The sequence below is a fragment of the Agelaius tricolor genome, unplaced genomic scaffold (genome assembly GCF_023055355.1).
Source record: "Agelaius tricolor isolate 1412-34295 unplaced genomic scaffold, bAgeTri1.0.p SCAF_3, whole genome shotgun sequence".
NCBI lineage: Eukaryota > Metazoa > Chordata > Aves > Passeriformes > Icteridae > Agelaius > Agelaius tricolor.
In genome coordinates, this window is record NW_027269263.1 from 20,919,349 (window position 1) to 21,060,506 (window position 141,158).

The 141,158-nt window shown below is 44.1% G+C and overlaps 4 protein-coding genes and 1 long non-coding RNA gene across 7 annotated transcripts; 3 read left to right on the forward strand and 2 right to left on the reverse strand.

Moving 5' to 3' along the window:
• The first annotated feature begins 527 nt into the window (after window positions 1-527).
• Window positions 528-11,490, forward strand: RBX1 (ring-box 1). Its single transcript, XM_071422979.1, has 5 exons — window positions 528-687; window positions 2,981-3,059; window positions 8,644-8,714; window positions 9,947-10,032; window positions 11,311-11,490. The coding sequence occupies exons 1-5, from the start codon at window positions 571-573 to the stop codon at window positions 11,321-11,323; spliced, it is 366 nt and encodes a 121-aa protein (XP_071279080.1). The 5' UTR covers window positions 528-570; the 3' UTR covers window positions 11,324-11,490.
• Window positions 11,491-23,823: 12,333 nt separating this feature from the next.
• LOC139588060 (uncharacterized) lies at window positions 23,824-38,891 on the reverse strand. Its single transcript, XR_011678552.1, has 3 exons — window positions 33,849-38,891; window positions 26,866-33,676; window positions 23,824-24,815 (listed from the first exon to the last, which is right to left on the reverse strand). It is a non-coding gene; the product is annotated as an uncharacterized lncRNA (long non-coding RNA).
• A 161-nt stretch (window positions 38,892-39,052) lies between these two features.
• Window positions 39,053-100,839, forward strand: EP300 (E1A binding protein p300). The gene is made up of 31 exons (XM_071422980.1): window positions 39,053-40,920; window positions 54,527-55,182; window positions 64,315-64,491; window positions 66,653-66,914; window positions 67,660-67,773; window positions 68,690-68,926; window positions 71,372-71,465; window positions 71,797-71,931; window positions 72,365-72,482; window positions 72,982-73,156; window positions 73,551-73,628; window positions 74,455-74,564; window positions 75,134-75,289; window positions 76,349-76,792; window positions 77,282-77,470; window positions 78,368-78,524; window positions 79,074-79,192; window positions 80,402-80,641; window positions 81,190-81,278; window positions 83,726-83,806; window positions 85,873-85,929; window positions 87,371-87,448; window positions 88,458-88,525; window positions 89,187-89,337; window positions 89,902-90,048; window positions 90,463-90,576; window positions 92,220-92,385; window positions 93,026-93,190; window positions 95,193-95,354; window positions 95,801-96,082; window positions 97,446-100,839. The coding sequence occupies exons 1-31, from the start codon at window positions 40,827-40,829 to the stop codon at window positions 99,666-99,668; spliced, it is 7,338 nt and encodes a 2,445-aa protein (XP_071279081.1). The 5' UTR covers window positions 39,053-40,826; the 3' UTR covers window positions 99,669-100,839.
• A 7,164-nt stretch (window positions 100,840-108,003) lies between these two features.
• L3MBTL2 (L3MBTL histone methyl-lysine binding protein 2) lies at window positions 108,004-127,328 on the forward strand. 3 transcript variants are annotated; one of them, XM_071422982.1, is made up of 17 exons: window positions 108,004-108,118; window positions 109,530-109,797; window positions 110,010-110,143; window positions 110,882-111,005; window positions 111,931-112,010; window positions 113,300-113,417; window positions 113,747-113,881; window positions 114,553-114,641; window positions 117,383-117,614; window positions 118,323-118,402; window positions 118,979-119,083; window positions 120,863-121,010; window positions 121,833-121,915; window positions 123,596-123,830; window positions 124,524-124,589; window positions 125,512-125,634; window positions 126,458-127,328. In XM_071422982.1, exons 1-17 carry the CDS (start codon window positions 108,008-108,010, stop codon window positions 126,565-126,567), a joined length of 2,241 nt encoding a protein of 746 aa, XP_071279083.1. In that variant the 5' UTR covers window positions 108,004-108,007; the 3' UTR covers window positions 126,568-127,328. The 3 variants fall into 3 exon arrangements, with proteins under 3 accessions (XP_071279083.1, XP_071279084.1, XP_071279085.1); XM_071422983.1 differs by having other exon boundaries at window positions 110,882-110,996; XM_071422984.1 differs by lacking the exon at window positions 124,524-124,589.
• A 1,900-nt stretch (window positions 127,329-129,228) lies between these two features.
• On the reverse strand, window positions 129,229-133,783 carry CHADL (chondroadherin like). Its single transcript, XM_071422985.1, has 4 exons — window positions 133,441-133,783; window positions 131,688-133,349; window positions 130,836-131,002; window positions 129,229-130,497 (listed from the first exon to the last, which is right to left on the reverse strand). The coding sequence occupies exons 1-4, from the start codon at window positions 133,672-133,674 to the stop codon at window positions 130,272-130,274; spliced, it is 2,289 nt and encodes a 762-aa protein (XP_071279086.1). The 5' UTR covers window positions 133,675-133,783; the 3' UTR covers window positions 129,229-130,271.
• Between the last annotated feature and the right edge of the window lie 7,375 nt (window positions 133,784-141,158).

Consider the following 141,158-nt stretch of genomic DNA (forward strand, 5'->3'; position numbering starts at 1 on the left):
ACAGAGGGAGCTCCCAGAACCAGCTCCCGCGCCTGTCGTCTCCATCCTTGCAACAGAACAGGCAAGGCTTGGGCGGCTGTGGCAGCACCTTTACATCCATGCTGATTGTAACTATTGTAAGCTCAACTCGCACGCCGTAAGGTGCGCGTCCTGTCTCCAGCAATTCCATGTTCCTTTTAAAAAAAAAAACTGGACTGCGGGAGAACAAAGAGCTACAGCGGCAACACCGCCGGGCCCACTTCGCCCTGCCTCGATGACGATGGGCGAAAACAAGTTAGAAGTTTATTGAGGCTTCAGCCCTTACGTGAAGAGGAAGGGGAGGCAAACCGCAGGGGATTGTAGCGAGGCGGGGCGCCCAGAGCCCTCACGCCGCTGGCAGAGCGATGAGGGAACTGCGGCGCGGCCCCGCCCCTGCCACCGCCCTCAGCAGCGCGCCCACGTGAACGAGCCCACGTGACCGCGCCCTCAGCACCCGCACCTGCCGGCGCCATGCGAGAGGGGGCGTGGCCACGAGATGACCCCTCCCAGCGTCCCCCACTCCTCCGGCCCCCCTGCCCCGCCCTGCCGCGCATGCGCGCGGAGCAGGACGGGCCGATTCACGCACCCAAAATGGCGGCCGCAATGGATGTGGACACCCCCAGCGGAACCAACAGCGGCGCCGGCAAGAAGCGCTTCGAAGTGAAGAAAGTGAGGCCTCGCCGGCGCGCTCCTCCGGCAGCTTCTGGAGGGATGGAGGGGGTTGGGGCCGGCTTGATGCCAGTGAGCGGGACGGAGAAGGGGGAGACTTCCCGCTCCCTTTACGGAGCCGGGCGCCCGGTTCCGCACCGGAGCGGTGGGAGGGGCGGTGCGAGGCCTGCGGGGAGTCCTGGCGTGCGTCCTAGCCAATGGCTGAGGCGGGCCGCCGCACGTGCAGCGGGAACTGGCCAATCAGCGGGCGCGGCTGGCGGGGGCGGGAGCAGGAGCACCGACGGGGCCGTGCCGGCCGGGGGCTGCCCTGGCCGGGGGATGATGCGCTGCTTGGGGGATGCTCTGCTCGGGGCTCCGCCGCCCGCTCCCCTCTGACGCTGCCGCCCCGACGGGCCTCGGCTACTCCATACCCAGAGCCTTTGGGCAGCTTGGGCCGGCGATCAGCTCTGGAGCGCTTCCGCCCCCCCATCACCCCCGGCCGCTCTGGCCCGGCTGCTGTGGCCCAGCCGCCCGGGCTGCCCCATGTGCTGCGTAAAATACTTTCTGCAAATGGCTGTGGCTGATGTTTTTTCTCCTTCTTATTTAAATCGATCCATAGCAACGTGTTAATGAGCAAATGTCCTCGTGCCACCCTGGCTTTGCCTCCTCGCTCAGAGCAGCCATAATATCGCTTTCCTGTCCAGTGCCACCAGTTTGTCAGCTGGGTCACGGTGATGGTCCGAGGCTCTTCACGAGGGTGTTGAGGAGCAGAGTTAGATTGTGTGGGCTTGTACTAAGGTATCATTTGAGGAAAAGTGGCCCCTAGACTGAATATCAGTAAACACTTCCAGTGATTTCTGCTTGTAGATGAGTTTGTTTGAAATACAGCTGCCATCAGTGATGATGAAAACCCCTGGATCTGTGCCAAAGAAAGTGTTTGGGTGACATAATTGCTTGTCCTTTGGAATTAGGGACAAATATAATGAGAGTGGTAGGAAGTGGCACCACTTATGTGTCAGTGGCATTCCTCCTCCCTGGCCAGGTACCAAGACCTTTGTTGCATGTGTGGCTCAGTACAGGTGAGTGGGCCATCAGAGTAGACCATAATGGGACAAGAGATTAACTACTGGAGTATATGGAAGAGTTAAGGGTGCTGAGAACTTTTATCTCAGCTGACTTGAAGTATGGATAAAGTCCATGAGAGAATGAATGGGAAGCCAGAAGGCCAGCTAGACTTGAAGTTAGAGGTCTGGGAAGAAAAATGAGGTTGCTACTGGTGTATGTCCTAAAAGATCTGGTAGTATTGTGACTACTTTTTATATCAATGCTTGGAACTCAGTGGTCCTTCTTTAGTGTCCCAAACTGAGGGAAAGCAATGAAATATTAAGATGGAAATGGAGCAGAGTAGAGAAGATTTACTATAGTACAGTCAGTGCAAATATATACTGAGAAAATGTAAGGGGGAAAAAATCTATACTACTTAAGTAGTAAATGAAGATTATTTGATTACCAGTGGATTGCTTTGGATGTTGAAGACAGGTTCATTTATTTAATGAGTTTACAGAAGACCTCATTATGGGTTTTGTCTGGAAGAATAAAAAGGTACTATATTTTTCTGCATAGCTTGCCCTCAAATCCTCAAACCCTTCCCCTGAAGTAGCATGGGACAGTGCTATTACTTTTTTATATGCATAAAGTAAGTCTTTGAAAGGTTGATTTGGTAGTACTTTGAAATTTTTATATCCAGCCTTGCTGATAGGTTGTTGCTTATTAACCTTTTGTAGGGAAGATTTTTCAGGAGTCAGTGGAGAGTAGCATTAGAGATTTAGTTCTTGACCCCAACTGCTTTGAAGGGTGATTACTAGAAGAACTGCCACAAATAATGGGAATTCCTCTTAACAAAAATGGCATCTGAATTGGTCCTTCTCCAAGGGGCTGTCCTTTCCTATTAGGATTTGGCTTGATGCATTGTTGCATCATTGGATTCCAGTGGATCTTGAATAGAAATCCAGATGTTTGCATTTGTTTCACCAAAAAAAAAAAAAAAAAAAAAAAAAAAAGGGCAGGGGGACTGTGGGAGTTACCTGCTTTTTGAAGTGGGAAGGAGCCATTGTTTCTGGGAGATTTGTACCACTGCTTCCTAGTAACCTGAACTCATGGTGAAGAATTACTCTGGACTTCTAAGTTGTTTTTTTTTTCTAAATATCCCAGATTTTCTATTTCAAAAAGTACATGGCATCATGAAGAATAGTGAGGATTTCTGTCCAGTGTAAATTGAATCACAACTGTTTTTCTTTTCTCCCCCTCTCTCCAGTGGAACGCCGTGGCTCTGTGGGCATGGGACATTGTGGTTGATAACTGTGCCATTTGCAGAAACCACATTATGGATCTGTGTAAGTAAATGGGGAGGGACACAGTTTGAACAGCTGAAATTACCCCAGCTGAGGATATAACTCAGCAGAGCTTTCACGTAGTAACTAATTCTTCTGCTGATCTGTATTTTATGTAATGCTGAAGTCTCATAATCTATTTTTGTGACCTCTATCACCATACTTCTTCTTTCTCACCCGTTTTTGTAAAGGGTAGGATCTCTTGATGCCAGATCAACAGACATGATGCTGCTGAGTGTATTTTGAACACAACAAAGGAGAACAGGAGTAATAATAAAGAGGAACTGAAATTATTCAGGGTTGACAGGCATTGCTTACAAAGGAAGGTATTATATGTCAAAGTTTGGGAGGTTGCTACAAGTGTCAACTTCTCGATGACACTCATTAAGGTGAAGTCTTGTAACACTCTCTGTGTCTGTGTCTGGCAAGGACAGGCATGGACCAGCAAATTAATTTGACTCCTCATTCTATAAAACCTACCTTGCCTAACTAACTTAGTACATGTTATAGTAGGGGGAATTTTGTAGCCACCTCGAGAATTATTTGTTCACTTACAGAGGAGAGTAATCAAATGCCGAAATGAAAAGCATTACATTGTTAGTATTGATTTGATTTTAATTTTTTTTTCTGTACAATCTTGATGGTTCATTTCTATCATGAAATAGGTCTGTATGCATGAAGTCACTGTTTTCAGTCCTTTAGAGTATTGGTAATGAGTACAAACCTCTATTTTTTTCTCAAAAATGACAAAGTACTGTTGACACCGTAACTGTCTATCTTGTTTCAATCATGAGGGACAGAAGACCCTTTAGCCTACCCCAGACAGAAATTTGCCTATATTCCTAAAATGTGAGGCTAGTGGAACTCCCCAAAACAAGCCCAGGTCCAAACACAGTGCCTGGGCATGGCCTGTCCCGATCCCATTGGAATAGTTTTGTTGCACTTTGGTTTTGTGTGGACACCCTTGGAACCAATACTATTGGCAACTTCCTGTCAATAAGACTGTATGGAAATTAAACACTTCAGATAAATGAGACTTCAAGATTATAGGAACAGCTACTGAAGGATGTACCTGATTTTTATTTAAATAATAATTACAAAATTACTTTCAGAAGCTTTGTTTGGTGGGTTTTTTGTTTGTTTGGTTGGGTTTTTTTAATAAAGAGAAAACATTAATAACACACTGGTCTGAACATGGGTTAAGCAGGTTCACTTCTCTTCTTGGGGATAGGTATGTTTGCATTTTGAGCCAGTTACTGCCTATCCATGCTTCAGGTTATTCTTGGTTATTAGACAGGGAATGATAACACAAAAAAGAGCAGGGATTATGAAATAAATTGAGGTTCTTTAATGTAAAGATTTCCCCCTTTGAAGTGTCTCTAGCCTGTACTGTCTTGGAAAGAAGTTTCAAAAGAAAGTGGACATTGGACTACTGCTTAGTCTCTCAGGTTTATAATGTATTAGAGAGAAAATCATTTTGCTGACAGGCAAATGGAATTTCAAAGACTTATTAGAACATAAGTTGCATTTATAGAATTTACTAATGTATAGAATAAATATATAAAATCCTGTAATTCAAAATAATTATTAATCATAAGAGGCATGTATTTTAAGATAGGAGATGCTGGTGTATTTCATTCTATCAATCTGCCTCAAAATTAATTGCACCTCCCATGACAGACCAAATACAGTCTCATATATTTGCTGGGGTTTTTTTTGTTTTTTTTTTTTTTTTATAAATAGCAAATAGGACATATGGGATGAAGGAGAGGTGTGGAGGAGTTGGAAGGAGAATGGACAAGTGCTATTTTTGAGTAATAAATTTTGTTTATCAGTTCTTTTTAAAATATTTTTTAAAGCCCTACCAATATGTGTGTGGGGGTTGAGAGCATATAGGTAGATAAGGAAAAACAGTAAAGGAAAAAGGCATAGGTAATTTTTTTTCCTTTTTGAGTTGCTCAAGCATAACATGTTATTAATTGGTATGAGCAATGTTATGAGCCTGGACTGCAAATGACAGACTAAAATTGACAGCATACAGAGTAGAAGGCATATCTAAATTGGTATTCCGAGATCAGTGTTGGCTCTGGATTTGCTTACTTCCTTGTTACAGATCATTAATGTTGTTAAAAACTCCTTTAATTAGATTTTCAGACATAAGATGTGAAGTGATGGCAAATTGAGAAAAAATTAATAGAATATGCAGAGAAGAACAGCACAAGATTTGATTTGATAAAATGCAGGATATAATTGTCTCCTACTCCTAGCCACAAAAAGAAACTTAGAATGGGAAAACATTAGAAGAGTGATAAGTAATGCCAGCCATGGTAATGAAAGTTTGTTAATGTTGTAAAGTCAGGCAGGCATCAGTGCTAAGGTGTCATGCAGTTCTCCCCATGCATGTGCCTTATGACTGGTAATAATATGATTCAAAGGATCCCCCTGCCCTCAGTTTGGTTTGTATTCAGTGTACAGAAGGGATGAGTATATTTTCAGTGTTTTGGCTTAATTCTTCTCTGGAAAGACACAGGTTTTGTTGAGATTTTACTTTAGTCTTTCTTCAAAGGCTTGCTCTCTGATGTTGTCACTGCAACATAGTAAGTTGGGGAGTGTTAACAGTTTGTTTAGTATATTGGATTATCTTCTGGTCTAAAATGTGTAATGTCTTATTGTAGTAAGATGACCTGTATAGCTTTGAACTGTGTAAAATGTGCCATCAAATTACTGTCCCCTTGCTTTGATGGTAACATGCCAAGTACCATGAATCCAGCTTCACAAAGATAGATATGTTGCATAGAATCCAGAGAAAAATCTCAGGATGTTTATTAGATGGAATGGGTTTGTATTTATTTCTTGATGTGTAAATAGACAGGTGATTTCTGCAATAGAAAACGCATAGGAAGTGGGCTGGTTCTTACAATGCCAAGATTCAGAAGCTGCCATTTTATAAGATGCATTTCCACAACTCCCTCAGTTGAAATGCTTCCATTGCATCTTTCACAATTATTTTCAGGTATTTCAGGTTTTAGCTGTCTCTTTCTGTCCTCACCTGCAGATACTCTGTCAAAAGCAAGGTAACAGAAGAGTCATTCAATATTCCTCCAGTACCTGTTACTATCTCACTTTTTACAACTTCTTTTGGGTCAGCAGATGGTAAATAGCTTCTCTTTCTTTCAAGAGCCAGGATCATCAGCTTTCATTCAAGGATGGAGATTGTCCATGTATTTAATTTATTTTTTATTTGTTGATATATTTTCCTTTTCTGAAATGAAGCAAGCAGGAGACCAGAAAGTGCTTCAGCTTTTGGGAAGCCCTTTTTTGGTAGTCAAACGTAGCAGTGCTGGCAGTAGTCCCCAGTGAGTTTGATGAGGGAGCTAAACTCGGGTGTCTTGTTGGAAGGGCTTTCCATCACCATCAGAGGACTCCTCCTCAGGCACCTCCACAAAAGTTCATCCATCCTCTTAAACTTTTGGGACTGTCATGCTTTAGACTGTCAGTGAAAGTTTAGGTTTGTCAGTGAAAGTTTCAGTGACACTGAAATGAATGGCAGTGGTGCTTGTTTTCCTTACCTAAACCATCTTTCTTCCTTCTTACTCCCAGGCAAAATACAGAGTCCTTAAAATCCTGAAAATTAAAAATTGTGTTCATGCAGCTCTAATGTTAGGGCCTCTTAGAGAGACAAAAAAAAAAAAAAAAGGCAAAATGACATAAAAAATGGGCTAGATGGACTTCATGTCTAATATGCCCAATATTTTGTTTCTAGCAGGGAAAGAGAAGAAGAAACAAGATAAGCATATTGTGTGCTGGAGTATTTTCCTTGCTTTCAGCAGAGGCTTTCTGAGTTAAACTTTGCTGCTCTTTGACTTTTTTCCTTCAGATTAATTTCCTCATCTTTTCCTACAACTCATCTTCTCACCATGATCGATTACTGTACCGACACTGATCAGATATTTTAAAGTTAACATACTATGCCCCATGACCTTGAGTCCATACTGCAGTAACAGTGAAATTGTTGCAAAGATCTCAGGTGTAGAATTTTATACAAGTATCCAAAGTAATTGAAGTTCTTCGAGGGTCTTGAGCACCTTCCATATTCTCAATCAGATTTAGATTTATTGCTGTATGTATTGAAAGATTTGGGAATTAAGACTGAAGTACTGGATTTTGTTTTCTTCTATAGCAAGGCAAAGGATTGAGCTTTGGACTTCCTGCTGTGGTATAGCATATCTTTGATGTTAACCATATGATAAATACAGGTTCACTCAAATCTTGCAGAACAGCTGTTGCTACTGAGTTTCTTAGGACATCATTCTTGTTTTGAGTAGTTCCTCATGACCAAGATCAATTGACATCCCTTGCATCTCAGAAAAAATGGGCATTTTTTTTTAATTTTGTGCACCTCCACACCTGAAAAGTGTGAAAATGGAGAAAGGGAAGAATGGGACAGAACAAGTAGAGATCACATTTTTCAGCCAAACCTGTGGGGTTTGGAAGTTTTTTAATCTTTAATTGGTGAATCAAATTCCTTTTCCTCTAAGCATATTCAAGCACACAAAGAGTGAACAGAGAATTGGAGCTCGTTCAGACATCTTCTTTGCCAGGGGAAAAAAAAAATCTGCAAAACAAGAAAGCAGCAAGCCCGTGTATTGAGTTCTAGGCTGATCATCTCTCAGCAGATCTTTTAAAATCATTTGGGCTTGACTCCTAAAAAAGGCATCCTTTAACAAGAAGTAAAATGTTAGTCTTACAGGTTTGTGCTGCTGATGGTGGAGAAGTTGGAAAAATCTTTTTTTCTTCTGAAGTTTATTCTTAAACTGGAGCAGAAGTGATTTGTTCAGGCCTTAGAATGGAGAACTGGCTTGTAGGATTTATTTTCTCAGTGTTGTTTTTCTTACCTCACTCTTTTTCATCTCCTTCATCTACACTATCTGACACAAAAGCCCAAAACATAACCCAAACTCATAAAAAGTTAGGGTTGAGGATCCTCCTGGGAACTCAGCTCCAAGGTATAAAATGTCCAAACCATACTGTATTTCCTATCTAAATCATACTGTATTTCCTATTGTGGATTTTTGGGATGTACTTACCTTTCACAAGACTATACAATAAAGACAGGCAAGCTCCAGCATTACACGAGCAAATTAATATGCAAATAAAGTACATAATGTCTGACAGGAACATATAAGAAGTTGTATTGAGAGAAACCTGGGTAAGAAGTTTAAGATGTCAACTCATCATCAAAAGACATCTCTGTGAACACAAGAGGAAAAAATTAAAATCTTTATCCTTGAAATTTGGAAAACAAACACATGTTGCCAGCAGATGAGTTATGTATTCTTGCCCTCTGGAACTTTGGAATACTAAAAAAGTAGAGGAAGGAGGAAATCAGGATTAAGAATGTTTTGAAATGATACTTTTGGAAAAACAGTGCACATTAAACCATAGCTCTTGATACTTTCTGGTGTGTTAAACACCACAAAAGAGCTCCTCCTCCCCTGCCTACATTTGCTATTATGAAGGAATCTACCAGTTAGTACATGTACATCTTCAACTGCTGTGTGTATTTGTTCCATCTTTATTTCCACAGGCATAGAATGTCAAGCCAACCAAGCATCGGCTACCTCTGAGGAGTGCACAGTTGCATGGGGTGTCTGCAATGTAAGGAAAACTTCTGTTGTGGAGCTTGTGTGGGGTGATGCTATCCTCCTTTTTTGAAGATGTGAGACAGAATCAGTTCTGTAGCATGTTTCACATAATCCACCAGAAATAAGAATTTTAAAGTCCTTATGTTTGCTAGAATGTAGAAAGGAGAGAGAGAAAAAAGTGAAAGATGAAGAGATCTAATAAGACAAAGAAGCAAAGGGAGGAAGATAAGCCTCTATATATACATATATATATATATATATTTTTTTTTTAAGGAATAATAGAGCATGATTTTCCTGATCATGGTTTATCTAGAAGTTGCACCTTTTCCTTTGCCCCACTAATAGAATAACTTGGAAGTCAGCCTGTTTGATTTGTCTGTGTGCAGGCTAATTCAAAGAGTTGGTCTGGGGTAACCAGCTGATTTCCTTCCAGTTTTGGGGGAAGATCAAATCAATTGGTCCCACTAGCATGTTAACTCCAAACTTGAATACCTCTTAGCTAGCCTGGGCCTGAGTTGGAAAATAAACTATTCCATAGTGGAATAACTTCCTGATCCTCAATCCCATCTTTACTGTGCTATGGGATTGAGTTACAACGTGACAATGCTGGAACAGGACCATAAATGTTGCAATTCTGTCTGCAGAGGACAAGGGCAAAATTTTAAACCATGTCAGGATATTCTAATGTCAAAATTATGTTGTTGTGTGTGAGAGTGACCACAAGTGGAACGTTGGTTTTAAGTAGCTGTATGGGGTAAGAGAACAGTTGCCCTTATCAAATACATAAATTAGGGTTTTTTTTTTTCTAATTTTGCAAATTCCTTTTTCTTCAGGCTCTGTTATCTCCTGCAAACTGACAGAAAGCTTCCTTCAGCATATATACATTCATGTCATCCCTGCTACTCACTCTGAAATCCTCTCCTTTCTTTCTGATTATGCTTCTTATCAGCATCTGCTCTGCCAATTTTGGCAGCTGCTAAAACTCTGCACTCCCTCCTTCATTAGAAGTCAGTCAGTTGCCACAGTATGCACTGTGGAACAGGCTCCCTGCTGCCGTTTCACTAATGTTTCCTCCTCTGTGAAAATGTGGATCAATTCCTTGGTGTTTATCAGCTAATTGACTAATCAGTCGTCCCCACCTTTGCCTGCAAACTCTCTTCTTCCTGTGATGCTTTCAGTGGTAGTTTTTGCATTGAGGTGCATTCATACACTCTGAAATGATGTGATCTGCACTTTGTCTTCCAGCACGCTTTCCACTTCCACTGCATCTCTCGCTGGCTCAAAACTCGCCAAGTATGTCCGCTGGACAACAGGGAATGGGAGTTCCAAAAGTACGTATCCTGCACAGATTGCAAGGTGAAAAGTCCACTTGTCCTGTAAATATAAATGATCAGTATCAGATTGATGTGTCTGAGGGCATGGTTGCTGTTCAGAGAGGTTCTTTCCTTAGTCACCTGGTTCTAAGTGAGCTCTGAAGGGAGTCCAAGCAGCTGTGGGCTATGTAGGAGCTGTTAAAAAGTAGTGATTTCTACTGACATTCTCTCTAAAGAATGGAGAGCAGGAGAGAAATGGAATAAGCTAGAGTCTCAGGTGAATAGTGTGCTGCTGCAAGAGCAATTTGGGTTTAGAGGATGACCTGAATTCAGCTGCTTGGGTTCCAAAGTATTACTGCTGAGGTGCTAGGGATCTTATTGGGTCCCTCTGTTATCTTGATGATTTGTTTTATAACTCTGATAGCCTCAGAGATTAATACAGCTGATTTCCTAGCATCTGGAAATCAAGTGTCCATGTAGCCATTCCTGCAGCTTTGGTCCATTTATTTTTAATTGCTGTATTGTTTGTTTTATAATGTTTTTTAAAGGTTTCCTGTCAAGAATAGTAGTAGGAGATCCAAGAATGGCTTTTTGAGGGATTGTCATATTTTGAGAAGTAATTGTCCATTGAGAATAGTTAGGAAGTTTGCCTATCACTTCCTTCATTCTGCACCATTGATCTAGTAATCTTAACTGTAAGATTAATCTAGTAATCTTAACTCAGATTGTTCTTCTCCCCAACCACTTAAAAAAAAAATTCTTGTCAGAGTCCAGACTGAAAAAAAGCAAAACAGGTATTATAACTGTTGAGGATTGTGTCTGGGCTCTGGTAGACAGTTCTGCAAATCATCATTGACGTGACAACTGAAGTACCATGGTTTTGATATTAAGATGTTTTCCTGAACACACAATGAAAACTGAGTCCATGTTGTCTGGCTGATCACTTCATATTGCATGGACAGCATGATGAGAAACAGAGACATGAATTAATATTTTCTGATTTGTGCTCAGTCTGGGGCTGTGACAAATTTTGGTCTTGCCTTATGCCAGATATATTTGAAGTGGGATTCAGGGCAAAAGATAACTGATACCAAGATCTCTCCACATGGGCTCTCTTCTAACTGGGTAGATTTTTAGGGGAAGTAAAATGTGGAGAACTTCCTAAGATTTCCTTAATAGTATTTCACCCATTTATATGTTAATTATGCTGTGGTAGAATGAAAATAAATCCACCCAGACCAGCACTCCTATGAATTGAAATTTTTAAAAGAGCATTAACATATTATCTATTTGCAGGTATGGACACTAGAGAGATGGTCCCACGCTTCTTGTTATGTCATCGAACTCAATTGTTCTTGTCACCATGGGTTTGTTTTAGTGACTTGGAAAGTCAGTAATGTATACAATTCCTCTTTCATGCTAATTTCTTCCTATTGTATACCATTGAATAAAGTCCTGCTGGAGCTTCCTGTCAAAGTTTTTTGTCTTGTGTTCAGGAGCGGGCAGTCAGAGCATGAGGGAGGAGAATTATCTGCAGACTGGGGACTTAAACTAAGCTTAACTCTTTAGCTGGGGAGTGCTTCTTTTTTGCTGTGCCAGGCTTTTGACTGTGAGTTTGGTTCTACTCCCACACAAATGAGAACCACACCTTTGGCTCACTGAGGTTGGTGTTAAGCTCCATTGTGTAGTGCAGTGGGTGCAGGACATGGCCTGGCTAAGAGTAGTTTATGCAAATAGCTTTTTGTGTGGACATGCTTTATTAGAGCAGAGTTGAAATGATGATCTATACAATTAGGGGTTGTGTCATCATTAGAAACTATTCTCTCACTTCTACTCTTGAGTTTGACTGGACCACCTTCCCTGCAGAGGAAATTTTCACTAACTTCCCAGTTCCAGCTGTTTAGATTTGGGGAACAGAAATGGGATGTCACTTTTTGTCAGTGTTCATAAAGTGCTTTCATGTGTTGAGTGAAAGTAAACTCAGGAAATTCATGTGCTAGACTGGCTGGAAAGCTAAAAGTAAGCAGTATATAAGCAAACCAATTCTTTATTTGCTTTCTAGTGGTATTTTTCCCAGTTCAAGTCCAAGTGGCCAAAAATCATTCCTTTGAAAACTACATAATGTTCTGTTTGGTGTCTCCTCTGCCAAATGGCCTGGTATCCCTACTGCATCAAATTTTGCCCTCTATGTCAACAGCCTCAGCAGATGCTGGGAACTGAAACAGCATCCAAGAAATTCTTCCTGCTACAAAAGGCTGCCTCTTTATGTCAGCAGTGTTAGACATGGTAGATTTCTGTCCTTGACTATTCATGATGCCATCTTTGGATGCCATTTTTTTTTGCTAGTTACTGAGGATGGGAAATTTGATAGCTGATGTTAAACATTAGTGTACTGTAGTGATAGGGGCTAAAGATGGCCATTGAGAGAACCAAAACTTGCGGTTTTCTGTAATTGCTGGGGCTTTCTCTAATCTGCAGCAAGCAAATGTCAGGATTATTTTATCAGTTGGTGTCATTGCTCTGAAATGATATGGCTCACTGTTTTCCACCCTTAAGAAGAAAACAGGAACAAGTAGGACTAGAAGAGTTTATAGCTAGACAGTTTATTTACCATGTTCCTTGGTAGAAAGTTTATCCTGGATTTGTCAGGTAGTTTTGGTGATGGAGGCAGGAAGGGAACAGAAGAGGGGGGGAAGATGATCTCAACAGTGGTCAAAGTATTCACCCAGGCAACGGGGGATCCAGGTTAAATGCCATTCCCTGAAATTTGAACTCCTATTTAATGTCCTGTCAAGATGAGGGAAATGTCAGATGTCCCTGGTCTTGATTGTCCATTTTGTTTGCAGTGTTTGGTTTTTCAGGACCTGGTACCCAGATGCTCACCAATTTATATCCTTGAGAACTTTGTTTTGGGTCCAGCTACATCATTCTGATTCATCTCTCTTTCATCTGTGCATATTGCCCTGGGCATATTTGTTTTAGCTGGGGACAGAAACGTTTTCCTCTCCTCTGTGGCTTTGTGTGCATTTGCTTAAGGCTGTGCCTGCAGAAAGACAAGGGGATTTTTATTGTCTTTTTTTTTTTAATGTACCCTCCAAATGGCTGGCTACAGGCACTCTCCCCTAAACACCCTTTGAAACTCTGCTCTGCTGCAGTGCGTAAAACTCTGTTAAATTTGATTTCAGATGCTTTTGTAGTGTCTGTCCCAAACCTGGTTTTCACAAATGGAAAAATACAGAGTGTAAAGCACCAACTGCTTACATGGCCAGGAAAGAAAATCCTTTTTCATCTGCTGCTGGTTGCAGTGGCCCTGCTGCCACTTCCCCTGCTGCACAGGTGATGGGCCATGGCTGCTGCAGCACAGGGCTGCCTGCAGCTCTGTTTTCTGTAGTGAATTAAGGCTTATGCTTGGAGAGACAAGGAAAAGCTTCAGAGAGAAGCTGTGTGGCACAGGCAGCACCAGGTGAAGGTACAAGAGATCTCTTTTATCCAAGGGCACAAAGTGCCCCATTTCCCCAGGGAATGTTTGCTTGCTCGGGCTGGTCTCACTCTGTCCTAACTTACTGTTCAGCCTCTCCACCCCTGCTAGATGTGGGAGAAAGCCCATTTATTCCCACTGCCTTTTTTCCTGTAGCAACAACCATTTTGACTACAGCTTCTCCTTTTTGCAAAATACAGAGAGCTTCTTGGGGAGGAAGGAGGAATAGGGCACATTTTTAAGTATCATGTGGGGAAGATAGGTGCACAGGAGAGAAAAGACCATGTCGGTGCCATTTGCCCTTCCTATAAATGGAGAATGCATTTGAACTGTGGATTTGAAAATAAAATCAGGAGAGAATGACAGTTAAAACTGCAGAGAACAGTGTATCCTGCAGCTGCCTGGCTTAGAGAAAAACAAATCACTGGTAGACCTGCTGCGGAGCAGAAGGTAATTTTGACTTTTCTGATTCTTTCTACAAGTCTGTCAGCTGAAGCAGGCTGCATTGCTGAGCAGCCCATGGCAGAGAGCAGCCAAAATGACCAGACAGTGACTTCCTTCTCTGCCTTTTGCAAAGGAGACAATGAGCTGCAGGTGCTGCATGGCATTGGCTGTTCCTCGTGTGCTAAATCCCTCAGTGGTCTTGCTTTAAGATGCCAGAATCAGGACAATGTGACGCCAGGATGACACAGCACATTGGGCTGTGTGGAAGTAGGAGGGGATGGATGGGAATTTTCCTGTCAAAATCACTACAGACCGTACATTTAAAAAATGCCAGGCTGTCAGGAGTCTGCTGGTTGAAAAATGCCTGATGTCTGAGAAAAATGGCTGAAGCCTCAACCAGTTTTCCAGATTTGTAGCAACACTCTATGGAGTGAACTTCATCATCATGTCCTCCTGCCACAGTCAGATAAGGAGGGAGTATCTGTGGAGATGCAGCTGTTTGGGCTGGGATGAGGAAGCTTTGCAATTGCTTTGTGTGGTTTTGTGCAAATACCCCTTGCAGGGGAGCCCCAGGAGGTGCTCCCACTTCTCTATGGTCAGGTGTGATGGTGAAACCCCAACCACATGTGAGAAAATACACCTTTGAGTGTGGCGTTGTCTGTGTGCAAGTAAGAAAGGGGCTTGCAGCTGTCATCCTTCTCCCACCATCTCCTCATAAAGAAACTGATGGCATTCCCAAGTGGTCTGGGGCCATGTCAGCACACTGGTGGTGTGTGAGCTGCAGCAAAGCCTGTGAGGCAGAGAGCTGAGCTTCCAGGAGGGGAGCACCCACTTGGGAAGATCTGCACTATTTCTAAAAAACTGCCTCCTCCAAAGGCATCAGGGCAGAGAATGGCAGTAACTCCACTTCCCTGACTGACTCTGCCTGGAGTTTCATTCCTTGAGTTAAAAGGAGCAGCCAAGAATGGGGGAGGGGGAGAAGATAACTCAGAGATGGGCACAGGCAGAGACCAAGACTAAGTCTCTGTGTTGCTCCCATTGTCAGGCAGGCAAGGAGGTGTTCTGGAAGATGGGGCCCACCCTTGATGAAGAACACAAGCCCATCCCTTTGCCAATGTGTGGGTGATCTCCCATTGTATTTGGGCTGCAATAATGTGGTGCTGTCATGGAACAGCAGAAAGGCACTTGCAGGGTGTGGAGTTGATGCCTGTGAAGTGTTGCATGGCCAGCACACTGCCAGCCCTCTCCTGGACCACCATGAGCTCCCATCCTTCTGCCCTATGTCAGCTGCTTTGCTATCCAACAAGGGGATGAACTCCTTGGCACTGTAGGAGGAGACACTGGCACCCCAGGTTGCTCATCCCAGCCTGGGTGACAGCCATCACTGCCTAGAGATTCCCAGGCCATGGCTGGAGAAAAAGAGGAGGAGGTGACACTGCTGAGGGTATTTTCCTAATGCAGGTTCTTCTGGGGGCTGGAGGGGAAGAGGAGGATGGGTGTAGAGAAACATCCTTTGTCTCCCTGCTTTGCTCACCACCTTCTCCCCACAAAACCTGTGGGAAGAGCAAGCTCTTCTTGCCTGCTTTTGCTTTTCCTCACAAGCTCCCTCTGCCAATATTGCTGCTGGTTTAATCTGCTGTGAGGAAACACACCATTCCCCATCAGAGGCTCCATACATTGCTCAGTTTTCCTCCCCAGTGCGGCAGGCTTTACAGTAAGCCTGTTATTGCTCACCACAGGACACCTTGGTGCATGGATGGTTTCCACATGCCCCTCACCCCACCACCGCCCTCTCCCCATTCCCTGCTGCTCACTCTGGTCTGTTCTCTGCTCTCCTCTTTTATTTCCCCTCTCTCTGATATGGTTCCCATGGAGATCCAAGGTACCAGTGGTGCCCTTCCTCTGCAGCCTGAGGGAGGATGTTAGTTGGGTGATTTTGGGCTCGCCTGGGCTGACATTGCATTAAATCCCAGAAGCCAAGGTGCTGCAAGTTCTGTTTTGTCTCTCTGCTACTTGACTCCTTCACAACAACAGGGCATTGGCTTGTTCTTTCCCTTTTTTAGCAGCTTTCCAGCCTCTCTCCATTGGACACAAAAGGGGTACCTCGCCAGGTCTTTGCATCCTGCCATACCCAGCAATGGTCCCGTTTGCAAAAGCAAAAAAAAAAAAAAGGCATTTGAGGTTTGATTTGAAGGTCCATTGGAAATTGAAAATTAGCACCAACTGATTTTGGAGAAGCTGAATCTGATTGTGGGGTGATTTTGGAGAAGCTGAATCTGAGTGTGGGGATGCACCACTGCCTGTTGCATTGAAGAATTTACCCACTCCACTGCAGCAGTCTGGAATTTGCCTGTTTGCTGCCTTTTCTTTACATATGACTGTGAATATGGCTCCATCACCTGATTTCTTTGTCCTTGCATGAAAGGTAAGTCCTGACCTCACTGCTCCAACATATAAACCAGGAACACAACAGAGCAGTTTCCTCTGGAAAGGAATCAGATGTACCAGCATGGTAGGGATGGGATGGGAATGCAAAGTGCCAGTGCTCTGATGGTGCTCTTGAGAATGTGTGCTTTTCTTCTGATTGTGCTGTTCTTACTCTCCATGTGCTCTTCATCTTCCTGTGCTGGATCTCAAATTGATGTTTATTTGCTGGGAAGGGGATTAAAGGGAGTTTTCTTCTCTTGAGATACAGCCTGCCTAATATCCTTTTCATCCTCCTTCCTCTCCCATGTCCTAGAAGACACCATTTTCAATGCAGATCAAAAAGGACATTCATCTTCTGTCCACTCACGGAGAGAAGTGATATGCTGTTGGAGCAGTCTCTTCATCACAGTTGTATTGGATGCATTGAAATTAATAATTTTGATATTTTAGACATGAAACATTATGATTTTTTAATGAAAAACATGGGCTTGGACGTTTTATGTGCTCCTCCCCCTTCCCACCCTTTACCAAATGTCAGTATTGTGGATTTTTGGAGGCACGTGCTTGCCAAAATCCACCCCAGAGCTGCAGCCTTTTCTGTAAAACACAAGTTCAGTTTTGCATGGTTTCAGTGTACAAGTCATTATCCTTGTCACAAAACCCTTTTACTCATGTTTGGTTTCGGGGATGAGAGATGGCTCCAGGTGCCAAAGCTCTCATGTCCCAGTGCTCCATGCAGAGTGAGTGGCCATCCATCTCTCTGCCTAACTAAGTGGAGACCAAACATTTTAATACTCATAGATCACTGATCTGTGCAATTTTCAGAGATTAAAGTCTACAAAGCAGGACAACAGCTCTGCAAGGATTGTCCTGAGCCTCTGGTTTCTACAGAAACCTTCCAAGACTCCCTAATGGGACTCGTGTGAGAATCAACACAAAGTTGTCCTCACAGTGGATATTTTGTCCTCATGGTGGATATTTTGGGTGTCTCTTGGCGCCACTGTGTGCCTTCCCAGTGAGGCAGTAAGATGGCAAAGAAGTGTTGCTCCCAGGTAGGAGGCAAAATTAGATACCCCTTCCTTTTTGAGCCATTTTAGGACAGATATCATTTTATCCATGGGGAATCTTCTTGAGATGTTTCAGCTAAACATGAATCCCAATGAGTCTATTGGACACAACTTCCAGGAGGGTAAAATTCAGAAAGCAGAAAGGCCCATGCTGGATTTGTTTCAGGGGATTTTTACCTATTTCCCAGACCTTGTTCCCATGCCCCCTGATGTCACCCATGAGCCTCAGCTTCATTTCAGACAATAGTCAGCTGATGCTAAACCCAAACCACGTTATCTTTTTGGTCCAGGCACCACCCACCTTTTAAACCTGAGATGCTCCTTCTGCTCCCATATTACATACGACATCTCTCTCAAAAATTGGTTTTAGTGTTTCTGCAACCACTGTGCTCATGCAATATTTCTGTCCCGGGTTGTGACTACCTCCACCACCTCACTGACATGGCTCATCCTGCATGATGAGAGACCTCCAAGGGGCAGGATGGCATCCATGGGAGAGGGACACAACAAATCCTGAAAATCACAAGCAACTGCAGCATTTGTGCTGCAAATCATGGTTAGAATCTCAGCCATTACTTGTTTTGTGGCCATTTCCTCACCTGTGCTGTAGGTTGCATTGGCAGAATGGAGCTACAGGTGATGATGGTGGGCCTGGGTTTGAGGCCACTGTTGATCAGCCATCTACTGAAGGACTAAAAGGAGATCCTGGAAGATGAGGGAGCCTCATTTACTTTCTCCTTTCCCACTTCTCTTCTGGAATCAGCATACCAGTTTAGGCTCACTCCCTTTAGTGCATTGCCAAGCTCTTTGAGCTGTCTGTAACTGTAGTATCTTCATTAGTGTTTAATAACCCCTGGTCATCTCTGAGCAGCAGCCCATGAAGATGTCATGCCTCTGACAGGAGGCACCTGTGGCCAGTCCTCTCTATTGTGGCAGCACGTGTTCATCAGAGCTTTGCACATAGAGCAGATGTGCCTGAGGTGGGGAGATGAGCTCAACCCAGCTCCCTTCTGCTGCCCATAAATCACATTAGAGTATATCAAAGCCTTGGACTGTCAGCGCTACCTAGATGTAAATACTGTAATTATCCTAAGTAAAATTAACAGTTTATCAGACTTCCTGTGCTGAATCTTTTTATTACAGGGTGGGTTTTTTTTTTTTTTCCATCACAGATTTGATTTGCCATAGAGCTTATGTGACTCTGGATTATAAATCTCTGGCTTTCAAACACTACCTGACATCTTGAGCCGTTACAGCAGCTAATTGGCAGCTGCTCAGAGGTTTGTTCTGCTGAGGAGAAGGCTTCTCTCCTGACTGCCCTGAAATTTTCTGGTCCCTTCAAAAAAAAGGTGTTCCCATGCAATGAGTGATGTTGGATCCTTACCAAGGGCCTATGGGATCCAGGCACGGATGCAACCCTAGACAAATAAAGTAATGAGCCTATGCCAAGGAGAACATGGGGTGGTGAGTGTGAGGAGCGGAAAGGGCTTGAGCTTTCCTCATGTGCAGCAAAGCAGAAGGCACAGCATCACACAGTGAGCACAAGGATGGTGTCTCCAGCCCACCATCCCCACCAGTGACTGCCATCATGGGCTGCCTCCACGTTAGGGGAGGCTGCTGACAGCAGCTGCCAAGGTAAGAGCTTCAGAGAGGCACCTGCACAAAGCTGTGCTAGTATCACAAGTTATTTATAACACAGTCAAAGCTTCCTAATGATTGTACAGGCTGCACAGTTCAAGCCATATGAAATAACCTTCTTTTCACCCTATCAGAACAAAATTTCTCCAGTAACAGGGAAGCACTTGACAAAGCCTGATGCTGTGTTTTCCACTGCCCACCTCCCGGCAGCAGAAGACAGAGGAGAGTCAGCACAGGCATTTCACCATGAGTTACAACTGGCAAAAAAAGGGGGCTGTATTTTGAACACATTAAAAAATGTGCCTTTTTCCACACACACCTTTGCACAGCATTAAGAGACAAGGAACATTATTGCTTTTGTTCCAGCAGATCCTGGCATGAGAGGATCACCTTAGTGTTTTTCCTGCCTGTTCAGTGCCTCTCCACCAGATCCACACTTCCTGAAGATGATTCAGAAGATGAAACGTGACAAAACAAAACTCATTTTAATAGCTCGTCTTGGCCAAGGCCAACTAAGAATATAGCTGTGTTATTATTGTGAGCTGGAATGCAGAGCTATTTACTTCATTCACAGGAACCATAATCAAATAGCAGTCCGTGGTGTTGGCATGAGTAAAACCATAACTAAAATATTGCATACAAAATAGGAAAAGATCTGGAATAAACTCCTTATTATGGATCTAAAATATTTTTTCTTGGACAAAATAGGCTCAGAAAGCTCCAACAGTTTGTGAGAGTCTCCTTGAAAAGTGGAGTTTTGTCCAACATCTGACTGGAAACCTCTGACACCCTAAGGATGAAACACTGACACTCCTGCCTCCAGATGAAAGCCAGGGTCTGAACACTGGCACTTCACTGACGAATGAAAGCTTCAAGGCTGGAGACTTAAGAAGGACATTTAAACAAAGCAATTTTACATTTTGGACTGAATACAGTTCTGGAACCAGGGTGAGCATCGAATATGTATATCCATTCCCAGCCATTGAAAAAGGAGAGCTGAAGGTAAAGTAAGAGTAGGCTGAATCCATCATCATGAGACTAACATAATTAGGTTGGGGTTTGTTTTGCCTTGCTTTACTTTTCTTTTAATTAAAAGACTCTCTGTACAATTTTGACAAATTGTAAATTTTCACTGTTTATGGGTATCTTCTTGCCAGGGACAGGTTTCATTCCCCAGCCAGACCTGAGCAGCTTCCCCCAGCCATGTGGATACAAAGCAGTTTCATTCTCTGGGTACAGCACTCATCTGAAGTACAAAACAGGAGGATATAATGAAGAAATAACTATAGTAAAATCTACTTTACTTTGAAAGAGGAACAGACTGTTTATCTGGTTGTACCAACATAATGTCCCTCAGTTTTGTTCCAAATTTTCAGTATATCTTGGACTGTCTTCTGCATCTTAAATAGATCAAGCTGTCCCTAAATGCCCCATGAACATACCTGAAAGCAATATGTGCTTGAACCTCAAGCATGTCTTCTTCTTCTTCAGTCCACTGCATGAATCTTTTAAAACAGCCCTTCAAAGTGCCTTCCAAGAGAAGGAAGGGTTCCCTCTATGGGATTTCAATTTTCTTTCTCTGTTCTGGACACTTGATCCATCCACCCTCCTCTATACCTCCCCATTTCCTCAGCCTTGCCTCTGCCTGCTTCCCATACACTTGCAGGCACTGCTGGAGGAGACTGGTGCCACCAGCTCTACTGAGCCAGGAGGTGGCTATGGGAGGCAGCAGCAAAGATCTCCAGCAGCTCATTCAGGAAAATGCCTTGGGGTGATAGGTCCTCTTACCCCCATTCCAAACTGCTGTGAGTGACAGACATGGGTACATGTGCTTCCCCCATCCATGTATGTCCATGGCAACTTTAGGAGGAGACATAAAAGCTGTCAGAGCTGCTCTGGCTTCCTTCTTTCCTTGGATTTCCACCACTGTTTTTTTCTCTTGCTCATGCTTTGGGATCAGCTGCAGTATAAACCATACAGAGGCTTGAAGAAGATTAGGTAATGTGCATCTCCTGGAAGGTATAAGCTTGAAGGTATTTAGTCCATGAAATTGTGGACATTTGTGTCCAGAATGGTGTTCAGAAGGACAGCAGGAAGAGAAATACAGACGAGTCCTGGCTCTGCCTTTGTGGAAAGGCTCTGTGCAGCAAGAGGAGCCGAAAAGCTCTGCCACACCCCTGCTCACTCAGTCTGACTCTGCGGCTTTTCCAGGACATCAGGCTCATCCTCCACCTCAGCTTTCTTGCTGGCAGGCCCGGGAAAGCAACACAAACATCTGTAACACAGGTTTAGAAGTGATTACTCAGAGTCTACAACGCTTTGGATCAGAAAAGTGCAGGGCAAGCACTTTTATTTATTTAGGTGCTAGACATGTATGGTAATTACTCAGTGCTTGTGTGTTTGGGTGGCTTTCTAAGCTTGAAAAAAAACAGACTGCCACGAATCAGTCACCAGTAAAGATGTGTAAGGAAGATGAGCTGAGGTAGGGAAGTTTCTGTAGTGAGTCATGGCAAGATCACAAGTAATTTGCCAGTGAGTTCCCATCCTCATCCTTGTCTGTCCAAGCCATTTCTGTTGGGTGGCCTCCAGGCAGTTGTGTGCTGCTGATGCCAGCATCCAACATCCCTGTGCACGGTCCCCATCTTCACCTGTCTTCTGTGAGCAGCAGCACACAGGTCCTCCTGCACGCCTCTGTGTGCATCTTTTTTTACTCCCCAAAATCTACTCTTTGGAGTATCTTTCAAGGATTATCCAGGATGTGACAGAGATATATGTTGAGGCTGAAATGTAAGCTCTTCCTTTAGCAAGCCACACTGTTTTGATACAAGGAAAACCAAAAATCAATTTACTCCCCCTCCTTCTGCACACACATTGTTAGAAACATAGACTAAATTAATTGCAGGAACATCATGCACCAGAGGGGTAGGGAAAAAAAAATTCAAAGCCTTGTAGTACAACTCTAACAGCGTTTCATGTTCTCTATGGTTTTCACTTGCAGTGACTCTGAATCAAGGTTTCAGTCACACAGAATTTAATGCCAATTTTTATTCTGATCATTCCATGCTGGGGACGTGCACTTGACCTCTGCAAAAATACACTTTAAGGCCTCAATGCATCAGTGCTTTTTGAGTCTTGGATATGAGCAGACCCCCAAAATTATTTCTCTCTTTAGTCCTCTAACAACAAGCTTTTTCTTCCTTTCTTCGCTCGGGTCTGGATTAACAGATAAATGCTATCCATCTGTGCCAAGGTCCCAGCTCCTGGGCAAGGTGATGAAATTGAAATTTCAGCTTCAGGAGCTGAGATTATTTCTTTTTATAAATTAAACTTTCAGTCTTTCATCATACTGAGAGGAAATTTGAAAACATCACCTACAAGATGTTGGCTGAAGTCTGGACATGCTGGAGCTGTAGATCAAACAAGAGATGAACTGCACCATGCATCTCAACGAGGACTTAATGAGAAGGGTTATTTCTACAAGAGCTTCTTCCTGGTTTATGGCTGGAGTGGTCTTTCACTGGCATATAAATCTGGCTGTTGGGGTAGAAGGTTTGGCAGAGGTTTCTTACTCCCAGAGGTGTAGGAGTCTCACAGACCAATGACATCATACCAAAGATAGGGGACATTTGACATCATACTGAGGATGGGAGACTCCCCACCACTGAATTGCCAGCAGAGGGTATTGTGGATCACCTTTAGAGGTGATTTGAAGGCTAGAAGATTGCAGAGTGCATCTGGCTGCTGGCACAGAGCAGTGAGCCCTGTAAATGTGCTGTATTGTCCCTGGGTGCTCCTGCTGCAGCCTCTTTTGCAGGGGTGGTTACAGGACAGGAGGACCTGACAATCTTCGAGAGTATACCTGCCTCATGCCTCCCATCAGGAGTGCTGTGATCACTGCAATCTCTCCCTGTTCGTTTGTTTTGTGCATTTTTCCAGTTCAGTGACTGAGGTGGAGGAGAAGGAAGCAAAACGCTCTGATAAAGTTCTCCAGGTGCTTGTGAGCAAAATCCTGTCTTGGAAAATGAATCCACTAATATTTTATGCAACCAAACATCTTAAAACACATGATGATGAATGTTCTCAGTAGATCTTCTCTATAAGATTATCTTCTTCTCAGAGCATGTTGGAGCCTGGATGTGTTAGGCTCCTGGCCCATGGAGCTTTGCTGAGGGGACACTTATTTTCTCAGCTCTGAGTGAGGAGCTTTGTCAGATAAAACTACAGCAAGCAGTTAGCAAAATTCTGATCACTTGCTTTGCCATCAGTGTGTGCATCTTCTTGAACAGAAAGATTTTGCAGCCATCACTTGGACACTTTCAACCCCCATACCATGCCAGTAGATTGTTCTGGCTTTTCTGTAATAAAGGAGCTCACTTTGGATCCTACTTGTTTTAAGTATTCACTTCCTCTTACTATCTTCTTTTTTTTGTTTGTTTGTTTGGGGTTTTTCCCTTGAGAAAGTGAAAGTAATTTGCCTGTTCTTGCAAGATCTGATTTGCCTGCTCCCTTCCCCAGGACTGACACATGGCTGCTGGCACTGGGAGGTGACTAAGGGCTTTGCTGCAGCTGAACACCGAGCAGAGAGCCCCTTGCAAAGTTGTGTGTTATGTAGCGGGAAATGGTAAATATGATGAAACAGTTTCAGGGCTCAGCCTTTCAGCAGCCGATTACTCCCAGTCCAGGATGAATCACCCTGGAGCTGCTGCAACCTCAGGCAGGTGCCGCCTCCAGAGCCCTCCCACCACCTTCCCCACGGCCTTTCCCATCCCCTTGCAATGTTTTATCCAGCAGCAGCAGCAGCAGCAGCAGCAGCAGCAGCAGCAGCAGCAGCAGCAGCAGCCACACAGGCACTCTTCTCACTCAGCACTCTTCTCTCCCTTCAGTTCCAGCATAGTGGCTGGAGCCTGTCTGGCGTGGTGGGACATTGCCATGGACTTACTAGATAGCACCAGCAAAATAGGAGAGGGAACCTCTAGCTGGGAAGTTTTAGGGTCTCTCAACCATCTCCAGGTTTCCCTGAGCCTGTGCAATTTCCTGAGAGCAGAATCTGCTGCTGTTGGATATACCCCATTCTCTGGAGAGGCAGAGGGATTCAGCAACCCTAAAGCGATAAATCCAAGCTTAAGTAAAAGGGGCTGTAGGGTCAGCCTCACTCAGAGAAGCACAGAAACCACAATTACAGGGTAGGGGTGAGCTTGAGAGGGAGTTGATAATCCCAGTGAGTTCTGCAATCTGCTCATATGCTGCCCACATTGATGGCTGCTCTCCGGTCCTGGGGTTTAAGATGTCCATAGGGTGTTCCTGAGGAACTCAGAATCCCAGCTCATCCCTGCTTTGTCCTTATTGCATAAATGACCCCAAACCAACACACCTCTTGGGGTAGTAAGGGGTTGAACATGCTTATCTTCAGGTCTCCCATTGGCAGTATTCTGAAGACAACTTCCCTGCTTAGCATAGGTGCTGCCAAACAGTGTGGTTGGGAAATGTGTCCTCCTCTTTGCACAACACCTTCTGGGTCCCCAGGGCTCTGCCTTGTCCCACTGTGCCATGAAAACTGGGATTAGTATCAGCTGCAGATCCTGTCCCACCTAGAGGCATCACCATCCACTTCTGGATATCCTGCTCACACCACTCTGAGATCTACTTGTAGCTTCAGAAAACAGACATTTGAGGGGCTGCTGCAGGGCAAGCTTGTGACTCAGTCCAGTTAAATGGTGGTCTGTGATTGAGCTGGAAGCTGTTTGAAACTGGGTCCATCAGCAAAGTTGGGTGATCAGAAGATGGTTGGTTTTATAGTTGGAGACAGGTTATGTAGAAAAAGAAATAAAAAGCCATCAATGATGTGATATTTGATTGATTTGTCCTGAATTCAATTGCTGTTCTTTCAATTCCCTAAGACTAAAATACAGTAAAATAGGGTTTTTTCAGCCTCCTTTTCTTTATAGAAAAAGATAAGATACCAAGCCAAGGTACTGAGCACTACCATGAGATCCTGGCTGCAAACCTAGCCCTCCACTCCTTTCCTCTTCCCATTGCCACACCAAGGGCTAGATGAAAAAGAAAGGTCCTTTTCAAAAGGACTCAACCAAACAGATTCACAATGTTGTGGTTCTGTACATAAAACTGAAAGGTTTATCAAAACCTGCTGTTGATATACCCTGTGCCATTTAAGCACATTTCTCAAGGAATGCTGCTATGTTTTAGAACACCAAATTTAAGAGCATCTTGTCATGCTCTATAAGTAAAAACATTAGGGTATCTAAAAAGAAAGTAGTTTATTTTGACTATCCAGAATGAATGAATACGAGCAACCAAACTACATGAAAACACAACTAAAACTTTTCTGATCTGAAAGCATTCAGTTTTTCTCCCCAATAATCTCTTGGTTTCTTTTCTATACATTTTTATTATTAGTAACATGGCAGCTCTTTTTAAACTACATTTTGAGAAATAAGATTTCCTCATTGATAATCTCAAACCTTCAGAGCAAACCAGGAGTTCCCAACCAAAGAGCTCTTCCCATGTCAGCACAAGATGCGAAATTTTGAAATGCAACAAAAGTAAGGAGAGGTATTTAAATTCCTTTGAAAGAAAATGACTCCCTAAAATATTACTATCAAATGCAGAAGTGCTAACATTTGTCAAAGCTGTCACCTCTTAGGACTGCTGTGACAGAGAGATCAGAGCAGGTGGAAGAATATGCAGAAGGCAAGGAATAAAAACTCTCTCTGACGAACAGAGGCAGAAGCCCTGGAGAGGGAATGGGCCAAGAAGGATACAAATACAAGTTTTGATCCTTCATTAAAATAATCATCAAATCAGAAGTGCTATGACCTGGCAGGTTAAAGCTTTATCTTATAAGCTGGGAGGGGGGTTTGAAATGTCCCTTGGTGATAAATAAGCAGGTTAGCAAAGGTGGGTGCATTTACCATGTGCACATTCTGAGGCTTCACCATCATTGCTCCTCTGTTTCATTTATCCCCTGGTTGAGTTGGGAGCACCATGGAGGAGATCTGCCTGGGCTATCCACAGGTCTGCTCCAGGGCAAAATTGCCTTTAGGCCCTAAGTTCTGGTCCATCCTGCTTGGCTCCTGCCAGTCCCCTGAGAATCGGGGCAGGGCAGCACGTGGGCAGCTCTGCTGCTCCTCGCAGTGCCACAGCTACCCCAGCTCATGGGGTGGATCATGGGGAGCAATTTGGTGAGTTTTGCATCCAAAGCAGGGGCCAAAGTAAAAAATTTTCTCTTTCTCTCTTATGTTCTCAGCGCAGTATGACAATGACACAAAATTAATAAAAAGTCTCTTTTAATCATAAATAAATAAAAGAGTGCAACAGTGAACCACATAGATTTCTGAAGTTTTTCCTCACAGTGTATCATTTCTCTCTTGAATTCAAAACCACCCACGAGTGAATTTGAATGAAAATCACTGAAAATATAAAAGCTCCAGAAGCATTTCTGAAGATTGAGAGAGGTGGACAACAAACAGATCATAAAGCTGCACGCAGTCGCCATAGCGACGGGGCTTCCGAAAGGACACGGGGGAGCCTCAGCCTTCAGGAGCATCACCAACCTCCACCACACCAGGAGAAGCAGGAGCATCCCAAAAGCAAGGCTGGGAGCTGTCCTTCAAAGGGAGGATGTCCCTTCAGGGAGCCAGGTGGGAGACTGTGCAGACAGTCCTTCCTGCTGCCCCCCTTGCCCAAAGAATTACTGAGCAGATGTGGAGAGTTTGGGATCTTGGGAAGAGACCTTCAGAAACATGGCTTTAGGACAGAGATTGAGTTGTCTGGGCTTACCTCAAGCAGTGGGGATGGGAGATGGTCTCAGTGTCTTCAGCAGCCCAAATTTCTATTTGAGACTGAGACCTGAAGAACTTGAAAAAAATAAATACATTAACAGCAAACAGAGGCCAGAAATCAACCAGCTTGGCTCCAAAAAATCTTCTCTGTCATGCACTGATGAAAAAAAGAGCACTGAACACTTCTGACTCCGGCATGGGGCACTGTTCACAGAAGACTCTCATAGGGTAAAAACAAGATGAGTAAGGGAAAGGGTTGCTCTGCTACCTAATAAATAGTAAAAGCTATTGATAATTACTTCCAGTGAAGTCAAAGTCCTTAATACTTTTTTTATTATCAGCCTACAGTGAATAAACTGCTACCAAATAGGCAGTGAAGAAAGGGAATGAGATGCAATCCTGAAAGAAAACAGTGGTTAGGGAGCACACAGACGAGGTAAATGTTTTCAATTTTGTTGTGCAGGAGCAATTTCACCCAGCAATAACTGACAGTAGTGGTTAATTTGGGGAGTTAGTGATGGATATGCCAGGACCCCCCAAGTTTAAAAAGGCCAAAGGAGTTCCTATGAAGAGAAAAGGGAAGACAAGAGAAACCAAGGGAATCATTGACCAGTCAGCCTAGCTGTAACTCTTCAAAATAAATAATTAATTTATTTGTAAACATCCAGGAGATGACAAAGAGATGAGAAGCCAACTTGGATTTGTCAAGACCAAGCCATACCACACCAACTAGCCTTCCTCCCAAAGCAAACTAACAGCAGAACTCCAGAGGTGCAGCAGCTCAGCTCCACACAGGCTGTGGCCCAGTCTCATGTAATGTCCTGCTAAAGCAGGCAGAAAAACACACTTGATAAAATTAGTGGAGGGCTAGTGGCAAAGCCCTGTGCTGATCTGGACTTTAAAGGTAAGTTATTTTCCAAATGAAAGGGTGGACCAAGTGAGAGTGAGCCAGGATCTGTCCTGGTCACAGGCCTTTACATGGCTTTCATGTAAATTATTTGCCTGAAAAATCAGGTTGACTAAACCTGCAGATGACCCAAAGCTGTGTCATGCTACAAATAACAAAGATAACTCTCCCTAAAAATAATATGAAAGAGGCTTTATAAAACAAAATAAGATATTCAAATTTCAGCTATGCTTACTAATAGCATCTTGGAAAGACTGAATATACATATAGATGAGATCAGTCAAAATCCTTAGCTACATATCACCCTAAATCAGGAAATTACTTTCTACCAGAGCACTGTGCAGAGCTCACCCCCTGATTTGTGCTGTCTCTGCAAAAGGAGAACCAGAGCATCTTTTATTTTGCATTTTAATTTTTTATTTTTAAGGCCCGCATATTGCCTCAGGCATGCTATAACTCACATTGGTGACAAAGAAATGTGAAAAGCCTTCCACTACATTACCAGCAAGCCTGGGGCCTCCATGAACTGGGAATTCAAATACATTTCAACCCTTGCTTGGACTGGACATTGTGGAATGAGAATATACCCAAAGTAGAGTCAATACTGAGAAAACTTTAATGGTCAAATAGTAATTAATTTAACAGTTTTGTAGGTTTAGATAGAAGCCATGACAGTAAGGGAAAAAATTTCCCCAAGTTAGCATCCCAAGTCTTTTCCATTAAGAAATTCACAATATTGTAACTGTAGGAAGAACTAGCACAAGGAAACTGTACCAAGGAGAAAGTGTGCTAAGCAGGACACCAGGTATTCTTCTGAAAGCTGGGATACTTCCACTGACAGCATGTGATACTCCCTTTACCTCTGCTCCAAGACAAACTTCCACCTTACTGGCAAGGCTTCCTCCTACACATCTGCACTTTATATTACAGATATATGATCAAAACTGATCAGGCAAAATTAAAGGTCACTTGCTGGTGGGACTTCCTGACACAGCTCATGAGGGACCTGGATGACAGATAGCATCCAAAGCACCAGGGTTCACAACTGGCCTGACAGCCCTACAGTGTGAACCCAAGGCTGATTTAAGTAGAAGTACAAATAATAATGATACGAGAAACATCATCCACTACCCAAAATAAAAACATGAACATGCTGCTGGATGGATAACACACACAGAGGAAGATGAGCTAGACTTGAGGGAAGGCTCTCACGGGGCTGGGCAGGCTGCAGCCTGCTCTGGGGCCACGTCAGACTCCAGGCTGTGTGCCCAGAGGAAGCCTTCAGTGCTGTGCTTGGTGTAATGAAGAAATATGGATGTGAATTAAACCCTCCAAGGAATGATGAAATTACGCTGTTTGTTTTTACCTTTGTTTTAATTAATCAATGCTATCTCTTCTTGGTTTTCTCTTGGTATGAATGGGTGACCAGGTGTGCTTGTGTAAAAAATACCCTTGGAGGAATACTAAAACAAAGTAGTAAATTAGTTAAGATGGCAGGTTTTGGAGCTGAAAACAAGATTATTCAGAAGTAGCCAGGCTTACCTAACCACCCCTTCTACTTTGGCAGTGGGGAAAAACTGGGCCACTTGTGAAACAGGGTATATATAGACAATAAATATTAATACATTTTAAAGTAAAATTAAGGTTTAAGAAAGACGTGTTAAAGGAAAGTTACCGTGGTGATGCCTGTCACATTATATCCCCAAACACAGTGAAAACAAGATTACCATATGAGCTGGGTCATACAGCTTGACAAAAAATCCAAAGAAGACTGGATATCCTCCTTCAAAGCAGGAGAGGTATCTCCTTCAATATCCTTTTGTCGTTCAAAGGCCTGTTCTTCACTGCTGGAAAGCTCACTGGGGTTTTAGCCTGAAAAGACTCTGCCTCCTCCTTGAAATCTTCCTAGACAAGATTAAAATCTAAGTAATTCCTTCAGTGGCAACCTCACAAGTCACTTTGATAGCTACACAACCTGTTGGTCAGCTATTTGAATCTACTGATTTATTGATTTGATCTTAATAGTGATCTCGGTGTGATCACTTAATTGATCTGCCTTAATACTTAATTAGCTTAGTGGAAATAATGAATTAATCTACTGATATCCTTGCTCAGGTGTTCCTTCATGTGATCATCCTTTTTAATCACCTCTGCAGGGAATATACAAGGTAGGTTTACACTATTAGTCACTGAGGTCACAAACCTGAGGGCAGGAGTAAATTTGGGTAGGGCATATGCCAGCAGCTCAGCTCTGCATCTCTCCAGCCAGCACCTCATATACCCTGTGAATAAACTCATCACCAGGCATGTTTGGTCTCCCAAAGATCTTGCTGCATTGCTGAATGAAGGCCAAGGAGGGCTTTGTCTCAGAAGCAGTCAAACATTTCAAGGATGTCTTTCTCCATGGTTCACAACCAAAGAGGAGTGGATAGGGCATCCTGGGGCCCACAGTGGATGATTTATCCTCCCTTAGCCTTCACTCATGAGCACAGAAAGCTCTGACTCTTAAAGTCCTTAGGGAAAAAGTTGTGACTGAATTAAACAGAATGAGAAAGTAAGATTTTGAACTGTAAGATTTTGAACAATACAGAACTGGGGCAACAAGCATACTGTTCTTTATTTTTTGCATTGTCACAGTTCTTGGATACCAGGAGAGATCACACACTCCTGTGGGATAGGTGACACACAAAAACCAAGTCTCAATGGACTTTTATGTGAGGTGGATGGGTGGTGGAAGGAAATGAAGAGCTGAAATCACACAAAATCACTCAGTATTTGCACCTTGCTAGTTAAAATTTGAGCAGAAGAGCTGAGACTTCATGCTTGTCACACAATGTGAGTGAACAGAGAAGGAACTGGGCTGGTGCCCATGGAGTAACCCACCATCGTAGCATGAGTTCCCACTGCTCCCAGTGCCCAGGCAACTCTTTTCAGGATTGATGCTTTCAAATTCAGGTCAAATGCATAACCACAACAGAATGAGCAGAAAAAGTATAAAGAAAAAAAAAAAAAAAGAAAGGAAAAAAAAAAAGGTTGAAAAGCTCATATTACCAACCCTGAGTGGGTAAGGGATCCAGCTTTCCTTACCATTCAGTTAGCTAATTTTGTTCTTTATGAATATTGCTGTTAGCTTTGTGAGAAAGTCAGGAGACATCATCTGAACTGGTTTAGGAATTATAAACAAGCATTTTCATTTTTATTTAAACTGGAGAAGCTGCTAGAGGCCTGTTTTGAAGCCAGTTTAAGCCCATGGAAGGATTTAATCGGGCTTTGTTTGCAGGCGTGGCGGCACCCTCTTTTAAAGTCATTCGTCTGCTCATAATCAAGCCTTGCCCCCGTCAGATTTTAACCACTGCTGCCTAGGTTAGGCACGGGGATGGGCTGGGGACGGTTCCTGGTCCCTGCTGTAGTCACATACCACTCGTGTGGTGCTGGCGTTGGAAGCCAGGCTGCTTCACTGTTTCCACTGCCGACTGTTTGCAAACGCAGGAGAGGAGCTGGGAATGAACAGAGCAATGCAGAGTCGGGGAGGGAGGGGTTTGGTGGCTGGGCTGGAGTTAGTCACCGCAGACTTCCATTTCCAGATCGTGAGGAAGGACTCAAGCCATTTTAGGCATTTTCTTGGACTTCCTTCTCTGCTTTTAATTGAAATACCCAGGAGGGATAGAGGAATCCACAGGCCTATTTTGCACTGATGTGGGATCCTTCTGTGCAAGCACAGACGTGCTCCCCCTTCATATTGTAGAGTCAGACCACTGTTGTTAGTCCTTGGCTCAGTTCCTGTGCATGGCAACAGGGAATCTTCCACACATCTCACCTTCTGGAAGCTGATGCACTCCTCTGTGGAAGATGCTCACCGTGGTGAAAATAATTTTTAAAGAATTTTCTTGCAGAAGCTAACTATGCTGGGATGGCTTGACTATTCAAAACAAAGCAAATTTAATTCTGATACCTCTGAGGTATATAAATATATATATACATTTATCCATATGTATCTGTAAGTGGCACAGATAGGAAGACATATGAACCAGCAAATTGCAAAATCACAAGAGGCTTTGAACACCCATGCTCCTTTTCAGCAGGACCTCAGATGCCTACATCTAGCAGAGTAAACAAGAAAAAACCCTGCATACTGCCAAGACAACTGACACATCCAGCTGCCAGACTTTTCACTATGCTTCTCATTCTGGTGTTGTAAGTTTTGCATCTCCCCTTGTCCAGCAGCTCTGTCCTTTTTGCCAGAGCAGCTGTTTGGGACATCACCCCCAGGATGTCCTGGGGGGGGCAGGCAGCAGGCATGCTAGGAGCACATCCAGCATGGCCAGGCAAAGTCCCCTCTGTCCATTCCCAAACATGGGGCCCATGCTCACCGTGCAGGGCAGCAGCAGCAGCAGCAGCAAAAATGGGATTTTTTTTGTGTGGTTGATGTTACAAAGCTTTTTTTCTCCTGCTGAGACAAAAGAATTTTCTCTGTCCAGGGGAGCTCAGTGTCCTGGTCACCCAGAGAAGCTTCTCCTGGGCTTGGTGCTTGGCTTAGCAGCACCGTGCAGAATGTCCATGGCCAAGCCCCTTCACAAAGGGACCAAACATCTGCACAAAATACTTATTTATCACATGGTGAAAGAATCAATATTTCTGGCCTTTTGTGATGCTGATTGTGCACCTCCAGCTTTGTGTTCTGCTTTCTTGAAGCTGATTCTTAATTAGCAACAAAATTGCAGTCACAGAAACACTGAGGACAAAGGAGTAACATCAACCTTGAAATTGTTACTTTTATGACCACTAGAAAAGCTCTCTGCCTTCCCCTAAAAGCTACTTAAATGTTTCTTCACTTCTAAAGAATGATAAACAAGTCCTTGCTAACAGAGTATCGTGACAACCTCGACCTTCCTTTCCCATTGGGGCCCGTTGGTGTATGGAATGATGACCAGTCCAGCCATCTCAAAAGGTTTTAACTTTACTCCCAGGTGGTTGCATCTTTATTGTGGTGCCTGTGCTGGACTGGGTGACTGGCCTTTCCCTGACACCCCACTGGCGTAGTTTGTGACCACCTCCACTGGATCTGGATCATCCTGAATGCACTGAATCTGGAGAAGCATCCTGTGGCACTCTTCTCCCATGTCTGTCCTGCAATCAAGAAGGCATCTGAGATGGCAAAAGAGGTTGGAGTAAGTATCTCAAATCAGCCCATCAACCTCTGCCCTGCTAAAATGATCTTTCCAGGACTTGAGGCAATGTAGGAGCACAAGGAGAAAAAGTGTGCTGCTGGGGTGCTGCCACAGCTTCTGCATTCTGGCTGCTCTCTTGGTGCCTCTAATGCCTTTAATGCACCATCAGGGGTGATGCTCCCTTCTCCAAGGCTTCCAGGCCTCACATGAGGGACAGGCAGGGAATGAGAACTGAGTATCTGGTGCTGCCTGATGTCAGCATCCCTTGCTACAAGAGACAAAAAAAAAAAAAAAAAAACCAAAAAAAAACCACAAAAAAAACCACAAAAAAACCACCAAAAACAAAAACAAAAACAAAAACAAACAACCAAACAACTTGTAGGTGATTAAATGTGAGGGTTCACAAGCACAAGGAAGCCTCTGGGAAGAGAAGTGATAAGTCTGTGTAAATTAGGAAGGTAGGTAACTGAGGATTAACCCTATTGCTTTACACAGAGTGGTGGCATTAGAATCAATTGTATTCTGATGTTTGTGGTTAATAATTGACTTATACTTCTGCAGGAAGAAGGAAAGAATTCATGCCAAAAAACCAAGAATGTACAAGATCTTTTTAGAGAAAAGCAGAAAAAGGAAAAAGAAAAAAGAAACCAACCAGACCCATATTTCCTGTGGATTTTTTTTCTTCCATGGCAGCTGCAAAACCAGTTCATTTTTTGTTAAGTAAGTGTATTATCCTGTGAACAACGAGTCCCATTAGCTCTGTCAGAAGGCCAATACCCTCTATACTAAAAACCTCTTGATTCAGTACATTTCCCTGTCACAGAGTAAATTTCTGCTTGACCCCATTGAAGAAATTACTTTAAATCTTGAAACATAAAAATTATTACAGCAAGAAAAAAAAGTTACCTTTTTCCTCTCGTTGCATTTTGATTGCAGACATCAAACACCACATTGCAGTTCAGCATATAGAAGAATGTTGTAGCAAGTAAAAAAAAATCAATTAAGAAATACTGAGGGAAAAAAACAAGAAAGGAAGGGATTGTATGGCAGTAATAAATGTATTCTGTTCTTTATAAACACATGTGTGCTGTGGATTTGTGTCTGTGGGACAATTCAGGAAACAAATGAAAAGATAAGTTTTGGGTTGAAACTCAGCAGATTTCAAAGTGCATTGTTTATACCCTCTGCAGTGCAATAAAGCTTATCAAGAACTTTTCCATTGGATACAAGAGTCAAAAGAAATAAGAGGAATGTGAACAGTATGCTTCCTTTGGGTTGCTACAATATCTGTAATTCTTTCAGCACAGATTTCCCATGTTAGCTTAAGCTCTGTCTCACAATGATCATTTTTAGCAGATAATCATAAATACTTTGCTGAGCTGACTGAGTTGTTCAGAAATTTGCCATCATTTCACTCTCCACAAGCTCAAAGCATGTGGCAAGTTCAAGGGCCCTTAATTAAAAATATAATACTTTCATTCTAGAAGCTCTTGCTTGCATCCTGGTAATACTCTGGGATAAATCAACTGCTGATGTAAATGCAATTAATTTCAGTGTAATTTCATTTAGAAGCAACAAGAGTACTACATTTTTATTTAATGATTTGAATGTGCTTTCTGTAACGAGGAGTAGGATCACCTCCCCCTTACAGAGGGGAGAGCTGAGCCTGGGAAGTGAGAGGCAGAGATTTGACCAGCCCTTGGTAAAAGCTGGGAGAGCATGCAAGCCTCTCACTCGGATCCACATTTGTGCTTTCAGCATGAACCAGGACATGGAAATGACACACAAAGCACCACACATTTCAAGCACGAGATTTGGCTCTAGATCACCAGACCTCAAAGCTGCAATATTTCCTAGGCAGAATGTACTTCTGCCCCTCTCTTAAATTGAGAGGTCAATTTTTGTCTTCTTTTCCTATTTTGCTCTTGTAAAGGAAGACAGCATGGCATGTTTGTTAGAACTATAATGTTGCATTTGCTAATTAAATAAAGTGGGGTTTTTTGGGAGAACTTCTTTTAAGCAAAACCATGTGTTCCAGGGAGGAAACATTCTTCTGGTAAACAGCTGAGCCCTTAACATTTAGCAACATAACTCTGTGTTTGCAGCTATTGAAAACTGTGTGACCGAGGAAGCCTGTGTTTCTGAGACTGAGGACTGAAAGCATTTTGCTTGCTGTCAGAACGCCAGCCCTTTCTTTTATGTATACACTAAAAGCAAGCATGAACCAACTATTGGATGGTTGCTTCTTATGGTTTTAATAAAATTTGTCTCATATCAAATCGCTGCTGGGTTTTAATGTTGACGCCGCGCTGAGCAATGTTCTCTGCTCTGGCACAGCTGGCTCTTGCTTTCCAGAAATATAGCTGCACCCTGGCATTACTTGCAAAAATTGCAGCCTTAAATAATTTCCTCATCCCTCTGGCCTGTGCCAGAAGGACCCTCCATGCACAGATCTCCTTGCTGGTACAAAGAAGGGGGTCATTCCTCCTCCCCCCACAGCTGCTGTGTGAGCAGAGCTGTGGTGACAGGAGGTAGCTAGGGAACAGAAGTTACCTGCCAGACATGAACAGCAGCCCTGGAAAGCTCAGGGAAAAAAGATAATAGAGCTGGAAACAGCAAGCAGAAACAGGACTGAGAGAATGGGAGTGCCCTGTACCTGGCTCTTGCTTTCCATTCCAAGAGTCCACTTCTTTCAGAGACACTAGAAGGGCCACAGGGCTGTGGGTCAAATCCTGCTGAGGGGGAGCAGGGAAGTTTTATTTGGTATAAGAGATTTCCTGAGCAGCATTAGGAAGCGGGGGAGGCTGGCTGGGTGACTTTGAGATCTTACACTGCTTCTCCATCCAGCAGCTGGAAGGTGAAGGCCACAGTCCCAGCTCCCTCTGGGCCGAGGGAGATGATCATTGCTCATCTCACTGAAGCTGGGCTGCTGAGCTCTGGGCATCACATTGACCTTTGCAGTACAAAGGGATCTTATCTCATTCTTTGTAGCCCTCAAAGCAGCTGGGCATGCTAACAAATTTCAGTAACTACCAGCTAAGGCCAAACAAGATCCCACGATAAAACTTCAAGGCTCTGCATTCCTCTCTTATTGCTTTCCTGAGCAGATTCTCATTTTAACTGGACTTGTGGTACTTTCATCCTTAAGTAACTTTCAACTTAAGTTATCTTAAAGTACATAACAACTACTGTAATTACTGACAATAATGAGCTAATCAATTCTTCTAGGTATTATTTTCAAGGGATAAATATTACTATCCTTGCTGTAAGAATGGGGAAACTGAAGCAAAGAGGACAAGTTTTTGGATGAATTGGTGTGTTTTACTTTTAGAATTATAATATCCTCCTGGTTTTATTTGTATAGGTTTATGTATTTGCTTCTTAGTATGCTTTATGTTCTCTTATTGCTTTCCAGTAATGTTACTTGTCATAGGTTGTGTGTGTGTACTAAGGTTCATTTAAGAAAACTGCAGTGATTTCAGAAAACTTAAGAGATATTGAAGAGTTTTTTGTCATTGTTTATATATACATGTTTGATTTATCATAACCCTATTTTCCTGGTTTTTCCTTCTCTTCCTCCTTCTTTTATTTTTGATGCTATTTTTTTTAGAAAAATACTGCAAATAACGTTTTCCATTTATTTTCCATATACTTCAGCTTGCATTTAAATCTCTAATATGGAAAACCAATTGAATATGACCTTCTAATGTCTAAAGAACTAAGATATTCTACTGGGTAGGAAGCTTGCAAGGCAGAACTATGGCTTTACTAAAGTATCAGTTAATCACTTATAATTAACATTCAGAAGACATATGTTGCTTTGGTAGCATTTATCTAAGAGTTTAAATTTCCCACAGTTCAGGTATGCATCCCTGAACCCTTTTCAAGGAAGATAGGGAGCCAGACCAGAGGCTTAACTGCACCATTACCAAAAAAAAAGAAAAAAAAAAAAAAAGACTTTATTTTGTTGTCAGGTGAACTGAATGGTAGGATCTAGTTGTTTAGTAAGGGCCTGACTTCTAAAAGCATTTAGGTGTTTATGTGCACTTCAGCATCTTTATAAAGCCAGCAAGTTAAAATAAGTCTCAGCTGTGTTAAAAAATTCCTTCACTAACAAGGGAAACAACAATCTGAACAAGCTGAAAAAAAATTGAGGTAATATAAAACCTCTATAACTGGAATATTTTGGGAAATTTAGAAACAATAAAAGGCAAAAACCTGTGAGAACCACTAACATACTTTCTAAGGTGTCACTGTTAAGTTTTAGGCTGTTAGCCCTGACAACTTTAGTTCTGATACTTTCTGCTCTCTCAGGTTATTTTCCTGAGGCTTATTTGTCATTTGCAAGGCTCCCTCCACCTCTCTTAGGGTGTTGCCCATACCTTCCAGACTTTTCAGGAAGGCTAATCAAATCTTTGGGCAATTTTGGAGTGGTTTGTGTTTCCCTTTTTGTGCTGGGGGAGACAAGAACAATCTTACTTAAAATAAAACCCAAACAAGGGAAGCTGAAGAGTGGGAGTATGTGAGGGAGCTGGTGGATAACTTACAGGGCTGTGAATCCCCTCCTGTCTGTAGGCTCCTCTTGTAGGCTGCAGTATGGACTCTGTGTTTAGTCTAGGCTCTTCCCAAATACCTGCTGCGGCTCTTACGTGGATTGCAGAGAGCTCGGCCCTGAGGGTGAGCGGCAAGGGAAGTGCTCCTCGCAAATGTCCGGTTTTGGATCAACACCCCCTGATTCTCCGTCAAAAACATGCACGTGCCTGCATTTCCCTTCCACTCCTATCTCGTAATGGTGTGCGGCCCGACGGAGTCCAAACGCACCGAAGGGAAATGCCGGGATGGGGCATTTCTTCACGGATGAGCCCTCAGAGATTTGAGGAAAACTAGTGGCGGGCCCGTAACCTCTGGGACGTTTCGAGGGGCTGAGAGGGCTGGCGAAGGACCGCGCCAGTGTCACCTGTGCCTGCGACAGCCCCTCTGAGGGGCGGGAGCGCTGTCAGGACTCTGCGATCCCTCACACCGTGCCCTGCGCCATCCCCGGCACACGGGGGGTTCTGGCAGAGAGCGCGGGGCTTGTGGGCTTATTTACCCTTTGGCGTAAAAGTGTGGCGTTTGGGGGTTTTTGTTTGTTTTGTAACGCCGGCGGGAGTCTGAGGCAGCTCTGGGCAACCCCGGGATGGGCAGTAGAGAGCGCCCCCAGATGAGGAGGAATTTATTCACAGAAAGGGCAATTCGGCATTGAGAGCTGCCCGGGGAGGTGGTGGAGTCTCCCTCCCTGGGGGTGTTTAACGAAAAACTGGACGTGGCACTCAGTGCCATGGGCTGGCTGACATGGTGGCGTTCGGTCACAGGTTGGACTCGATGATCTCAGAGGTCTTTTCTAATCTAATTTATTCTGCGATTGTGTGATTCTCACATCTACTCGCCCACCTTGGGGACCTCGGGATGCGGGCCCTGTTCCCCGGCCCCTTGGCTCGCTGGCCGGGGGCGGCCGGCCCGGGCTGCCATGTCTGTGGCGCAGCACGGCCCGGGACCGGCGGCAGGAGCGCCCCGCCCGCCGGCGCCGCGGGGAACCGGCCGGGAGCTGGCGGCCGGGAGGGAAGGAAGGAGGGAGGGCGGCGGCGAAAGAACGGCGCTCTTCCCGCCAGCGCCTCAGCCCACCGGGCCGGGCAGCAAGCATGGGGTCGTGCAGCAGACCGGGGCGGCCACAGGGTCCGGCCAGGCTCCTCTGGGCCTACGCGGCGCACTTTTGGGCCGACAGATAAGGGCGTGTGGGGCGGGGCAGGAAGAAGGAGCCTTTTTTTTTTTCTTTTTTTAAGGGAAAAACCCTTCGCCTTTAAGGGGCGGGGCCTCTGGAGTTTGCGGAAGAGGCCGGAGAAATGCGAGCGCTGACTGGATAAACGCGGTCTCGTGACGGCGGCCGGGGCGGTGCCGCTCCCCCCACCCCGCCGGCGCCCCGCGTTCCATTGTGTGCGCTAGCGCCGCCGGGCCCCGCCCCGCCGTGTCCCCGCCCGCAGGAGTGACCACGCCCCCGGCGGCGGCCCCGCCCCCCGTGTTCTCTTGGCTCATTTCCGGCCGCCGCCGCCACCGCCGCTTCCCTCCGAGGGCTCGGGAGAGCGAAGGAACAACAGCCGCCATTTTGTTTGTGTGTGAGCGACGGAGGGAGGAGAAGGGAGCGAGAGGCCGAGCCGGACGGGGCGAGCCAGGGGGAGGGCAGCGCACAGAGACCCAGGGGCTCGGACAGGGGACGGGGAGAGAAGCGAGGAACCCAGACGCCCCCCCCCTTCCCCCCCCCAACCCCAGCCTGCCCGTCCCCTCGCTATTCCCTCTCTTTCTGTTTCCTTTTCTCTCTTCTCCTTTTCCCGGAATTCTCTCTCCCCGCACTGCCCTCCGCCCCCGCTTTGCCCGCTCCGCACACACGCCCCCGGAGCGCCAGGCAGGGGCAGTAGGGAGCCTGCGCTCGGCCCCCGCGCTGCCGCCGTCCCGCCCCGGCCCCCCCCCCCCGCGCCGGGCAGCGCCGGGGACCCCCTCCCCCGCCCGGCCATTTCGGGGCGAATCCCCCGGCCTTCCCCGCCGTGATTTTTCTCCTGTTTTATTATTTTAATTTTACCTCTCGATCCTCTTCTCGGAGGGGTCGCTGCGCGGCCTCCCCTCCCACCCCGACTTCCAACCTCTTCTCTCCCTTCCCCACCCTCGCAGAGGCGAAGGGAGAGTCCCCCGCGCCCGAACAGCGGCCGAGGGTCTCCTCCCTCGATCATCGCGCCCCGCATCGCCCGTGGGTACGGGGGAGCTGAGACAGGCAGCCCCCTCCCTGCCACCATCCTCGGCCGCCCGGGAAGGGGGAAGGTAGGCAGAGAGGGCGGGAGGGGCCGGCTTCTTCCTCCTCCTCCTCCTCCTCCTCCTGCCGCTGCTGTGGGATCGGCCCCTCTGCCTGCGCCGGAGGGGGGGGCAGCCTGCTACTGCGAACGAGAGAAAGAGGAAGGGGAAAGAAGAGAAAAAGGGGGGGCCGAAAGGGTGTTGAAACCCGCCCCCCACCTTCCCATCCCGCGATCGGTGCTGCCTCCATCAGGACAACAACCCCTCCTCCTTCCCTGCACAACAAGATGTGAAGCGGAGACTCCTGGGACTTATCCTCACCCTCCTCATCCTTACAGCTCCCCTTTCTGCAGCCATTAGCGACGGGCGAGGAAGAAGCGAGTGGAGCTGGGGACCCCGCGCACGCCGTGCCACTCCCCCCGCCGCCTCCCCCCCAGCCCTGTCGCTGGCGGTGGGTATTTTTTCGCAGGGTGGTGTTGGAGGGGGAAGGAGCCGCTGCTAGAGGACGGTGATCTTTTTTTCTTTTTTCCTCCTCCTCTCCCCTCCTTCGCCCGCCTCCTTGTGGCGATGAGGAGGAGGAGGACGGCGCCGAGGAGGAAGAGGCTGATGGCGGCGGTGAGGAGGCAGCAGGAGGAGGAGACCCCCCGAAGGATGAAGATGATTATGGTGGCGGCGGCGGCGAGGAAGCACCAGCACAACAGCCGGGATTAATTTTACTAAAAAAATTTAAATATTCACCAGCCTCCATTTTTTTAAATTTTTTTTTTTTTTTTTTGGCGGGGGCTTTACCTGCTCTTCCCATCTTCGTTCAGCCCTTTCGCCTGGGGGAAGAGGCCTCACCCCCGCCCGCCCCAGCTCCCACCTCTCCCAGCTTCTCCGCTGTCGCCTTCCCAGAGCTCGAGGAGCAGAAAAAGGGGAACTTGGCCCCCCTTCTCCGCCAGATCTTCCTCCTCGCTCTCGGCCTTATTGTTGTTCTTCACCTGACTCGGGGCCCCAGAAGAACGTGAAGGTTTTGGGGTTCACCCCCCACCTTCTCTCTGCTCTGAGTGATTGTCTAAAAAATTAAAAATGGCCGAGAATGTGGTGGAGCCGGGCCCGCCTTCAGCCAAGCGGCCTAAACTCTCCTCACCGGCGCTCTCCGTGTCCGCCAGCGACGGCACAGGTCAGTCTCCGGGCCCCAGAGCCTCCCCGCTTCTCGGTGCCGCAATTACTGCCCTTTTCTCCCCTCTTTTACCTAAATCTCCTCCTCCCTTTTGCTGCTGTTAGCTCGAGCCTGCTCTTCTCCTTCCCGTCTGTTTCGCCTGTTCTCGCTCCGTTTGAAGCTATTTGCGTTAATGGCACAGGGAGGGTGTTCTGATGGTTTTGCCCTTCTGGTTTTTTGGAAGTGATTGAAGGCAAAGCTGTTCAGTTTATTGTGCTTTTGATCAGCTGCAGATAGGACTTAACAGTTCGTCATTCTCGTGTCTTTCACAATAGTAGCGATTACGAGCTCCTTGCTAAGCATAATGCCAGTTGCAGAAATCCGAAGTAGTGCTAAAGACGATGCTTTTGTATACTTTATTGTTGAATTACCTGTACAAGTTTCTTGGTTTTGTATTTTATTTTGCGTATACGGGGTTCTTTTCCAGCTTGTTTAGAAACGGGAGATTTGTTTCTCGCTATTTTTCTTTTTTCCTTCTTATGTGCAGTCTCCTTATATTATTTACTTCTTACAATCCTCCGTTCTCCTTTCTGCAGAAGTGTATCAAAATACTGCTTTTCTGATTCAAATAGACCATCGGCTTTAGGAAAAACAGCTAAAACCAAAATCCAGATGCCACGCTTGTGGCATAAGGTTTATTGAGAGTCTTATATTCTTAGAGATGAAATTTTATTTCACCTTATTTGCATTAAGAATCAATATGGAGTGTAGTTAATCTTGCATCTCCTGTTTCTTTGCTGCAAGACCAAAATGTCTGAAATTCCCCCGTAGACTTAAGAGCTGTGATGAGAAAAGGGGCTTCTCTGCAGTCCTGCAAAGGTCTTCGGTAATGCTGGGAAGGCAAGCTAGAGCATGGAAATTTTAGGTGTCCCAATCCCTAGCAAAAATGAACTGGTTGTACTGGGAGGGGGGAGGAAGTAACAAAGGGCTGTTCAGCCTTTTAATGCTTCTTGCGAAGCAGGTGAGTATTTGGTGTCATTTTGCCATGAGAATACTCTGTTACCTGTCCCACAGGAGTGTCTTTGAACTCACATTAGATCCTATTAATGTATGGGATATGGAGGAGGCCTCCATATGTGAGTGGTGGCATTTCTGAGGGCACCAGTGCTCTTGTTCAATGCAGTTAACAACTGGCAAGAAAAGGGAAGAGTTGTTTTCTTGTTGTTGGTTTTTGGGGTCTTTGGTTTGGTTTTCTTTTCTGAAAAGCTCTTTGACAATTAACACAGGTCTTTGAGCAGTGGATGTGATTCTACTTGGGGTCATCTCCAAAATTTTGATTTTGCCTTTTCTGTTCTTGGTGAATGACGTATTAGTTTTGAAAAGTTTGTGTGTGACTTTTAGTGCATGTTAAATACAGCCAATATTGTGTTGTTAGTGGAGGACATGACTCTTCCTAATATCAACAGGTTTCTAGTGAGAGAGTAGAAGAGGGCTGGAGAAGGTACTCTTTGGCTAGAACTAGTTGTTGCCTGGTTTTGTGCTAGATTTGGAAAACAGTGGTCAATTCAATAGTAACCGTTTTAAATTTGCCTTGGTAGTGTTATTTTGCTCTCTTTAGAGAGGTGAAATAAAAATATTTTGTGAGAAAAGTTCTGATACTTTCATATTTTTGAAGTTAAAGGCACGTTTTGATTCAAGTGAATGCACATCTAAGTTCAGACATTTGTGATCAAATAAAGGCTGGATAATTTGTGAATATATTTCAGTTTAACAGGTGCAGATTCTCACAGAATAATTAGTCTTTAGTTGTTAACTTACTGGGCAGCTTTTTATAGTTAATAAATGAACATTTTACAATTTTGGTGAAACACTAGGGACTGGACAGTTTCAGTACTTTTCAGTCAGTTTCAATTTTTTCTAAAGTGATTGGGACTGTCATCACCTGATAGCTATGCTGAAGTTTAGAGTGGTGCAAACACTTCATATGTGCTACATAAGACCTATTAAAGAGTTCTTAATCTTGTGACTTTTTTTTAATTGCCAAGTAATTATGGGACAGTTTTACTTTCTGTGTTTTTTAACATGACATATAATATCTATTTCTGTGAATAAAATAATTTGTTTTAATAACCCTCAATTTTCTGTGAAAAAATGAATCAATGAATGTATTTTGAGGGTTATATTTTTTCATTTGCTGCTTGGGACTGTAGTTTTTGTCATACTTCTGTTGTGGGAAACTGCTTTGAAGCTTACAAATTTTTAACCTATCTGCTGGTTAAATTTGCTTTGAAATAGTGCAAGCAGCTGTCATGAAGTAAATTCCACTTATAGAATCTTGTATTGTCCCCACTCCTCGGTTAATTATAGGAAATAAGTAACATGGTACTTATGTACTTACTCAAGCACTCTTTTTAAAACTGTTAGATTCTCAGAACTATCAGAGAAGGAGAAAGGCAGGACATTTGCACTGTTGATGACACTTTTTGCAGCAGCTGTGCATAGTGCTGTTTTTGCTGTTAACTTTTTGATTAGTTTTTTAATCTGAAACATTTTAGTCATCATTTTTACATATCTAACAACCTGACTCATGTTACATTATTCCCAAACTTGCAGATGTTAAGTATATTTATATTGAAGACCAAGAGGAGTCTCTAACTCAAGTTTTCACTGTAGATTTGGATAATACTCATAATCTGGGCCTAGAATGTACTAAACTCTAATGTTGGTGGCTTTCTTCTAAAAAGAAGTAAGCAGAGATTTCCTAATATGCTTGATTTATTGGCAGCAGCCAAATACAGCTGCATTTCCCACTTCTGTTGCGGTGCTGCATCTTCTTCTGTCTTAAAAGTTATAGATGGTTCCTGCTCAGAATTGCTCAGGTTCCTGCTCAGGTTATGTGTTCCAAAGTTATAGACGGTTCATGTGTTCCCTGCTCAGAATTTGCTTTGCCATGGAACATACTGTGTTTGTGTGCTTTTAAATTGCTTTATTACTGCCAGTTCAACCTTAAGGATGCAAACTGAAATGTTTGTAGCACATCTTGTAATAGTAGTTTAGAAAGTCTTGGTACTTTCAGCATCCTCTAATATGTTAGAATTTTTGAATGGTCTCACTTTTTTTAAATGTTGTGTAGCTCTAGAATAATTTCAGAGACAGTGTGGGATTCCCTTGAACTACACAGGTTTTTCTACAAGTTTTTTCCCCCTTTCTCTATTTAAGTGTTAAATTTGTTGGAAGAAGAATGGCAATGATCTAGGTATCTTGTTCGGGCCTTAAGTTTTCTGAGGGACATTACAACTCTACAGTGGGGTCATCTTTTGGTGACAGCAGTGACTTTGTTACACTTCAGTACCAGCACGGCTACACTGACAGAAGATGACACTGACTACATTGCCAGTGTAGCACCTTTGCTCATCTTTCTTAACGGTAGCAACATTTTTGATATGTTGCACCTACTCGAGCAAGACTTTCTTAAACATTACCTTAGCAAACTGGTGCATATTAGTCCCCCTACTGTAACAGAATAACCAGAGTGAATCCTGAGGAATTCCCTCTTGGACTAAAATGAGTGAAAGTTGTTAATAAAAATAGATTTTTAATTGGATGCTTTAAATCACTCGTTTTGGTATTGGGGGGGGGGGGGGTGTGTGTTTGAGAGGTGTCTTTTTATTTGTGGATCCCTCAACTTTACCTGCAGCAATGCAGGTGTGCTGAAATTGAAATTGCTATGAACAGATTCCTATGTGGTATATTCAGGGCAGGAGAGTTTTATTGTATTTTACATCCCCCCACATGCACTCCTCCTCCTGCTGAGAAAGAAGCTGTTTTCTGTGAACTGGGAAAGTGTTTTGGGCTCTGGGTTCAGAACCACTGTGTGTCTTCACAGAATAAAAATGGAGTACACCCCATGCTGCAGTATAGTATCATGTCTTTAGGCTGCTAGATCTGAAAATAAGAGTTTAAGTGCTTAGTGTTTCAGGCTTGCTGGGACACTGGAAGTCAGTTTTCTACAATTAGTTGGCATGTGTGTTAAATCAAAGAACAGAGAGTGTATTTTGTGGTGTGTGCCTTAACATCCTTCAGTTTCCTATGTCCAAAAGTCGCGTTTTTCTGTGCAATAGCACATCTTCCATCTCCCTTGAAGTATCCATCTTTTGTAAAGTCTGCATGTTCCTTTTTGTCAGAAACTGTTTCTGACCTTTTAAATTTTGCTCTGCCTCGCATCAAAGGTCTAAGACCTGTAATGAAACTTCTCTTCTGGACTGCTGCAATTTTGACTGATACTCATCTTTCATTCCTTCCGAATGGATCAGGATGTTTCTTTTCTCAAAATGAGTTGTATTAATCTTACCCCACTACTCTTTTCAATTCTGTTTTCTGAGAGCTGTGTGGTTTTTGCTAGGGTTTGTACATACTACATTTAAAATTAACAACTTTTCGTCAGTCTGTTTTCTAGCTAACAGTAAAGACCAAATGATCAGCTACATTTTAGCTTATAGCCATCAGTTAAACGTTTCCATCCCTTCTTGTTAAAAGCCATTTTTCTTGCTGGTTTTGCCTTAAAATGTCATTTGATGGATGGATTATACTGTAAGTCAAGTATTGCAGTGGTAGATGCTTGTGTGGCAAAAATGAGTGTCTTTGCTGTGTAGCTAAACAGGCTCTCAAAGTAACTGTATTAGGAATAAATATAAATTAAGAAAATTTAAGTCTGTTAGACTTCTTTAAAAAGTCAACCAATCATTTGTATAGTGCTTAGTGATTTTTTAAAGAAAACGTGTACTTTTGAACCTTGTAGGTTTCCAAACTGCTGTATCTATTCTTTGTGTCTTTCACCATGTAGACTCTGTCTCTGAGATTCGGTAGCTTTCTAACACTGCTCAGAAAAAGTACCTATTTTTTAAAAAAATAAATACTGACTCCAACACGAGGACCATACATACCACAGTGTAAAACTGAATGTTGAGCACTTACAGATAAAAAGCCTTTGAGACTGGAAAACCAGTTTACAATTGCAATTTAAAACTAGATTCACAAGTTTAATATTGCAGGGGAAAAACCTTTGTTTGGCTAAAGACTTAGGAATTTAAATCCTATATTTAAAAAAAATACTAATTTTTCCATCTTGTTCGTCACAGTCCTAGAGCAGGGCTTGCCTTGAGTTCCGATTATTGGTCACTTGTGCATTTGTAAAAAACCAAATTTTATCTGGGAAGGGTCTATCAGACTCTAGGTTTTAGTATGTTTTTGGGGGGTGTGGGTCTGATAAGATGCTGGTGCTAAATACTGAACTGTTGCTGTAAGAGTTCTGTTTTTTTGTCTTTTTATAACTTGGAGCAAACCACTTTATTATTACCTTTCAATTTTGTGTGATTTAGTGTATATTTCCTGCATCTTCTCTGTAGGCTATTTGATCATCTCCAGTGTGTCACCTCAGTGTCTTGCTTAGCAGGAGCAGCCTTTCAGTGCTTGTTCCAACTGTGTAAAGATACTACTTCACCCTTTCTTGTCACTTGATTTTGTGCTCCTTCTGAGAGGGATTGCCAAAAATCGCTTCGATTTATTATTTGACAAATGGAGTCGTTTTGCTGTGTAGATTTCACTGACAACGAAACAATGCACACCTGTCTCCAAGGATTTTGTTTTTCTGTCTTTACTTAAACTGTAGCAGCAGGCTGAAGTAAAATACATCTGTCTCTGCATATGGTGGTGTGCCTGATAAAAAAACTTCTGTGGCTGCCTTGAATTTGTAGAACTTTAAGTAGAACTTCAACTAGGGCAGAGATCCTCCCCCTGAACAGTATCTGACAACCTAGCATTCTCTTCCTGAATAGCAACAAGTTTTCTTTAAATGGACTAGCATATAAATGTATTTAAAGTTCTCTTAAAAACTTGATGTGCAATATTTCCCTTCAAGCACTTATTTCTTCCAAATCTTTTTGAAGAAAATTAGCAGAAGGAGTGTTGAATTCTGATGGACTCAAACACAGTAACTTGTTGCTCAATTGATGCTGTTCCTGTAAATACACCTGACATCAAGCATGTCAAATTGGAGACCAGTCTAAGATTTTTAATAAAAAGCGCAAGTTAGGTACAGAACCTTGAAAAATAGGTTATTTTCTATTAGTGGTAATTATGAGATAGGGCAGATAAAGATTTAGCTGTTTCCCATTTGATGGTGTGAAACACCTCAGTACTGCATCTTTTGCTGTATTCCCATAAGAGATCTAAGGATAGGAGTTTTGAACGGTCTCTGCTTGCAGAATCAGGATTTGCTACTTCCTTTTTTGTAGGACTTCCAAATACCACTGAATAGAAAATTTTTCTTGTTTTAAGAGAGATTGTAACATACTCCTGCTGTTTTAATGGATGAAAAGACACAGATTTTCAGGTTTTTTTTTCCTTCTTGGAATCCTAATAAAAAGTAAAAGTCCATCAAAATGCTGATATATGGCTTGCTCAGTACAAATTTTGCTGAAGCTAAACTGCCTTTATATATTACTGGGTGTAATTCCAGGAAGTCTAGGGTATTACTGGTTTAAGATAATGAAGTCTCATCTGCTGAATTAGGTTATTTTGTTTAGGTTTTTTTTTTTGTACATAAATTCAGCATTGCTTTTTGCTTTTACTCTGGAGTAATGTTGAATGAACTCAGAAAGGTGACTTGACTTTTTGGTAATTGTATGTGCAGATTGCATCATTTCAAAGTTGTTGTTAACTTGACAATGAAATGAACTTTACTCTTTACTTGAAACTGATTTGTAATTGCTTCTAAGATGAATCAGTGTGTTCCATGCACGCAAGGGTGTTCCCATCCTATCTGCATGTACCCAGTTTTTGTCCACCAGCTTCTGTCACTTTCTAGACCTGTGTGCATACACAGGGAATAGTAATACTAATTTAGAGACTTTTGACTCAAGTTAAAGGTAGCCCAATGAAATTTATGCAAATAGCAACATATTCACAAGGAAATTATTAATGGTGTGACTTCAGCATTTTGGAATTAAAGTGTCAAAACTTCACCTTAGGTGGGTTATCAGTGATGGCAACATTAGTGCCTTTGTATAACAGCATGAATAAACAGGTATATAAATTAAAATGTCTCTGAAATTCCTCCTTAAGTAATATCAAATCTTTAAACCTACCCTATTCCTGAATTTTGACCCCAGTCTTTTCCATATGATTACACCACTTGTTTCCCTAGGACAGTTACAATTCTATATTCCAGACTCATAACCATTGCATTTTCACTATGGTTTTCTGTGGTTAACTCCTACTATCATCTGTATCTCTAAATATTGGTTTTTTTAAGAACTTTGATAATGAAACTGAAAAGTTTGTTATAAATACAATTTTCTTGTGAAGCTGCAAAAGCCATGCATCAATCAGAGCTTACTAAAATAGGCATTTCAGTTGATATTAGTTTGGGAAAAGTATGACTTAGACTTGCAGGTTATTGGGACTTCACAAAACTGAGACTATTTTCCTTAAGCAAAAGTTGATGTGTTTGAGTAGGGATTAGGATAGCTTAAAAATGGAGAGAATGCGATCCTAATTTTCTGGACTTCAGTAATGTTGAATGATATGCTGTTGCTGCTTTAGAAAGATTTTTTTATTGTTGTTGCTCACACTTGTAAAATACTTACACTTTTGCCTGGTTGTTAAAACTAATACTGGAATCATGTGCATTCTGCATGGTGAGTTGGACTTCATCAATAAATGTTTGATTGTTTTTAAAAATATTTGTGCCAGAAATTGTGTGCTACCATAGTGTGCAAACATGTTTTGAACCTTCGTGTTTGTTGTCTTCCAGTTGTTTTGAATAAGGTTTTTTAATATGCTTTCTGTTTGTATTGTTGACAGTCTTACCTCAAATTACAATGTTTCTTGATGTAGTGAAGAAATTCAGGTCTTTTCTGGATTGGCAGGGAAGGAAGGTGGCAGTGCTTTCCCAGTTTCTTACAGGGAATTGATATTGAAGTCTGATGCTGAAGGCTGTTACTCAAATAGCTAAACAGAGAACACAAACACGCAGTTGCTGCTGAGCAAGCGATCACCCTCCATGAGGGTTATACAGGGAGGGCTGTCTGAGGATTTTGGAAGAAGTAGCTGCAATGATGACTCTAGACCTTGGTGTCTTAGGCTGATTTGGATGTTTTGCCCCTTCATTTTAAATTAATTTAGTAGATGAATTTAAATTAATTCTACATTTTAAGTTAAAACATTTTGGCAGAGCTTGTGTTACCATTGGGCAGTTGTGGCTTCGTAGAGTATCTACATGAAAAGCCCCCTCTTTTAATGGATGTGATGGTCTGATCTCCAAAGTGTGGTGTAGCAAAGTTCCTACTAGGTTGGTGTGTGCCTTTTCCTTAGGCATGGGTGGGTTTTTGATTGGTTTTTTTTTTGTTGGGTTTTTTTCTTCTTCCCTGATAAAACTGTCTGGACTCGTCTAGCTTAGTTTTCTGTCATTGTAGAGGCCTTGGGAATTGATGACTTTATTAGCACTTTGTTTCAAGTCTGTGCTTCACCTTTGCTTCTGCATTTTCATGGATATTTGAGGATTATCCGATGAGATTGTCTCCTTTTCTTGTCCTGCCTTTTTTGGTTTTATGTTTTGAGTTCTGGCTTTTTTTTTCCTTTTTTGAGGGCATTTCAGACAGTGTGTTTTAGGGCCTGTAATGCTGGTACTTGACTGCAAGCCTGAATGGCTGATTTCTCTGGGATACTGGTGGGATCTTCTGGGCACTTTCTCTGTTACATGTAGGCCCTGTTCAGTTGTGGGTAGCTTTTGTATCCCCAGGCAGGGAAGATACTGACCTCAGCACCTTATTGTTATTCTTTGTCTGAAAGCACAGCAAAGGTGTGTTTTCCGTGTGATCCAACATCATCTATGGTTCCTGTCAACCCTGTCACATACATGCTTTGTATTCAGTGTCCTGTATTAAGCCTTGTCTGCTTGTTTTGTTCTGAACCCAATGACTGTGGTATAAGTGGATCCACTAAGAGGTTGCGGGGCTTCAGAAACATTTGTGTAAAAAAGTGTGTGTTCAGCAGCTTTCAAAGTTGGTGTGTCTCTGTTTGGAATATGATATAGAGGAAACAGGGACAGGAACTGTTGAGTTTCTTACCTCTTTGCTGGTCTGACAGAAGAGGTAGGCTCAGGAGTCAGTAGCTGGTTCTTGAGGCATTGCTGATCACACATGATTCTTTTCCTTCAGCTTGTACCAATTCTTCTCAAGACTGAATGCTCGAATGTCTTGAGTCTGAGGGTTCATTCCTGTGAGAATGAAGTGTTGCTATTTTGTAGCACATGGGGATGTTCCTAGAAAACCAGTATTGTTCACTGCAGCCTATTTGCTAGGATCAGATAGTTTCCATATAGACAGGAATTCCTGTTTTATTCTGAAAGGTGGGTAATCCAGAAATGAGAAAAGAATGGGATCCTGACTGTAGGCTAGAAAGCATGAGAAAAAAACTTGTATGTCCCACCTGAACACGTGCTAATTTCCTTGCTAAGTAGTGAGTATTGATATATTTTCCCTGCTTTATAAACACTGTCATAAATTGCTGCTTTGCCTCCTTTGAGAGCTGTTGCATCACTGGTGCTACAGGTGCTCTTGCAGTAAAACTAACTTGAAATAAATACTTTGTAGCTAATTTGAAAATTGATCACTTGATAAGACATTGAAGTCTTATTGACTTAAGGATTTTGATTGCACACTCTGCATATGTATTCGTTTAAAGTCCATTTTGGTGCCAGGTGGCTTTTCAGCCCAGGCTGACAGTTTCCTTGCACGTTGCAGATTAGACGTTGTCAAAGGCAGACTTTTGGAAGTAGAACCCAAAATCAAGAGTTCGGTCCATAGTATGCAGTGCAGGTTAGTACACTAATTTTTGAAGTTGCCTTCTTACAGTTCAGGGCACAGTTCATACTGCTTAATCCAGTCTAACTGAACTGCCACTGATAGAGATGGACCTGTTCCTACTGTCTTTTCTGGTTTTCTCACTACAGATCTAATGTAGCCAGGATAATTTGCTGGGATGTTTTGTTTGGTTTTTTTTTTCCTGAAGACTTAAATGTTCAGTAGTGGTACAGTTCCTAAAAGGAAATTATGATATCCCTTTGCATGTTGAGATGAACACAGATTAAAACTTTCAGATCTACTACTTAAATGTTATTTTGAGGTTTTCTTTTCTTTGCCTCTTGGGTGGCAGCAGCAATCTATTCTGTATGTTCTTGTTACCTGTAGAAAGAAATACACTAATAATACCATAAAGAGCATAATGGGGAATCACTCTGTGCTGCTCTACTGAGATCAGGATTCAGGTCCACCACTGCCACTTCCTACCAGTGTATTACTAGATGGTTTTGGGCTTTAGGCCAGATACTGTCAGTTCTGTTACATCCCAATTTTTCTGTGTTAGGATTTCTAGAGATGATGAATCAGGTGGACAAAACTTTGCAGGACTAATCTTCCTCCTCTGCCTTCCCACAAGCTTGATTTTGTTAGTGAGAAATCTTTGTGCATGTCCTTAATGAAACAGATTGCAAGAGTAGCAGTGAGCTCAGTGTACTGGAAAGTCAATCAGTTCTCTGGATACTTCTCACCATTGTCTTAAGCTATGCCTTTGTCTCTTGTGTGAGTGTATATGATCTGTTTTTCTTTTGATGGTTGGTGACCTGCCTGGCCCAGCCTTGGCAGTTTTTGGCTTGGTCATAGGTAGAATTCCCTACAGTGGCCTTTAGGGCACCAGGTCTATGTAGAAGACTGAAATGGATTGCAACTGTTATATATAGTCAAGGTTCTGTTCATCTTTATGGTCATTGAAGTTTTGTTTCAGTCCTGTATCAGAAAATTTCTGCCTCCCATCAGTTGACTAAAAATGTAATTTTCATAGCTGACCAGACAATTGAAAGGTTTTTTTCTATATTTACTGACTAAAGAAGACTTCTAAAAAGAACTCATACCAGAATATTGCATTCTTGGTAGCTACTACTTGCAATTCTTATTAATAGTGGACAGTATTCTTTTACAATGAATTGTCTCTAGTATATACTCTAGGATTAAAAATCCTAGCAAGTTAGTTTTATGTGAAAGTTTTATACTGAATGTCTTAGGTGTTTTGATGTAAAGAACTAATCCAATTAGGATTAGTTCACAACCATTCAGGTTGGGGGTGGGTTTGTTAATGTAGCTGGTGCTGTGTTGTGTTTTAAGGTATTAATAAAAAAAAATTAATGCCAGTTACAGTTTTTATGACATTTTTCTTCCTGTTCACTGATGTCACAGAATGACCAGGCAAAGGAGCTCAGATAGCTTGTACCTGGATGCTCCAGTTAGCAATGGGTAGTATACCTTAAAGCTGGAGTTACCTCTTCATTTATGAGGAGGGGGAATTTAAGGAAGTGAGGTCTTCAGAGAAGCAGATTAATATTTTCTTGTGAGTCAAGATGACCAAATCTTTGTCTTTCAAAACAAGAATTGCACTGCCCCTTTGTGGTGTTATGTCTGAAATCAACTGTATGGATCTTCCTGAGAAAATACTATGTGGTAGCTTGAAAAACAAATTAGTTTTTCATATTCACTTTACAGTTGGATTTTTGAAGGGCTTTATATGCAATGGTCTGAACACAAGAAAGGTGAAGCAAGGACTTTTGGTGTGGGACTTGCCCTGTACTGGGAGTAGTGTTTGTTCAAGAAGAGAAATTCTTTGCCCAGCTAGAAACAGTCAAAAACATGGTCTTTGGACTGTGTGGTTGCTGGTGGGAGATGTCTGGGCTGGCATGATGGTTATGTTGTAGGTACAGGCTTTGTGCTGGGTCATGGTTTTTCCAGTCACTTAATTTTGTTTTCAGTTTTGTTTGCTCATCTTTGAGGACAATAGACTAAGTTGTGAGTTCCTGATTGTATCTTTTACTCCTTCCTCACCCACGGGCTCTCTGTCAGGTTATTAGCATTCAGGATGTAATGTTTCAACTGTTGCCTGTTGTCCTAACAGGCTTCTTCAGGTATCAATGGAAGTGGACTTAAGCTGTCATCAATTTCTTTTATTGCCTTTTCCATTTCCTTGATCTCTAATTTTAGGGTCTCTTCCACTAACTTTTCCCATGTTAATCGAAATATAATTCTTAAGTTGAACACTGAGCATTGTAAGTTGGTTTTGGTTTCAGTTTTTTGTTTTGGGTTTTTTTGTGGGGATAGGGGTGTGTGTGGTATGTTTTTAGATGAATCTACTGACACACAACATTAAGTTCATAATTTTAGATGAAAGAGAACTTGGACAAAGACTTATTCTTCTGATTGTTCCTTCACTTTTGAATCTTCATAAATACCAGTCATGCAAATGAATAATAAGTCCTTAGTATTTCTTGCAAAGCATAACTTTTAGCTCAAGATATATGATAATGAAGAATGGGCTACCGCATTGTAATAGTTTAGAAATACTTTAATGGAAATTTTCTGTCTCTAGTGGTTTGTAGTAATGTAGAGTGTGTAAAAGGAGTGTTAAAATCCCTTTTGTGGTGTACCTGCAATCTTGCCAATCTCATACCATATTTTCAGAATTCTAAAGTCATAATCTTACACCAGCTCCTCTCTCACTTGGAGAGGGAGGTTGTCATTAATGCATGTCAGAAACCATAAGCTTTCCAAGTTATTTTTGGTTTAACTACCATAGATTATATAGACCAAGCTACATATAATACTGCAGAAAGAAAAATTTGTTCTCTTGAGCAAGTCGGTGTTGGGTACTATGTAATATTCTTGTATCTATATATTCCAAGTAGCAATCTTTTGCCACTTAGTTACCTTGGGGATTGCTTTGCGTGGGCTCTTGAGATGGGAAATTTGTCTTTTCATCCTAATGGTCTTCACAGCTTTGTGGCAAGGACGCTTCAGGGTTACTTTGTTTTCTGACAGTATTTGTTGTGGGAAGATGCTGGCTGTCCAGTGAAGTTCAATAAAATTTGGCAATTCAATGCTGGTAATGACTGCATATGGAAGAATAAAAAACCCAAAGAGTTACCCAAAAAAGAAACCAAAACAACCAACCAAACCAAATGCCAGAAAACCCAATTCAACATAAAACCCTATTGCCAAACATCTATTTATTATTTAATAAGTAGTATTTAATAAGTATTATTTAATAAGTAGTAAACATTTTAAAAGTTATATTCTTGTATTAATTATTGCTATTCCAAAAGTGACAAGTTTAGAAAAAAAATTAAAGACAGTGTTTTCCCAACAATGTGCTAATTCTTTTTTGTAATTGCTCTTTAATTCCATTGGCTAACGTCTGGGAGATTTCAGTGGCTAACCTCTGTGAGATTTCAGTATGTATTATTCACTCCTCCCTTGTCAAAATTCTCAAGTTGAGCGATCATAGGCTGACATATCCAGTGACCTTTCAACACAAATTGTAGAAAGCTGGAGTGGTTTTCTCTAGTTTGGACCTCGTAAAGTTTAGAATCACTTTTATCCTGACACATTAGATAGCTTTCAGTAACACCTGATAAGGGAATTTTGCTCAAATACAAAAAATCAAGTTCTGCTGGAAATTAAAAAGTAGAAACTTCAAGATGCTATTAATTGCTCTGACCTCATACACAATCTGTTTTGTTTTTCAGATTTTGGATCACTCTTTGATCTGGAACATGACTTGCCAGATGAACTGATCAGCTCCACAGAACTTGGACTCACCAATGGTGGTGACATTAACCAGCTGCAGACCAGCCTTGGCCTGGCACAAGATGCTGCCTCTAAACACAAGCAGCTGTCTGAACTTCTACGGGCTGGTAGCTCCCCAAATCTCAATATGGGGGTCGGTGGCCCTGGCCAAGGCATGGCCAGTCAAACCCAACAAAACAGTCCTGGAATGGGAATGTTAAATAGCATGGTGAAGAGCCCCATGGCACAGGCTGGGTTGACTTCTCCCAATATGGCGATGGGTGCAAGTGGGCCAAACCAGGGTCCTTCTGCTCAATCCACAGCAGCAATGATGCCAACAGTGAACAGCCCAGTTAACCAGCCTGGCATGGGAATGAACACAGGGATGAATGCTGGCATGAATCCTGGCATGTTGGCAGCAGGCAACGGACAGGGCATGATGCAGGGGCAAGTCATGAACGGTTCCATTGGAGCAGGCAGAGGAAGACCCAATATGCCCTACCCAAACCCAGGAATGGGAACTGGCAACTTGTTGGCTGAGACACTGCAACAAGGCACTCCACAGATGGGAGGGCAGGCTGGACTAAGAGGGCCACAGCCTGGAGCCATGAACAAGGTAAGACAAGCTAAACTTCATTACTTTTCTTCATTGTTGACTTTGTTTTGTAAAATTAATCCTCTGCACTCTGGATTCTATAGGATTTTTTTCTTTAAGAATCCTGTATGATGGATTAAATAGTTTATATGCTGCTAAAGTGGAATTTGCAATGGTCATAGGAGGCAAAAATTGAATCTTGCACAAGAAGCAAGACTATGACTAGATTAAAAAGCTTATTTTGGAAATCTTGTGACAGTACAGATTATCCATTACACTGAAAAGTAACTTGATTGTATTTTGTTCTGTTTTATGCTTTCTCTGCTACTGTATTTTTCCATCTAATGTGATGCTGGTATTGCAAGTGTGATGGGAATCCGTCAGGACCTTTTAGGTCCTGTGGTGCTTTTTTCTGTATGACAGTTAATGCAAATATTTGTTGTCTGAGATCAGCTGAGTGTGGTGTAGCAGATGCTGAGAGCTGCTCACAGGTTTGAGTTGACTGCTCTCTCACTGTGTGTGCTGGGTATTTGAGTTAATGGTAGAGAATGAGCGCTTGTGTAGATGTCTGAAGACAATGATGGGTTCTTAAGACTGTTGATCTGACTCGGTTCTAGTTTCAGAATTTGCAGTGGCTTTGTCTACTGGAGAGTAAACCAGAAAGTTAAAAAAAAAATTTAATTCTGAGTGGGAAATAAATGTGCTTTTGTAATCCAGGAGGTTGGAAGAAAGTTGTCATAAGTCACCAAAAAGATGCAAGAAGACCTACTGGTTTAACTAAGGATAAAAGGATGTCTTTAATTTAATTTTTGTCATGCACAATTAGCCAGTTTAGAGTAGGAGCCACTTGAGTATTCTCCATTTTTTTAATGTTTTGATCAAAAGCCTAGAAAATACTTTGGTATTTTAGTTCACTTTAAGTGAGTATTTTGTGTTTCTTGGCTACTGAGAGGAGAGGTTTTTTTAAGGTGCTTTGCAATACCTAAATCTACCTCTGAATGCCTAAAGTCAGTCAACTTGGAGAACATGGAATGATAAGTAACAGTCTATAAATATATTTGGAACATACATAAAAATTATACTATGTATTAATGGTTTTGTCATGCTTTAATATATTAAGTGAAATTACTTTTGTGTCTTGTGAACATTAATTATGAAATTCTTTGGTGTTAGTTGCTTGCTTAAGCTCAGTGTGCTAACTTTTGGGGGTTGTGTGGGTGTATATATACATATTTGTTAAGTAATAAGTTGATTCCGTGGTCTGGTCATTTCAGATATTTTTACCTGATAGGAAAATTGATACAAAGCTTGATTTCTACAGTAGAAAATTTATATGTAGCTTACAGTGGTAAGAAATATGTAGCTGCTTGAAATATTCTTGCATTGGAATTATATAATACCTCATTCATTATTCTTTGGCTGTAAAAAAAAAAAAAAAAAAATTGATCTTCAGAAAGCTGTCTTCAGAGGTCAAAAATTGATGTATTGAGTGTTTGGATGGAATGCAACTTCATCCTTGCTTATCAGAGCTAAAGTAGAGTTATGCACTATAATAAACTCATTTATCTAAAAGTAAAGAAAGGACATAAAATGAAGCTTTTGACTGATTTAGTCTAAAATTAAATTGTCTCCTTTCCTTACTTAAATTCCAAAAGTTCTGTACCTGTAAATTAAGAATGCTTTATGCTTTTGAGAATATTCAGACCAAATACACAATAACTTCTGGTTTTTAGTTCATAGTCTGAGAGTGGTTAAAAATACTTAGGGTTCTTTAATTGCTGATAAAACAATCTTGAGGCTTTTTGTGTTAAGTTTAGTGGGTATAGTCCTCATAAAGGAGTTGAAACTGTCGGATGAGAGAGAACAGTCTGAAATGGAGGCTGAAATTCCGGAATGTCTTCAATTGGTTTGGTTGTTGGCAGGAAGCCTGTGTTTCACTTCATACAGTAGACTTAGCTAAGTCTGACAACAGTAGTGTCTGACCATTTTATCTCCCCACCCATCTGCTTTTGGGTTTTCCCACCTACAAATCTTCAATAAGTAGATGAAAACAGACGACCTTAAGCAGTTGTTTTTAAAAGCCAGTTTTTCTAATTGGTAAATTTAGTAGCATGTTGCTGTTAAAGTGGGAGTTGGTGTAATAACTTCTGTAGGTTTCCTTCATTGCTGCAAAAAATGCACATTATCCAGAAGCTCTCCTTCAGTAGGAAGAAAAAAAAAGTCAGACGAGATGCTTTGGCTATGATTGTTCAACTTCATCATGTTAGCTTGCCAAAGGCAGCCCCTTTAGGTGACGGGAGGTGCAGTAATCCATGGTTCTCTGGGCTTTGTATGGGTCCAGTCCGGCTGGCTGGAGCCCAGGCCCACACAGACCTGCATGGACTGAAGATAAAAGACGAGAAGGCTCTTCCCACGTGGGAGCGAGTATCCTGTTCATTGGCTTGGGATGGGACACTGCTGGCCACAGCGACCCCCCAGGCAGGAAAGAGGCCGAACTTTTACCTGCAGTGGGGTTTTGTCCCCCAGGGGAAAGGGGACAGGGAAAGAGGACCGTGGCCAATGGGATGCCACTGGGGAGGGGCGAGGGGAGGGGATCCATGGGGCCAGGATACCACCAGGGTGTAGGAAGGAGTGCATGGGGAGAAACCATGGGATGAGGAAGGGGGAATAATCTAATGACATACCACACTCAGTACAAAATTCCTGTTACCCAGTGCAGAACAACTACTAAATAAACTACTTAGTGCAGTACAACAGGGAGGGTTGCTTCAGAGAGTTCTTTCTCAGTGAAATGGACGTCTTTTGTGCAATGGTTTGTAGGGAATAACTTAGGTTTCCTTTGACATTGAATAATTGGGAGGGAGAATGTTATGCTCTTCTAACAGCAAATATGAACTCCATGGGGCTAGTCCATTTGGAAAGTGAAATTGGTTATGTTTCTGCTTTGTTCTGTTAGCCTGTGGAGTTACTGAAGTTTTCTTCCTCTCTTCCCAAAATATTGACGAGCAATAGAGTGGAACACTTGCTTTGCTCATTATCTATGTACTTCTGACCTTCTCTAGTTGTGCATGTTACTTTTAGGACTTGAAATCCCAAATGTCTCTGTAAATTATTTCTGTTCATAAACTTGTTCTGTCACAATCTGATGCTTCCATCCTGTAGTTTTCTGTCCTGATGGTAGCAGTCACCAACTTATGAAGAAGCAGTTCTGCCTGGATGCTGTCTCTGTGCCAGTTGCATGACAGGCTGTGTGGAGAAACTAAACCTGACTGAAATTGGAACTCAGGTGGTCATTAAAAAAAGAATTGATTTGAATTGTTTTTCAGGTCCAGGTTATACTCATCATTTGGAAAGCTAGTATCCCTATATTAGGGAGGGAATTTTTTTATAGGAGTTGATCTTGCCTGTCAGAGGAGGGAGTGAATCGTACTTTGGTGACAGTACAGACGTAAAAACGCCTGTGGAAGTCTGCCCTGAAAGGAAGTGTTAGGAGTTTGGAGGCAAAGAAATTGTAACAGGTTTTGTGTTCTTGAATAGTTTTTTGTTTTCTATGTGCTTGGTTTTGTGCAAGTTAAGAGGATAACAGACATGCCTTTTACTCTTGAAATAGTGTTTTGGAAATTGTTTGTAATGCTTGGGTTCTGTCATGATTGAAGTATTTTTCATGCGTTTTATTTCACTAGGTTGTTTTACAGCTTTGATTTAAATGTAAACAGGTAACTTATTGCAAAGCTTGAATTGCTAAAAGCTGATTCATGTTTCTGGTTTTGAACTGTTCTTCATTTGGAATTTTATCTAGTTAAAACCTTTGGTTTGTTCTTCCACGGGGTTCTGTTGAGAGTGCCTCGTCAGGGTCTTACTTGTCCATCCTCGTATGAGGGAAAGAGGGTATTCTGTGTGTAAGTTGCTCTGTGCATTTCTGTCATAGCAGTGCTCTACCACAGAGTGAGAGACCTGACCTTCAGGTCACTTATATTTCCTGTCTGATTCAAGAAATGTTCACTTACTCCACTGATGCAGTGGATGTGTAGGCAGTTCAGATTAGTAAGGGCATTACTACTACCTCTGCTATGTGAGCATTTCACTTGAAACATTTAGTTCCAGTAGTAATTCTTTGTCACTTGGTTTACTCTTTCAGTAAGTGCAAAGCTCTCTGCTATTATTGGCTTTATCAGTTTAACTTCTGTGAAGAAGATTCAATGGCAGTATTTTACAAAGACAAACATAATTTGTCAGAATCTCCTTAACTTCCTCTAAGTAGAACAATAAGAAATTTCATAACAATAAATTTCTGTTCAAAGTTGAAGAGATTGAAGATGTCACTGTCAAATTGTCAAATTAGATTAAGAAAATAAAAGCATCATATATTTCCCAGTGTTAGCATATTCAGTCTCTAATTTTAGATAGGTGGTCAGTGTTCTTGGTTGCCATTCTGTTTTTCAGTAGCTATTTGATTCACCAGGTAATTGTATCTATACTGTTCAGTCTGTTACTGAGCATACCATATGATCAAGTACATTAACGCATTCAAAGGGTAGTGTGAGTTCCAGTCCTTGCCTTTCTCTTCTTTGGTAAACTAAGGTGGAAAAAAAAGAATAATTGCTCTCTTTATACCAGAGTAAGAGAGGAATGTTTAGTTATGAGGGAAAAATGAAGCAGTGAGTCTAAGTTTCTGGAGTGACATGGGTAGTTTCTTGCAGAAATAGCAGTGACATAATGCTGGTGTCTTGAAATAGGCATCTGAAAATACTATTCAGATAAGTGCAAAGAAAAATAATCAATAGCAGTCCTTGGAAAGAATGCAGCAGACACCACTGGCAAAATGTAGTTTGGGTATGCTTGGAGTTCGGTAGTGCTCTACCAGTCAGTAGAATGGCACTAGGAAGTGTTGTACAGTAAATTCTTGTTTTTAAAGACCCGGCTGGAATTTACTTAAACTAAATTTCCTGTTTGGGGAAAGTTAATTAACTTTCACTTGTGAAGTTGTGGATATGGAAAGATAGTGGATATCATCAGTATAGCCTTAAACTAGACCATGCACTGCGGTTTCCCTGGTAGAGGTATACATAGTTGATGCTGTGAATTCTGGATTCTTTGAAAGAATGTTATTAAAACTTAATTCTGTTTGTTTACGTCTCCATGCTTATAGTTATCTTTGTAAATCTAAAAGCTGGTCACCGTTCAATACTAATGCAGACATCTCTCTGTCTTTCAAATATTAGAATGTTAATGATGCAGTTGTTCTTACAGAGAAACAGTAGAATATTTGCAATGTCTGTGTCCATACTTATATAGCTACTTATTTAGCAGGTATTTCTTTTCAAATTGTGTTCTATGCTATTAAGAGTAAAACTAGAAGCAGAGTTAGTCACTTGACCTTCTTCTGAGCTGAAGATATATGTGTTTCATGACATTAGAATAAAATCTTGGGGAATTTCCTCTGCTTTTGTAGTTACTCCTCTTAGATGGGGGGAGTACCTGAACAGCCCTGTCTGATGCTACTTGTAAACTAGAATGTTTCCTGAACTCATGTCATCCGTGGTGAGAAATGCACACCTTTCACCATTCTGGTATTGACAGCCCCTGCTTCCCTTGGATGCAGAAAAGTCAAGTTGTTTTCTGTTGTGGAAGTAAAAGGTAGAATCATTTGAGATTACCTTTGCTTTCTATTATCATCATTTTATGATCTTCCTTGTTTTCTTCTTTACTGTGAATTGGAACTTCTGTCTGTTCTTCCTTGTGTGCAAGTTCTTGCATATGTGATGAAATTAAGTGGAAGCTGTGAGGTGAGGAGAGAAAGAAAAACTTTGGATGAATATGAAGAGAAGTAGGAAAGGTGAAAGAAAGTGGTGGCCAGGAAGCATAAGTAGAGGCTGTACTTGCTGACTTGTAGCTATGACTAAGCCATGTATGTTTTTGCATTGTATTGCAGATGAAGCCTTGTACTTCTCCTATGCAGTGATACTAACACCACCTTTCTTCCTTTCTTTCGCTGGTTCTTCTGCATTTGTTTATCTGTCCCCTCCCAAATGAACTGTCCCCTCCCTGATGAACTGTGTGTCAGTCTTTCTGGTTGTTGGTTCCTGATACAATTAAACAGGATTTTGATCTTCATTATGTAGTTATGAGGCCATACATTTCTTTCTTTTACATGTTTTCTTTTATTCATGTTTCTCAACATGTCACAGCAAATAACATGAGCATGCTCCTTCTTGTGCAGGATCACAAGGCCACCTTGTCCCAGGTGCAGAATCTCCCAAATGATGTTTCTCTTGACTCATTCTAGGGTTGCATGCAGGTGGTTGGTGTCAGATTAGTCTGTGATGGCAGAACTGGGGGGCTTTGCTGTGAGGTTCACCTGAGGATCTGTCAGGTGTCATTCTCACCTGGATCAAGTAATGGCTGCTGATTTGTTCAGGGAGACCTTGAGGAATTTGGTTTTTAGTATCTTAGGTGTCGCTTGAGTGTCTGGCTTTGAGTCAGTTTGGTGTGCTTGCCTGTCAACCTGGCCTGAGCTCCTCAGGTCTTTGCTTCTCCTGTAACCTGAAATGGGAAAGTATTACCCCTATTAGGAGCAGCTAGGCTGAGCTGGGCATGTGGTGTTCTGCTGCCAGGTCCCTTGGCAGAGCAGGGTGGAGGGGGGAGCCCTGTGTTTCTGCCATGGAGAGAGCCTTGTTGGAGGAGGCTGGTCTTGCACCCCAAACAGTGCCAGTGGCTGATGCATGAGAAAGCATCAGAGATCCTTGTGCTGAGCCAACTTTATGAGTAATTTGAAAAAGTCAGAAGCTTCACATAAAGTTTGTGTTCAGCTTTGTTGCAAATATAAATGTTGATTGGCTGGGTGAAACCTCATCTGTGAGTTTCATTAGAAAGTTGTTTTGGGTGACATAGCAAAAGTGTTCTTTTTAAGTCTAGGTTTTAGTTTCTAACCCTGTAGTCAGGACAGAGCTGGCTCACAAGGCCACAGTTACTCTGAACCCTTTGAAATAAGTGTGTGAAGTCTCCAATTGTCTGAGTTGGGTGTCTTGATTTCTCCCTGTGACACCAAGTTGTGAAAACATGCCTTTAGCCTTTAATTCTGAGTGTTTGGTTTGTTTTTTTGTTTTTTAAGGCTGATAGCAGCATAAGTCAAATGGGGCTGGTGATAGTAATAGCCAGCTTGTCTGTGCTTTGGTGTATTCTCAGATGTCAACTGACTTTGGGAGCTGTGATTGTTAATGAACTTGAAAGCTTTGCTCTGAAATTTATGGTTTTGGGGATGTCCTTGCTTTCAAAACTCTCTCTGGAGTTCTGAGATTCCCTCAGAAGGATAAGGCTATCTTACAGGCAAACATAGCTTGTTTTCTTAAGGGACTAATTCTCACTGTCAGGCCTTCACTAAGCCTTGAAAACCTGCTCGTCAATTGGAGGCAGCAATGACGATGGGGGATATTTCTGAAAGTGTGCTTGCTGACTCCTTATGCTTTTCTTCTCCCTTTGCCTTCAGCTTAACTCGCACATAAGACCCTACTAGTCTGAAGGAGAGGAAGGACGGCTTTGGGTCTTACCTGTCCTGGTTTTGGCAGCAACTGCTTCATTGGTCACCATAGGTGTATTCATTGTGGTCGAGACATGGCAGTGGGAAGGAAGGCTTTTAGTTCTGCTTGATCATTACATAGTTTGTTTTTCTGCCATGTGTAGAGATTCTTTTCATTGCTCTCTAATGAATTACTGCTATGTGATTATGGTTATTGCTTATGTGTGGAGGAGGAGGGCTGTCCTCAAGTGAATTCACTTGTGCATATCAGATGTCTGAAGTGGCAGGTTCTTTAGTGAATTTTGTTTTCCTTTTCCTGTAGCTTGAGTTTGATCCTGCCTTATTTTGTAAATGCAAACTGAAGGCTATTATAGTGGATTGAAGGTTGTTACAGCCTGAAAAAGAGAAGTGTGGCTAATTGCAGGTAGTCTCAGAGCATGTTGGTTACTTGTAGTGCAGGGTGAAGAAGCTTGGTGAGAGAAACAAGGTGTTTCTGCTAGGGGAGGATACTTTGAGAATCAATGTAGAAGTGATTAGAAACAGGCCTACCATGGAGTTATATTCTTCTTTGAATGCAGGAAAATGCTTTGAATCAATAAGCATCAAGGAGACTGAACATTGTCTAGTCAAATGCTAATGTGAGTTGAAGCAACACAGCCCTCTAAAGTATTTTTGTGCCATTGTTTTTGAGTTATGGCTCCTTGAAGATCCTGCCTGAGTAATAGTGAGAACTTGGTAATCTTAAGAAAAATCTCCAGTTTTTCTGGTCCTCTATGTCTAATTCTTTTGGTCCTAGAAGGCCAAATTTCCCATGGAAAATAAATGGGAATGCAAGGAATGGCAAAAAATATCAGCAAATAAAGAACTTTATTGGCAAGATTGCTTCTTGTTCTTTAGGTTCTGAGTGTTCCAAGACAACAAATTATGTATTCTGGTGTGCTAAAACTGTTGAATATGCATATGGCTTGTATGAAACATGAATCTATTTCCCCTGTGGGTGAAGGGTTCAATAGATTTGTTTTGTTTACAGAATTTCTACCTGTCCTCTCTTTTGACATCTAGCACTGCAAATGAATTGGTGTGACTGTGAGATGTTACCTGTGACTGTGATGTATTCTTAAATTGAAAATGTTTGTTTGTGTACTGATAATGATTGTTATGCCTGTCTGGAGACAAGCTGTGGGGGTGCTAGCAGTTGGATAGGATGTTTTGGGGATAAACTGTGCTGATATGAATGAAGATAGTATCTGTCTCCATTTGGAGCCTGCACAAGTGCAGGGAGGAGAACTCAAGTCTTGAAGAATGATGTAGTCCATGGTACAAATTTGCAAAATTTGTAGAATTCACAAAGGTGAAATGAGAAATCTGTTGAAAGTAATTTTGTAAAGAAATAATCAGGCCACTTCCATCCAGTCAGATCTCAAAGGTTGTGAAGTTGGCTTTGTTGTGTTTACAGGAACTGTCTAGTTGAGAAGGTAATGTTGTATGATGGGTAAATCTGTGAACATGAAGGAGCAGTGTTGCATTGCAGCCAGCTCATGGCTGTGATTGCTCTTGCTTCTCTGAAGTATAAATTTGCCTTGTACATTGAGAATTTAAACTATCTTACTTGAACACTTTACCATTTTAATTTCTAGATGGGAATGATGAGCAATCCCAGCCCTTATGGTCAGCCCTATAGTCAAAATACTGGGCAGCAGATTGGAGCCAGTGGACTTGGCCCTCAGATGCAGAATAAAGCTGGACTGCAGAATAGCTTACCACAGTTTCCAATGGACAAGAAACCAGTTCCTGGGGCAGGAATGCCTAACATGGTAAGTAGAATGAAAGGTATATTCAGAAAATGTTGTGGTAGAGAGGAGCAATATGCTCTGGTCTTGCCACATTGTAAGATTTTGCAGCTGTATTACCCAGGGTGAATATGTACTTGGAATCGACACAGAACACACTTGTTTCAACCCTTAGGACTGATATGAGGGAGAGTTGTGCTTTCTATGTTGATAAACTGCACCTCCACTTTTTGGCCTTCAAACCTTGTTAACAGGGAAAATGGAATGGAGCTCCTTAATTGAAATGAGCTTTGCAACCTGTTGGGACACCTGCTCTCCTGTCCCATCCTTTCTTTGCTGTTGCTGAATTGGGCCCCTTCTCCTCAGAGTATCTCTGTCTGGAGAGTTGTTTTCCTGCTTGTACTCGCTGATGCTTTTGGTAAAGAAAGGTGTCCCTTTTTGAACATGGGTTACCTGTGATAGGGCTTAGGAACCCCAGGGTGAGTTCTTTCTGGTGAATTACAGGAACATGCACAACAGTCCTGATGCTGGAGGTGTTTCCCTGGCAACTGTAGTAGCCTTGGTACCTTTCCCTTTTGCCTCCACTCTTACTGCAGCAGGACTTAAGGAAAGGGGAAGTAAGAATGGCAGGAAAAGTGGATGACCCAAGCTTGTAAAGCCAGTGCCTCACCACGTGCCTTAATGTTAGATTCCCTGGCTTGAGCTTAAAGCTGATGCCTCATTTTCAAAGTTTAAATTGGTTAGGGGTATGACATGCAACATGTCTTACATGTCTTACTGTTTTGGTTTTTTTTTTCTCTTTTTTTTCTCTCTTTTTTTTTTTTTTAAATTTAGGAAACAAATTCATTTTTCTGAACATAGCTTGTGTTTCTCCCTGCTTCAAATTTCACTTCTACATGCCCCCTGGGAGGGTCCATCTATTGATCTTACTAACTGTTGCTGAAAAACCATTTCTTAACTTTAATACCTTTAAATTAAGAAGAGCTCCATCCTGTGAGTTTTATTTAATGGTTTTTTAAGTTGAGCGTGAAACATTGGAAGACAAGCAAACCAGTTGGTTGTATGCATCAATAAAAAAGCAGCCAAAACTTGTTCAGAACCCCAGCTGTCAAGTTTGTATTCTGTGCAGAGCATAAAACTTTTGAAATTGGTACCCAGCTGAACGTAGGCACTTAAAGTTGTTGCTGTCTCAGCTGTCGTTCAGAATGCCAGGCTGCAAACAAGGGAGTTATGGTGATATTGGAAGATGCACAGACCCTGGGAGCCTGACTAATTGGTGAAGTCACCTTGTCAAATGAAAGGTTTATGCTAGTAGTCAAGAGCTATAGGGGAACTGGGGTTTAGAAATACAGGTAGCTGGGGTCTAAAGATCCGGAGATCTCCAGAAACATCCTGTAGTACCTGAAGAGTCAATTAGAAACTAAGGTCCATTAAACTGTAGTGATACAAGCAATATAGAGTACCTGAGCCTCTCTTGTTTGAGTATTTCTCAAATGTCACCTGAAAGGAATGCAAAGAGTTCTGAACAAATAAACAGAAGCAGAGAAGACAAACTAGATGTTGCCATACCTGACATTAGTTCTGTAGTGTTTATTATCCTGAAGCTGTGCTTCATCTCTAGCAGAGACTAGGAGATGCTTGTTTTGAATGCTTATGTGCAAATTTGCTGATGGAAAAAGGTTAAAAACTTCCCAGAACTCGCCTTTCATTCTCCTTTTCTAGGAGCAGTCAACTTGAGATACCTTCTACTGTGAGGGAAAACCCTTTTCATTCTAAAATGTGCTTTCTTCCATTAATGCAGGAGTTGTGGATGCAAGTTTTAGCATCCAAAATGAGATTTGAGATCTAAATGCTGTTAATATTTTCTGGTTGGTCTAGCACTGCAAATTAACCTGTGAGTGTGTGCAAAGGTCTGCTGGCTATTGATAAGGCAAGAGCTAGGACTAATAGAGTGCAGAGTGATATGAGGAAATTGTGGCTGGCAAGAGAATTGCTAGGACTGTTGCTAAGGGGCATTTTTAATGAGTCCTCCAGAAGTACACATAAGTGGGCTGTTTCCTTAATCAGAGAATCTAGTAGATGTTGTTCCTCTTATTGGACTTTCTCTTATATGCTGTTTACTTGCTAAATGAGTTCTTTTCAAAAATAGATTTATTTCCAGGAATTTCTTTTTCGCCTTCTTCAGGGCCAGCAGCAGGCTCCCCAGGTGCAGCAAGCTGGGATGGGGCCAGCAGCTTCTCAAGGAATGGGGTCTGGAGCACCAACAGCAGATCCAGAAAAGCGCAAACTCATCCAGCAGCAGCTGGTTCTCCTCTTGCATGCTCACAAGTGTCAGCGGCGAGAGCAGGCCAACGGGGAGGTGCGGCAGTGCAACCTCCCGCACTGCCGCACCATGAAGAATGTCTTGAACCACATGACACACTGTCAGGCTGGCAAATCTTGCCAAGGTGAGTGGGGGAGTGGTTATGTAAATGTAGTACACGTTTTGGGGAGGAGAAGGGCTCCTAGAAAGAGGTGGACTAGTGGGTGACTTGGGAAATGAGAAATTCTGCAGGGAATTGTAAGCAACTTCTGAGCCTCCAAATGTTTAGGTAAGTTAGAGGGGACAAAATACAACAAAGAGATGAGTAGAAAATCTTTTGCCTAACTTTGTAACTCATGGTAAAATCTTTTGGATTCTGCCTTTTTTTAAAGGTAGACATAAACAAGGAATCTGCAGATAGGAGTCTACCTGTCTTCCTTAAACTGAAGAGATGAATCTTGAGCAATACCAAGCCATGAATTTGACTGCTACTGGCACTTGCAACCTCTCTCTGTCCCACTAAAATATAATCTCCCTTTTTGATAGCCTTGGCTCATCTGGATTGTGCCAGTTGTTGACATCTCAGTTGCTTGGCGCAGTCTGCCTGTTACCTGAGCCTAGATGGAGTTTTCCTTCAAGCCATGGAGACATAGGCTTGGGTGTATCACGTGGGGTTTTTGAGTAGGCTTTGGTTGAGCCAATAGTACTAGAAGAAATCTGGCTACATTTTCAGGGCTAGTTAGTGCTGAACTATTTCAAATAATACTTTGACTTCTGTTGATATAGGTGTGTGCTCTGAGAGAAAATGGTGCTCTCTATCCAGTTTATGATGACCGTGTGGAGATACTGGGAGCAGTTTGTAAATGCTTTTCATTTCTTCTCTTTGTCAGTGGCACATTGCGCATCTTCCCGACAAATCATCTCACACTGGAAGAATTGCACCAGACATGATTGTCCTGTATGTTTGCCTCTCAAAAATGCTGGGGACAAAAGAAATCAGCAATGTAAGTCTACTGGGGAATTCTGTGTGTTGGATAAACTATAAAATGCATGTTGGGAGTTAAACTTTCTTGCACCCAGATGGAAGTGGTGATGCTCCCAAACCTGGGAACATGGTAATAGGATTTTTCTCTTGTTCTAATCTCAGAGTATTTTTCTGGCTCTGATTGCTAGTGTTTATGAGAACTTTGCAACTTTATTGTACTTTTCTATCAAGAAGAAAGGTAAGGGTGAACAAATCATAACTCTCTCAACCAAATGGTTGGCTTTTCATTGCTGCTTCTTCCAGGTGGACGGTTTCTGGAGATAGATGTGTGTATGCACGTTGTGTCGTTTCAGCCCTGATACTTGGTTCTGTCTTCATTCTTTGTTTGCATAAGATGTCACTTCCCCTTTCTCTTTGTGTCCCCTTAGTCTCCCTGACAAAATGTTTGGCAAGATTTTTGTCATTGTGTTATCTGTATGGGGTTTTTTCCTCCCTGCTTAATGTTACTGTAGCCTCTTCTCATGTGACTAATGTGAGATATTTCTTGGTTTAAGACAACTTAAAAAAAAAACCAAACAAAAAGGGCAGAAAAGTTGTTGCAATGGCTGGTGGAAAACTGTATGTACAGTTCTGCCTTTAACCTCTGTGACATGCTGTGCCTCTGTTTTCACTTTGAAGCAAGCAGATGTGTCCTAAATACTTAGGAGTGGGATTTCCTCTGAGCAGCCCAAAGGGAAAACAGCAAGTTGGATTGGCTGGTTGAGTCAGAACTTGTCTCTCTGTTTCGTGACCAGTTTTTCAGATCTGTTCCCTGCATGCTTCCAGAAGATGTTTTAGTTCTGGGCAGCCAGTGCACTCTGTCTGTTCCTGTATTGCTGGGCCTCTCTGGCTGCCCTCGGCTCTCCTCTCTAACTCGGCGTGTCTCTCTCTCGCAGCGCTGCTGGGCGGAGCTGCGGTGGGACTTGCCAATACCGGCTCTGTGGGCGTGGGGCAGCAGACAACGCCCAGCATTAACACTACCAGTCAGATCGACCCCAGCTCCATCGAGAGAGCCTACGCAGCCCTCGGACTGACCTATCAAGGGAACCAGATGCAGACACAGCCCCAGGCTCAAGTGAAGAATCAGCAACAGGGACAGTCACCCCAGAGCCTGCGCCCTATGAATCCTATGAGTAAGTTTATCTGGTAGTGTTAAAATGCAAACTACAGGCAACTTCCCCATGCTACATCTAATGCAAATTTTCTCAACCTACTAGCTTAATATTGCTAAAAAATTTGCAAAAGGTAGGGCTTTGTGATATTTTAGACTTGAAAAAGCAACTTACTCAGTGGAACAGGAACATTAGAAGGCCCAGGTGCCCTTCTCTGGAAAACAAGTTCTCTGGAAAAACTAGTTTCTTTATAAAAATGATAATTTTTCAAGGCTCCCTATTTTTTTTTTTTTTTTTTTTTTTTTTTTTGCTTCATAATTGTACTGTAATGCAAGTTTCAGGCTATTGGGGAGTTTATAATTGGATATGCAGGCATTGGAATGCCAGCATTCAGGGGTACGTCCCTGTCACTCAGAGTGCAGCATTTTACATTTGTATCTCAGATATGTAAAGTTTGTTTAAAAAGTGAAAAATAGTGAATAACTGACATCCTCCCTGAATCCTGTCATGTGATCTCATGTAGCTCTAAATTGTCCAAGTGGCTTATATGAACATTGTAGGACTGGATAACAATTTAAATTCAAAGTGCAGTTAATCAGAACCTGGCTATCCATGTTGTCAAATGAAGTCATCTTTAACCACCAAAACTAAGTTTGATAGTTTGAGATTACATCACAGGAGTTTTTCTCACTCTTAGCTGTTTGCTTGAGTTGCATAAGCAGATGTGGCTTTTTTAGCGGAAAAGAGGAAAGAAGAGCTGGCAGTGATTTATCACAAGCTTGTATGGGATTGTAGTGATCGTGCCTGTGTGTCCCATGAGAAGCTTGTGTGCAGAATGAGAGATTGGTGCAGAAACGCACAAACTGCAGCCTGCTACTCTGCTCTGCAAAGGGAATGCTGCTCCTGAGTCACTCAGGAAAAGACTGCTGGGTAGAGTAGGCTTGTTAATAAGATGACTGGCCCTCACAGATTGCATGTGACTTGCTAAAACTTTACCGTCTAGTGTGTGAAAACAGAGAAAAGGGCAAGGGTCCTGAGAGCTTAGTCTTAAAACAATTAGATTAAAATAATATGATTTTCTGTTGTGCCTTACAGTCTTTTCTGAAGCAAAATTATTCTTATTTTTTAATGTATGTAATTACTTACAGTGTTTTGCCTATGCATTCCTTGCAGAACAGTGGGCATTCTTTGTGCAATTGCTAAGAAAATCAAATGAAATGGCATTGAAAAAGCTCTTGGAGTGTGAAGAACTGCAGCTTACTGTAGAAAGGAGAAGCATGGAGAGTGTAGACGTTTAACTGTTGTTTCCTTATTAGGAGTGGGTAGCTAAGGAGGGAATTACAACAGGTGAGATAGGAATTATCAGGTCATGGCCTACGGGACAACAGGGCTAGTTTAGGAGAAATAGCAGGATTTGATGAGGACTGGTATGTGAAAAGATGCAGTCTTAAGTAGCTCTAACAAATGGTGGGTTTGACAGTTGAAAAAGGGAGAGTTTAGTAAAGGTTGACTGTTGTCTTTCACGGCAGTGTGCTTTCAGATGCAAAGTGGATTTGGGAAGAAGAAAAGGACTAAAGAAAAGGAGATTTGGAACAGATTTATGAAAAATTGGTTTAGTACTTGGTTGTGATATTAGGGGTATGTGTTAGGCTTGATATACCTAATTTCAGTGGGCTTCTCCTGTATGCAGTGTGTTATTTTGTTTGAAATACAGATTCTGTAGGATTCAAATGTCCTAAATACATGTGAAGCTTGGTAATGGTTTTCATGCTACTTGTGGTGTCACAAAATGATCTGTTTGGAAGCTCCAGACAGAAATATACTGCATTTTTCTTTACTAATTTAGAGGTAACTGTAGTGTGTGAAGAAAACAGGCAATTTTTATGGTGATTAAGGTATGATTCAGAAAACCAGATTTTGTTACGCAACAAATTAGAGGTGTTTCCTGCAAAGGATTGTCAGATTTTCCTTCTTTCAAGCATTTGAGTTAGTTGTAGGATCATTAAGTTATGGAGTGGGTGAGAAGGGACCTTGTCTGATGTGGGTGGTAGCTGATGTTTTAAGTTTTTGAAGCCTTTGTGAATATCCTAAGATTCTGAATGAAAAAATACCTGACTGCTTCTAAACAAAAAAGCAGAAGTGGTTGGACTCTGTCATTAGAGTCACAGGAAAGGACTCTGGAACATAATATTTGTGGCAAATTGAAATCGCTTGTTTGTGGATAAGTTCAGGAAGATATGCATAGGAGTAATGGGGTTGATGCTTCACTTGGAGGTCACCAGTGTTGTGCCTTGGGCTTTTTCTAAGTTTGTAAAAGAAAGAGGGGTGATGAGAGCAATGGGTAATTAAATTCCCTGCACAAAAGTCCAAGTACTTGAAAGTGTAAACCCTTGTTATTGATGAACAGTTACTGATTTTGTGAGGTAAATGGGCTCTTCATTTTTTCTGTATTCTTCTGTTTTCTAGGTGCAAATCCAATGGGAGTGAATGGAGGAGTAGGGGTTCAACCTCCTAATCTGCTGCCTGACTCAATGTTACATTCAACCATGAATTCTCAAAAGTAAGTTTGAATCCTTTGTACCCCAATGATTTTGTTTTGATCTCATGGCACTTCTTGCATAAACAGTGGAGTAAATGCCATTGATGGCTATCTCTCCCTTTGGATTTTGTAGCTTTTGTTGCAGTTTTCCAAGTCCTTGGGTAGAACAGCGTGTACTGTTTCACTGTGTTGTTTGGTGTGTGTGTGCGCAACTATTTCTGCAGTTTGTTCATTGATTAGGGAATGGCTGAACTAGCACTTTGTTCTAACATTATTCTAAAAGAGGCTATGACTGTAAGATGATTAAGCTGGGGCTAGACTTTTGCACTCAATTCTTGCTCTGTTTTTGAAGCCCCATGATGAGTGAAAGCGCCAATGTTGCCAGTTTGGGAGCCATGCCAACAGCTCAACCATCCAATACCGGAATTCGAAAGCAGTGGCACGAAGACATTACTCAGGATCTCCGAAACCACCTTGTTCATAAATTGTGAGTAGCTAATATCAAAACAATCTCCTGGTAGGTGAGCTGCTACCCCAGAGGTGTATTGGAGGCTGAGGGATTGCAGAAGGAAGCCTGACTTGCAGAACTAGAGAGCCAAGGAGTGAATTTTGTCAGGATGCATGGAGAAGGGAAAGCAGAAGCCAAAAGATGGAGCTGCATCTGCTGCTTTGGGGCTGTTGTCTTGGAAGTTTCCCACTCCATGCTCAAGCCATCTACAAACATCTGCTGCCCCTGGAAGAAGGAGCAGTAGCTGCAGTCTGTCAGCAGATTTGCTTGCTGCTTTGTGTTCAAACCACTAGGGTTTGAACACAATGCAGTTCTGCTTTGTTAATGCTGGGGTTAATGCTGGTCTGGGAACAGATAATATTTATATTATTTGTCTCCTTAATATTTTTTCTTTAATTTTTTTTCTGCTTAGAGTCCAAGCCATATTTCCTACTCCTGACCCTGCAGCACTGAAGGATCGACGTATGGAGAATCTGGTGGCATATGCTCGGAAAGTGGAAGGAGATATGTATGAATCAGCAAACAGCAGGGTGAGATGCCATCTCCTGTGGTCTAGTTCTGTGTATTTCTACCTTGATCCTGTGCTGACTGGGGAGGGAGAGGAATGAAAGCACAGGTGGGACTTCCATGCTGAGGAAACAAGTGTTTAGGGACTGCTGGATGGGATCTAGGAACCAACCAGTTGAAGGCTGCTGCCTGGGGTGTGCCAGGAGTTGAGACGTGCTGTGTCTGAGACTTGTCACAGTCCCCTAAAGGCAGTGTTGAAGCTCTTCACTGTGATTGTCCAATAGACATTTTGGACAAAAGAACATAAATATCTGGTGTTGGTCTAATAATTGATAGCAGTGCCCTTAGCATTGCCCCTTTTTCCCCTCCTATCTGACAGTCCCTGCAAAGGGGAAGACCGCCTCTCACCCCAAACCAAAATGTGTGTCTGTAAAGCTGCTTTGCAGGTTTAAATCACTAGCACCAGTTGCCTTTCCTTAATGTGTCTCATCTCCTTTCTTGGCTTTTATTCCTCCCCAACAGGCAGAGTACTATCACTTGCTAGCAGAGAAGATCTACAAGATTCAGAAGGAGTTGGAGGAGAAACGAAGAACCAGGCTGCAGAAGCAAAATATGATCCCAAATGCTCCAGGCATGCCACAAGCTCCCATGAATCAAGGGCCCAATATGGGACAGCCACAGCCAGGAATGTCTGCAAGTAAGAACCTTTAGGTTACTGATCACCTGGTGCAGGAAATCCTGTACTTGTCATTTCAATAATCTGGTGACCATTTAGCTGTTCATGGGTACCTGACTTGTTTGTGGGCTACTGTTCATTGTTGTACCTTGATAACATGCTTCAGATGTCTCAGTTTCTGAAAGCTGTCTCTTAAGTCAGAGGATATGTCTGTCACTGGAATGTACTTGTATTTTAAAGGAAGTTTTTGAGTTTGCCTCACACTTTGAGGACTCTTTAATAACGTTTAGTTACGGGATACACTTACTTTCTTTATACATGAGTTTTAATGTGTAATTCTCACTAAAATGTTTGGTGGATAAATTCTGCTGGTCTTCTGAATAACACTATCTTATTTCAATGTCTTTTTTTGCAGATGGTCCTCTTCCTGACCCAACCCTGATACGTGCCAATGTGCCAAACCAGATGATGAATCGCATGCAGGCACAGCCAGGTAAATACTTGAAGAAAATTTGCTACTCTTAAAAAAGTTTTTTAATGAATTTTTGAAGGAATCTTGGATTTGGACAGCTCTGAAGCATCAGAGACCTTGTATCATGTGCAGTTTTTACATTTGGTTAAGAAAATAGCTATCTATATTGCATAATTCTTACGTAAGTATATAATAAATATAAAACACTATCTCTAGTAGCATTTTGTCTTCTGATTTTGAGCTGCACATTAGCTGCTTGCTTTGTTAAATAAGGAGTTTGATGCTTTTGTAATTTCTGATCTTGTGTGCATAGGATGGTGGGATCAGACAAATATGGTGAGCCCAGCTAGCTCAGGTGAGGACATGTTGGTGGCAGAGGGAATGTGGTGAGAATTATTGCTCAGAAAAAAAAGGGCAGAAGCTTTGTTACAAATTCAAGATGTGTTATAGGCAACATGCCAAGATACAGTTTGAGATTCAATAAGTGAATTTCTAATATGTAATTAAATAATGCAACTTTCTGTGGAAAGTTGATCTTCAGCAGCAGGTGTGACAATCAGTATTTGTCATGTGTTACAGTAGTCTTCAAACTTAATGAGTTTTAATAACAGTGAAACAGATGTCTTGAGGGGGGGAAAAGCTGGTCTGTATTCTGAAAGAGTAGGTAGTTTGATCACTATATTTAAAATTATTCCATGTAACTAGTTAATAGAAGGCAATATTTGATTGAAAGCTGGTTGCTAGAAAGCAAAATTAAAGAAACAGCATTTCTTCTCCAAGTGTTGAATGGTGCCTAAAGAAAACTCAGGTCTTTGTTTACATGTGGGTTTTTGGCACAAATTCACAGGAATGAATCAGTTTGGGCAGATGAACATGCAGCTGTCACCGATGGGACCCCGACAAACCCCTCCTCTTCAGCACCCTGGACAGCTAAGTCAGGCTGGGGCCATCAACCAGGTCAGTGCTCTTTCCCTCCAGGCTTGGGTTCACAGGTTTGGTTCTCTTGTCTGTGGTTTCCATAAAATCAATCAATAAAAGAAATTTGAAAATAAATCAAGCATCACTTCTTCATTCTCTTGGCCCTTTGATTTCGGTCTTTTTGCTTCTCCTCTAAGATCTGCCTGATATATAGTAAATCTTTTGAAATTTGTGGTAAGAATTGCCTAAAAATTTAAGTTGAAGTGGCTTTTTGTTGCATCCTTAAAACAAGGAGCCAAAAAAAATCTTAAGTCACAGTCCCAATCTGAAATTAATATCCTTTTACTTAGCTTTTAAGAGAAATCATCATCAATTCTGTCTTTTGAGAGGAGCTGTAAGCAGGCTTTTCACGTTGTATCCTACAGATAAGTGTTAAGCATCAACTTCTGCAACAAGAGAAATGTTTGGTGGTGGTTTTTTTTTGGATTTTTTTTTGTTTTTTTTTTTTGTTTTTTTGTTGTTGTTGTTTTGTCGTTTTCTCTTTTTTTGGAAAATGTTATGAAGATGTATGCACATTGTGTGAAATGAGTTGCTTTCTTTTCCACCAGATGGGATTTCCTTCACGTATGCAGCAGCCAGGAGTTGGCCAGCCTTCTGGTCAGAATCAATTTCTACAACAGACTCAGTTCCCTGCTTCTTCCCCGGGAATGAACACAGCGAGCATGCCTATGACTCAGCCTGGCAATCAGACACCAGTATCTCAAGTAAGTTTCTAATTTCTTAACGTGCTGTCAGTGACCTTTGTCATAAACTGGTTATGATTGTTCAGTTTTTAGTAATGGAGAACAACTTGTTTCCTTGAGAGACTTTTGGAATTATAATCGACCAAATTCATTTATCGAGACTTTTCGTTTTTCTGGTGTAGCACTGGGAATGGTGAAATATTGTTGACTTGTTCTCAGGCTTAAATTTAGGTGTTAGAGAGGAAATTTTTTGGTTTGTTTTTATGGAGCAAAGAAGAAATTGTGACTCAGCATACAGTAGTTAAGATTCTCTTGCTGAACAGCGAAACAGCAGAGCCTGAGAAATTAAGAGATGGCAGAATAAGTTATGAAAAGGCATGTCTATCCAGGCCTGTGTGTTGCTGGCTTTGGGGGATTAAGAGGGTTATCACTACTGAAGATCTGAACTTACAGTCTAGCAGTTTCCTTTCTGTCCTCTCCCTCTCCCTTTTCAGCAAGAACCTTTCAGGCCAGGAAGAAGTAGGGAACGTCAGTTTGCTTCTCATTGATGCTTCTTCCTAGTTTGCAGGCAAGATTATTGTGGAGTTACAGTTTTTTATCTTGACCAATACCTTTTTTTTTTGTAATTTTATAATGGTAGAGTTACAGCTGTACTTATTTGTGATTATAAATTCAGTTTCTAATCTTGGGGGTGGAGGCATGGGCACACGAAGTGTATTTGAATGCAGTTTTCCACTGTGGTGCATTGTCCCATATTCAGGATGTACAAATCTGCAGTTTTAGAAAGAAATGTTTTGCAAACTGGAAGTGTAGGTGTGCCATTCTTTAAGTGTATCAACAAGTATGAGCTATTCTATTGAAACTTCTCTAAGAGAGATGAATAACTTATAAAACAGCCTTATGTTTGTGTAGAACAAAATAAATCAAGTAGACCATTTCTGCTCTTGAAAGAGTTTTTAAAAGTGAAGTAGATGGTTTGTGACGTTTTTAAAGTACGCTGTGGGAAAGCAGACATTTGACAGTAATTTCTCTTGCTTTTCTATTCCAAGTCACTGCCAATGTGTACCTGTTTTCCCACAGGCACAAATGACCAGCGCTTCCTGTCCTGTGAACTCTCCTGCAATGGCTCCAGGTTCTCAAGGGAGCCATATTCACTGCCCACCTCTTCCACAGCCTCCCATGCACCAAAATTCTCCTTCTCCGGTACCCAGCCGAACCCCAACACCTCACCACACGCCCCCAGGCTTGGGCTCACAGCAGCAGCAGGCAGCAGCAGCTGCTGCCACCGCTGCCCCCACTCCTGCTCCTCAGGCAATGCCACCCGGACCGCAGTCCCAAACTATGCACCCCCCTCAGAGGCAGACTCCAACGCCTCCACAGGCACAGCTGCCTCCACAAGTGCAGCCTCCAGTTCCAGTTACCCCTTCTGCAGAGCAGCAGCAGCAGCCCTTGTCACAGCAGAGCACCACTGCATCTGTTCCCACACCAACAGCACCACTGCAACCTCAGCACCCCACAACACCTGTAAGGAAAAACTTTAATTGTGCTTTCCCTGATAATGTTTGTGTGCAAGGTTTCCTTTTCAGTTGTGTGCTCCTGGCGTGTTTAATATTAAAATAGGGTGGTTTTTTTGTATTTGGGGAGTAAACTTTTCCATCAAGACAAGTCTGTAGATCATTTGCTGTTTCCAGAGAGGAAATATATTACAGAATTCTTGTACATGTTTTGAAATTCACTTTGAAACGTGGGTGAGGTTTTTGGTTACTTAAACATATGAATAGGACTTATAGGGAAAACAATGCCATTTTCTGTAGACAAGGCATTCTAGTGCATGCCTCTGATACATGTTTTCCAATAGTTGAGGTTGTGGGACCACGGTATTCTTCAGGGAAAACAAATAGAAGGACTAGAGTGCTTTTAAACTCAGTGGAAATGTAGCATAGGTAAAACTTAGATTAGAAAAGGAAAACAGGTTCGTTAGAAGCCTGTTTGTAATGTGTTTTGTTCCCTCAGCTTTCACAGCCAGCTGTGAGCATTGATGGGCAGGTATCCAACCCCCCATCCACCAGCAGCACAGAGGTGAACTCTCAGCAGACTGTTCCAGAACAGCAGCAGCCACCCTTGCAGGAAGTGAAAATGGAGATTAAAACAGATGAAGGGGAACCAGAACAAACAGAGATGCAAATGGAGGAGAAATCTGAGGTGAGATTGTTGACCAGATGTTGGGTAGAATACCTTCATCTAGTACTGCAGGATGCTTTCTGTCATTTAGAATTTGGTGAGAGCTGTAGGTGCTACCTGCTGCTGCTGCAGTTTTGATTGTTGTCTTTTGTCTTATTCCTAAAGAAGGGTCTGTTTTCTGTTGAAATTGTGGTAGTAGAGGTCAGTGGCCACAGAAAGGACCATTATAACGTGGTTGCTATGAAGCTTTGCTTTGGTAAATGCCAGTGTGAGGATGCACTTGGGCCAGTCCACAGCTGTTAAAATAGCAGATGCTAGGATGAAAGGAAAGGGCTTCAGGTTGTGCCAGGGGAGGTTTAGACTGGATATTAGGAAAAGTTTCTTCACTGAAAGGGTTATCAAGCATTGGAACAGGCTGCCCAGGGAGGTGGTTGAGTCACCATTCATGGAGGTATTTAGATGATGTGTAGAGGTGGCACTTTAGGATGTGGCATAGTAGTGGACTAGGCAGTGCCACATTAATGTTGGATTTAATCTTAAAGGTCTTCTCCAACCTAAATGATTCTATATGTACATGATGGGCTGCTTTACTGGGCTTTGACAGCTTGTCACTAAGGACAGCCAGGAGTGTGGCTGCCAGTCACATCATCCTGGCAGCTCTGCTGTATGAGAGTCTGTTAGAACTGCCTGAAGAGGTACCTGTGTGTCTACTTGCAGCTCAGAACTCGTTAGCAGCTCGTCAGTTCTGCTGTGCAGTATTTGAAGATGGATTCTAACACGTTTGCTCAAGTTTTAGACGAGTTTTGACTACAAAGGAAGTAGAAGAGTGGGTGGGCAACATGACAGATAGGTTTAAAGGACAGAAATGTGGATGGGTGGCCAGGAGATTTAAGTGACAGGCTCCAAACTGCTTTCCAGGCTAAAGTAGAACCAGTCGTGGAGGAATGTAAACCCGACCCAATGGAGCAAGAAGAGAAGAAACCTGAAATTAAGACTGAAGTACCAGAGGGGGAAGAAAGACCTACTACTCCAGCAACTCAGTCTTCTCCAGCAGCTGGGCAGTCTAAGAAAAAAAGTAAGCAGAAAGACTGTTTTTACTTAAATTCACTGCATCTCCCTAGAGAAATCTCTGCAGAGGAAAAAAACCTGGGCTTTCCTTTTTGGTACTTAGTGGATTATGTGGTACTTATATGGATTGTTCCTTGTGGCTTTTGGACAAAAATATCTAATAATACATGTGCTTATAATTGGCTTTGGGCAAGTTCTTTAAGCCTTTAGAATTAGACGCTAAGCCCTAGTAAAATTGTCAATACAATGGAGATTTGAAATACTCAGTTACAGATTCTGTAGACAATTTTTTTTCTTGGGGCCTCCAAGAGGGGATGTATCTGGAATGTGAACCATCTCTACTCATTAATGTCATCTTATGGTTGCCTTTTCTTCAGGTGATGATTTTAATATCCTCCTCAGGACTCAGTGTTGCAGAGGATAAATAAGCCATGCTTAAGTACCATAGACAGACAGACAATGAATGGGTTTTATTTCCACAGACATCACATTTTCTAGCAGGTTTCTTCCTTCCAGCTGTTTCTGCTATCTTTCTAACGTTGATTGTTTTCCACAGTTTTCAAGCCAGAAGAGTTGCGGCAGGCACTTATGCCAACACTGGAGGCACTTTACCGTCAGGATCCAGAGTCTCTTCCATTTCGACAGCCTGTGGATCCCCAGCTACTAGGAATTCCTGTGAGTGTCTTAGCAAGATAATTTCCTGGTTTTAATTCAAAACTACTGTATTCTGACATACCTGTTCAAGAACAGCTTACATCTGTCTTCTTAACATCTTCACATTGATGTGTTTGGGAAGGTTTAACTTAGGCAGTGGAATAGACAAGGTCGGATTTAGGGAGGTTTGTTTGGTTCTGTGTTCCTTTTACTAAATAAGCAGATACAGCATGCACTGGAATGATTTACCAAGAGAACCCCAGTGCTGTATGGCCTTCTTATGGTTGTTGCTTCATGTTGTGATTCTCTTATTGCTGAATTTCATAGCTGTTTCTCATCATGTATAAATCTTATCTGAAGATGTGGGAAATTTGGCAGATAAAACACACTTAAAAATGTCCGTTAATGACTATTATTTGTTATAGGAAAGGAAGAAACAATTTAAGTTAGAGGTTTGTTTATGTTAAATTTTCTGCTTGATTTAGAATTGTCTTCAGAAGACAACTATCATTTAAGGATCTGTGTTTTTGAACTCTCTGAACTGGCCACACAAGTTTACAAAATGTAAACAAATACATAGATGTAGAAGTCCTTTTTAGGTGCTGCAGGTGATGTTTTTTGCCTGAAAGAGTTATTTGCTATTGGTGTGGGGTTTTTTAAAGCAGATGCTGCAAAATTTCAAGGCCTGCTATATTACAAGCATTTATACACTTGCTAATATTTTTAACAAGCTTTCAATTGGCTGTCATTCTGCAGACTTTGGTAGATGTTGCACCGTAATCAGTGGTGGATTGGAAAAGGGCATTCTTTAGAGGACACATAAGTTTTATCATAAAGTTATTTATTTTTGTTAGGTTTTCTGGGCTACTGAAAACAGTTGCTTTATATTAATGTTCTTGTGTAAGTCTTTGGATCACTATGGCTGCAAAAACATTGGCATTTTCTACTGTTTGTAATAGATGTTTTGCTGATTAAAATTAGAGTGACTTGATTTCATTAGTTGTGAATGAACAACAGCACCTGAGAAATAAAGGAATAATGAAAAGAAAGCACTGGGGAATTATATGCTATTACTTAGGGATTGCATTCTGTGTGTCACAAGCAGTTTGACAATCAAGTCAGGGAGGAACCTGTTTTTCTTGATGAGAATTTACAGGCTGAGAATGCACATGCTGTCATGTTAAAACATAGTTCTCTAGGAGGGTTTTGATGTGCTGTGTTTTCTTACAGGATTATTTTGACATAGTGAAGAACCCCATGGATCTTTCTACTATCAAGAGAAAGCTGGACACAGGACAGTATCAGGAGCCATGGCAATATGTAGATGACATCTGGCTCATGTTCAATAATGCCTGGTTGTATAACCGCAAAACATCCCGGGTGTACAAGTACTGCTCCAAACTGGCAGAGGTGTTTGAGCAAGAAATTGACCCAGTTATGCAGAGCCTTGGTTATTGCTGCGGAAGAAAGGTAAGAAAGTAAATATCTTTAGTCTGTTTCTTGCTTCCTTGAATTGAGGGGGTAAAATATAGCAGTTGAAGTTGTGATCAGTTATGGTGTGTCAAAATTTTCTGAAGTTTACCAGAATTTAGCAATCCTGAATAATCTGAATTTGAACATTTTGTGGATCTTCTAATTCTATCTAGTCCTTAAATAATGTATTTATATGTAAGCCCTTGGGAAGAAAAAGTCAGCAACAGAAGGCTTATTTTGTTTAGGACAAACTTTTGCTATTGCAAATTAAACAGGTGTGGTTTTATTCCTTCAGAAGTTCTGTATTTCACTGTATATTGAAATCGTTTCCCTTGTTTTGATGTGCTTTCTGTCTTTGGAGAAGAGTTAACTGGAGAATAACAGCCCACTCAAGGTCTTTTGGAACAGCACTTTGTACACTTTGCTGTACAGAGAGATCTGTGCACAGAGTAAGGTGGAAGTGTTCACTGTCTGGGTCACACTTGCTTCCCATGGAGAGCAAGTGAAAATGTGCAAGTACTAAGGTGACCCATTCCTCTTTGCAGTTGGAGTTCTCGCCACAGACTTTGTGTTGCTATGGCAAACAGCTATGCACGATCCCTCGAGATGCCACTTACTACAGTTACCAGAACAGGTAAGGAAAACTCAGCCGGTGCAGTTTTGTGCATGCTGCAGTCAATCTGTTACAGGCATGCGTGTATTTACATAGACACCCTCTTTATATGTGTACACCTTTATGTTTTACAATAAAATTTTTTGCTGGAAGTGCTCTTGAATAGTTTGCCTTGTGTGCTAATAATGATTTCTATGAGCAAAAGTTCATTGCAGCCTTTGCTCTTCCCTCCTTTGTTTGCAGAAATGTGATGTCTTACTACATTTTGATCCTGCATTTAATTAAATATCTTCAATTACCTACAAATCATACATATGAGTCTGTTGCTTTTACTTCCTACTGTGCAGCAGTATTTTTCATGCAGAACACTGGGTAGACTATGCAGAAAGTGTATTAGTGCTCATAATACATATTGGTTTTTGGCAAGTCTTTGGTTTTTCTTGTGATTTTAATGCTGAAGAGCAAACTTACTTCTGTATTGCACATCTTAACTGGAAGATCTGTGTATTCAGATCTTCAGCAGATTGATGCTTGCTTTTTCTTACAAAGTTTTTTTAAAGGGAATTGTCTTGGCAGTAGCTATCAGTAGCTCTGTAAAATGCTGTCCCTTCTGCAGTTCTTTTGAGTATCCTATTTTACTTGGGGTTTATTTAAGGATTTAAACTTACTTGACTTCTGAAAGGAGGTTTCTTGCTAGTCATCTCTGAAGGTCATCTCGGGAAGTGAGGCAGGAAGAAACAGGCAAACACATGCTTTAACATTCCCATATTCCCTTGCCTGTCATCAGAATGAACCTATGAGAGCAGAGAACTGCTTAACTCCAAGATCTATCAATTTATTTAGTTCCTGCTCTCCATTCATTCTAAAACCTCAAACAAACAAATACCAGCCCCAAAACAAACCAGAATGACAAAACCATGAAGGATTTTACCTGAAAAGCCAATGTTTTTGAAGAATTGTTTCTTTAAGCACCTGATCAGAGGAAAGCAATCAAAGATTATGCAAGTTATATCTTGGCCTTTTAAAACTTCATAAAGGTTTATAGCAGCAAATGATGGTTTTTAAGCTTCTTCTACTTATTTAGTCCTGTAATACCCCACAATAGCTATTGTAGTTTTAGACTTGCATGTAGAGTAGAGCTTGTCTTGTCATGTCAGTATCTTCTGCTTATGTTTGTCCATAGGCAAGTACTAGATGCACCAAAAGACTATTGCTCAGAAATCTGACATTTGACATGTTTGCAAATGTTAGAAGGGAAAGTTTGCATTGTAACAGGTGTCTACATGTGACTTGTAGATTGCATCATATATACACATGCATATATCTATAAATTGAAATGTATAATTCCAGAAGTATTGTTCTCTGCATTATCTCAGATGAAAACTGGGAAAGGAGGTTGAGACTTGTCTTTTCAGCCTAACAGTTGCTAATAACATAGATTAGTATGGCTGCATAATGAACTTGTTTGAATTTTTTTATTTCTATTTTTAGCTGCCTTGTGCACTCAGTTAGCATGCTTTATAATGGAGAAGCCACAGCTTTAGAACTTTTTTGAAGGCTAGGGTAGAATCCTGAATTAATTTCTATTTTATTGAAGTACAAATGAAATCCTTCTCTGTAATGCTTGCTGTAGTGATGGCTGGACTGTTCTATGTGCAGACTGGGCTATGGCAGAGTCATATCCATGTAGAGCATTCTCTGTCTAGTTCATGTTAGTTAACATCGGGTTTGACAGTTCTATTAGTCTGTAAGAATTTTAAGGACAGATTTTATTGTTCCTAAAGTTTCTGGTATTTAGCTTTTCCTTTCAACTGGGAGAGAATTCTGTGACCTTTTAGCATTTAAGATGGAAGACTACCTCTCTTCCATTGATCTCCTGCAGATCCTCCTCCCAACAGAACTGCTGTGCTGATGTACAAGTCAGAGTAGCAGTTCCTCCTTCCTTCTGGTCTTTCCCCTGTCTCATTTTAATTCTTTGCTGTACGTGGCATGGATTATTAAAATGAAGAGGGTATGGGTATGCTAAAATGGAATACTCTTGTTTAATTTGTTTTTATCGTTTGCTGCTTGTGAACCCATTTGAGAGATTTAATGCTAATCTGTGCTTTGCCTTGGCTTTCTGCTTTGTGTTGTCTTGTCTTGCTTCTATGTTTTTGTTTTTGTCCTGCAAACCCCCATTTCTTTGTTCGTGTGTGTGTTATTTTTTTTAATTTCTCCTTCATGCTTGTCATTGTCTGCACTTGGCTTTGATTGCGCAAAAAAAAAAAATCCAAACCAAAAAACCAAACCAACCAAACCCAATGTGGGGCCCATAAATCCGCATCATTGAATATCCTTGTCGCCGTTGATGACCTGCTCTCTGCTCCTGTCCCTTCCTTGGCCTGCTGTGATTGGTGGCTCCGTTGCTTGACTTGGGCTGTGTTGTGTGGACGGAGCAGTTCACCCAAATATGGCCTTCTTGCTGACAGGTATCATTTCTGTGAGAAGTGCTTCAACGAAATCCAAGGGGAGAGCGTTTCTCTGGGAGATGACCCATCACAACCTCAAACGTGAGTTCTTTGTGTTTGCTCGGGCTGGGCTTTCCTGAGCTCTATCATGGTGCTTTCTGTAGGGAAGGGGGGTTCAGCTCTAGGTTTTTAGCCTAGTAGAAGGTGGATGATGCATCCTTCATGTGCTTGTCTTTCAAACCTGGACTGACTAAACTAGTGAAAAAGAAGCACTTAGTGCTTAAAATTGCAACTGTACCAATAGAAGGGAAAGAAGAAAATGGCTTTTTCCCTGAAAAAAGTGAAAGTATTCTACTGCAGAAAATTAACCATGCCTGCAGGCAAGTGTGTGACAGACATAGCTTGAAATATCAGACATACCATTTTCTTTATACCCTAGCTATGCCATTAAACTTGTATTCAACGTCAGGTTGTTTTTCATCCAAACCAGAAGCAGGCAACCTCCTTTTGCCATACAAATATTTCAATACGGAAATGCCATCTGCCTATGAGAAATGCTGTGCAGTAGTTGAGGACACAATAAAAGTCTGTGCATGGATTTTACCATGTTGGTGGCAAACTGTTGTCACAGTCTCTGGTTTTGCTGTACCCGTCTCATACCTCAAAAAAATTTTGAAACAGAATTTTTCGAGTCCTTGAGGGACAGATGAGTGCCGAACAGTTACTCTTTGACTATTCAAGAAATCCCTTTGGAGGAAGGCAGTGCAACAACTCAGGAAAAGTCTGAAACCAGAGGGAGAGTTGTTGAAGTTGGTAATTGGACAAAAGGAGTTAACTTTCATTTGGAACCAGATCCTGGATGCACTAATGGATGCATAGAGAACAGTACTGGAAATATCTGTTTAGGCTTGGGATGATGTACTGAAGTGTACTGAAAGAGGGTAGATGGAGCTTAGATACAAGGAGGAAGTTCTTCACTATGAGGGTGGTGAGGCACTGGAACAGATGGCACAAAGAAGTTCTGGATGCCCCCTCACTGGAAGTGTTAAAGGATGGGTTGGATGGAACTCTGAGCTACTTGGTCTAGTGGAAGGTGTTCCTGACAATGGCAGGGGGTGATGATCTCTTAAGGTCCCTGCCAGCCCAAACCATCCTAAGGTTCTGTGACCTGCCTTTCTGGAAGGAAAAAGGAAGAAATATTGTGTGCTGGTCAGTACAATGGACCATTTAATGTCCCTGTGGGTAGATGGATTGCTATTCTAGTGGAAGCAGAGATCCAAAATTGATTCAATATAGAGTCCTAGAGTACATCATAGGAATATGCATGGTGGGTCCTGTTAAAGTTCCATGTACCATATTATAAGAATAATTTGAGGTAATTGAGATATTTAATTTCATCATTTATTTTATAAGGAGCTTCAAGTATTTATTCTGCAGGTGGCACAATTCAGAATAAATACTGAAATAAGAGGAGATAGGAAGGTTAATCTTATGCAACTTGGAGTTAGTCTGTGTCATTACTTCTCAGGGAGGGACATACTGATCTTCTCATGTTGTGCAGAACATTCTTTGGGGTAAATTCTCACAGATTTGACTATTGTATGTTCTGAACCAGGTAATTTAAAACTTCTGTCAAAAAGTTGAAATTTTAGGCCTTGAAACTGATGTAGAGAAGGTAGAAATAAGTATTGTAGTGGCTGGGCTGGGGTTGCAGGGTTTGGAAACTGAAATGTATCCTTTGAAGTTGATGTAGGAGGAGGGCTAGGGGAATCTGAAAAAAGATAACCTAACCTCAGTAATCAAAGATACTTGGAATTCTGCCTATAGAATATGAGAGGCATATCAAGTAGTCTGTTCACCATTAAATACTGATCAGACCTATCCAAAACTTGAATTATCAGCCAGCTTTAATATTTATCCTGTAGTAAAACTGAATAAGGGAACAATATTGCTCTCTACAAGAGAAAAATAATGTTTTCCATGGACAAAGTGGCATATACTTCAGTTGTCTGTCACTGTGTAAAATATAATAACTTCCCTTGTAGTGCCAGTGAGTGTATAAAAACTCTGCTTGTAAGTTTTGTCTTGGTTTGTGGATAGGTGTGGGTATTGCATGAATGTTTGTTGTCTTGTGTTAAAATTGAGTTTTATTGCCTCTTTCTCCATAGCACGATAAACAAAGAACAGTTTTCAAAAAGGAAAAATGATACACTGGATCCTGAGCTGTAAGTATTACTGTCACTCTTTGAATGATCCTTATTTTATTATAAAAATACTTTGTAAGATACCTTTTTTTCATTCACCATCAGCTTTGTCTTTGAATGTTTTCAGTTTCATGTAACTCTGTTAGTTGGTAGGGGCTGCTCAGTAATCAGCAGATCTGGTATTCGGTGCTGAGAACACAAATCACTGTGGCTGTGCTTGAGGAACACTAGTACTGGATATATGGGCTGAAATGACTCCATTTTGTTGTCTTGCACGTAGATTCAACAGAAGGATGAATGCAGATAGCTCTGCTTTGACATTTGGTTGTGGTGAATGGTGAAGTCTCAGAACTGATTTGAGTCATTTGGCAGCAGCTCTTAGTGCTGTTGGTGTTTCTAGTTGCTGCATTTTACAGGCAGCTGTAGTAGAAGGAAAAGTTGCTATATTTTGAATCAGCCAGTTATTCTGTACTGCTCTGAAAGCAGAACTGTAGTCATTCAGTAACATGAAGATGATGGTGACTCAGCTGCTTTTCTTGATATTCCTGAGCAGTTTTTTGAAGCTGCTTTACATGGTCCTGCATCATACACCTATGCTGCTATTTTGCAAACATTATCTCAGTTCTCAAATGAATGAGGAAAAAGGATATTTATTGTTCCCACACCATCCTTCTAAAGGCACAAAGGTCAGCCAGTTCTGTTCTGTTTTACAAGGGCTGTGGGAAGGAGAGAATAGTCGCTTGATTCATAACGTTTCTTTCCCTTTGTTAAAGCGAAGATAGAATATAAGCCTAACTTACAGTGTGGTACCACATGCACTACATAGATTACAACTATTCATTCAAAGTCTCAAACTTTTAGACAGGCATGTTCTAAAGGAGTCAGATTGTCCCAGTACCTGAAGGAACCTTAGGTATTTTGGATAATTATGTTCACCAACATCTGGGAACCAAACCATGTGACATATCTCAGTTGTCCTTAAATCTCTGCTAATTTTCTGAAAGTGACTTCAGTATTTGCTTCTAGTTCTTCCTTCTCACCTTTCTGCAGTATATTTGCAATATACCCCAGGGTTCAAGTATAGTGGGGCAACTAACAGCCAGGTATTTCACCTGGTTCTTCCTTTCTGACATGGGTGAATCCATTTTCCTCTACTCTCTATAGTAACAAGCAGTTTGCAGATCTTATCCTTAAAAAAAGGGCTTTACTTGAAAAAAAATGAATGGATGGTGGTAAGGCAAGCAAATGGTAATAACGTGTCCCTGCATAGTCTGCCTGACTTGAGCTGGCAGGTTCCAAATTTGTTCTGAAGGCTGTTCTCAGCACAGGTGTTCCCTCTGTGTTAAATAGACTCAAAAGCCTAAATGCTAGAAGTGCTCTAATAAAGTACTACAAATACACAAGCAAGCAAGCAATGATGCTACTAACCTTTGCTTCCCTTTGCCTTTTTTGCCTTGTACAGATTTGTTGAATGTATAGAGTGTGGAAGAAAAATGCATCAGATCTGTGTTCTTCATAATGAGATAATCTGGCCTTCTGGGTGAGGAATTTCTCCTTATTAAGTCCATAGCATATTTACTATTTGGTAGAACTCATGTATAAGCTTCCTTATATTGGTTATATTTAAAAGACTGTTTAATGGAAGAAATTACATTCCCTGAAAATTTTATACAATCTATATTGTAATATCAAGTTTAGACAATATATCTTACAGTGTTGTGTGTCAAGTTTTCCTATTCTTTGTGTGGAAAGAGCATTTCAGCCTTTTATGTGTACAAATGCTAGCCCTTCATGAAAAGATGGTTTTTAGTTCTGATAACAGTTTCAGATAGATCTGTTTTCTTTACAAATCATAGTGCTTTGCCATCTTCAAAAAATTTTTAACAAGGATTTAACAGGTGAATCAACTTTTTTGACCTCAGTGATCAGAATAAATTTAAATTTAAAAAATATAGTTTTCTTTAAATGCTCCACAGTTCTTGATCAACATGTGTTTTCTTCTGATTGATTTAAAAACTTTTAAAATAATGATGAATTAAATTTATAACAGCTTAAATGTCCCATTTCTTGTCCAAAGAGTGTTAGTTTTAGCATTCTGTTGTCCCATCCACATTGCTGCAGAAGAGGGTGATGTCCTGTAAATGAAGAAGAATCATAGAATTGTTTCAGTCTACAGTGTATTTGGGCATTTAGAAAAAAAAATCAGCCTTATGCTTGGTGTTGCAGTGTCTTATCATCAGAGACAGCAGTTTGAGCCTATTTGCACCAAGAATACTTTGAGCTGGTATTGTCAGACCTGCCAGTGGAGACTTCCCTGGGCTTTCCAGTGGTGATGTGAGCAACTGATAGAGCGTGCAGCACCTGGAGCTTAGATCCTCCTCTGCAGCTCTGAAACTGTTGGGCTGTTCTTTGTGCTTTTATTTCAGATTTCAGTTAAGGTATTTTCCAGATCAGATAAGATCTGGTGAAAGGTTTTGCTTCTAATGGTAGAATGCTAGAGAACTTGGTCTGACTTGGGGCGACTTCACTTTCTCTTTTTTTTGCTTCAGCTTTGTCTGTGATGGCTGCCTAAAGAAAACAGGACGAACCAGGAAAGAGAACAAATTCTCTGCTAAAAGTAAGATTCTGACACTTGCACCAAAAAATTTAAATAATATGTTAAGAATGGGGAAGAGGTGGCTTTTATGCTTGTGTTTTATTTAAGTTTTTTAAGAGTTCAAGGAGGATACTTTTGGTCAGTTTTGACCATCGGTTCTGTAGTGTTCAGAGTGTTTGTGTTCACAGGTGGTAGTGTTAGTTAACATTCTGTTTTACAGAGCTAACAAACTCTTTTAGAGCACTTCCATTATTGACATATATTCTTTTGGTAAGTGGAGATACTAACTTGGCTAGTGTGGCTTTATAGACAGAATATACTTCCAAATGCAAGTTCTGCTTCTGAAGATGTCTCTGAAAGCAGTGTTTTGTAATCCAGTTTAAGTAATTAATAACATCTGTTCAGGAGAAACCTTAATTGTGATTGACTTTTAAGACAAGGTAGAAATTGGGTTGAAATAGAGATTCTTTATTCATTTAAATAATGTATAAACCATAAATGTGCCTGCAAGGAAAAAGCAGCTCACCCCATCTAGAAGTGGTAGGGTTTAAAGATAAAGCTTTAATTTATGTTAGCATACTGCATGTGTTAAAAGTCATTTTTCATCTAACATCTGAGTAGAGAAATCACATATGATCAGTTCAGTTTTGTATATGTTTAGAGCTGTATTTTCCTCCTGCAGGATTACCAGCTACAAGACTCGGTACGTTCCTGGAGAACAGAGTCAATGATTTCCTAAGACGCCAGAATCACCCTGAGGCAGGAGAGGTCACAGTTAGGGTGGTACATGCATCTGACAAAACTGTTGAAGTAAAACCAGGAATGAAAGCAAGGTATGTTTGCTTCTAATTTTGCTTTCTTTTTGTGGAAGTGGGAGCTGTTTGTACTTACACGATACACTTGATTAAATAAAATCATTTAGGTTGCAAAATAGTTCTAAGCTTGAGTCCAGCTGTTACCCTAGCACTGCCAAGGCCACTGCTAAACCATGTCTCCAAGTGCTACATTTACACATCTTTTAAATATTTCCAGGGATGGTGACTCAAACACTTCCCTGGGCAGGCTGTTTCAATACTAGATATTAAAGAATTTCATGAAGAAATTTTTTCATGAAGAATTTTTTTCTAATATCCAGTCAAAAAAGACTGTTGTATTCAAAACCTCATCACCAGCCAAGTAGTGACAAACAGGTGTTCCAGCAGCATAATAATTTTTGTGGTTCTTTTTCACAGTAAAAAGTGGGTGCCTCATATTTGAGTAGTCTGTAAACATTAAACTTTCAAATTGCACTAAAATTACACTTAGAGTAGCCCTCATTTTTGTTGCCTTCACCTAGTAACATGCAGTCTCTGATGTGTGAATATATTTGGTGTTCCACTTTATCCTCTGTTCTGCAGGTTCGTAGACAGTGGCGAGATGGCAGAGTCCTTCCCGTACCGAACAAAAGCGCTTTTTGCCTTTGAGGAGATCGATGGTGTAGACTTGTGCTTCTTTGGCATGCACGTGCAGGAGTATGGCTCAGACTGCCCTCCACCCAATCAAAGGTGAGGAACCCCACAAGAGTCTGTTTTACCTTGGTGCTCTCTCCTTTGGATGAACCTCCTGTAGTTCTGCATAGAGCTTCTCTGTTGCTTATGTGAGACCCTGATGTGAGTGCTGTTAGGTTCTAGAAACAAAGTAGTTCTTGTAATGTTAGAGTTGTTTCTTACTGGGGACGCTGGCTGGAAGACAGAGTTGCCTTAAGGATCACTGATCTGTGTTTTCAAGTAAGGGGGTGAATAGTTGTAGGGAGATACCAAAGAAGGTCAAGTTTCTGGAGGTAAATTAGGATCAGAGGATTTGCAGATTGCTGTTGTAATGGATGCTTCAGATGTATAAAATAGCATTAATAAACTTGTAGAATTACTTCAAAATCTCTCCTCTTTCTCATGCTTTTTTTTTGTTGGTTTATTTTTTAGGCGAGTGTATATATCCTACCTTGACAGTGTTCATTTCTTCCGCCCTAAATGCTTGAGGACTGCTGTCTATCATGAAATACTGATTGGATATCTAGAATATGTTAAGAAACTAGGGTAAGTATCTTATAACATTTTCCTCTGTGCAGCACTTGTGCTGAGTAGTTCTTGCTACAAATTAAATTACTACATCCTATAGTAAAGAATATGGTGCCCAAGTATCAACATGTAATAGAATAACTTGACAAGTGTGTACAGTTGAAAAGGAGAAGAGGAGATTGCAGGCTTTTCAGGGGAGGCCTCTGCTTCAGCTATTTTGATGTTTCCAAATTTATGTGAAACTTTCTTAAGTTTCTTTAAGTTTTCTTAAGTACTCTAAGTCTGAGTAGAAACAGTGAGCCCCTTCTCCAGTCCATAAAATGTTGTTGTCATTGTGTAATGCCTTTAATTAGGTCATTCCTTTGGGCTAGCAAGTAAGTCCTTACCCATGTATATAAGGAGAAAGTTGTGGGTTTAGTCTGTATTGGTTAACTCTGTAACAGTTGTAGATGGCCACTAAGAAATCTTGAGTAGTTGGAAATGTGAGAAATGGAAGAGTTAGGAAAGAAAGAGGAAAATGTACTTGGACAGCACAAAAGAACACAGAACAACTGCAGTAATAAGAAAAGTGGAAATTAAATTACCATGATAACTGAAGTAGAAAGGCCAGTGAAGTAACCATCACTATTGTCAAGGCACCTAGTGTAGGCTGGTGGAGTTATTTGTGGAGAAATTGTTAAGGGGCAATGTTTAAAGCAGTTGATGAGAATTTGGGGGAGTTGAAGTGGAGGTAAGCAGTACTATCTTCAGTACCTCACTGAGGTGGTGTGTTTTTTACTACTTGAAAAGCATACATTAGGCTTCTTTCTGCTTTTTTAATTGTCTATTTTCTAATCTGTGAGTCTGTACATTTGCTGCATAGAACTCAAGCCTCAGCTTTACTTAATGCTATTTTCTGTACTAATGGGTAACATCAGGTTCTCATTTTGGGAGAACAATCTTGGTCTAGCGGTATCATCTCTCCATTCTCGGGCAGAAGGAATGACAACTGGCTGCAGCTCCCAGGGCTTGGGGAGGGTTCTGCAGAGCTGTTTCTCAACAGGGCAATGATGGTTATTTTTCTGTAACTGATTATTCCTCCTATTAGAGTTGTCTTCAAAAACTTATAGAGAACTGAGGATAAAGAAGTGATCTTAGGTGTTATATTTGCTGCAGCTGCTACCAATTTGCTGTCATCTATCTTAATAGTACTCTAGATTGTGCACCCAATACCACAGGTTGGCAGTGCCTGTTTATTCCCAGATATAATTCTAAAACTTTTTCAAACTGATTCTCAAAACCCAGAGTATTTACAATAGATAAGTGAATTCTGTCTTTAGGTGAATCTGTTTTTAAAATGTTGCTAGATAAAATGTTGCTGCTCTGTCTCAAGATTTCACTAGTGAAATACCTAGACTCAATCTTTCTCCCATTAGTTAATCGGGAGATAGTAGTTGCAGGTTTGTGTCAGGCTTTGTTTTTTATGTAGGCTGTATAATGTGTGCCCTTTACATGTAAGTGCTCCGTATATAGCGCTGGATTTTAGGAAATGAGTGAAAAGATGGAAATGTTAGGTCCAGAACAGCTGCCAGCCTCGGTGGCGGCGCCACCTGGTGTCGGAGAGGAGAGCGCGCGGGATCATTGTCAGTGCCCACATGTCCCGGTTTGTGTCACCACGGCAGGTATACTACTGGACACATCTGGGCGTGCCCGCCCAGTGAAGGAGATGATTACATCTTTCACTGCCATCCTCCTGACCAAAAGATACCCAAACCCAAGCGACTGCAAGAGTGGTACAAAAAGATGCTGGACAAGTCTGTGTCGGAGCGGATCGTCCACGATTACAAGGTGTGTGTGAAGTGTGTGCTTGGGGGAGATTGACCAATCTTGTCTTCATTTCTTCCTTGCCTTATGCATTGTGCCTGATTCTTGGTGTTTACTGCATTAGTTTTAAGTGAATTGACCACCAGAAGTTTAGAGCTAAAACATACTCTCTTCAAAACATGTAGCTTCTGAAATTGTTCTAGCAAAAGATTTGAAATGGTTCCTCAGAACAAGCTAAATTCTTGAGGAATACTGTAAAAGAGCAAAAAAACATATATGGAGTCTTAAATCTTCTTGTGTTAGATCAAGTTGCAGGGTTAGGTTGCTGATGCAGTTAGAAGTATATAAAATCATTGGAATTACAGGGATTTCAATGAATGAGATTATGGTGATAACATTGTCCTAGTTGGTAAGAATGCATATTGAAGTCTAGCACATAGCAATTTCTTTCTTCTGAGTGGGAATATTTGAAATGTATTTGACAAACTGTAACAGATACAATGTTAAATTTGCACTTAGAATGTGTTCTCATAAAATGAATTCTAATATTAAGCTTTCATTTGTTTAGACTGCTGATGCCTTTTCTTGTCACTCATTGAGAACGTTGCCTTTCCTTACGTGACTTGTAATAGTGATAACCAAAAGTGGGCTTGCTCTCTTTTAGGATATATTTAAGCAGGCAACAGAAGACCGTCTAACCAGTGCAAAGGAGCTCCCTTACTTTGAAGGGGACTTCTGGCCTAATGTTCTGGAGGAGAGCATTAAGGAACTAGAGCAAGAGGAAGAAGAACGGAAGAGAGAAGAAAACACTAGTAATGAAAGCACAGATGTAAGGATGCTTCTGCTTTTCATAATCTAATGTAACAAGTTCTGATTAGATAAGGCTAATTATAAAAAAAGGAGGGGCGCAAGGCACTTCACTTAACTGGGGTTTTCACTTTTCACTCTAAAATAAATTTCAGTTTTATAGTTTATAAACTGGAGCTGGTAAAATGCCACTAAGGTACATCTGGATGAACAGTGAGCGTTCATAGGGCTATAAACTGTCTAATTACCAAAGGCAATTTTGTTGAAACAGCTGCTAGTTGAAAATTTTGTTGCTGAAATCCAGTTGTTATCAATGATCATGTTGCCACCTCAGTCTGATTTGGAAGTTTTTTTCTTAAGCATTCGCTTTTAAATAGTGGCTCACTCTTTTCTTCCTAACTTAGATGATATAAGATCAATCTTGGCAGAATGTTCTGACAAAGTAATGGAATGCTGTGAGTTAGTACTTGACTCTCAATAGTTTTGTTTATTAGCTTTAAGGCATTGAGGATCTGAAGCACAAATTACTGCTGAACTGTTGTTGGGCTACTTAAACTAGAGGAATTTCTTGCTGGGGTCTTGTGCAATTTTTTTTGAGAATGTACAACTGTGTTATCAAGTTCAACAAAAAACTCTCAAAAATAAGAGATGCCTCTTAATTCAACAATAAGTTTGAAAGTGAACATATGCAGAATTTATGCATCTGCCTATCCTTGGATGCTCTGAACTTCTTGTTAGTTAACTCTTTAAACACTGCTGCTTCATCACCTTATCTGAGACTAGATTTTGGGGGGGGGATTAGAATTTTTTTTCTGGAAGATCTTTGGATCAAAAAAAATTAGGTTTAATGTTACAGTTAAAAATTGTGATTCTGCTGTGTTGCTCTTTGGAATACCTTCTTTCAAGGACTTTGATTAATCAAAGTGCAGGAAGTTAGGCAACATGATATCAAATTTGCATTAAGTAACATCTTAAGAAGGTATTGTTTGCTTTCCACAAGGTATAGCTTCGAGTCCTCATCTCTCTAATATACCCAGAAACCACTTGTGAAGGATCATTTAGCTCTCTGTGTGAGGTTGGTCAATATTTAGTTGAGACTTCGCAGCAGTTTGGCCCCAAAATCCTTACATAGGGCCAACTTGCAGTGCATTACTATTTAACTTTATTATTATTATTATTATTACAAATATTTGTAACTCTCTATTGATCCTATGTTTCATACCTGAAGAAGGGGCAATAATAAACTGTACTGTCAAATGATGTGATAGTCATCCATGTTCACTGGCAATTTCCATTCTGACAAAGTTATTTTAAGCTTAGGAAAAATGCTTGTTTGGCTAACAATTACTTTGATCCTTGATCATCTTATGCTGTGGGGTTTTGAGGGGCTCTCTAAGCATCCCAACAAGCTTTGTGCATTCTCAAAAACTGTTCATTGCTAACAGAATATAGTTGAAATTAAGCTGACCTGTTTTGTTTGAGTGTTGCAGGGTATGACAGATGCATGCCAGAAGTTGCACTACTAATGCATTTTGGACTCAGAACAACAGCTTCATACAAAATCAGTTTAATGCAGTCTGTTACAAGTAAATCTGTCAGAGCTGTAGCAAACTAAATCTAAGTGGTTTAAGTCTTCCTTAGCTTTGTTTAGTGTGATATCAGTTGTACTTTGCAGTTATTTTTACTTTTGAATTGCATTGAGAATTCATCTGCTGAACCCCTTGGTGATTGTCCAAGAGTGTGTAGCTGTAATGGACAAACAAGCTTCATTATATATTGTTTTGCTTGTATGTCCTGAGCATCTATGCTTTTAATATTTTTGGAGTATGTATTGCTGATCTTGATATCTTTTGGAGTAATTCTAATGGAGTTAATTTAATGTTTCTGGGAACGCTAGTATGTCTCTTCAGAGTAAATGATTGTGAAATGTGGTTTGTCCTGCAGTTATAGAATATATAAAAATAATAAAATTGTGACATGGTGTTGCTTAGATACCTGACATAAAATGTCTTTAAAATTGCTAGGTGAGCAAGGGAGACAGCAAAAATGCCAAAAAGAAGAACAATAAGAAGACAAGTAAAAACAAGAGCAGCTTGAGTCGTGGCAATAAGAAGAAGCCTGGCATGCCCAATGTGTCCAATGACCTCTCCCAAAAGCTGTATGCCACTATGGAGAAGCACAAGGAGGTAAGAGTTGATTGAATGAGGAATACTTTTTACTTCAGTAAAGAGGTGTACAAAGCTTTGATACTTCAAACAGAGTCATGCCCTGTAAATTACACAGGTTTGGCTGGAGAATGAGTGGCTCACCCAGACAGACCAGTACCAGTAGGTCTGGGTGCTCTTTGCTGCAAGGGCAGTGGGAATAAATGCAGCTGTGCTCGTGCAGAACTTCCTAACAGTCTAGATTGCCACTCCTACTGTTCAGTCCAGTGCTCCTTTCCTGTTTCTTCAGAGGAAAGTGAATCTGCAGGGCACCCAGAGGTCTGAGATTTCCCAGGCCTCACGAGCACCCCACCTGGCAGCAGGTCACTCAAATGTTGGCTGATCCTGGAGCTGTACACTCTGTAATGAGGTTTGGTGACCAAAACATCTTAATAAGTGCTAGCATATTAAACCTTTTTATTTTTCAGGTCTTCTTTGTCATCCGCCTCATTGCTGGCCCTGCAGCCAACTCCCTGCCCCCCATCATTGAGCCTGACCCGCTCATTCCATGTGACCTGATGGATGGGCGCGATGCTTTCCTGACCCTTGCTAGAGACAAGCACCTGGAGTTCTCCTCACTACGGAGGGCTCAGTGGTCAACCATGTGCATGCTGGTGGAACTGCACACCCAGAGCCAAGACCGCTTTGTTTACACCTGCAATGAGTGCAAGCATCATGTGGAGACCAGATGGCATTGCACTGTCTGTGAGGTATGTTTGCTGAAGTTTTCCCTGCTTCTGCCCCCACTCTTTGCGCCCAGAGTGCTCTTTACCTGAACCGATTTCTCATTATTAACTGATGGAAAAATATCTGTGCAGCTCATCTGCTGGCAGTTCAGAAAGGAGGGAAAACATTTTCCTTAACAAGTGGTTCTGCTAATGTGCTGCTTGGTGTGATTTCTGCCTTGTGGAGAGCTGAAATAGAGTTGTGTTTTCTGTAGCTTATTTAAGGTGCTGCTGCCTAAGAAATTGGGAACTGTAGCCATGGCTTGAGCTGGAATGGTAGGATCAGCTGGTTTTTCTGAAGAGCAATGCATACATTTTCCTTCCAGAGTAGAAGTGTGGGGCAGCAGTATTTCTGTAGAGGGCTCTCCGTTGATTTGCTGGCACAGAGGTTTTGCTGTGCTGCAAGTCAGATCCCAATACCCCTGTGATTCCTTCACTACTCTGTTGTGTCTCTGTAGAATGCTGCAAACAGCATTTGTGTCTTCAGAAATGTTTGCAAAACCAGTGTGTTTGAAGATCGAGTCCAGGGGTTTGGTTCAATGACCACAGGAAGCTGGATTATCATTGTATCTGGCTTCTAACTTAGTTTTCTAGCCTGCTGGAAGTGAATGACTGACTCAGATTTGATCCTAATTACAATTTGATACTTCCATTTCCTCTAGTTACAAATATATATATATATATATATATATGTATATATATATGTGTGTATATATATATGTATATATATGTATATGTATTCAGGCACACACATGGCTTTTACCTTCTTGGTATATACCAGAAAGTAAATCCTAAATTTCCTATGGTTTAGTCAATCCTAAGAACTTAGGTCTTTTTCTTAAAGAACAATTATTGAACCCAAACTCATGTGCTTTCACAGAATGTGTTCTGTTCTTTCAGTTTTCTGGTTTTTTACTTGCATCTGCAAACTGAAAATGCAGCTTTCATTCTCTTTTGAAAGGTGGTACCTCTTCTGCCACTCTTGCTCTCTTCTTTTGAAGTAGGAGCAGATGAGCAGCTATTTGTCCCTGCCTATTTCTTCTCCTTTCCTGTTGGGATTTTTCTGAATAAAGTGTGACTTACTAGCTCAGAGCCAACTTGTTTTTCAAGTTTTATATATTTGTGTAGCTTTCAGACACCCTTACACCCACACACTTTCCCTGGCTATAATTTGGATTTATTCTTTCTGTAGTACCTCAGCATGGCAATGAAGATTGAATTTTTCCCTAGAGCAACAATTTGCCGGAACAGACTTGGGAGTAATTGTTGAGGTGGCAGGACATCATTTACTCGTTTATCGTATGGAGTTTCAGGAACACTGATAACTCATCCTTTGTTGTCTTTTCAGGATTATGACCTGTGCATCACCTGCTATAACACTAAAAACCATGACCACAAGATGGAAAAATTAGGCCTCGGTCTGGACGATGAGAGCAACAACCAGCAGACAGCCACGACGCAGAGCCCCGGCGACTCGCGCCGCCTGAGCATCCAGCGCTGCATCCAGTCTCTGGTGCACGCCTGCCAGTGCCGCAATGCCAACTGCTCGCTGCCGTCCTGTCAGAAGATGAAACGGGTCGTCCAACACACCAAAGGCTGCAAGCGCAAGACCAACGGAGGGTGCCCCATCTGCAAGCAACTCATTGCTCTCTGCTGCTACCACGCAAAGCACTGCCAGGAGAACAAGTGCCCCGTGCCCTTCTGCCTCAACATCAAACACAAGCTCCGTCAGCAGCAGCTCCAGCACCGCCTGCAGCAGGCGCAGATGCTCCGAAGGAGGATGGCGAGCATGCAGCGCACGGGCGTGGCGGGCCAGCAGCAAGGACTGCCCTCGCCCACGCCAGCCACGCCGACGACTCCGACGGGCCAGCAGCCCCCGACGCCGCAAACCCCGCAGCCCCAGCCTCCGCCCCAGCCTGTGTCACAGCCTCAGCCCGCGCCTCCCAACAGCATGCCGCCCTACACCATGCCAAGAACTCAGCCCCCCGGCGCCGTGTCCCAGGGCAAGGCAGGCGGCCAGGTGACGCCTCCGACTCCACCTCAGCCGCCGCAGCCGCCAGTTCAGGGTCCTCCTCCGGCAGCGGTGGAAATGGCCATGCAGATCCAGCGGGCAGCGGAGACCCAGCGCCAGATGGCACAGGTTCAGATCTTCCAAAGGCCGATTCAGCACCAGATGCCCCAGATGCCACCGATGGGAATGAACCCTCCACAGATAGGCAGAGGTCCCGGTGGCCATATAGATCAAGGAATGGGGCCAGCAGGAATTCAGCAGCAGCCACCGTGGGTGCAGGGGGCCTTACCCCAAGCTCAGCTGCAGCCAGGAATGCAGAGGCCATCCATGATGTCAGTAGCTCAGCCGGGTCAGCCGATGAATATGGCCCCTCAGCCAGGGATGGGTCAGGTACCTGGCGCCGCTCAGCCCAAACAACCTCTGCCCCAGGCGGCCTTACAAAACCTACTGCGGACTCTCAGGTCTCCCAGCTCACCCATGCAGCAGCAGCAGGTGCTTAACATCCTTCACTCCAACCCTCAGCTGCTGGCCGCTTTCATCAAGCAGCGGGCGGCCAAGTACGCGGGCTCGCAGAACCCGCAGGGCATGGCGGGGCAGCCTGGCCTCCCGCAGGGGCAGCCGGGGCTCCAGCCGCAGCAGGCCATGCAAGGGCAGCAAGGAGGGGTGCACCCCAACCCGGCCATGCAGAACATGAACCCCATGCAAGCAGGAGTGCAGAGACCCAGCATGCCCCAGCAGCAGCCGCAGCAGCAGCCGCAGCAGGCCATGGCTGGGATGAATCCTCAGGCACAGCAGATGAATATGAATCACTCGGGGATGGCTCCCCAGTTCCGAGATCTCCTGATGAGACGGCACCAGATGATGGAGCAGCAGCGCCACCAGCAGCAGCAGCAGCAGGGAGCGGGACCGGCGCTGGGGCCAGGGATGGCCAACCACAACCAGTTTCAGCAGCCCCAGGGCGTCGGGTATCCCCAGCAACAGCAGCAGCGAATGCAGCATCACATGCAGCAGATGCAGCAAGGAAACATGGGACAAATAAGCCAGCTTCCACAGGCCATGAGTGCAGAGACAGGAGCCAGTTTGCAACAGGCTTTCCAGCAAAGGCTGCTTCAGCAGCAGATGGGATCCCCAGCTCAGCCCAATCCTATGAGCCCCCAACAGCACATGCTCCCCAATCAGGCCCAGTCCCCGCACCTCCAGGGCCAGCAGCTCCCTTCATCGCTCACCAATCAAGTGCGTTCTCCACAGCCTGTACCCTCACCGCGGCCCCAGTCCCAGCCCCCTCATTCCAGCCCATCCCCTCGGATGCAGCCTCAGCCTTCTCCACACCATGTCTCCCCGCAGACCAGCTCCCCACATCCAGGACTGGTAGCTGCCCAGGCTAACCCCATGGATCAAGGGCACTTTGCCAGCCCGGACCAGAGTGCAATGCTTTCCCAGCTTGCTAGCAATGCCGGCATGGCAGGCCTCCATGGTACAAGCGCCACGGAACTGGGGCTCAGCTCCGAGAACTCAGACTTGAATTCAAACCTTTCACAGAGTACACTAGACATACACTAGACACGTTGTAGCATTTTGGGAGCAAAAAAAAAAATTAAAAAACAAAGAAAATTAAAAAAAACTTATTTTCGCAAGACTTTTTGTACTGAAGACAAATTTTTTTGAATCTTTCTTAGCTAAAACGACATTTTTCCCTGGAACACATCTGAACTCTGCAGCAGTAGTTTGTGGTTTTAAAAACAAACCAACAACGAACCTGAGGGACAGTAGAGTACAAAGAATATATTTTTGTTATGGCTGGAATCATAACCAGTCCTTTTTCTTGGCTTTTTTTTTTCCTCGTGTGCGTTGGGGAGGTTGGGGGAGTAAGGTGGTCTTTTGGTTGCTCACCAAAGGATGCCCTGCTCATGCCTCCAATAGGTTTTATTTTTTTTTTAAATTAATGAAAATATGTAATATTGATAGTTATTATTTACTGAGGCAGATGGTAAACATTTTCCCTATTCTGGTTTTTCTTGATGTCACTGCGAAAAAAAACACCACAAAAACAGAACAACAGAAAAACACAGGAGAACCTTTCCTAAAACCGGAGGACAAAAGGGGTTAATGTTGCTTTAAAACTACATTACATATATAAATATATATATATAAAAATAAATACCAATCTTTTCCTCTTTGGTTGGAAATACGTCAATTCTTTGAAAAATGTAAAAATATTAAATAACTCAGTCCCCTCCTGAAGTCTACTTTTGTCCTCCAAGAATTTTCTATACAAGAGTCTGAGCTTAAAAAAACTTCAAGTATTAAAGTAATTTGTACATGTAGAGAGAAGACAACATTTTTGGAAATACACAGGGGCAGCTGCCAAATGGATGTAGTATATATATTGTGGTTTCTGTTTTCTTGAAAGAATTTTTTTTGTTATTTTTACATCTAACAAAGGAAAAAAAAACATAAAAAAGAGGGTAAGAAACAATTCCAACGGGATTATTTCAACCTGAGAAAAAGTCCCTGGGGTTTCTTCTTTATGCTTGCTTTCTCTCTCCCATGCCCCTTTCCCACCCTCCTCCATTTTCTGTAAAACTTGAAAATAGAAAGCAAAAAACCCTCAAATGTTGTATATCATGCAATTAAAGTTGGTTACTTATAAATAAGAACTTTGGATCACTGTATAGACTGTTAAAATTGATTTCTTATTACCTATTGTTAAATAAACTGTGTGAGACAGACAGCCTGTTTTTAATGTTTCCCTTCTCTCCCACATGTGTTGCTTGTTCTTAAAATGGTGGGGGTAGCGGAATATGTGCTACTTCAAATGTTTGCTATCTAGACGTTGGAGAGCTATTTAATGTATATGACTGTTTTAAAATGCAAATCTCTAATAAGGGGTGTGGAGTAATAATTAGTCTTCTAAATGGACTCTTTTGGTACAACTCTACAGTCGCGTTGTTCCCGGCATGTATCTTACCAAAGAAATGAGGTCTGACCTCAACAGTTGTGCCAGTCAGCTGTGCCCTGCTCACACGGCCTGGGAGCAGCTGATCTTCAAAGGACCTATTTTGCATTTTGAAATGAGAACTATTTGTTTGGATATGTGATATTAAAAGATCCTATTTCACTTGGAGTATATTGTGCGCCTTTTGGCACTGAAGTGTGAGCATGAGGTAAGCTTGTGTGGATGTCCTGCAGGCAGGTGCTGTACCGGGATGGTGCGTGGGTGCCCAGTCACCCTGTGTCACATCTGGTGACCTGCTGGACACAGAGGCATTCCAGAACAGAGGTGCTGTCACCATGGAGCGTGCTGGCAGTGACCCCAGGCGTGTGCTGCCCACAGCTGTGCTCACATGGAGTTAACCCGGTCATGTCGCGTGCTGTGCTCAAGCTGGTTGTGCTGGATGTGGCTGGTTCATTGAGGGCTTCCCAAAATCCAGCCTTATGGTGTGCATGTGCACATGGTGCTGGCTGCCTAGGAATAACTCACCCAGATGGGACCAAGGATGTGACCAGAGCACGGCTGTGTAATGCCAGCTATGTTGGGAACATCAGTGTATCCGCAGATCCCAAGCAAGCTGACCTCAGCAAACTGCTGGTGGAAGATGATGGAGGGGGTAAGTGCCAAATAAAAGTAATGGTGTATTACAGTGTGAATGGGTGTTAGAGATCTTCAAAAGTTGGGAGTAAAATGCTTGGGTTTTGGATATAAACACAATTAGGACAATGAATCTTGTATTTAAAAAGGGGTTGGTGGCAAGCCTTCAGCAAGATGGTGGAAAATTTGTGGCAGGCTTAAGGAAAGCAGCCCTGGGCTTTGGTATTCATCCTTGGCTAAACCTCATACTGCTCACCCTGGCATGGTGCAGACCGGCTCTGCACCAAGCCCACAATTGCCCTGGTGCACTGGGAGGGACTGCTCCTGACCTAAAGGAGAGCAGAAAGCAAAAAAATCCCATGTATTGAATGCCAGGACAGCAGCCTGGGATTGTTTCGATTTGTGCTCTGCACAGTAAGCTCTCCTCTTCCTTCCCTGCCCCCAAGCAAAGCCTAGTTTTGCTTTCAGCGTTGGGGGACTTCTCAGGATGGAGCATAAATAAAATTCCTTCTGACCATATACAGACTAGTGAAGTGAAAAGTGTGCCCAGCCTTCTGACTTAGAGGCTTTTAGTGCAAACAGCTTTAATTTGTGCCACTGAGTTAGCACACAAACCGTGGTTAGAATTTGTCCTGAGCTGCATCAAAGCATCTGAAGTGGGGAAGTCCTGGGACCTTGGAGAGCACACTACAGATCTTCCAACTTCAAATGCCAACATAGAGACTTGCTTGAAAGATGCCATGGTGCATTCTGTGTGAGAGCACAGCTGCTCTGTCCCTCTTTGTAGGTGGTGACTCTGAGTCAAGTTCAGTTTTTGAGGTGATGTGGATGATCAATAGTCTAAAATTTGCCTAGGGTTTCTTTTCCTGACATCCCTCTACTTCTGCTTTCCCTAGTTCTACTGGAGAACCAGAAGCCACCATCTAGGGCACTGCTCTGGCCCAAGTTTCAAGTAGGGGGAGGATTTCATGGTGACAACAAAATTAGGGTGTCATCTTTATCTCTCTTGCCATTCAGTTGTGTCTGAGTTGTTTCACTCCTATGTATTAGACTCTTGGACCAGGAAAAAGAATTCACACCCAAAGTTCCAGCAATCCAGTCAGATATTGATTGTCCAGTTACAACAATGCTAATGGTTGTACTCAAATAATGTGTAGTTCACTGATGTAAACTTTCTAATGTCTGACCTTCCACTATCCCAGCTCCCTCAGCCTCTCCCCATCTGACAGAGGCTCTAGTCTTCTCATCACCGTGCTGCCCATTTGCTGGATTCACTATGCCCATGTCTCTCTTGTACTGGGTAGCCCAAACACCAGATAATCGCACAAACCCAAGACAATGTTGGTGCAGTCACTTGGTCATTAGACAGCTGTTGTAACAGCAAAACAAGCTACAGCAGCTCCTGGCAGGCCAAGACAAGCCCAGGCAAAGTCTGACAGAGCCTCACATAAAGCAGAGCTTGTGGACTCTTACTGGCAGTGGCAGCACCATAACAAGGCTGAGGTAGATGATGTGACAGTGACAGCCATTCCAGCTTTTGTGTCATTTTTCCAGTATATGATACACAATTTCTCTGCAAGAAACTCCACCTCCTGTTTCCAAGATGGTCTTTTTGCTGCTTCCAGTTTCAGCCAAACTCAAGGACTCCAGCCCATCCTCTCTGGACACTCTGGAACAGATCCTGTAGTGAAAGACAGCAGCAGTCAGAAGAGTCTGCTCCTATGACCAGTTCTGCCTAGGTGTGTGATGCTTTCTACCCTAAAAAGGAGCTTTTATTTGAAGACCAACCACAGGGTGCTCTGTCTGGTGAATGTTTATTTTTACAAACCCTCTCAGCAGCTGCCTTCCTACAATACAATGCTGGGGTATCTGCCAGCTTGCCCAAGGAGCCATTTCTTCTCTCAGCTTGTCAAAGCAGATTGTGTGCCATAGATCCCAGTCTGAGACACAGCCTAGCCTGGTCCCTGAAAGTGTAAAAGCACAACACATTCCATCCACAGGGATTGCAGCAGCATCTGTGCTTGCTTCATGGCTGGTGAGCTACTGATCTGCTCTGTCAGCCTTGCAGGTGTTGCATGTGCATCAGCATTTGCCTGCCTGACTGTGCTCTGGCATTTTGGTTTGCTCAAGTTGCTTCAGTTACACTCCCTTAGAACAGGGTCTTGGTTTCAACTCCCCAGGATATTGGGTGTTTGGAAGGGAAACCTGTCCTGTGACTGCTGCTGTGAGTAGCTGATGGGCAATCAGCCATGGCTCCAGTCTACTCTCTCTGTTGTCAGGAATGTGGTAGATTTGGGGAGGTGGAGAAATTACTGTTGGCACCATCTCCCTCAGTCATCTTTAAAGCCCTTCCTTGCTCCTGGTGAAGTTGGCCCAGCTCAGGCTGTGGTTTTCCCCAGGTGTGCTGGCTGGTGGCAGGCTCTGGCGTATCTTGGGAGCACAGAGCTATGTGGGATGCAATCACAAGCACTGGCAGTGGGTATTTTGCTTCTCCTCGTGTCCCTGCAGTCCCCAGGGCAATAGCAGGAATTGAAAGGTCATTACCAGAAGAAAGCTCTTTGTCAACCCTGATCCTTTGGCTGAAAGTGCAGAGCTTCTGCTGCCCTGAAAAGCAAGGAGTCTTTCATTCTGTTTCCTCTTCACTTTTGCTTTTCATTGTCTCTGCTGTCCCACAGCAGTGTGGCACTAAAATGAGCTCCCAGTACAATGTTGTGGTGACCAAAACTTTGGGAGCCATACAGTGGATATCTCACCAGGCCTGCTGATGGAAAGCCAGGGCAGCCTGAGGTGTGACCTGGATCTACTGCCACCCACGCTGCCAGGGCTTGTAACCACACAGCTTGAGTTACAGCCACCAGAAGTCAGAACTCCAAACTCACGAGTTTAAAAAAATTTTAAAAAATTAAAAAAAAAAAAGGGGGGGGGGGGGGGAAGACCTCAAGTGCTCTTCTGTTTGCCTGCTATTATCTCAGTTTGAGCTTGTATTGAAGGATTTCAAGCCTTTTGTTCTGTCAGGTGGGCCCAGTTCTCCTGTGTCACCACAAAGAGTGAGAGAGAGCCCTTAACTGTGACTTGGGAAAGGATATGTAAAGCGATTTCCACCTTGGTAAACTGCATATTATGTGTCAGGCCTTGTGGATGGTGTGACATCTTCTGCCATTAGCTGGACTTACTGCTCCAGGCTGCCCTTTCTGCTGGGGAAGGTGACCTGGCAGGACATGGTGGTGCCCCATGTCTTCCTTGAAAAGCTTGCAGAGGGATTGAGAGGCAGCACAGCTCAGCTCTCAAAAGCCAGATTTCCTGGGGGTCTGGGATAGGATAAGCACTTCAAACTGAGATTTATCTCCTAGGCAGTTAACTCTTCCCTTTCCTTGTCAGGATAGCCTTGGAACTGGCTGTAGCTGCTTTTTGGGGTTTTGTTTTGGTTTGGGGGTTTTCGTTTGCTTGTTTGTTTGTTTGAGTTTTTTAAATTTATACAAAAATAATTTACTGTTTCATTTGTATTTGTATGTAGAGTTGTGTTGACATATATTGACAGATTTAATGTGGTAGTAAAATAGCAAGGAAGGACAGGCTAACTTAGTATTCGTGCCCTTAACTGGGTCACCTGTGGGGTCTGGGGTTGGATTATCTGTTCACTATACAAACTGTTCAATTACTGTGACAGTGACAAGTGGCTGTAAATGTGGAAAGAACTTTAGTGTAGCATTAAGGATGATCTGACAAAGGTTTTCTGCAAGCTCCTCAGCCCACGAAAGAGATCTAGAAAACAGCAACTGCTCAAATCTCCCACCTGCAAGTAGGCTGTTGCCTGTTCTTACATAGTGCAGGACACACCTCTCTTCATTTCATCGTTACCTTGGTAAAATTATTCTGCCAAAGGTTAAGGAGAGTATGTTTTCTTCTATTATTCCATCTGTTTCCTTGTTGGTTTTCCATGCTCATCTCCCCTATTTTCCTTTTTCAAAGACAGTACCATGAATGTATAGCCAAGGCTTACATGTCTATAAATACTTTTTCTTCAAAATGGTTCCCTTCCCAGTGCTCATGACAAAAATTAAACCCTTCAAAGTCTTTTGGTTTTTCACAGTGCCAGCTAGGAGGAGCCTTATGAATGCCACTTCCCACTGCACACAAGAATTTGGAAGGCCTGTAACCAAATGGCTGCCACTTAGTGCTGGAAGTGAAAAAAGGCCCCTGTAGCACCAGGATTCTCAGGAGCTCTTTGATATAAAAGTAGAAAACTGAAAAAGGAGGCTCTGGAGAAGCAGCAGATGAATTTATGAAGCCTGGGGACATGGAACATGAGCTCTGCATCCCAGAGCATGGGGGAGAGGACAGTCCCAGTACAAGCACAAAGAGCCAGTGAGACAAGGCTCCTCCAAGAAGTTGTGGTACTGAGGGACAGAGCAGATGCTGAAGTACAAGAGCTGCGCACCTTGGAGCTGAGTGCCTGAGGAAGAAGCCTGGCCCCTGTCCTACAGCAATAATCCTCCCACTGCAGCCAGGGCTCCTTCTGTCATTGCACCTGAGAGCAGCCCTTTGATACTGATCCTGCTAAAATTTTTATTGCAGATTATGTTAAAACACAGACCAAGCCCAGAACAGCAGTAGGGGAGGAGATGGGAAAAGTGAAGTCTAATTTTAAGTGTTGGGTTTTAGTTACCTGAGATTGTCAGTGCTGTTCTCTCCCTAAAGAAAGGATTTGGCTTTACAGAACTATTATGATTATTGTTATATAACAGAGTTTTTATTATTGAAAAGAATATAAGTATTCCTCAATCAAGCTGAACTTGATTCACACTAAAATTGATTCATTTAAATACTACATTTAAATACTATTATTTATTGAAAAGGCTTATTTAGAACTGCAATGAAAAATGAACACCTGTGGTGTGGGGCCTGCCTTTTAAGCTTGTTCTGTGTCAGCACAGGACTCGTTTCTACTGAAGCCTTCAAGAAGCCTTGAGCCAGCCTGTGTGTGACCTAAGGGAGCAGTGCTGCTTGTTCCACCCTGGGAAGGGAGCAAGGAGGGGATGCACACCAGTTAGAGCTCACAACGTGTTCCATGAAAGATTATTGCAGTAGAAAGACTTAATGAGCCTTTAATTTTGGATTGTGGCTTTTCTGGAAACAGCTTTGCTGTCTGCCATGCCGTGCAATGTCCAGCAGTATTTACTAGGGAATAACAGTCATTATTATTTATTTCATTATTAACTATATTATTTTAAAGCAATTTTATATTTTTAACATTGCTGGAGGACTGTTTGGAAAACCTGAATGTGGAGGATCCCTGATGCTATGGAAATTTGCTGATCAAGCTGCAGACTGGCTTTGCCAGCTCCCCAACACTGTCCCCCTGTAATTAGGCTGTGACCACCACCCTGGATTCTCAGCATGTTTCATATGGATAGTGACACTCCTTTGTGTTTATAACAGGCTGTAGCCTCATGTTAGAGCCTTTGGATTGTCTGGAAGAGCAATCCATGTATAAGGTGAGCCTTTGGAATGAACCTTTTTCATGCTGCTTTACTCCCACCTGCAGCTAAGACTGTACAGTTGTGCTTCACACATTATTTGTTCAGCCACTCACTACAAAGTCCATACAGACTAGGAACACTCAGTACAGCCGTTTTTTCTTTATATATGTATTTTTTCTCCTACAACGTCAACACAGTGACAGTGACAACACAATAAAAGGGTGGAAAATAGAACTGCCTCCAGGGGCTTACCTTTACATAAGCTTCTTGACAGGCTGATAGAGCTGGGGTTGTTCAGCCTGGAGAAAAGAAGGCTCTGGAGAGACCTCACTGCAGCCTTCCAGTACCCAGAGGGGGATTATAAAAAGGAGGAAAATTGACTTTTTATACGAGCAGGTAGTGACAGAACAAGGGGTAGTGGTTTTAGACTGAAGGAGGGCAAAATGAGATATGACACAGGAAGAAATTCTTTACTGTGAGGGCGGTGAGGCACTGGCACAGGCTGCATAGAGAAACTGTGGATGTCCCATCCCAGGCAGTGTTCAAGGCCAGGCTCGATGGGGCTCTGGGCAACCTGCTCTAGTGAAAAATGACCCTGCCTTCCGCAGAGGGTTCGAATTGGATGATCTTTAGGGTACCGTCCAATCCGAGCCATTCTGGGACCGAGTGGGCTAATCCCGAACCACAAGCAGGAGTCGGGAGACGGCACCGGGGCCCAGCCTGTTCCTGGGCAGGCCCGCCACGAGGCGCCATGGCTGCGGGAAAGGAACTACAGCTCCCGTCGTGCCCCGCGGGCAGCGCGGCGGGAACAAACTCCCCGCTGATTGGCTATGCTTTCCGCTGCTCTCGCCAATCAGACGCACAGCTCACGGGGGACGCTCTGCACGCGCATGAGGCGGGCTGGCGGCGTCTCGGGAGCAATGGAGCGGGACCGGGCAGAGGTGAGCGGGACGGGACGGGGGCTCCTCTGGGGCCCGGGCTGGAGTGCTGCTGGGGGCGGCGGTGGGTCCGTCTGATCCCGGCGGGATGGGCCCCTGCGTCGCCCTCAGCTTCCCGAGGAGGCTCCGGGTGATGCTGCCCTTGCTTGGCAGCCCTGGGGATTGTGAGGTGTCCGCAAGTTTCACTCACCTGTTGTGGAAGAGTAACGGTGCAATGGTGCTCACGTCCTACGAGCTGCTGTAAAATGCACCCACACAGGGACTTGAAGGCGATGCAAATCTTTCTTTTTTAGAGGAGTTCAGGCCTTTCAGAGGTCAGGAATGCTGCCTGAGGGCCTAGATCCGCAGGAGAGCAACTCTTTGTTCAGGGAGTAACCTGGGAACCTTGGGTCTGTTTTGTGCGAAAGCCAGGGAGGATGCGGGGAGACAGCAGTGAGTGAAGTCTGATCTTCCTGTCCACGTGTCTGTAATGATAGTTGGAGCCAGGGATCAGAGGGAATTTAGCAAAGGAAGGTGATGGGCTTGCTGCTGATCTTGTGTTGCTGCCTACTTGGAGGAACAATGGTATCCTCCTGCCTCATGTAGCTGTTTGTGTCTGCCTTTCTGTTCCATCGCTTCCTGTGCTGATGCTGAGTTCTTACTGCTCTTTCATGAGTTGCTACCACATTTTCCCTGCTTCTTTTATGCTCATTTGGAGCTTGGTTCAAGATTGTTCTAGTCTGAGGCGCACTTTTTCTGTGCTCTTTCTTCAGTCTCTGCCTTGCAGCTCTCCTGCTGTAACAGCGAGTACAAAGAGACAGTGAAGATGTTTAGCTGTGGGGGCATCTGGTTTTAGGCAAAAACCAATAGCAAATGTTCTGCCTCCTGCTGGTGTAGTTTCTGAACCAAGGTCAGCTGTGGGCTGTGCAGTTTCCAGAGGACATGAGCTGTCTCCAGGACCGCCCTGCTGACTTCCAGGCTGTGCTGGTCTTGTGAGCTGTGGTGGCAGGAACGTGCAGCCTGTGCTCTGTTCTGGAAGTCTGTGCTGGCTTTACTGTCACGGTGTCTGCACTGCTGTGCTGTGCAAATGTGTTGGGGGGAACATTGCCTGGAAGGACACATCTGTCTCATCTGTCCTTCATCAGCAAGGCAGTGCTTTGCCCTGTATTTTTCCATGTTCCTCAAGCTGCTTTCTATCTAGCAACAGCCCCGTGGCACTTTGCTCTTGGGAAGCAGAATGCAGCATGTGGAATACCAGTGAAGGGACCTGTCTGGAGGAAGGTGTTCAGAATCCTGCCTTTGGGGTTATGTGGATTCCTTGCCTGCCCTGAGGCCACCCCCTGGCCCAAGAGGGCCTCCCTCAGCAGCAAAGGCAGGTTTATTGTGCAGTGGCGTGTAAAATGTCTGGTTTAAAGCAAACTGGCTCTTTTTCTAGCTGGTGTCTGCCTTCTGCCACAAATCTTCATCTTTGGAGCGGGTGGAGGAGGAAGGTGATGACGATGAGGAGGATGATGAACTGGACATCTTTGGGGGTTACGACAGCCTCACATGCTACAACAGCAGCATGGGCAGTGACAGCAGCTCCTGTCTGGAGGAGTCCAGTGATGATGAGGTGGCAGAGCGGGAAGCTGGAGAACTCTCAGCCTCTCCCATGCACCAGCCATCCACAGGCCGGCTCACAGAAGACAGTGGCTCCGAGCCAGGTACTGCCTGTGCTGCCTGAAACATTCAGGGGCAGTGAAAGGTGTGTGGCTGCACCTTGGGAATGCTTTGGGAGCAGCTTTGGATTCACACTGCATTTTCTGGGCTGTGTGGGGGATCTGCTCTGTATAACAATGGTTAGCTGGTCTCAGCTCTGTCATTGTAGTGAATTGACTCTGCTAAATCCTCATGTTTTTGGCCTTCCTTCTCGCAGCTGTGTGCGAAATGTGTGGGATTGTGGGCACCAGGGAGGCTTTCTTCTCCAAGACCAAACGTTTCTGCAGCGTCTCTTGCTCCAGAAGCTACTCCTCAAATTCCAAAAAGGCCAGCATCCTGGCCAGACTGCAGGTGCGTTTAAACCTTTCCTGCTGGCTCTCAGGCTCCATCGTGCTCGCAGGCTCTTGTCACTCTTGTCATGCTGGGGGACTTCAACCACCCCTATACCTGCAAAAAGTAGCATGGCAAGCTGTAGGTAATCCAGGAGACTCCTGGAATGCATGGGGGATAATTTCTTAAGCCAGGGAATAGACAGCTGTAGCAGAGGGAATGCAACAGTAGATTTGATGGTCACCAAGGTAAGTGAACTAATTGGGGATACCAAGACTGGAGGCAGTGGCTCCAATTGCAATGGTCATGCATAGGTGGAATTTGCAGTCTTGAGGAGTATAGGTCAGCTAAGGAGTAAAGTCATGCTCCTGAACTTTAGGAAGGCAGACTTCCAGCTCTTCAGAGAGAGTCTATAATTCTGTGAGATTTCCTGGGGATGAAGCAGGATGTGCCTGTATGTAGGGGTAGGTGGTTGCTCTCTAAATATCGGACTGATTTTCCCAGTTTGTTCTTCCTGCCTGAAGTCCCCAGAGAAAGCATGACAGCTTAAAGGTGGTGCTCCCTAATAGCTGAGAAAGGACACACTGGTATTTTACCTGCCATTTCTTGTACGCTTCTTGTACGTATTAACGCTTCTGTGAGCGTTAATAAATATTGTAGTAGCCTGGAAATTGTCCCAAGGAAGAGATAAATACCCAGTTGCAGGGGGTGGCTTAGTCTCCTGTGCCATTAATGTTTCTAATGTTCCTTCTTTTGTAGGGGAAACCACCAACAAAGAAAGCTAAAGTTCTGCACAAGGCATCCTGGTCAGCCAAGATCGGGGCCTTCCTCCATTCGCAGGGCACAGGACAGCTGGCAGATGGGACACTGACAGGTCAGGATGGTGAGTGTAGGTGAGGTGTGAGGAGGTGCAGCTGCTGGAGTCACAGAAATGGGGACAGCTTTAGGGCTCTAAGCTCTGCAGTCCTCCTCCTCTTCTCTGGTGCACTGCCTTGTACAATGTGTGTGGATCACTCTGACACAAGCTGGCAGAACACAGGACATGTTTTTTTTCCTCTTCCTGCCCATCCACTGCTGTAGCCTCATCCTCACTCCTTGTATGACTTGACCTGGAGTGTAAGCTCTGTGGTCCCAGTCCCATGAGGTGCTGACTTCTGCTGGCAAAGGTGACTTAAAGGTGTCCTGCTTCCCCCAACGATTTGCTGCCCCACTGCTCATGGGGAGTTATATTTGCCCTGAGTCACTCAGTGATCACTCTGAGCAATAAGCAGTCACTGCAGCTGAAGAAGCAGCAACTTACTGTGTTAAGGGAAAGGGGAGGGCTGGGGCATGGCAGCAGCAGGGAGTGATCCCTGAGCAGACTGCTGCTGGAGCCTGCAACCAGAAGGGACTGTGGGATTAATCTCTCAAGTTAGTATCTCTGATTTTCCCAGCACCCTCTGCTGCCGATATGACCCTGCAGTGTTGCTGCTGAAAACCAAAATGTGAAGTGGTTTAACCCTGAAAGAATGCACTCTCCCTGGAGTGCTTTAACCCTGGGCTGGACTTGACCCCTTTTATTGCCCTTTCTGCTCCCCCAAAAGCAAGTGACAGCAAATATTGATTAATAATATATTTTGCCTCTTGTGGGTGTTAGTGACCATGCACTCACATAGGGTCTAGTTTCCCACCAGAGAAAATGCAGTGGAATGCATAGTCCCTGTGTGTTGTGTCCTAGTGCCTGGAGGCTGCAGGCTGTAGTCCAGAGGTAACTGATCTCTGCCTGTTCTGTGTCTCATCTGATTTTCTGCTCTCATGTCTCTTTGCAGCACTCGTCCTGGGCTTTGACTGGGGAAAGTACCTGCAGGAGCATGGCTACAAGGCAGCTCCTGTCAGCTGCTTCAAACATGTGAGTTCTACTTTGCTGTGCATGGCAGGGCACACAGGGCATGTCCTATGCATGGGCCCCTGTGCTCCTGTGACAGGAGGTGAGCAGAGGCCCAGCAGTGGGTTATTGAGACCTGGTGATGCAAAGAAAGGAATTGGGGTTTCTGGCAGCTGAGAATGGGAGTCTCACAAAGGGTCCAGGAGTTCTGGGGGAAGGAAGCAGAGGGGGACTTGGTAGAAACACTGCTGGTAGTGATGCCTATCATTTTTAGCTTTTTATGTTTTTCATATATTTGTAGCTTTGTAGATTGCTAAAGCATGACTGTACCTTCTAGTATTTTTCTTCCCTACATGTAGGAACAATAAGCTAACCTAATAAACACATTCAGAAGTATTGCAGTCTTATTCCAAGAACAGAACCAACTACAAGGACATTCTGTTTTCCAACCAGAATCTGAACCAGACATAACAAAAGCAGGGCAAACAAAACCTCTGGACTGCTTCCAGTGGGTCAGAACCCCAGGAATTATTACCTAACCAACTAACATTTTACCTGGACAGTATATGATAAGTATACTAATCAACTAATCTTATCAAAATTGTAGACTTACTATACCACATGTGATTTTTGCCATATTGTGTACCTGAAAGCTTTCAAGTAAAAGTTTGCTTTTATATTGACTCTAACATTGTTGGGAAGATGTATTTTATTTTCCAGGCATCAGTAGTGATGACTTAGTGCTGACTGGGAACAGAATTAGTTCTGACTGGGGATGATAGTGGGAAGCTAATTTTGCAGTTTGTATGGCTGAGTATAGCCCAGGGTGATGTGCAGAGAGGAATTCAATTCATGTGAGCCTGGCAGTAGCTGCACCTCCAACATATCCAATTTTTATAAGACTTGTTATATTCCTTTTGAGTTGTTGTCTGATAGTACTGACAGCATTTCCTTTTTCTTGATGATAGGTTAGGCAGACATGTTAGGTATCCTCATTGTTAGGTATCTTTATGCCATAGAGGAATGGCAGCAGCTACTTTGGAATAATAGGACATCTGGCAGTGAAACAGTTAAGTATTGCTGTATGGTATTCTGCCTTTTGGGATCCTCAGTAAACATCCCACTGAGATGTCTGGGACAGTTCAACTGTATTTCAAGATGTTGGCAAGTCCAGGAGGGGTAAGGCATGCAAGCCTGTGTCTAAGGTGAAGGTGTAGCTGCCTAAGACATGTCTCTGAAAGCTAGAAGGGCCTAAATCCTGCTCTGATTTCCACATCCCTCTCCCTGCCCCAATGGCTGCCTCCATCTTTCAGGTGCCGCTCTTTGATCAGTGGGATGATGTGGTGAAAGGTATGAAAGTGGAAGTGCTGAACAGTGATGCTGTGCTCCCCAGTCGTGTGTACTGGATTGCATCTGTCATCCAGATTGTAGGTAAGTCTCCAAAGTAATCTTTGACAGCTGGGCATGGCTAAGCTCTGAGGGAAGCTTTAGAGAGCTGAGGGTAGCTGGTCAAGGAAAACAGCAGCTCTTTGGAGCTCTACAACTGCTGAGAGATTTTGGAACAGGAAATACCATGGTGTGGCAGTGAGAGGAAACCAGCACATGGTTCCTCTTCTGGTTGCTGGTCAATTTGCAGGAATAGTTGCTGGAGAAGCTCTGGTGACCTATGCAGAGTACTGAAGGCCATGCTGTGGGTACTGAGCCTGTGGTGCCAAATTCTTGGCCTCTAATGCCTTTGTTTGTCTGCTCTGTCCTGGCAGGATACAGGGCCCTTCTGCGATATGAGGGCTTTGAGAATGATGCTGGTCATGACTTCTGGTGCAATTTGGGCACAGTGGATATTCACCCCATTGGCTGGTGTGCCATCAACAGCAAAATCCTGGTACCACCACAAAGTGAGTATGGGGCAAGAGGGGTCACCATATCCCTGGGCATGGAGAAGCTTTGGTTTATGCCTAGCACAGAGGGACGGATGTTCCCACTGCATGTAGCACTGCAGCTCCATTTGTACTTTGAGTTACAAGCAGCAGTTTGAGTTTGGGAAGTGGAGACTGCTTGGATTGCTCCCTCTGCATCTCCCTATTATTGACCTGGGGATGCTGCATGCAGAGCTGATGTCAGAGCTGTGGGGGCTAATGCAGGTGGCTTTTCTTCCTTCTAATCCACATGGTGGTTGGACTTGAACTTTGGGGGAACTTTTTGGTCCTATATCCTGGGCAACATCTCTGGTAAGTGCAGTGACTCCAGTCCCTGCACAGCTAGCAGTTCAGAGAGGGATGCCAGTTTAGTGGAATTCTGGCAAGCTGAGATTTGCTTGGTATGACTCATGTGTTTTGCTCTGTTACTACTTCCTCATCTAGATCAATGGAGTTGAGTGTCTGCTTGGCCCAGTTCATTCTGTAATGGTGATCCCTTCAGCCAGATGTCGGGGCAACCTGGCAAAACAGAGTACAGAATCTGAGTGTGAAAAGTGCCTTTTAGTGCTGCTTAATGTCAGAGACATGAAAGGCATGGTGCTGTAATTATTTTGGTCATAAAGATGGACTTTTTCCCTGCTCACATGTAGCTATCCATGCCAAGTACACTGACTGGAGAAGTTACCTCATGAAAAAACTGGTGGGAGCTAGGACCATCCCAGTGGATTTCCATATAAAGGTAACCATGGGAGGCTGTTGTTTTGCATGGGGGAAATGAAGCTGAAGTCAAGACATGTGCTCAGCATGCCTCTTCTGGTTCTGATCTATGTAACTTTTGTGTGCCTTGAAACCTAGGCAGGGCAGGGGCAGTGAGTGCTTCCACATGCTCCTTAGATACTTGTCATGATGCTGTGGGTAATGGATGGCACGGCCTTCATGCCCTCTCAGCACAACAGTTTCTGCTTTGGGTCATAGGCAGGCTTTAAAAGCTGTTGTCACATGATCTGCTGGGAAATACTGGGGATGAGGTTTGTCTGAAGGGAGAGTCCAGTGCAGCTCCAACCTGGCCTTTCCCTCCCCTGTTTCAGTGCCAGGGAATAGCTCTGAGAGTCAAAAAACTTTGCCTTCAGTGTTGGTAGCAAAGCAGCCTGCAGGGAGTGAGAAGGTGTCATGGTTTGACACTGGCACAATGCCAGTGCCTCCATGAGAATACTCTCTCCCTGGTTTCTGCTGTGAGATGTGACCAGGAATAAGCAAAGCAGGCTCCCACTTAGGAAAAAAAAAATATTAACTAAAGTACAAGGGAAAGGAAAAAAAAAAAAAAAACACACAAGGAAAATGAAAACTTCACAAATACATCTCCTCCTCCTCCCCAAATTCCCAATACAATACATCCCCCAAATCATCGACTCTCGGTCCAGCACCACCCTTCAGAACATTCAATCCTCAGTTCATCACGAGGAGAAGGAGTCCTTCTTGTGCCAATGGTGACCTCTTCCTTTCATGTCCAGTGCTCTCACCATTGAACACGGACCAGAGCTGCTTCTAGGGTCGACTTTTAAGGATGCTTCGTCCCACTCCAAAAAGGCACAGTCTCAACTTTGGGACATCTGTCCCCCCATATTTTTCACCCCTGGGGCCGAGGGGTACCCACACGGAACCCTCTTGGTCCTGAGGCATTGCCTCCCCCTAGAATGCAGTCCCTGTATCACAAGGAACATGGTTCTGTCCATGGCTACACAAAAAGAGTCCAGCATAAGCTACTCCATCATCTCTTCCACCTGAGTTCTTCTCTGTTTCTCTCGTGGCCCATTTCCTCTTATCTCATCTCTATCTCTCTTCTAATTCAGCTCCAGGAGGATTAGCATTTGTAAGGTTTCCATCATCCAAGAAAAGGGTTAAAAATCTGAGGCTCTGTCTGTCCAGAACTCCCACAGCTGCCCTGCCAGGCACCTTCTCGCACCCTCCTCTTCTTCTTGGCCGGCCAAGCACAGGCACAGGCTCTCTCTCTGTCTCTCCTGGGAGGGGGTGGTGGCTGCCCGATGCCTCTCAGTGCTCCTCCTCCACCCTTCCATCCTGCAGGGGCCTTCCCCTCCCTTCTGTCCAGGCCCGGCCTACCTCACCCGGCCCCATGGCTGCCCCTGCCCCGCCCAGCCCGCAGCCGGGCAGGGGAGCTCTGAACCCTTCACTGACCGGAACCCAAGAGAGCCTCCCAGGGCAGAGCCCTGCTTTAACCCCGTGTTCTCAGAGGCTGATCCAATGTCCCAATGGCCACATTAGGTGCCAGTATTAAAATCTGAGCCCTAATTGGCCTGACCACAGCATCCCAGAAAACATATTTCCTGTCAAACCACCACAGAAGGGCACAGGCTTCCTTTAAGTGCCATGGCCTTGGATCTCTATATCTCTCATGATTGTTTTTGTGTAGCCTGTGCTGAGATTAGACCTTGTTAGAGGGAAGAGGGTCTCCTGTGGCTAGGAGCTTTGGAAATGGCAGATAAGGAAGACCGTCCCAGAGACAGCAGGCAGGAAGGCAAGTGATAGGGTTTTCTGTGTGCAAGGTAAGTGATGACACTGAGCTCGAGATCTGGATGTAGTTAGTGCTTCTCATGTTACTTCTCAGAAAGTTAGGAGGGTGTTTGTAGCTGGTTGTTCCTGGGCCCCAGCTTGTAGCTGAAAGGGAAGTGGTGGAGGGAAACAGACATTGCTTTTGTCTTTCTCCCTTTAGCATCTCCACTCCCACCTAATAAACAGGAAGTGGAAGAGGAAGACTTTAACTTAAAAGTTCTTCTGGATTCAGGTGTAGGCTGGTTTGGGTATCTATTTTGTGTTTCCTAGTTGCTGCATGGCATCTTGGGATCACAGTTCCAAAATGTCGGAGGTTCTATAAACACCACTGGGCATTTGTGATGAGTAGGACAAGGCTGTATGAGCAAACCAAAGGTCTCAAAAAAAGTCAGAAAGCAGCCAGTGACTCCACTGTCCCTTTGGGTCAGTCTGCAGAGTAACTGGCTTTGGATATGGAGTTGGGAGATAGATCATCATGTAGTTCAACCTCTGATCAGAATAAAAAGGTAAAAATAAGAACCTGACCTCTTTTGAAGTCAACTGAATCCTCTTGCACTTTGGGAAACTACACCTCTAACTAATTGCAGCCTCAAAACTTTAATGACTGAAACAGGCACACGCCATTCCTTACTCAGTCCCTTGTGAACAGAACTTCTCACTGAGAGCATTCACACAAGGTGGTGGCTGGGCGTTGCTGCTGGGCTGGAGTGGGGCAGCTCTTATGAGTCCACATGACAAAAGGGAGACCCAGCGTGTGTGCCCAACTACATTGTCATTTCTGGGGCTGCCAGCTACTTGTCCCTTCCTAGTCAGCTTTGGGCTGTTCCAGGGTGCATGTCAGTGGGGAAAGCTGTTCTCTGAAGTGTTTGCAGAACTGTGCTTGATCTCACCTCCTCTGTTGGTTGTTGCCAGATGGCAGAGAGCATGAAGTACCCGTTCCGGCAGGGCATGCGGGTCGAGGTGGTGGATAAGAACCACGTGTCCCAGACACGTATGGCAGTGGTGGACACAGTCATTGGGGGCAGACTGAGACTCCTCTATGAGGATGGTGACAGTGATGATGACTTCTGGTGCCACATGTGGAGTCCCCTTATCCATCCTGTGGGCTGGTCACGGAGAGTCGGCCATGACATAAAGAAGACAGGTAAGGATCAGCCATCAGCCACTGCAGTCATCTTCTGATTTGCTGGGAACTGCCTGCACCCTGCTGGTGACACCAGTCTTGACATGCTGGGAGTGAGGCAGTTGTCTTAAGACCTAACAGGTGAAGTCTGCTTAGTTTTGTGTCTGCTGGTTTTTTATCTGGATAGATAAAAGCCCTGTGATCACAGGTCACAACAGGGGACTGTAGGGTTTCTTACCTGAAGCAGATGTCCCCTTAGTGTGAGAATGCTGACTTTGCAACGTGACAGATGTTTGTCGTCTTTTTTGAGGAAATTCATGCTGGCTTCTGTAACACTGGATGCCATCAGGTTACGTTTTTCTGAACTTTACCAAGAGGAATTGTTGATTGGCTTACTTTGCCAGAGAAAAAGACAAAGAAAAAAGCAAGACTTGAGCTCTGCTGATCCTTTTGGTTGTGTCTCTATTCCTGCCTCTCCCTGCTGATTATAGCTGCATGTGTTATCAATAGTTCTCAGGAAGCTGAGCCATCTGCTTTTGAACAAGCCCTTCATCACAGCCCGTTTTATAAGAAGTGTAGAGGGACTGACCTGTTCTTTTTATTGAATAGTCTCATATTGAGGGGGTTTATAGCAGCTAAGCTCTCACAGGAAAATTAATAACCAGTCTGTTTCCTTACTGCAGTTGCTGCAGGTTTTTTACCTCTCTGTGTTTCTTCCATTCCTCACAGATGAAAAACGTAATGACATGGCAAACCATCCCACCTTCAGGAAGATTTACTGTGATGCTGTGCCCTATCTGTTTAAGAAGGTAGGACAAGTCTGCCTTCCTGTGGGGGTCACAAAGAAGGAAGCAGTGATAGCACTTCCTTGCTTGGGCATACATGCTGCCATGTGGGTTGTTGAGGGTGGTCTTTCTTATACCTAAGGGCAGTAAGGTCTTTGGGGTGTCAAGGCTGTTGTTAAGAAGGAGCAGTCAAACTAGAAAGCTGAAAGAATTAAAGGACAGTGACAGATTGAGGCACTCAATCGAAGGGCAAGCAAGGGAGCTTTGAGTCGGAGAGGGAAGAGGATTGCATGGGAGAGACCAGTCCTGACAAGGAACTGGATCATGCTGGTAAGGACTGAGATGAGAAGGAAGCTTGCTTTGTTGTGGAGCAGCAGTTGGGCTTGGCTCTCTGACTGACCAGAGCCATGGCAAAAGGTTGCCGACACAAACATAGTGTTGGTTTGGCTGCCCCTTTGTATTTCTTGTAATATTTTTGGTTTCCCCTCCCAAGCTGAACCAAGTGAAGTTTCAAATCCTATTTGTACTTGCTGTGCTCAGTGTCAGGATGGGACTGTCCCACACCCCTGGCAGCACATGGTATACCAGAGTCTCCCTTAGGTACGAGCTGTCTACTCTGAAGGTGGATGGTTTGAGCGAGGCATGAAACTGGAAGCCATTGACCCCTTGAATCTGGGCAACATCTGTGTGGCCACTGTTTGCAAGGTAAGTTCAGTGAGCCTAAGGGGTCTGCTGTGTTTGCTTGGCATAATGCAGCTTCTCCTCAGCTCTTTTCAAATTAATAAGCCAGGGTAAGATTTTGTATGGAGGAGCAGAGAAGGCTGTCAAGAGAGGTGGACAGCTGATGTGTGGAGGGAACTGGGGGGTTACCTCAGAGTTCTGACAAGTTGTTATCCATGTGTATTTAAACAGACAGCATGAAGATGAGCATGCTTGGTCTGCAGGCTAGTGCCCAGGGTGTGTGACTGGCAACCATGCTCTTTCCACCATTGGGCATGCAGTAGGGAAGATTTGTTCTCCAGTTCTGAGAGTGCATAGAGAGGCCCCTGTGGAAAGAAGGGAAGAGTTGTGAGGTGACCTCCATGTGGGAAATGGCATGAGGATGGACATGTCACCTTCAGTCTCTCTTGACAAGGTGGTTGTAAGCTCTACTCTTCTGCTAGTGTAAAGAAGTAAGTTCCTTGCCCAGGTTTCCTCAGTGAACTGTGTTGAATGTTGAAAGTATAGCATTCATCTGGGCTTTTCCTGCTTCTTCAGGAAGCTGTTTGCCCTCACAGAACCCAAACTAAGGACTTTAATACTTGGGAGTTTGGCAGTGGGATGCTATGAGAGCTGTTTGTGTCTTGTAAAATGTTCCCTTCAGCCACGGTTTGGAAATGGACGAGTTTGGGACAGGCATGCCTATCGCCTTTAGTGGGCGCTAATTACCAGTGAGTGACAGGAAGGGGCAAGTCTTGTTGCTGTATGAAGTAGCAAATCCAAGGGTGGTGCTCCTTCCCTTCTACCCAGTAACAAATTCATAATCTGGCTGTGGAGAGGGCTTTTGGGCTGCTAGTGAAGTGTTTCTGGAGGAGAACAGAGCTCCTGACTGCCGTGTTACTTACGGAGCATGGGCTAGCTCTTAGAACTCCAGCGCCACGCCCAGAGTGGGGAACTGCCTTGGTACAGGGATTTACCAGAGGCAGAACCTTTAGAGCCACTTGTTCGAAGGTGCCAGACACAAGCCATGGCAAGGACCAGGCAGAGGACAAAGGAGGAGGCTCTTCATCTTGAAGGAAGCACTTATTCGAAGGAAAGGGATCAGAAACAAAGAGTCTTGGGAACTCCTGTGCAAGCAGTTTTGTACAGATACAAGTCAGGAGCTGGATACAAACAGCTAACCAAAAGGGAATCCTCAGGGGAGGAGTGAGGGGATCACATCAAGTGTCTGGGGCCAATTGGGATAGGAGGGTGGAGAAGATGGGTCACATGGGCCAATGGGGCTTTGAGGAGCTGGGGAATGCCAAATGGGTGTTGCAGTCAGGGATTGGCCCCATGTTAAAGTGGAACAAAAGGGGCTGGGTTGCCTTGACAGGCAGGGAAAGAGCTGGAACAAGGGGTGGGGAATGGCATGAGGGACAGCTTTGAGGGAGGGTAAAACCGAGGGGTAAACTAACTTGGGGAGAACATGGGGGTATAACAGAACAAACCACTTAACAAGGAATCAATAAAATAAATTTGAACCAAAACAGCTGACCATTTAAAGCTTTTCACATAGTCCTTTCACAAGGCTCTTAGTGTTGGTCCCAGTCCTGCAGAACTTGCTGCTTTGGGGATTAGCTTGTGTTGACTAACATATTAGAAGCTTGGGGCACATAACATTGGATTTTACTATCTAGTGGCAATTGTGATTGATATGTGGGGGGACTCTTGGGAGAATCCTTTGAGAGGAGGAGAGGCTTTAGAGCAAGTAGAGCTCTACTCATGCCTTCACTCCCATCTCAGGTTCTCTTGGATGGGTATCTCATGATCAGCATTGATGGAGCAACATCTGATGATGGCTCTGACTGGTTCTGCTATCACGCCTCCTCACACGCCATCTTCCCTGCCAACTTCTGTAAGAGGAACAACATTGAACTGACCCCTCCAAAAGGTGAGATTTGGACTCTGCCCTGTGGTACAAACCTGCATGCAGAATTTTATGGGGGGTGCGTTTCTGAGAGGGGTCAGGTTCAGATAAATCAAAACAAGGTTCCAATCCACTTGTTTTTCAGGAAGACTGCTAGTTCAGAGAGCCAGGCTTTTTAAGCCCATATACCAAGTCTTGGTTAGCTCCTGGCAGATCAGTGGCAGAGGTGTATGATCCCCAAACTGAACAGAATAAAAGCTTTTAAAGGACAAGGAGGATGGGAAGGTATAAGTAGAGCCATTGGTGCTGGAATCAGTACTTAAGTGTCCACAGTCATCTCTATTCTTTTCTGTATGAATAGATCTGACATGAGTATTTCTTCAAACTCCTAAGAGACAATCACTCTAGGAGTGTTTTTGCTGCCTCATCTAGCCATACCTGAAAAGGCCTGCTCTGAATTTCTGTGTTGCAGCATTTTTGTGTAGTGCTGTTCCATCTTCATTTGATGTTCCTGCTGATGGGAGAAAGAAATATTGGTCTCAGTGGTGTGTTTTGAACATACTACTTCCTTCTTGCTGCTGGTCCTCCCCTTTCTCTGGGTCTGTGGCTGACACAGATGTTCAGAGCTGCAGCTTGCTTTTCTCTGTATTTGCCTGCAGAGAGGGGTGCTGGACTCCCATGGAATCCATGCACTAGGTTCATGTCCAAGATCAGGCTGTACATGCAGGTTCATTGACCTGCTCTGCAACCAGTTGCTATGCCTCCTTCCTGCCTACTCTGCCTTTTGTCCCAGCTGGTCTACCCAGTGACTGCCTTTTTACCTCTTAGTGTTTCTTCCTTCTGCAGGGTATGAAGCAAAGACATTCAACTGGGAGCGTTACCTGGAAGAGACCAAATCAAGACCTGCTCCATCACGGCTCTTCAACACGGTGAGTGCTGCCAGGAAGAAACGATGTGTAGGGATGCTTGGAGTAAGCAAGGAGGACTGCAATAGCTCTGGCTGTCACAAGATCACAGAGATGGAAGTGACTTCTTGTCCAACAACCCTGCTACAGCAGGGTCACCTGTAGCATGTTGCTCAGGACTGTGTCCAGATGGATGGAGACTCCACAACCATGTGGGCAACCTGTGTCAGTGCTCATTGGCACTCATGGTGGAACTTGTCTCCTGACGTTCACAGGGAAACTCCTGTGTTTCAGTTTGTGCCTGTTAACTCTGGTCCAGGCACTGGGAGCCACTGAGAGGAATCAGGCTCCATCTTTGCACCCTCATTTTAGGCATTTAAACACATAAATAAGGTACTCCCTGAGCCTTTTCTCCTCCAGGATGAACAATCACAGCTCTGTCAGCCTTTCTGCATACAAAAGATGCTCCAGTTCCCTCATCATCTTCCTGGCCCTTTGCTCCACTGTCTCCCTTGTACCAGGGAGCAATTGAGGTGTGGCCTTGTCAGTACTGAGCAGAGGAGAAGGATCATTTCCACTGACCTGCTGAGAACAGCTTACCATTAGCCTTCTTTGTCCCAAGGGCACATCCCTGGCCCATGTTCAACTTCATGTCCACTGGGATTCCCAGGCCCTTTTTGGCCACGCTGCTTTCCAGTCAGTCTCAGTCTGCCCCTAGCTTGTGCTGGTGCCTGGGGTTCTTCCTCTGCAGATAGGGGATTCCAGCTTGTCAAGGGATTCAAGCTTGTGCTGCCCCCTCTGGAGGGCAGCACAACCATCTAGTATATTCTGTCTCTCCTCCCAGTTTTCTACTACAGGCAAGCTTGCTTGGTTTGACATGATACTCTGACATGTCATCTGGATAATTAATTAAGATGTTCAATAGGAGTGGATCCAGTATTGACCCGTATTGACCCATGGGGTACACTGCTATTTACTAGCCTCCAACTAGACTTCATGCCACTAATAACCATCCTCCTGGCCCAGTCACTCAGCCAGTTTTCAGTCTATCTTGCTGCATCTGCACCCAGCCTGTATAGTTCAATCATCTTCTCTATGAGGTTCTTATGGCAGTGTCAAAAGTCTTCCTGAAGTCAGGACAGACAATATGCAGTACACACAATATATGCAGTCTCTAGTGGGCTGCAGTTTGCTGACAGCACTTTAGGGAGACCTCAAAAGCTCAGGAGTATGTACTCTCCGAGTTGGGACATCAGTGTCCTGCCTTTTGTGGGTCCCTCTGAGTGTCACCTGTCATCTTTCTAGTGTTTCTGTGAGCTCCAGGCTCCTGGTGGGCTCTGCATTGCTCATTGCCTGTGGATGTGTGGCTGGCATGTTGGGTGGAGGTTGGGGCTGCTTTACATCAACAAAACTGCTGCAGCACCTGGGCCTATGCTGACCTTTCTGATTTCCCAGGGGTATGTCAGGTAATTGTTTGATTGTGTTCCTGAACTGCTGCTCCCCCCACAGCAGGATCTTGCTTCTAAAGGCTGGGCTGAAATTGACTGAGGACACAGCTGGCCTTGGATCTGTTTTTGGATCTATGGGCTTGTTGTCTGCTTGCTCTAGACTAAAGGCCAGCCTGTGTGAGAGTGGTGTTGGCCAGATATGGGTGCAATGGCCTTGGCTTTTCTTTTTAGTTTTTTTTAATTTTTATGCACCCAGGACTGTCCCAACCATGGCTTCAAGGCAGGCATGAAGGTGGAGGCAGTGGACCTGATGGAACCCCGGCTCATCTGTGTGGCCACAGTGAAGCGTGTAGTCCAGCGTCTCCTTAGCATCCATTTTGATGGCTGGGACAATGAGTATGACCAGTGGGTGGACTGCGAGTCTCCAGACATTTATCCTGTGGGGTGGTGTGAGCTGACAGGCTACCAGCTTCAACCACCAGTGGTTCCAGGTGAGTGAAGATTTTACTGTGGTTTCTAATGTTAGAGATAAAGATTTCCTTCCTCCTTGATTTGCACTGGCTACCAGAAATCTTCCTCTGTTGCCACATTCGAGCAGCTGGCAGAGGGAGGAGCCTTGATAGGGAGAAAACAGCCTGAGTTTTGAGATTGGCTCTGTTCCCCCCACCAACAGAGAATTGCTCCTGAGGAAGTTGGGTAGAGTTCCAGGTGGTCCTATCCCTGCACAGCTCCCTTTTACTAAGAATAGCTATAACCTTAGCCAGATAGCAGCAGGAACTTGCCCCATGCTCCCTTTCTTCATCAACTCTTTGACTCTGTCTATAAAAGGTAAGAGCATCATCTCAAGAGTTCGTTCCTCCCCTTGTCACAGGGAGGCCACTGCCTCACCTTTGCAGATGTTCTCCTTCTTGTTTCAAACTACAAATCTTGTTTCTTTACTGCCCCTACCAAGTCTATACTGGGCCTCTCTCCCCTGTGCTGCCCCAGCCTGCCGCTCTGGGCCCTCACCTGGAAGCACAGACAGCAACTGCACTAGAGCCTTGCTTTCCCCTCAGCTGGTTGTCTTGGGAAGAGGGCTTTGGCTTGGGGGGACGGGTATATCTGTTTCTCGCTTATGTCACTTCATCCCAGTTACCTACTGGTTATGGGACTTGGCTTTCGTTTCCCTCTCGTCTCCATGACAGAGCCCACAGCTCCAGCGAAGGCCAAGGAGGTGCCCAAGAAGAGGAAGAAACCCTATGGAAAGAAGAGTGAGTGATGTTTGATTAGTGCCCTCCCGCTCGCTCGCAGGCTGGGCCCAGTTAGAGGAACCCTGTCCATGTCCCATCAGAGCAGGAGAGAGAGGCCTTGTCTTGCTGTGGATGCCCTCAGTCGGCTGTGGGTTTACCAACACAGTTTCACCCTTCTTACCTGCCCTGTTACCTAAAGAGCAGAGAGCTGTGTGCGGGAAGGATCTGTTTTGCAGTCTGTTTTCTGTTGGCTGAGGTATATATGGCACTTGCTTCCAGGTGTGAGGTTGTGCTGCTTTCACTACTGTGTCCATGGTTGGAGGGAGATGTTTGCTGCAGCTGGAGGGTAGCTGGAGAGCAACCCTGCTTTGTGCTGAGGGAAAGAAAGCCTTAAGATGGCTGAAGAGGCCAGTAGAAATACTTTTATTGTTTCATCTTGTCATTGTTGTTGTCATTGTTGCAGTAGCTGTGGCAAATCATGTAGACAGACAAGAAATTCCTTCTTGGGGGGTGGAGGGGAAAGTACATCCAAAGAATATAAAGATTTTCAACCTAAATAAAAAGGTCAGCTAAAAACCAGAACATTATGGTTACAATGTCTGCACCTTGCAGCAAATATGCTCATTGCCTAGGACTAGACTCAGGTAAGCAAAGCTGACTCCACACTGATTCCAAGAGGACCTGCTCCTTGGAAGTTAAACACATGCTGAAGTGCCTTGCCTTTAATGAAGGAGAACATGAAGGAGCATATTTTGAGATGATGACTATAGAATTTTTCTCAAGTAGGCCATTTTTGTTTCATAACCAGTTGGCAGCTAATGACCATGTAGCTTTCTGTTCAGTTGTGCTGGTCCCTGGCCTGTGGTTTCTCAGAGGAGCAGGGTTGCTGATTTTCCAGGGGAAAAGAAATACACTTTTGCTCATACTCTGTTATCTCTTTAAGGAAAAAAGTTACCTGCCAAAGCCCGCAGTGTCAAGCAGCCTGTCAAGAAGCCTTCTGCCATGAACTCAAAACGAGAAGCAAAAGCTGCCAGCCAGGCTTTGCCAGAGCCAGCACCTGATGAGAGTAAGGGAATGAGTTATTCTACCCTGCAGCCACATCCACCTCTCCCCATACACCCTCTTGGCCAATATTCATGGGCACCCCCAGCCAGGAGAAGGCAGCAGCATGTCAAATGTCCTTCCGTACTCCTCCAGAGACACTCCAGAGAGGAGAAGAAAGCGTCTGCTTGCTTTCCCTGGAAAGGTTTGCTTCCTGAGAAGGTTTGATGGGACCAGTACTGCTCAAAATCTCAATGCTGCTAATGCCTGCTGAGGGCCTGGTTGTGTGAGATCAGGGAGGAGAGACGAAGTGGATATGTCAGGGGTTGGCTGTCTCATCGCAATCCCCAGCAGGGCTGTTGCAGCATGTGAACACAACCTCTCATGCTGTGGTGACCAGAAGAGCAGCTGGGTCACTTGCCAACCCTAGCGGGTAGGGGGAAGGAGGGTAGGTGAGGTGCCTTGTGCACATGTGGATTGGAGAGTCATGAAGGGTCCCTCCTGTTCATTTAAGTTCCCCTTAAATGTGAGCCCAGGCAGATTGAAAATGGATGACATCAGCTTTGGATGTCATCATCCCTTAGGAGTTGTTCTTGGGGGCCAGCAACTGAATGCTGCCAGGGTTTAGTCCCATCCTGGTTGCTGCTATGACCATGGATAGCTTTGCAGTGGCATGACAAGGCTGCCTGTGGTGAGGTACCCTCAGGGAGTGGGCTGGCCCCAGGGCCTGAGGCATTTTAAGTATCTGCATGGACAGATCTGATTTGGAGGTGCTGCAGATAATGCTAGTCAACATGGGTTGATTTTATTTACTTATTTTTCCCCTCTCTCTTTCTATCTCTTGCTAGTCATTGCTGTGCGGGTGAAAGAAGAAACCATTGACCCTTCAGATGCAGAATTTGGACAGACAGAGCTTCCTGTTCCCATCAGCAGCATAAAGCAGGAGGACACAGACTGATCTGGAACATTCCACAGCTGCCACAGCAGCTTCACCTTGTGGCTCTTTAGGGAAGGTCCTGGCAAAGGGAAACAGAGGACCAAAAGGGCCTTCCTTTTTTAAAGCAGACCATCCTGTGGCATTGTAACTCTGCTTTCCTGGTGTGCAAGAAAATTTCCTCCAGACTTGTAATATTAAGCCCTAGGAAACAGCAGGAAGACTGCAGGTGTGCTGCAGAGCATGACCAGGGCGGCTGCTGTAGTTGTGCATGCCTGATTTTAAAGGCACCTTTTGGATGAGGAGTTCAAAACAAGGAAAGATGCTACCAGAGCAAAAAAGGCCAGTTTGAGTTCTTAGCTTTGGCTGGAGGTGACAAGTGACGAGTGCAGGACGTATCAGGAAAGGAGCTGCCCCTGTAGAACTTTGGTGCTGTGCTCTCTGGTCTAAGTGCTGCGAACCCCAAGAAAATCAGAACAAGAAGAGTGGAAAGAGGCGAAGAAACAAAAGGAGATGATGATGCCTGCTGAAGAAGTGAGACCTTTTTTCATAGAATGGTTTGGGTTGGAAGAGGACCTTAAAGATCTCAAGATCCTCATCTAGTTTCGGTACCCCTGCTGTGAGCAGGGACACCTACCACTAGACCAGGTTGCCCAGAGCCCCATCCGACCTGGCCTTGAACACTTCCAGGGATGAAGAATCCACAACCTTCCTGGGCAACCTGTTCCAGTGCCTCACCACCCTCACAGTAAAGAATTTTTTCCTAATACATAATCTAAAACTACTGTCTTTCAGTTTGAACCCATTCCTCCTCGTGCTGTCACTGCATGCTCTTGTAAATGGTCTCGTCTCCTCTTGCCTGTATGTTCCCTTCAGGTATCAGGAGACTGCAGTTAGGTTACCTTGAAGCCTTCTCTTTTCCAGAGTGAACAATCCCAATTCTATCAGCATTTCCTCATAGGAGAGGTGTTCTATCCCTTTAATCATTTTGGTGGCCTCCTCTGGACTTGCTCCAACAGGTCTATGTCCTTTTTTGTGCAGAGGACCTCAGGGCTGGATGCCGCACTGCAGGTGGGGTCTCACCAGAGCTGAGGGGGAGAATCCCCTCCCTCACTCTGGCCATGCTGCTTTTGATGCTTTCACTCATCTCTTGATACTTGATTTGCTTTCTATGCTGTGAGTGCACATTGCTGGGTCATGTCCAGCCTCTCATCCACCTGTAACCCCAAGTCCTTGGCAGGACTGTCCTTGATCCCTTCATGCCCCAGCTTGTGTTGATACTGGAGGTTGCCCCAACCCAGGTGCAGCACCTTGCACTGGGTCTTGTTAAGCCTCATGAGATTTCCATGTGCTCACTTTTGAGTCTGTTCAGATCCCTATGGCTGGCATCCCATCCTTCAGGTGAGTGAAGAGCACCACTCAGCTTGGTGCTATCTGCAAACTTGCTGAGTGTGCACCTGATCGTTTTGTCTGTGTCAGTAATGAAGACATTAAAAAATGCAGACTGGTCCCAATACAGACCCCTGAGGGACACCACTGGTCATTGACGCCCACTGGGACTCTCAGCTGTTGACCACTACCCTCTGCAGGCAACCATCTAAACAATTCCTAATCCACCAAACAGTCCACTCATGGAACCCATCACTCCAGTTTGGAGGGAATGGCTGTGGGGGTCTGTGTCAAAAGCTTTACAGAAGTCCAGCTGGCTCAAGAAGCTATATTCCATGCATTGCAGGAGTCTCCTGGATTGCCTGCAGTTACCTTGGTGCTTTCCCAGTAGCTGTCAAGGTGGCTGAAGTCCCCCAGCAGGACTGGAGCATGTGAGCACGACGCCTCCTGTGACTGGGGCAAAGGCTTTGTCAATGGGCTCCCCTTGGTCAGGCAGCTGTAGCAGACCCCGGCCTCAGGGTTCCTTTTGTTACCTCAGTGTCTGATTTTTACCCACAGTATTTCAGCCTGCTCATGGCTGTTCTTCAGAGACAACTCTTCACGCTCAATGCACCTCTTGACATAGAGGGCAACCCCTCCACCTCTCCCTCCTTTCTGTGTCCTGAACAGCTCATAGCCATTGATAGTCACACTCCAGTCACACAGTTTGTCCCACCAAGTTTCAGTAATGGCAACGAGGTCATAACTTTTCAGCAGCATGGTGGTATCCAGCCCCTCCTTTGGTTTGTTGCCCATTCTGTGTGCTTTGGTGTACAGGCACCTTGGCCAGGCTGTTGGCTGCATCACCTTCCCAGAGGAACACCCCTTAATTCCTTTGACATATTTCCCTGCTGGTATCCCTGTTGGCTTCTGTTACCTCAGGAGTCCCTGGCTCACCTCTGTAAGACTCCAAGTATGCTCCCCTGTGTCTACTACCTCTTCAAGTCACCTGCAGAGGGACTCAGGACCACCCTGTCCCTCTAACCTTTTCATGCCATCCTACAGCTTGCCAGGGAAGAACCTGAAACTGTCCCACTCACATCTGGTTTAAGCAAGCAATTGGATTGCCCAAGAAGGAGTTTAGGAGGATTCACCTACAACCATAAACACCTTTGGTGGTAGCTCTTTGATGCTTACTGTGAGGGACAGTCAAGGAGCATCTTTCACTGCACTGATGGGTGTGATCTACTCCCCAGAGGAAGCCATGGGACTTCAGACCTCACCTACACTGAGTTCTTTAGTTTAAGGCCCATCTCACCCAATTAGGCAGGCTTCTGCCAAAGATTCTCTTACCCTTTATAGATAGGTGGATCCCATCATAGACAGGTGGATCCTATCCACCTAACATGTTACAATCATTAAAGCACACACTATTGTCACAAAAGCCAAAACCTTCTCCATGGCACTGGCCTCAAAACCAGATATTCATCTGCACTATGTGTCCGCTTCTGTAATTTCATGCTTTTGAACCCAGAATTGCAGAGGACTTGGAGCATGGTTTGAGTTTTTATTTTTTTTAACAGTTGGACTGTAAATTTGGTCTATGATCAGTACCCTAAAACCCTATGACTAACTTCAGGAAGAGGCCCAAGGCTTGCATATTGCTTTCCAGGCCACCAAAATCCCGAGTTAGTCAAAACGTATCTTTATCTGTACATTTATCTTTCAGAGCCTTTTCAATTTAAGCAGACTGCTGGGGTCTGGGGTCCCAACCTATGCAGTCATGGGGAACAGGTTGAGCACATTGTTTATCATGGGATCACTTACGGATCACTGATCTAATTCTGCAGGAAATAAAAGGGCTTCCATGTGCATATGTTTTAATTCTGAGGAACTTCTGGGAATTAAAGCAACATTTTCACTAATAATTTTTAAGCTTTCAAAATAAGATTTGTGCCAGTGCAGGACCTTAATGTATGGCGCTGGTTGCAGTCCCACTCTGGGTTCTTTTATGATTTTGGCAGCTGTGAAAGTGCTTTCAAAAACAAAACCAAACTTCTGGACAGCAGCTTTTTCACATGGCTGGATGAAGCCTTGGAAAGAAGCAGCAAGTATTTGGCTTCATTGTTTGCATCACCAAAGGATGCTGCAGACTCTATGGAATGTACCTTTGTGTCTTGCAAAACCAAACCCTGCATCTTTGGCAAATCAGCATTGTTTTGATGGCACCAGCCTCTCCTGTGCACCTTGGGCAATATTCATGTCTCCATGGTGGGGACAAGTCTAGTAAAACTGCTCTAGTCAGACTGTAGGTATGGCCCTTTTGTGTCCAGCACATGTCCCACACACCTTAAGAAACCCTAAGCTCTGCTCTTACTGAAGCCTCTGGCTGGAGATTTTCCCAGCCTCTTTTTCTTGCTGGACTTGCTTGCAGCTTTAGTCTTGTTAGGATTGGTTTCCCCAGCCTCACCTTGTCCCCAGCCAGGACAAGTTTGGAAAGTGGTGGAAAGCTTCACCTTCAGCCCCTGGGCTTCTGCAGGGGAACCACAGGTGGCCCCTACACAGAGGTTGAGTTTGTTGATCCACCTGGAAACGTGGTAGAAGATCAGGGAAAGAAATGAGGAAGGGTGAAAGAAAGAGCAAAAGTCTATGCCCATAAGTGAATGATCACTTCAAAGTAAGGCCAGGTAACCTGGGTGACCTCTGAATATCTCAGTATTTGCCCGCCCCAGCTTGTGGTTGTTTTCCCTACACCCAGAAAGCCCAGGCAACTTCCATCCTTGCACACAGAAGTGTGCTACATCTTGCCACCATGGGAAAAGACCAAAAATGGCCAGTGGGCTGTGAGTTGGTGCCTTTACTATAGGAGGTTCAGCTGCCCCCCCAGCAGATCCCTGAGGCTGCTCCCCCCTTGTGGCACTCACCTGTGCAGCGGAAGGAGCTGGCAGTCACAGTGGAAAGGCACATCCTGCAGGTTGAGGATCTCCAGCCCTGTGAAGTTGTTCATGTCGGGTATGTTACTCATTTTATTGCTCTCCAGGTAGAGGCTTCTGATCTTGGGACCAAGGCCAGTGAAGGCATGGGGGGAAATCTGCAATGGAAGAAGGATAAATCAGGGGCATGCTGATCAAGGCAGGGGAGCAGATCTCTGCCCCTGCACCTCTGATCATCTTGGGGGGGCTGACAACCTGTCCTGAAGCTGGTGGCCCCACAAAAGAGCTGCTTTAAATAGGAGGGACTGTTAATTAATTCAGGCCATTTCAATCACATTTTGGAACTCATTAGACTCTTGTTCAGTCTTAGAAAGAAGGTCACATGCAGGAGGTCTCAGAGTGATCCCTGGGTGCTGTTAAGATACACAGTTTTTATGAGGGTGCTGCTAATACCACTTCCTTGAGAGAATGGAAATATTCAGGATGATAGCAATGGAGAGGCCTGCAGGACAGCCTGTAATAAGAGAAAGAACAATCTGGCCAGAGCTGGGGAAAGGAGGTGGTTTAGGAAATGGTGTGGACCCCAATGAAATTAGGTGTTTAAGGACTGGAGGGAATAAGCTTCTCCCAAGGGAGCCAGGAGGAAGGTTGAAGCAAGGGAATGCTACAGATGAGCCTGAAAAAATCTGGCTTGCCAGCCAGGCTATGGAACACCTCCTGAAGGCTTGGGAATTCGAGGATGTCTGTTTGGATGACCCTACAGGGGCCACCAGCCCTGGGCAGTGAAACCTGTAATATGCCCTGTGGTGCCACTGCCCCCTGGGAGTCCCATAAGACACTCACCTGCTCCAGGCCCATGTTGTCCAGGTAGAGGTGCTGCAGGCTGGAGGCCACTGGCAGGAAGACACCATCCCCCATGTGCTTGATGGGGTTTCGGGACAGCTTCAACTCACTCAGGGCAGGCAGGCCCCGCAGGGCTGCTGTGGGCACCTCTGACAAGTGGTTTCCCTCCAGCTGCAGCTTTTCCAGCATCTTGGTGGGAGCCAGGGCAGCTGGGGCAATGTGCCTGATGCCATTCCCAGCTAGGTAGAGCCAGCGGAGCCCCCTGGCTCCAGCCAGGTCACCCTCCACCAGTTCCCCAATGGCATTGTGCTGCAGATGGAGGGAGATGAGGTTGGGCAAGAGCCAGAAGGTGCCCGCAGGCACACGGGTGAAGGCGTTGTGGTCCAGGTCGAGGTAGGCCAGCTGCGGGGCCCCCTCAAAGGCAGCAGCCTCCAGGGTGGAGAGGTGGTTATCGGTGAGGTACAGGTAGACCAGGCTCTCCAGCCCCTGGAGCGCCCCGGGCTGCAGCTCCCTGATGCTGCACCTCTGCAGGTGGAGTGACACCAGCTCCTTCAGGCCAGGGAAGGCATCCGGTGGCACTGTCCTGAAGCGGTTTCGGCGCAGGTCGAGAAGGCGCGTGTCCTCAGGGAAGTCCCGAGGGATCTCCCGCAGGTCCCTATTCTCGCAGGACCCATGATGGAAATCAGGGGAGCAGACACATCCCCGGGGACACTGCCTGCTGCCAGCTGAACTTGGCTGCTCTGGCGGTGCGGTGGGGCTGGGGGGTGGCCGGAGGCGACTGCATCTCATCTCGGGGGACTTCAGGGAGTTGAGGGACCGGCCACGGAGAGCAGGGGGTGCAGCACAGGCACCCTCGGCCTGCACTCGTGCTCTTGCCAGCCACTTGTGGAAGGGGCGCAGGAGGCAGGAGCAGAGAAGAGGGTTCCCATCCAGGCTGACCCTTACCAGCCCCCCTGCTCCAGCCAGGGGCGGCAGCCCCTGCAGCTGGTTTTCCCGGAGGTCCAGGATACGGAGCTGGGGACTGCGGGCAAAGGCATCGGGTGCCACATCCTGGAGGGAGGCATGGTTCAGGAAGAGGTGCCTCAGTGAGGCCATGGCCAGGGCTTCCTCGGCCACGTAGGTGATGGGGTTATGGCCCAGGTCTAGCCGGGTAGCCCCATCCAACCTGGCAAGGGCCTCGCCAGGCAGTGCCTGCAGCTCATTGTGGTCCAGGCTCAGCCTGCGCAGGGCAGGCAGAGCAGCAAAGGCGTCAGCGCCCAGCACATGGAGGGCATTGTGAGAAAGCCGGAGCCATCTAAGAACCTGCAGACCCTGGAAGATCATGTCTGGGAGGTATACCAAAGCATTTGCCCTCAGGTCGAGGACAGTGAGGGATGCCAGATGGCCAAAAGCACCCGGCTGTATCTCCTCAATGCGATTCCCCTCCAGAATGAGCTGCTGGAGGGAGAAGAGCCCATCCAGGGACTCCTGATAGAGGAAGGCTATGCCATTGGAGGCCAGGTTGAGGTAGACAAGCCTCCCCAGACCCCGGAAAGCCCCTTCCTCCAGCCTCTCCACCTTGCAATGCCGTAGGTCTAAGTGTGTCAGGTAGGGGGTAGCAAGGAAGGCTCCTGCTGGGATGACCATGAAACTGTTGCCCCGAAGGTCTAGTTTTCTCGTGAGCTGTCAGTCACACAAATAAAATACTGAATCACCCCAGGGCTGCCATACCTATTTTCTCTCCCCATCCCTTGACCTTTCTTCCCCTTCCCACCTCTGGGATGGTGTCAGGGATGGCAGTCAGGCTCCCATTGAGACACAGGACATGGGCACGGAGGTTATCGCAGACACAGGGTGCAGGGCAGCGGGCGGCAGCCGTCGCCCCCAAGGCTGCTGCAAGCAGGAGGAGTCCCCAGGATGGCCCCATATTGGAGGGCACCTGTGGCTGGGGAGAGACAGATGTAAGGCCAGGGGAGAGGCGAGGCTCACATGCATCCCCAAACAGCATCGCCTGCTTGGAACCCCATGTACCAAGATGGCTGCTGCTGTCACCTAGTGGGTCAGGTCTCACTTTCTCTTGCTCTCACACTATGATTTCACAAGTTATAAATGAGGAAGAGTGGAAAAAACAGAGGAGGAATTCTTGGAATGAAAAGTGAATGTCACAGCTAGCAGGTCACTCACAAGGAGCTGTCTTGAAACAGACACCTGCCCTACCCCTGCATTTTCTTCAAATATCACTTACTTAAGATTGCCTTGGACTGTGCAAGCTATCAATATCTCTCCTATAATTCTTTTTGTAAGGCCAGCAGGTATAGCCATCCAGAGAATGTGATCACACAGGCTTCTGAGCTGCTACCCTTCTTTAAATGGCAAATGCCCCATGTCTCCACCATCCTGGTCATCTGCCTCTCTCCCTGCAAGCTCCCTGCTTCCCTCCTAAGCTATTCATAGCAGTGTTTGGAATAGAACTCCACTGTTTAGCTGCAGGAAGGAAAGGTTGGTTTTGGCTGGGCAGGAGTGAGCCCCTGGGGTGAAGGTATCAGAGAGAGGCCAAGGCTGGGAGAAACACAGAGGAAGGCATCAGGCTGCAGATATGACCAATGCATCCTGCTTAGCTCCGAGACAGCATCAGTGGGGTCTGCAAGGCTTAAATTTGTGGAGCCACTGTAGTGCACAGCCTCATGCCCACTGTAGCTCATTGTCCCCTGTGGTCCCCTACACCTACACTGCTCTCCTGCTGTCACCCCATCTAGTCTTGCTGCAGCCCACACACACACACACACAAACTGGGGCAGCCCTCTCCTGCACGCCCACTGCCCAGTGCCACCAAGTAATGTCCCTAAACTCAGTCCCCATGCTGTGCCTGGAGCACTGCCACATGCCAGACATCATGCCATCACTTTCTCCCTCACACCTGGAGAGTTCACACACCCGGAGTTTGGAGTACCTGGACTTCAAGATGTGTCGAAGAGAGGAAAGTGTCCCCTGCCCTGTCTAGCAGCTGCCGAGCTCCTGCACTGCTGTTTGCTCTCCTTGCAGAAGTGAGAACTGAATGGGCCCCGTTGTGTTGCTTTCCCAGCAGCTCTCACCAGGCAGAGCCACAAACGTGGGAGGAGGAAAAGGACGGGGGGAGGAAGGGTAAGCCACCCCTGGAGAGAGGGCAGCAACCCAGACATTACCTCCCCCTCGATTCACCAGGGGCTGAGAGCACCAACCCGGCAAAGCCCATGTGGGGTTTGCATTCACTGTTTCCAAGGCTCTGCCTTCATTTTCCAGGCTGTGTTAGTCACAGGAGCTACAGAGCTGCAGGGCAGAAAGATGACATTCAGCCAAATTCAAAGATGAATTGCAATGGCAGTCGTAAGCCTGAGCAAAAGGAGAGGCAGCTGACCAGTCCTGCCACGTTTACAGCCCTCCACTCTCCTGATTTTGCTTTTTTGCTTGTTTAGGAGAGGCTGGATTGGCATTGCCTGCATCATCATCATTAGCTTACAGAAGGACATGGAGGAGTTCATTTTCCTCCCAGACTGTTGTTTTACTCTCCCAGGGAACAGGAAGAGATCTGCAGCCTTACAAAAATATTGGAAGATTTGATACTAGTATCTTGTTCCACTTCAAGCCCTTCTCCTATGCAGCAGCCTTGGTAGAAGCTGAAGCAGCTGAGATCATTGCTGGGTAAATGAGCAAAATAAGAGGCTGGGGTGAGGCTGGGGAAGGGCCGGATGAGACATTCAGTGCCTGGTAAAGACCTTACCCTCTCCATGGTTCTCCAGTAGAGGCCGGGCCACCACCAGGGAGATTTTGCTCTACAGGCTGTTGACAAGCCAGGGACGGGGGCTCCTGGACACAGTAGATGATGGAAGGGCCAGGCAGAGGGCAGCAAGGTAGGCTGGACAGCAGCCAGAGTGGAAGTTCAGGTGTGCTACCTCTCACCTGCCAGAACCAACATGTCCCAGTAGAGACACTGGCATCTTCCAAGACTTGCCACACATCCCTGCTGCTCTTACCTCACCGTTCAACACTGGACTTTGAAGCCGCACCTGCTCCTGCTCCTTACTTACCTCCTTGTCCCACAGCTTCTGCCAATGGACGATGACACACTCGGGCCTGAGAAGCTCCAGCTCCCGAAGGGAACCATAACCCAACAGCCCCACAGCCAGACCCTAAAGCAGCCACCCACAGACCCCCCAGCTGCCCAAAATCCTCCAACTTCAGTTCCAAGCTGCTGCTCTTACCTTCTCATTCTACTATGGAGCTCGTCTGGTGAAGTCCCATGCGGTGCTGGGAGCCAGGCTCTCTAGGCAAATGAAGCTGGGCATGCAAAGCAGTGGCCAAGAGGCTGCACCCCTGCTTACAGGGGGCTCAAGCTGCTGCCTGGAATGCAAAGTGCCCAGGACTCCAGAGCACTGGCCCCCACTTACAGGGCGGCTCTGGTCCCCAAGGCCTCTGCAGGCTCCTTCTCTCCAATTCCGGGGCACTCCCCAGTAATGGAGTAGCCACCCTATGCTGGCTGCCAGCTGAAGGAGCACAAAGGCTCCCAGACCCACAGCCTGCTTACAGGCTGGTCCACACCCAGGGAGCCACAGAGCTCAGTCCTTCCCCAGGACAACAGGAACAAGACTACAGTCAGGCTCACGGCCTGAAGCTGAAGGGCCAAGGCCCAGCCCCAAGGACAAGGAGGGCACACACCCAGCCCCATGACTCCTGACCCCACACCTCTGAAAGGCCGGGGCCAGGGATACCAGCCTGGTTACAGGGGATCCCTCCAGCTGCCTGCCGAGGGCAGGGGATGCACACAACCCCACTTACAGGGCTGTCCCCCACAGCCCAACACCCCGCAACAAGCACCATAGAGCACAGGCTCCAGCCTGCACCGCACTTAAGAGGCTGGCCGGAGCCTGGCTGCAGGGCAGCATGGCAACAGCCGTCTACAGGAGCCCCGGGAGCCTCCTCACCAGCCTCAGCACCAGCACCAAAGACACCAGCCCGAAGCAGCACCAAAGGTGGGACTGCGCCCTGCGGCACAGCACTTCTTCAACCTGTGCTCTCACAAGGGCCCGGGAATGCTCATTCCTGTCACCTGGCTAAAGCAGACTCTCCAGCCCTGTTTACAGGGACCTGGGGCTGCTCCTGGGGACAAATGGCTCCACAAGGGCGTGACACAATCCCCGAGGACAGGGCCGGCACGCTACAAATGCCTCCACAAGGGCGTGACACAATCCCCGAGGACAGGGCCGGCACGCTGGCAGGTCACCAGCAGGACCGGCAGCTTAGGCACAGACCCAGGCCCTGGCTACAGGCAGGTCACGGTGCCCACGCTGCCGCTAAGCGGCTCCAGGCTGTCCTCAGACGGCAGGGGCAAGGCCGGACACATTCCCCACCCGTGCATTTTTAGGGACCTCCCTATGACCACACAGAGCTCCTCTTTCCCTCCTGGGAAGTCTAAGCTACCCTGCTCTATTTCTAAAGGGGGGCTAAACGCGGGACAAACGCACTTGCTCACTCACACCAACTGACGGGAAGACAGGGGAGGGAGGGGAAGACAGTCCCAGAAGAGGGAGCAAGTTCTGTGCTGTCAACCTGCTCTAGGGAGCCATCCCTATCGCTGAGTGGGAGAGGAAAGCATCAGACCTGCCCTGGCAGCACGGCGGGGAGGGCACGGAGGCGTCGACTGAGCCGCTTCAGGGGCGGCACAGGGACACAGGCTGTGACGCGCCCCGAGTACAGGGGGTCACGCTGGCCAGGGCCCAGCGGCTGGCAGAAAGTGTCGGGGATGGGCAAAAGGCCCCGCCCTGCTGACAGAGCGGGTGGCTGGGCTGAAGGCAGGAGAGCTCCATTTCCCCCTCAGAGGAGGAAACAGGGGCTCTCACCCGCCTTACAGGGTTGCCCCTCTGTCTGGGCAGCCAAAGGAGCACAGGGGCAAAAGGCCAAGGACAGCACAGACCCAGCCCTGCTTCCAGGGAGGTCGCGCAAAGGCAGCCGCGGCACTCGGAAGGTGCTCTGGCCATGCCAGTGTCTTAGAGTGACTTTATAATGCTCATATCCCCATTTATCTCTTTAGCCCAGAAATAAGTTTTACACCTTTAGGACTAGTTCTAAGAGCAAAGAGAACAGAAAAAGAAGCGTGCAGTTTGTTTTCAGAAACTGCACTCACTCCTCCATGTTAAGAAAATTGATCCACAAGCACCAGAGGTTTATGTCCAAAAAGGAGAGGGGTCCTTTCTGGCTTTATTCTAATAAAGGGAGAGGCCATGGGGCATTCCCCTGGGATCTATCAAATTTTTGAAGGATGCAGCCTCCTTTTTATCCTAATTTCCTGGTCGCATTTCCCTTCTCTCTTTCCCTATTGGCTGAGGTACTTGAGAGGTACAGATTCCGTGATACCCCTGATACCAAAGATTTCCCTCTAATGTATATAACCCTCCCTTTTAATTTTTAACTCTTAGGGAATTTAGGGGGTTTTCTTCCCCATTGTTTCTTTCATCTCTCAATGTCTAATTTTGTTTATCAGCAAACCTAAAGTTTATTTGTAAAAGCAAATATCTTTTTCATTCATCAATCAGTGGAATCCTTCCCATTGTTTCTTTTATCTCCCAGTGCTAGTTTTATCTACCAGCAGACCCACAGCTTGTTTGTAAAGACAAATCTGCTATTCCTCTCAATACCTTCTTACGCCTAGACTGTGTTGTCTGCAGACAGACAAACAGCAAAACAAGACTCAGCTTTGCTTTTAGTTAGTTTTTAGCTATTTAAAGTAGACAACTTCCCTAGACTGTAGTTTTTCTTTTTGTTAGATCTATTCTAGACTGAACACCCCGAAGAGCACCCGCAGCTCACACCTGTAGCCCACCCAGACAGGCCTGATCCGCAGCATTTCCAGCACCAGAGAAACTAATAAGAGACTGAGTAAACTAAACTACAACCCACAAAAGAGACTTTCTAAATTTGTCATCTCTTTTAGAGCAGCAAAAAGTTTTTCGTTTATTATGATTAATTTTTTATACTAGTAAATGCTTTACTGATTAAATAAACCATTTTTCCACTTTTCACCAAACAAATATTTTCTCAAACCAATTTTTTTTAAAAAGCCACTTACATCTATTTTCTAAAAAAGCCCCTTCAGAAGTTCTCTCCCAAATTTGCCCTAAACCGGGAGCCCCACAGTCTGAGCCTCCAATCACCCAGTCCCAAATAATTTTTTTTGCTAGTTTTAATATAATCACTTCATTCTTTGCTCAGAACATTGCATTACACTACACTGGTTTTTATAGCACCTTTATTGTGTAGTGAACAATTTTGATTAAGATACTTTTGTCTAGTTATTATAATAATGAATCATATGAATATATTTGGTTTGCAATCCTTTATCCTAAAGGACAAAATTGTATAAAGGTTCACTTCTATAAAATCTTTTAGGCATAAACCATTGAGAGATCTGGGGCTGAGACTGGATTACACCACACCCAGGTTCCTCTGTGAGGAATTTAGAAAGCAAGGGGGTCGTTGCTGCACCTCATGACTGAGCAGGAGGGCTTTTCTAACAGATTTGTTCTGCAGCTCCCATTCTGCCCATGACAGTACCCTTCCAAAGTAGCACAGGTTTTCAGCTAAAAATGTCACCTCTTTCCCTTCTAAGGTGCCGCAGACATCTTTTCACTAAAAATCCTTTCTTTAGGATTTTTCTTTCTGAGAAGCTAAGAGGCCTCAGGGACAGAATGTAAACAATGGTTATCTGCTGCTGTGGAATGCAACAGGTCCACCTGTGACTGGCCCATCTTGGATGTTTATAATTAATGGCCAATCAAAGACTGAGCTATTGCAGACAGAGACCGAGAGAGCTGCCTTTGTTATCATTCCTTTCTTGTCTATTCTTAGCTTAGTTAGTATCTGAGAAAGCCTGTCCTTCTTTTTCTTTTTAGTATAGTTATAATGTAATATATATATATATATCATAAAATAATAAAACAAACCTTCTAAACATAAAGTCAACATTCTCATCTCTTCCCTCATCCAAGAACCCCTGTGAACACAGTCACACTAAGGTATCTCAGATTTTCTGTCAAAGATGCTGCCTCGAAATGCTGTGTTACAACTGACTCTCACCCTCAGAAATGCCCATTTTTCCTCCCTAAATTACCCCAAATTCACCTGTCAAAAAAGCACTAATTTGTTTAAAATAATTTATCTCAGGTTTTTTGACAAGAGAGTGACTTCGGACACCCCAAAAGATTACCTCTGATTTTCCCTCCAAAACATCCCCTAGCTGTATCCTATAAGTCTCCTAAGATTTTATCTCAAAAATATTTTTCCTGTCCCATATAGATTACCTCAAGTTTTCCCTCCAAAATGTTCCCTACAGGTTGCCTCAGATTCTGCTCCCAAAATATCCATTCTGTCCTCCACAGATTTCTTTAGATTTCCCCTCCAAAATATCTCCTAGAGATTAGCTCAGATTTTGCTCCTAAAATGTTCTATACCATAGAGATTATTTCACATTTTACTTTCATTCATTCCTTGCAGATTACCTGAGATTTCAGCCCAGTGATATTCCTTCAGGCCTTTTAAAAGTACCTCATGTTTTATCACAAAATTTCCCCTGCCTGTCCGCCCCAAATCACCTCCTCCGTGTCTCAGCCCAGGGAGTGCCTCTGGGTGACTCCCAGACCGCTCACAGGTCCCTGCCCGGCGCCTCGCCGAGAGAGCGGGTTCGAGTTCCCGCCGCCGCGGCTGAGGGGAGCGGGGCCGCCGCGCCTGGGCGGGAAACGCGGCCTTGCGGTGCCAGTCAGGAGGCGGCGGCCGCACGACGGCAGCAACCCGCCCGTCCCTCCCGAGTCCCTCAGAGAGCACCCGCACCCCCCTCAGCGGCCCTCGCCTGCCATCAGCGACACAAGGCAAACCTGCCCGTCCCTCAGTGGCACGCAGGGCATCTGCCACCCCCTCAGTTACATGCAGGGTGCCCATAAGCCTCTCAGACACCCTCACGGTTCCTCAGAGAGAGACTCGGGGCACCTCCCCCTCAAATCACTTTTGTGTCCCCTCAGCAACACGCAGGGCACACACCATTCCTTCAGTGACCCTCGCGGCCTCTCAGCAACACACAGAGCTTTTGCCACCCCTTCAGTGACCCTCACGCCTCCTCAGGGGAACACGGGGCACCTGCGTCCCCTCAATTGACCCTCATACTCCTCCTCAGAGGAACACAAGTGGCATCTGAATCCTAAGTGGTGTGTAACAAAAGGTTAACCACCAGTAATATTGTAACAAGATGTGCAGTAAAACAAGTGAGCTAGCAAAGGCAGTGAGAGACCAAGCACCCTCAAGAGGAAGATAGCAAGTTCTAACTGAACTTCCAAAAGGCAAAATTATCTAAAAACGAATTAGATGACCAAAAAGAAGCACCAGGCATGTGCTGTAGAGGTAAAAGGTTCAAACGCGAGGAATACTACAGAAGTTTTCGTCAAAAGTCCACCAGAAGACTGACGTCCACCA

What these genes read in the sequence shown, in the direction of transcription:
- RBX1 (XM_071422979.1), top strand. Translation starts at nt 571, where the DNA reads ATGCGCGCGGAGCAGGACGGGCCGATTCACGCACCCAAAATGGCGGCC. An exon ending in AGCGCTTCGAAGTGAAGAAA is followed by an intron (nt 688 to 2,980) that starts GTGAGGCCTCGC and finishes CCCTCTCTCCAG; the next exon opens with TGGAACGCCGTGGCTCTGTG. An exon ending in TTGCATGGGGTGTCTGCAAT is followed by an intron (nt 8,715 to 9,946) that starts GTAAGGAAAACT and finishes TTTGTCTTCCAG; the next exon opens with CACGCTTTCCACTTCCACTG.
- EP300 (XM_071422980.1), top strand. Translation starts at nt 40,827, where the DNA reads ATGGCCGAGAATGTGGTGGAGCCGGGCCCGCCTTCAGCCAAGCGGCCT. An exon ending in CTCAGCACCCCACAACACCT is followed by an intron (nt 76,793 to 77,281) that starts GTAAGGAAAAAC and finishes TTGTTCCCTCAG; the next exon opens with CTTTCACAGCCAGCTGTGAG. An exon ending in AAACCAGGAATGAAAGCAAG is followed by an intron (nt 89,338 to 89,901) that starts GTATGTTTGCTT and finishes TCTGTTCTGCAG; the next exon opens with GTTCGTAGACAGTGGCGAGA.
- L3MBTL2 (XM_071422982.1), top strand. Translation starts at nt 108,008, where the DNA reads ATGCTTTCCGCTGCTCTCGCCAATCAGACGCACAGCTCACGGGGGACG. An exon ending in GCATCCTGGCCAGACTGCAG is followed by an intron (nt 110,144 to 110,881) that starts GTGCGTTTAAAC and finishes CTTCTTTTGTAG; the next exon opens with GGGAAACCACCAACAAAGAA. An exon ending in TCAACCACCAGTGGTTCCAG is followed by an intron (nt 123,831 to 124,523) that starts GTGAGTGAAGAT and finishes TCTCCATGACAG; the next exon opens with AGCCCACAGCTCCAGCGAAG.
- CHADL (XM_071422985.1), bottom strand. Translation starts at nt 133,674, where the DNA reads ATGCTGTTTGGGGATGCATGTGAGCCTCGCCTCTCCCCTGGCCTTACA. An exon ending in TCCCTGACACCATCCCAGAG is followed by an intron (nt 133,350 to 133,440) that starts GTGGGAAGGGGA and finishes TGTGACTGACAG; the next exon opens with CTCACGAGAAAACTAGACCT. An exon ending in CAGCTCCTTCCGCTGCACAG is followed by an intron (nt 130,498 to 130,835) that starts GTGAGTGCCACA and finishes CCACGTTTCCAG; the next exon opens with GTGGATCAACAAACTCAACC.